Source organism: Ursus maritimus, unplaced genomic scaffold (assembly GCF_017311325.1).
Source record: "Ursus maritimus isolate PB19 unplaced genomic scaffold, ASM1731132v1 scaffold_31, whole genome shotgun sequence".
NCBI classification, from domain to species: Eukaryota; Metazoa; Chordata; class Mammalia; order Carnivora; family Ursidae; genus Ursus; species Ursus maritimus.
In genome coordinates this window covers 27,811,551-27,915,906 of record NW_024425675.1, presented here as the reverse complement: position 1 = coordinate 27,915,906, position 104,356 = coordinate 27,811,551, and the positions used below count along the sequence as shown (strand labels likewise).

The window sequence follows — 104,356 nt, the reverse complement described above, 5'->3', positions numbered from 1 at the left end:
CCCCAAAATAAATTTTTCCTAGTTTATGATAGATTCATTTACCCACCCCCACCCACCCACCCAACCCTACAAAGTGCTGGTCTGCTCCCAGTCTCCATCTGATTCAGAGACTGGCTCCACCCTGGGTCCAAACTAGAATTCTAAATATCATCCTTGATTCTGTCTTCTTTCTCTCCTTCCACATCTATTCCTATTTTCCTTTGCTGTGTAACCAACCACCCCAAAACTTAGTGGCTTAACAATGTATCATTATCTCTAATAGTTCTGTGGGCTGATTGGGCTCAGATGTGTGGGAATTGCTTGGGTCTACGATGCAGTTGTAGTCAACGGCTGGGCTGGAAGACTGAAGACCAGACTAGACTGGACATCCAACATGGCGCCCTCCCATGGCTGACAGCTGATGCTGGCTCTCAGCTGGGAGCTTAGCTGGGGCTGTCAACAAGAGCAGCTATGCAGGTGTAGCCTCTCCACTGGCCTTGTGCTTCTCAAATTATGGTAGTTATGTTCCAAGAGTGTAAGTTCCAAGAAACAAGAAATGGAAGCTGCTGGTCTCTTAAGGCCTGGGCCCACAGACTGGCACAGCGTCCCTTCTGCCATATTCTACTTGTCAGAGCAGTTACAGAGCACACCCGGACTCAAGAGGAGGAGCCATAAAGCCCACCTACCAATGCAAAGACTTGCCAGTGAATGTGTAGTCATCTTCAGTCTGCCACAACACCCCATTACATTCTGGCCCTGCCACCTCATAAAAATCCTTCCAGTCCCTTCAAAACCTCCAACCTTGCAGCCTCTACACTAGTACAGCCCATCATCAAGTTCTCTCCTAGATGAATGCAAAAACTTTCTTAATTGGCCTTTGGTTTAGGTGTCTCAAACTTGTTCTCTATAGTACAGTCCAAGAGATCTTCATCAAAGTCAAAGGTGGCGGAGCTGACCACATCTTTAGAATCTTTCCTAGGCCTCCACTGCTCTTAGGATCAAGTCCAAACACCTGTGATTTCCTAAGATGAGCGTCAGTGATCTGGCCCTCAATTACCCTCATCCCTCACCACAGCCCTCCTCCACCCCTCGCCATAGTTTCTGATTCGTTGCCACATTAGACGGTGTCCAGCCAGAAGAACACAAGGTGTTTTAAATAGAGGTAATATAACATCGGGAATTGGTTTTAAAACTTGAAAGGGCTGGAGAGGCAAAACAGAGAAGGTTCCCCAGAGGTTAGGAATTGCCTGAAACTCTGGAGCAAGAGGGAAAATGGTGCTACCCAGCCTTCCAGATCCCTGTGTCGTCAGGCTGGCCCAGCGCCATGACTGCCACTGCCAGAGCCGATGCCGTGACTACAGATACGACCAACAGCAGGGGAACATGGCTTCTCCCGCCTCCTGTCTTCCCCCAGCAACTTCCATTGGCAGAACTCACCAGAAGCCAGTTGGCAGACGCCTCTGGGAAGGGTGGTTTGCTGACTCAACCCCTGCAATCCAGAGAAAAGCAGGGATGGAGCTGAGGGCCGACAGACCGTTGATGAGCAGAGCTGCTCCAAACATTTTTCTGTTCCACAAATTTGCCATGCTCCTTTCCTTCTAGATATGCTTTTCCCTCAGTCTGGAACATTCTTCCCCTATCCTTCTATGGACACTGCTTTCTTCTTCTTTTTTTTTTTTTTTTTAAAGATTTTATTTATTTATTCGACAGAGATAGAGACAGCCAGCGAGAGAGAGAACACAAGCAGGGGGAGTGGGAGAGGAAGAAGCAGGCTCATAGCGGAGGAGCCTGATGTGGGGCTCGATCCCATAACGCCGGGATCACGCCCTGAGCCGAAGGCAGACGCTTAACCGCTGTGCCACCCAGGCGCCCCTGTGCTGCTTTCTTCTGTTTGTACGAATTCTCAGTGCAGATGTCACTTCTTCCATACATCTTTCCTTACTTCCCACTCTGGATTAAATTCCTCTCTTCTGGGTTACCATGTACTCTCTACGGCCCTTCTCTTAGTACATGGAAGCTGGGCTGTAACTGGGTGCTTCTGTTTGCTAGTCCTGTGGAGTTGTGTTCCTCTCAAGGGTAGAACTCTACATTTTCATCCTTTTTTCCTTACCACCTAGATCATACTAGGCACTAAATAAATATTTAATGCAGGGGTTCATAACCTGGGGGATAATTACGACGGCCTCTAAAAGGTCTGTGAACCCTCAGTTTTGTATGCAAAATATAGTGCACATGTGTATTTTTCCAGAGAGAGGATCCACCATCAGATTTTCAAAGGGGTCAGTAACTCCTAAATGATTAAGAAAATCCACGTATGGATAAGGAATGAATTCACGATATTCCTAAGAGTTGGGTAAAGAAAAATACAACTGCCAGGAAGAAACAGAGTATCAAAGACCATTTCAGTGGCTTACCCTACAACACAACTTTATTGAATTTCTGTATATCTCTAGAGAAATGAAATCAGTACCAAGACTGGTGATGTACAAATACAAAATAATATGCAAAATAGAAATCATTAGCAAGTGCAATTAGTAGCAGCTCTATGCAGTGCTTTAAATATAATGACAAGGAGTTGGTAGAATTGGGTGGGGTTTCAGATGTTGTGGCCAACCCGGTGAGTCAGGTGTCCCAATTTCCAAGCAATTCAGAAGCGTAGGGCAAACATGTTCCGGATCCTTTCTCCCTTTCGGAAAGCCACTTAACTCTAGCCTCCAACCGCAGAGAAGTGCTGGGAAAACAGCATGGCTGTCAAGGCAAAGCAATGACAGTGGACTGAAATGATGATTTATTTGTTCCATCCTAGACTAGAATGATCTCTAAGATGCCCAAGCCTTAATGTTTCTTAGGTCACTTTAAAATCATTGACATGATTGTTTCTTGTATTAGTTTAAGTTACTTTGTTTTGAAGTAACAAAACCTGAATCAGGCTATCTCAGGTATAAAGGGGCAAAAGTGTAGTCAGGTCTCTGGAAGGATCTGGCGTCAGGAATTGGAAAACTGTCTCTAAGCCCAGCTCCTCTCTGTACTGCTTCTTCATTATTTTCTCTCTCTACAGGCTGACACTGTCTGCTTTCCTTGGACGTGGAGGGTGGGTGACGGCTGGCAACTCTGTGCAACTGAGTTATGCCACGTCTATGCAGATGCTCACAATAGGGCAGGGTTCCTCAGCCTGACACTGACATTTCAGGCCAGATCACTCGTCCCGGGGGGAGGGGGGGCAGTCCTGGGCACTGTAGGACACTTAGCAGCATCCCTGGCCTCTTCCCACGAGATGCCAATACCCAGCCTCTCCCCGGCCCCAGCCGTGACAATCAAAATGTCTCTAGACATTGCCAATGTCCCAGCGGCAGGGCAGGGGGTCCAAAATCACCTAGGGTGAGAACCCCTACACTAGACTATCCAGGTTTTCATAATTCGACATCAGATTTCCAGACAGAGACTCTGATTGGCCCAGCTTGGGGTCTTGTGTGCAACTTGGTCCAATTAACTAAAGCATAGAGTGGCATGGCAGAAATATGGCCACCAGGAGTCCACGTCCGTGGGGGCCGTGGCCAGGTCCCAGAAAAGAGGCATGAACTGATACTCCAGTAGGTGTCCATGACATTCCTTCACCCTAGAACTGAGGTGCTCTAGCCTGACTCTATGGACTCTATTCATAGGGGGTTTAGGAGACCATTCTCTCAGAGAGAGATTTGTGGTATCTATATACCTTTAAACTTTTAACCCCAAATCTTCCACCATAAGGCTTTTGAAATAAAAATATCTGATTTTTTTCGTTTATCTCTTCGATGATTATTTGTTGTGTCTCCTCTGTGCCAGGCACTGGGCTAGGCCTTAGTGAGCTAAGTAGATTGGGTCCTGTTTACACATTTTAACTCCACATTGATTTAATGGTTGTGATAGTATAATCCTACTGTGGGTTACCCTTTTTTCATTTCAAAGCCATTTTACCCTTGACATCTAATTACTATTTTTAAAAAATATTTTATTTATTTATTTTTAGAGAGAGAGAGAGCTAGTGGGGGGAAGGGCAGAGGCAGAGGGACAAGTAGACTCCCTGCTGAGTGGGAGCCCCACATGGGGCTCAGTCCCATCACCCTGGGATCGTGACCTGGGCTGTAACCAAGACTCGGACACTTACCTGACAGAGCCACCCAGTCGCCCCTAATTATTATTTTTAATTTTAAAGGTTTTAAATCAGTTCTCTTCTTTATACCAGTGTGGGGTTACCTGCCTGTCAGAACTGAGTGTTAGGCTTGGTATTCATGACCACATGCTCATATTCTACTAGAAGAGTCAGTTTTGACCACCGAAACTCAGCTGCTCACGGCCCTAAAAAAAAAAAAAAAAAAAAAAAAAAAAAAAAAAAAATTCCAAGGTTAGTCTTGACTCCTCCCAGAAATAAATCACAAAGTATCAGGAAGAACATCTTGTCTTTTCTCAGATAACAGAAAAATAAGTTCTCATGTTAGCTGGCAAATAAGAATTCACTGTGAAGGTTATATAGAATGACTGTTAGGTTAAAAAAGAGCTATGTTTACAGCTTTTATCCTCTGTCCATCTCCCAAAACAGCGTGCTGCCCCTTCCAATGGTGTGTGGTCTGTGTCTGTGTCTCCCAGCAGAGAGTCCCGCGGTCGTGTAAGTTTGGGAAATGCTGCCCGTTCTGTCCCCCTTTGGGAAAGTCACAGGGCAGACGGTAAGGTCCCGGAGAAGTTTCCACCGCCACAGTCATTTTGGAGAGAAATCTGGCCGTACTTACAACATCTCACATGCGCAAATCCTACATCCCAGCTCTCTATTCCTGGGGACGCATCGAAAAGACATTTCCTGGGATATAAAAAGCAGCGCTAAAATGTTCCTCAAATTCTAATATAGGGGAGCCAAGAGTGGGAGGTAAGCTCCTGCAGCAGGATTGAACCTCCGTGCGGCAAAGTGGAGGAGGCTGAAACTAGTTGAGACAAGAGGAGATTTCTCACCATACCACTATTACAAACTTTCACAATGTCATTGTCCGTTCAGGTACGCTCCTGGGTGAGCACCGGAGCGCAAGTCAAGCCCCCATGGCATTCATGAGAGAGTGGGGGTGGGGGGACAGGCAGTAGAAGATGGAACTTGACACAGCATGGTGCCGATTGAGCACATGCGTGTACCTTGGTTCCCGCCCCAAGGTCTGCTAAAATGGCACCAAAGGAAGAAAAAGAGTCTAAAGCTTTGCGTTCAGAAAGAGCAGAAAGGGAGTCAGCTGCTGGAAGACAGCAGCAGACCGTCGAGTCTGCAACCTAGCAGACCAGAGAAAGCCGAACCGGTGCAGACGCAAGGCGTGCAGAAGCGAACTCACTCCAGCCAGAGGACTCCAGAAAAGACCAGGAGTTAAGGGGGCAGGTGCTTCAAAGGCCAGGCCGGGAAGTGGGGTGAGAATGGAGCCGGTCGACGGTGCCTACGAGGAGCAGTGGGTTCCTGGGTGCCCTCCTGCCACCACCCCCCTGCCCCCAGCAAAACGCAGGTGGTTGACTGTAGACAGCGGAGTCAGAAGAGGCCCGGTTCTGGCAGGCGCGGGACAAAAAGCATGTGGCCTCCAAGCAGATGGGCTTCTGCTGCGGGATGCCGACAGTGCAGGAAGCAGGGGGCATACGGAAATCTCTGTACCTGCGGCTTGATTTTGCTATGAACCTAAAATTGTTCTTAAAAATAAAGTATGGTTTAGGGGGCCCGGGTGGCTCAGTTGGTTGGGCGTCCAACTCTTGGTTTCAGCTCAGGTCATGATCTTGGGGTCGTGAGATGGAGCCCTGCGTGGGGCTCCGTGCTCAGCGGGGAGTCTGCTTGAGATTCTCTCTCTTCCTCATCCCCTCCCCCACTCATGCACACTCTCTCGCTCTCTCTCTCTCTAAAGAAAGAAAGAGAGAAAATCTTCTTAAAAAATAAAGCATATTTAAAGAAGAACAACCAAAAGAGGGCTCCTGGCTGGTTCTGACAGTCGAGCATGTGACTCTTGATCTCAGGGTTGTGAGTTCGAGCCCCACGTTGGGCATGGTAATTACTTAAACAAACAAACAAACAAACAAACAAACAAAAGAAAGCCAAAAAAAAAAAAAAAGCAACCAGAATTTTAAAGAAATATGCTGGGATAGAATCTCATTTTAAGAAATAAAATAGAGCATTTTCACTTTGAAAAAAATAAAAGGAATCCACAGGGCACTTAGCAGGTGAGGGAGCAGTCTCCCTCGTCCCCACCCAGCACTGCTGTTCCTGGTGCCCGACGTGGGCATCAGGCAGAGGCGGGTCTGGACCCGCCTCACAGACTCCTCTGATTCTCGAAGGCCACAGGCGTATACCTGGCTACTCAGGTGAGCATCTGGGAACAACAGGACCCCTCCTCTTCTATGGAGATGAAACCCCCCTGTGTGCATCCGTCCGCACACCTAGGCTGTAGCCGGTCTATTCCTGCCATCCAACACGTTCAGAGCGGCGTATCGCCGTGCGTGGTTGGATTTTGCTCTGTCATAAGGTCTCCCAACTCTCTTGTAGAGAATCCATGGTCCCGGTTCAGCTCCACCCCCATCTTCACACCATTTAGAGCTGCTGGATTCTAGAATAGACCGGAAAGGACTTTAGAGGCCTTCATCTCCCTGTTTTACGGATGAGGAAATCTCTGGCTGAGGTTTACCCAGCCTATACCGTTAGCCATTGTCTCTCAGTGAATTAGATTAAATTTTTCTTCCGTGGAATCCAGCCAACACTGTATGTTTTATGTAAGCCTTGCTTTATGCTGTGAAGATTTAAACGTAGACCCAGAGCGGCACTTGGGGGGCTCAGTTGGTTAAGTGTCTGCCTTTAGCTCAGGTTGTGATCCCAGGGTCCTGGGATCCAGCCCCATGTTGGACTCCCTGCTCAGTGGGGAATCTGCTTCTCCCTGTCCCTCTGACCCTCTCCGTGGCTTGGACTCACCCTCTCTCTTTCTCTCTCAAATGAATAAATAAAATCTTAGAAAAAAATGTAGACCCAGAGAATATCTTCCATCTCCAGCCCTCTGCCTTAGAGCTACTAATCGCATGCAAAGCCATCAGCGAGCCTAACCTTTGCGTTGAGGGAGGCTGGCCTGACGGCCGGGCCCAGCACAGCGTGCTTCCCCCATGAGCCGCCTGGTCAGCACGGCAAGAACTTGACAGCACTCCTTCTAGTGTTTTACTACCACTGTCTCTTCCACACCAGCACTGAAGAGCAGCCCCGGGCAGGAGCAGGTGGTGAGGACCTTAGGAAGGGCCAGCGGGCCGCCGGCTCTCGCTCTGGGTTCTGAAAGCACAGCCTCTGGCCTCTCCTGTCATCTTTCCCACACTTTCTCCTCTCCCTCTTCTCAATTCTTCTCACCTACTTTCTTCCTCTCTTAGGTCTTTCTTCCTGCGGCACCTTTGACACTTGGCCAAACCACGGTGGGGAGAAGGTGGCATGACATCATTGTTTCCACCTCCAGAGGCAGGGGGCTGCCCGCCTCCCACCTACCCCAGCCCTCCCAGCGCTATCAAATGGTGGGCTTCTCAGGGCTCCGTTACCTCTCTGGGGGTTTTGCTCACTCCAGTGCCAAAAACATCCTCACGGTGCAGAGTCACCGTGTCCTGGGATGCAGATTGGAGGGGCGCACCTGGCTCCCAAGTTCCTTCCAGGAAACAGCCCTGAAGATTGGCATCTTGGTCCAATAGCTCTCTCCACATATTGGGGTCACCTGGCAGTCTCTTCTGTGGGAAGTACCTGAGTGTGCGGGAGCCTTCCCTCCCATCACGTGAGCCACGAGGCTCACCTTGATCGACTCTGTGGCTCAGCCGGGTTGGCAGGACGGAAGTCCTGTGATGGAGACTCATGACCTCCGAGCCTAACATTCCTACACTGTCAGCAAACAGGCACTGCACATTTCACCCTTCAAAAGCCAGTATCATATATCTTTATTGCTTACCGTCTGATTTTAAAATGACACACTTAGCTAAGAAAAAGTCAAATGACACTTAGAGTACATTGTGGAAAACAGAAGTGTTCCTTGAACGCAGACCTCCAGTGTCACTGTTAAATTTCTTAACATGTCTTTCCGGAAATATTGCATGCGCACGTGCACACACACATTCAGTAACACAATGCACTCATTCTCTCCTTCCTTCTTGCACTTAACAATAGATTCCACAGATGGTTTCATGTCTGTACGTGGAGATCTACTTCTCACTCTAGTAGTTCGGTGACATCTTGTAACTCGGGGCACGATTACTATTATTTTGTAGGTTATGTTAATATTAGAAAACTTCATGAAGACAGAAGGTGGAAAACAGTTTGGGGACACTCATGGAAACACCCACATAAAGAGTAACCTGCACCTTTTTGGCAAAGCACTGCATTCGTGGCAGGACACGGGATTTCCCCCCCAAGCAACATGCAGGGGGTTGAATGGTGCCCCACAAAAACCCCACGTGCCTGGAAGCTGTGAATGTGACCTTATTTGCAAAAAGGTCTTTGTAGGTATAATTATAGATTTTGAGATGTGATCATCCTGGATCCAGGGTGGACCCTAAATGAAAAGAGTCCGGACAGGAGAACAGCTGAGGGAGAAGCCACATGACCACGGAGGCAGAGACAGGAGGGATGCAGCCCCAAGCCCGTGAATGCTGGAGCCCCCGGAGCTGGAAGGGACAGGAGGATGCTCCCCGAGAGCCTTTGGAGGCAGCGTGGTGCTGCTGACACCTTGATTTCAGACTCTGGCCTCCACACCGTGAGAGAACACACGTCTAGTTTGGGGTCATTTGTTGAGGCAGCCCCAGGAAACTGATTCACAGTGTGAAACTAGATGTCACAAACCCCACTCATTCTGGGTCTTGGTTTTCTTCATGTCTAAAAAGGAGAAAGTTGGGCCACAGGGTCTAAAGTTCCTTCGTAGTATGAACGGTTTCTGATCGCGTTCAGTGCTCTGCACCAGAGTCCCCTCATTCAAGGCCAGGCTGGGATCGTGTCAGCTCAGGCCGTCTCTGCCCTTTCCCACAGCTCGGCGTTTTTCTCCTTTCTTGTGGGAGTGCTTCTTGTCCTTGGGGTCACCTGCTGCACTTCTGTGAGTGCTGGCGTGAAACTACAGGACTCTTCTCACCACAAGGAACAATCTTCCCTCCAAAGGGTCAGGACTCTTTTGTAATCAAAATAGGATTCAAAGCAGTTTAGGGAAAAGGGTGCATATGTGGGTGTTCTGAGGCATCACCCAGTTCCCGTTCACGAATGAATAAATCACCACCTAAAATGCCAGGAGTGCCACTGGCGGCCCCCCACCTCCTAGGGGCTGTGTCAGCTGGAGGGCCACCTTGCCCAGGGGCCACGCCCTTCCCAGGCCCACACCAGGGACGGGTCCCCCAGGGGCACAGAGACCTGCCCTCTTGCCCCCGTGACTCGGAAGGACCGCTCTAGCTTTCCAGCACTCCAGGGGGATTCCCAGGGCCGACCTCGTGGCTGCATGGCTCTGCGGCTTCTCCGCCCCACACTGCTTCCCTCCCCAGCCTTCCACAGCTGTTGACGAGAGACTCCCTAACCAACTCCCCCACTGCCGAGCCCCAGCGCCATCCCAGCGGGGGGCAGGGAACTTACCGGCTTGTGTAACCGAACCCTTGACGGAGCAGCAGCGCAGAGACCCAGGAACGCACTGGATCGGGGGTTCCACCCGAGACCCGCTCCACGCTGGCCTCCTAGTGGCCTCGTGCAGAGAGAAACCAGACTTCATCGTGTCTCTGCCCACCGAAGGCAGATGTAGGAAAGGGCTCTGATTGGCCCCGTGGGGGTCACGCCTCCGCCTCCAGACCAAGGAGGAAGCCACATGTGGAAAGCACTGGCGGTGCCCACTGAAACCATTTGTGCGGATTGGGTGGAGAGTACAGCCGGATTGCGTGAGAGGCAGAGAAGGCTGCTGTGCAGGTGGACCGATCGGTGTGGGCCGTGGGGGACCCTCGCTTTCTACCTGCTGACCCCTCCCTATGGCGTCCAGGGGCCAGCCCGCAGCCCGAGGCAGCCACGGCGGGCTGTGACCTTGGTGGCCCAGTGAGCCTCTTGCTGCCTGTGAGTGTTGACCTTTTGTTTCTTCACGTGGGTTAAAGCGCCTTGAGGCGTAAACTGCATTCCTCACAGGGCCGAGACTGGGTACGATGCCCGTCAGCTGGTGAGCTGGTTGAACTGGCTAATCCCCACCTGGATATGCTTTTCAACCCGTTCTAGCTGTCAGAACAGAGCTAATCCGCCAGGACAGCAGGCCTTGGGTTAATACGAAATATTAAGGGAACTAAACAAATTGAGAAGAAGCCCTGAGCCCTAACAAAGGAGATAGAGACGCCCAGGTGTCTCTCGTGCCTCCCCCACATCCCACAACGGCCAGGCCCGAAGTCCACAAGCTCTGCTGAGAGGGTAGATACCTCTAGGACTCTGCATGCCCCCGGCCCCACCCCTGCACGCAGCTCCCCTCCCCTCCCACTGCCTCTGTTCTCTCCGAGAGCTGCTCGCACCTGGATGGACCCTGCCCGGCCCAGGCAGTCAGTCAGTCTGCTTCCCCCTCCGGCCAGTTTGAAGTCGTGACCCAAAGGTGCTGCGAGAGCTTCAGGAGCTGTTGGGGGGGAAGAAGTATGGGGCAGGTGAGCAATACCTTCCTTTAACCACCGAAGTGCAGAGGCCAGGGCGTGCGGCTGCAGACAGAGGGAGGGACCATGAAGTCACTTCCTGCGTTTTTGTGCTGAAGCCATCAGATAAAACGAAAAGGGTCCAGGGGCGCCTGGGTGGCTCAGGTGGTGATCCCGGGGTCCTGGGATCGAGTCCTATGTCAGGCTCCCTGCTCAGTGGGGGAGTCTGCTTCTCCCTCTCCCTCTGCTCCTCCTGCTTATGCTCTCTCTCTCTCTCAAATAAATAAAATCTTAAAAAAAAAAAAAAAGGAGAAGGGTCAAAATGGACCCTGCCCCCATCCACTAGCCTGCTGTCCCTCTCATCCATCTTTCACTTAGCCTGGATGTGGGCCAGTAGCAGCCAGGCCAAATGACGGCTCTCCCAGAGCAGTCCCATTCTGATGGCGATCAGCCCTTCCAGCAAACAGACCGACAGGCTTCAGCTGGGCGTGCACTCCCCACACACACAGAAGCCAGAGGGGACGCGCCTTCCTTCCACGGGCAGCCCTTCATGAAGACCAAACCAGTGTAAGAATGGGTGGGTTTGTGATCCGCAAGCGGGGAGGGCTGGGCTCTGTCCTGAGGTCCTTCACATCTGAGGACACTTACTGGGGAGCCCCCTCACACCTGCCCCCAGGGCCTGGCCCACATGGGGGCTAAGCAATCATGTGCGGGAGGCGATGAAGGGAGGAGCAACCTTCCAAGAATGAAGGATTCGCCGTGAAGGCAGGGACCTCCTCCAGGCAGAGAGTGAGGGCGACTGCAGGAGAGCCCCAGGAAGGGGAGTTAGCTCAGGGATCGCGCAGCACCTCGGAGGAGGCCGATCACGGCTCTCAGGAGGGCGGAGGGCGAAACACGCATATTGCAGGTCTGATCACTGGTGAATTGCCAGAGGACAAAACGTGAGAAAGAAGCTGATTCTGTTTGTCAGGATTCTCCAAAGAACAGAACCAACAGGTTACATGGAGAGACAGGTAAGAGAAAATTTTTTCTAGAAGTGGCTCACACGGTTACGGCGGCCGAGAAGCCCCGTGATCTGCCGTCTGGAGGCCCCGCAGAGCCGGTGCTGTTGCTCAATCTGGGGCCGAGGCCCAAGAACCAGGAGCGCTGGTGTCTGAGTGCAGGAGGAGGTGGGTGTCCCAGTCTGCAGAGAGCAGACTCGTCCTTCCTCTGCCTTTCTGTCCTATTCAGGTCCTCGACGGATGACATGATGCTCCGGGGAGAGCCACCCAGTCAAACACTCGTCTCTTCCAGAAACATCCGCACACGCCCCCAGGGACAATGTCTTACCAGTTACCTGGGGGTCCCTAAGCCCACATCCCAGAGAAGAGCTGGATTTCGGGTCCTCTGTTACTGAGCGTGACAGCCTTATGGACAGACGGGCGGCTGGAGACGGGACCTCAGTGGGAGCAGACAATTTGCTGAAGTCATGTGGTCAGTTAGTGGGAAAGTCACTGGTTCCAGAAATCCTGAGTGGCTGCGGGGTGAGGATGGCAGGGCGGTGGACACAGCGGTCACAGGCCCTGCCCCCTGGAGTCTAGTGCAGCGTAAACGTGGACAATGAAGGAGCAACGGAAGCCGAGAGGCTGGTTACAGAGGACAAGAGCAGGGCCCAGGGGCGAACGGCAGCAGACCACGCTGGGCAGACCCACGCTGGGCAGACCCACGCCCGCAGCTCCCACGCTGCTCTCCACGAGGCCGACGCTGCCGGGTCTTGCAGGAGCTGTGTCCGCTCCAGCACGGTCTTGCGAGGTAGGCTTCACAACCATCCCTGCTTTACAGATGAGGAAACGGGGAGCGTAGTGCCTTGCCCCGAATGACAACACCAGCAACTAGCAAAGCTGGGATTCAAACAAAGGTCTGTTTGATGCTCAAATCTGGGCTCTTTTGGCTTTCTGTGGCAAATTATAGAAACCCAAGTCCAACCATCTTAAGGAAGAGAACATTTTGGGTCACACAATTTAAAAGTCTAAATGTCGGCTTTCAGCATGACCCTTCTAGAGCCTAATAGAATGTCACTGGTGTGTGTGTGGGGGTTGGAGGTCTGTCCTTCTCTCCAGACACTGCATAGGCTTCATGGCCACCACACTCCATGACCCGGCCAGCCGCCCCAGTGGCTAGTCCCAGGCCCATCATTACACCCCTCAGGGGGTCAGGGGTGAGGCCTGGCCTGTGACTGCCCTTGGGTGGGCAGCAGCCCCAGCTGAACCACATGAAGTCAGCTCCCACAGGAAGGAGGGCCTCTGTAGCCTGGGGAAAAACCTATGCCCCCCCCATGGCTTTTAACCGGTGTGCTGTACACCCAGCTGTTTCCAGCCACAGCCGAGAGCCCAAAGTGCTGAGACCCCGGTGCACACAGAAGAGATTAACGTGAACGCTAAGGATGAGTCATGTTTTGTCCTACGACCACCTCGTGACTGGTTCATCCCACAGATCGTTCACACACACTAGTTATGCTCCTCTGGGCCAGGCTGTGTTCCAGGCTCAGGGACTCGAGGTGTTCTGCTTTTGTTTTAAAGGCACAGGCCCGCCCTTAAGGAGCCCTCCACCTGGGACAGGAGGCAGACGTGTAAGGAGCAGGAGTGTGTTAAGAGCAATAATAGAAGCATTTGAACTCGGGGAGCCTGGCTGGCTCAGTCCGTGGGGTGTGTGACTCTTGATCTTGGGGTTGTGAGTTCAAACCCCACATTGGGGGTAGAGATGACTTAAGACTTAAAAATAAAATCTTTGGGGGGGGGGGAAGCAGATGATCTCATCCACGATAGGTGAAGAATGCTAACAACTCAGTAACAAAAAGACAAACGATCCAGGTAAAAAAATGGGCAAAGCACTTGAATAGACCCTCCTCCAAAGACATAGGAATGGCCAACAAGCACATGAAAAGATGTTCCACATCGTTAGTCAAGAGGGAATACAAGGCAGAACCATGGGATACCTTCACACCCAGTAGATGGCTGTCATATTAAAAAAAAAAAAAAAAGAAAGACAGGTGTCAGTGAGGATTGGAGAAATTGGAAGTCTCATATATCACCGGTAGGAATGTGAAATGGGCGACCACTGTGGAAAACAGCTCGAGGGCTCCTCAAAAAGTTACACGGAATCACCCTATGACCCAGCAGCTCCACTCCCGGGTATGCAGCCCAGAGCTGCAAGCAGGGACTCGAACAGATGCTTGTACACCCCAGTTTCTGGTTACTCACAGTGTCCGTCAGTAGATGAATGGACAGACACAGCGTGGTCTAAACGTCCAGTGAGCTATTCAGCCAGAAAAGGAATGAAGGACTGATACGTGCTCTGACGCTTATGGTAAGTGAAAGATGTCCTACCCAGATTCCATTTGTGTGATTCTTGTGTGATTGTGTGATTCCATTTGTATGAAATCTCCAGAATAGGTGAATCCACAAAAACAGAAAGCAGGTGGGTAATGCAGGTGCGGGGGGGCGGGGGGGAGGGGAACGAGGAGCACCTGCTCAAACAGGTTTTATTCCAGGACGACAGACAGGTTTTGGAGCTAGGGTGGGGTGGTGTCTGCACAACGATGGGAATGCACGGAATGCCACTGTGTCCTTCACTTTGAAATGGTGAATTTTGCCACGTGAGGTTCAGCCCCGTCAAAACCCAGCCTCTGACCTGGTGCGTAAGCCACAGAAAGCCTGTGACGAGGCTGCCCAGGGGAGGAGGGATGACCGAGCTCAGGGTGGCTCCGGACAGCCTCTCTGGGGAAGGGGCTTTCTCTGGGGGTCGGTTTCCTCCGAGTGGTTGTGAGCAGGAGCCCAGAGCTCCTGTTTCCTCCTCCTTTGCACAGACGCTGGTGCTTCTCACCGTAAAATCGGGTCTCCACGTCAGGGTCCGCCCTGGAGTCTCGGCTGTGTTTGCTAGAGCCATTCTTGGGGTTTGTTTCTCTCGTGGGGAGGCCGGGACAAAGGACTATTATCAAAGGCCTGCGTGTTCCCTGCCCAGTCACCGCGGGCCCCCTGGGGGCCAGCAACAAATGTGCCCTTGTGGTGTGGACGAAACAGTTACAAAGTTCATTTTCCTTTGGGGAGAACCGCTGAGCTGCCAGGCAGGAAAATCTCTTTCCATTTCACAGAGCACCTCGTTCTGTGCCAAGGGGTCGTGGGCAACAGCGTCCGCTCAGGTCTAGGCTGTGCCCTGCAGAGTCAGGGAACAGGGGGCAAGGGGCCACCGGTTGCTCTGGGCCTCACTGTTAGGTTTACCAAGGGTTCAGGACCAGGGGCCTCGTCCCCAGCTTCCCTGGAAATCCCTGGTGACGGACAGAGAATCAGACAGAAGCTGATGGACTGTGCAGAGCCCGGATTACGGGCATGCATTCCCTGGAAGGTGTCACTCAGCTGCTGCTGGCTCAGTGGGACAGGAGGCAGCGCCCATTCTCCTCCCTCGGTTTGGGGTCCCCCGTTGCAATGCCCCACCCAGACCTCTCCTGGCTTCTTCTCTAACCATCCCACCTGTTCTGTGTTCCATTCTTTCCAACTCCTTCTGACACAAATTCAAACTACCGTTAGGAGGGGCGCCTCGGTGGCTCAGTCGGTTAAGCGTCTGCCTTCTGCTCAGGTCATGATCTCAGGGTCCTGGGATCGAGCCCCGCATCAGGCTCCCTGCTCAGTGGGGAGCCTGCTTCTCCCTCTCCCTCTGCCTGCTGCTCCCCCTGCTTGTGCTCTCTCTCTCTAATAGATAAATAAAATCTTAAAAAAACACCCAAACTACTGTTTGGGGGTTCTGCTCTGGCCAGGTCCTAGCAGGTGTTCATCATATGCTGGTTCCTCAGTCCTTGCTATCACCACATAAAGGTGGTGTTACTGAGTCCTTTGTACACGTAAGGAGATTGATTCCAGGAAGACTGGGTTTCCGTGCTGTCTATGGATCCGCAGGGGCTGCTGTGGGGCTTGGAGGAGGGCACGGGGTTTCCCTGTGATGATGAAGATGCTCCAGGGTGGACGGTGGTGGCAGCCGTACATCTCTGTGAATGTTCTGGAAACCACTGAACTGCAGGCTTCCCCTGGGCAAACTGTATGGCACGCAAATTATACATAAACCGTTTTTTTCCTCAAAGTTTCCAGAAGGCACTGTACCCCTTTCTGCAATTCCTCTTTGTTCATATTAAACTTAATGATTGAGTTTCGGTTTTTAAATACCTGTTATAGATTTTTAAATTCCTCATAAGCATTTTAAGAAATACATAGTATTTAACATCCATTTTCGAGGTTTCTAAATACATAAACTATTTAATTTCTTAATGTAAAGCACATGTTCTCTCCCAAAAGAATAACATACTATCATCTACCAGGAACTGAATGCCTCCACTTTGCCCTCCTCAGAGCCCAGGTCCCGGACCCCATCTGCTGAGTTAGTGTCGAGGAGGGAGGACGTGTTGGTGGTGTCTCTTGTGCCGCGGGGCGAGCCTGCAGGAAATCGTAGTCCGCTTCCTGCCTGGCCCCAGAGAAACGGAGAGCAATGGGATCAGATCACCACACAGCTCCGCGCTGTCCCAAACCCACGCCAACCAAGTCAGACCCGGGAGAGGCGTAAAGGGGTCTACCCTCCAGAAGAGCACCTGACAAAAATGAGAGCCTTTGGATGTTTATGAAGATATTTACAATTTGTACAAAGAGATGTACTTAAATTCAGCTGCGGATGACCAAGCAGCTGGAGAGCCTCGCAAGTGACATCTTGGCCTGGCATTTGGTTGTCCTGCCATTCCCCTACAAGCCCAGCCACGCCCGCGCCCTAGGGCCCCGCAGGACCTAGCCCTCGGTGGGAGGGATTCAGAGAAAAGGTCCTGGTTCCACAAACAGTGATTCAAACGTGTGTGCAGGGCCTGGCTGGCTCAGCCAATAGCGCATCAGACCCTTGATCTCAGGGTTGTGAGTTTGAGCCCCACAAAGGGCGTGGAACCTACTTAAAAAATAAATAAATAAAATTAGTTTCATCAATTAAAAAAAACACATGTGCGTGTGTGCGCGAGGATGGGCACAGGCAGGGAAACTGCACGAGATGTAGTGAATTTGTATAATGAGAGCATGGTTACATTGAATCCCCTAATGCTGCCTTTCATGATTATGATACTGTTAAACAAAATGTGCGTAAACATATTCACCTGCAATTCTACCCACTCGGTGGAGTCCTACGTAGCAGTTAAAAAGTAATGACACTTTAAGTGTTTATAAAGTCTAGCACGGAGGGATGTCCAAGACACTGTTAGGGGGAAAAAAGAAAGTGAATTCCAAAAAGAAAGTATTAATAAATAAAGTATTAAAGGGCAATCATATTTTTTACAGTGCCCTCCCCCACCATGTACCCGGTTCATACATATAAAAATTTAGAAAGCTGTCCACTAAGCCATTAACTCTGGCTGTTTCTGGGAAGAAGGCTAATAGGACCTTTCAGCTTCTGTGTTCACGTTTTTCTATTACTTGCATTATTTACATGTATATATTTCTATTTTAATAAATACTTGAAACCCATTTTTAGGCATTTCTTCCTTTTTATGTTTTCTTACACTTGATTATATATTAACTTCGGGGTTAGCAATTTAAAAAAAGTGTAGGGCACCTGGGTGGCTCAGTCAGTCGAGTGACTGCCTTCGGCTCAGGTCATGGTCCTGGGGTCCTCGGATCGAGCCCTGCGTTGGCTTCCCTGCTCAGTGGGGAGCCTGCTTCTCCCTCTGTCCCCTGAATGTGCTCTCAATCTCTCTCTCAGATGAATAAATAAAATCTTTTTTAAAAAAAGGGGTAAATCATCCTTTAAGCTACCCTCGATTTTTTTTTGTTTGTTTTTGGTTTTTTTTGTAATTTCATTTAAAAAAGTCTAATTTTTGCAACTCGGGTCCAAGCTGAGGCTTGCATACACCTGATTTCAAACCAGCGCCGTATTTAGCTTTTCAAACGCTCTTTCTCATGATGCAGAGCTGCTCTTCTATCAAACGGCTCCTCCTTCCTCCCTCAGTGACAAATGAAATCACCCAGCTATTTTCATCTGCAGTCATGATTTCCTTCCTGGAACTTGCCTTCTCCGTCTTCTGTTTTTCCTGTTTACTGGAGGGGAAGTTATGCATACACAGGTACAGCTGGCCGTCAGGAAGAACACGGACCAGCTTCAGAGGGCATGATCGCACCAGGGGAGCTGGACTTGGCTGTGACCTCTATTAAGAGTCATCATGGGAGCCGCTCTCAACGTTTTTTTTTTTTTTTTGAAAAAAGTCAACTATAGTGAGTCTTTGGTTGCTCTAGGAATACTTCAATTTTGAGGCCTGGAGTTGTCTGATCCATGTGGGTCACCCCAGAGGGCACCCGACACTTCAGGGTATGTGCTCCTCCCTCCCAGGAGACAGAGCAAACAGGATGCGATGGTCATTTCTCTCCCAGGGGACACCCTTTCAAATATTTGCTCTAAATCATAAACCTCATCTTACTTTTGTTAAAGGTATTTTTTGAGCCTTTCCATAGTACTAGGCATTTCACTTATCACATAGCCTTGAACATACTACTTGCCAATCTGCTGTGGGGGGACAATCTCTACTGTAATTTGCCCTGTGAAAGTGTGTCCAGACTAGAGAAGGGAATCTTGTGACTCACTGGAAATAACCTGTAAAGAAGAACAGGTTTGGGATGTTTTCTGGGTTAACCATTCTGCCTGGGACGCACACTTCCTCATCTTCGGGTCCAGAGGACAGGGGGAATTATTGTGTATCCCCAGGAGCTGGGAGAACATTTGATTTCAGCCCCTGTCCCATCTTTGGACACTGGCAGCCGGGCCAGGCCAACACCGAAAACCAGCCAAGGCTGTGGCAGCAGGTCACAAAGCTGGAATGTCTGGGAAAGTCTTGTCCGTCTTGACCTCTCCCTTCCTGAGCTCATGCTGCCTCGTCTCTAGGAAAACTATGGAAAAGATAAATTAACCCAAGCGGTACAGGTGCTGAGCACAGAAGATTCCGTTTCATGATCTCAGGCTCTGTTGTTGGGTCACTGAAAGTTCAGCCTCCTAGGTTCCCTTGACGTGGCTAAATGAAAACCAAAAAGCAAAGCAGGGGGAAAATGTGGTCAGGCCGTTTTGTTGTCTGTTGTCATTAGCAAGCCACTTTCGGTGGAGCCTATCACCTGAATCGCTGGGCAGAGTGAGCGGGCCTGTGGAGGGGGACTCAGCCACACCACGTGGTCAAGCGCTGCGCTGAAGCCAGCGGGAAGTCGGGACGTTTCCCAGGCTCTTTGCCAGGTGACATGCAGGCAACGTGAACGCTCGGAGTGGGAACCTGGTGTTCCAGCCCATCCCAGCCGGCACCCAGCTCTGATACCTGAGAGGGCAAGCAGCCAGCTCTCCTGACAGCCTGAAAAACGGAGCGAATGCAGCCTGACCCCTTCAAGTGCAAACACCTGGGGGACAGCGTGGACACTGGTGAGCGCTGCGCCCTGGTTACGGAGCCGGGCGCCGTCTGGATTCTGAGACACCTGGCTGTGTGAGCTTGACTGAGTTATTCAACGTGGCTGAACCTGGACTCGATTGGATGGTTTCTTTGATTTAAAAATTTAAGGCGTGAAAAACTTTGATACTACGGTTCTGTGTTGCTATAGGGAAACCAGCAGCATGCAGCTAGCTGTGGACATACCTTCAACAGGTTGCAAACAAAGTAGTGATACTACAGTACCAGCTCTTCCCTCGGTGCCTTCCGCGCACCGGGCGTCACGCCTGGACAGCCCTACTGCAAGGGAGGTACTGGGTGGCCTTTTTACAAGTGAGAAAATTCCGGAACGTGGTGCCGAGTCTCATGGACAGAGGAAGGCAGGGCTGTGATTTGAACAGAACCGCGCTCCTTCCATTGGCTCTTGGCTCGGCGGCAGCGAGCTCGGGGCACACAGGAAGAGGACGTTTCCTGGCCCTCCTTGCACCTGGGTGGAGCCACCTGTCTGGTTTTGCTACTGGAAAGAGGCCAGCGTTGACGTGGGCCATTTGCAAGTCCACCCACGGAACAGCCACATGACTTGTCAGGCTGCCCTTCCCAGTTTGTGAGACCACAAACAAAGGACTCCAGGAGGTGGTGCCACCGCGCAGGGGAAAACGGCCCGGGGGGCGCGGGGGCACCCACCAAAGAACATGCGTGTCAGACGTTCCATCAACGAGAAACATACCTTTTTTCTGTTGGGCTTCCAAGATTTTGAGGTTATTTCAGCAATGGTTGCGGCTCACTTCATGTTTTTTCCACGTTCAGCTAACGAACCAAGTTCAACAAAACGAATTAAAGGACACATTGTTTCCCCCTTTAAAGAGAGAGGCCACGTTGACACATTAATTAGCATTTTCTTTAGGGTTGCCAAACCCTGCACATGAAAACACAGATGCCCAGTTAAATCTGAATTTCAAATAAACAACAAATACCATTTTTAGTATGAGTGCTCTGTGCAATACTTGGGACCTACTGACACTGAACAACAATTCATTTGTCTGAAATTCAAACTGACCTGCATTTTATCTGGCACCCCGAATGTCACTCTATCATATCCTTGCTGTGGACCCCGCTCCAAAAACTTCCCCATCACCTCCACAAACCAACATTGCTCCCACCTTCCAGTCCCAGCCCGAATGCCGCCGCTTCCTGGGGACAGCCTCCCGTGGTCCGTCCTCTGCAGCTTCTGAGCAGCCCTCGCCACACGCACGCCCGCCGTGCAGGTATCTAACAAGGCTTGCGCTTTTTTTTTTTTTTAAGATTTATTTATTTATTTTTAGAGAGAGGGAGGAAGAGAGAGTGCACCTGCCCGTGAGTGGGGGGGAGGGGCAGAGGGAGAGCGAGAATCTCAAGCCAACTCCCTAACAAGTGTGGAGCCCAATGCAGGGCTTCATCCCGCGAACCTGAGATCATGTCCTGAGCCAAAGTCAAGAGTCGGACGCTTAGCCGAATGCACCAGCCAGGCATCCCAAGGGTTGTTCTTCTTTCAGATTTTGGATTCTTGAGGGTGGAGACATGCTGCTTGTCCAGCACTCGCCCCTACCAATTGTTCATAGAACACTGACTTACGGAGGGCCCATGCCACAGCACACACAAGACAGGCTGGGGCTGTGGACCTTGTGGGTTTCAGTCTTGCAGGAAAGACAGGCATGACTCAAATTGTCACAGTTATGAGAAGGAATACTGCCAAGTGCAGAGACCCTCACCGTCCGCCAGCTTCAGCTCTGCTCTAGTGCTCACGTGGCTGGGCTGTGGCCCCTGGGGCGTGAATAGAAATGACACGAGCCATCTGTAAAAGGGGCATGACTCCCTTCATCCTCGCCCCCTTCACAGGCCAGTGAGCTGGCCTGGACCCTGCACGAGGGCCACATGCTCAGGATGGCAGCAGCCGGAGAGCGGATCTGGGTCACCGACACGGGGAGTCTGACCTGACTCACCCGAGTTTGGTTTTGCCCAGGCTCTACCTAGGAGAGAAGTAAGCTTGTGTTCATGCAGCTGTCATCTGGGGCTTAGCTTCGCTTGGAGAGTTTATATCCTCATCGGTGTAGACAACATACGGGGTGTGACTAGGGTACAATGGAAGGTCTGAGAAGGAGCAATTACATGTGAAAATATTTTCACTGTCCTTTTCCAGTGTGTGTGCACCTGCGTCAGGTCAGGGATGTGGGGTTGTGGAAACAGCATGCACACCAACAGTGCAGACGTCCATCTTTCTCTGCGTTTGGCGTGTTTTTCTCTACTTGCACAGCGGTTTCTGTCAGTGAGGTCAGCTGGGGAGGGAAGGCTGTGAGAACCTGGGCTCTGAACCCCAGGGACAGCGCAGCCCTGAGGCTGGAATTGGTGCCAAGGCCTTCCACGTCCATCTGAACCTTAGTTGACTGTGGATTTTCAGGGGAAAAATAAAGCCCGTGCCTGCCGTGGGCCACACAGATGGAAGCTCTAGAACCCTGGGGGTTGCTCCCACACGGCCATACACTGCCGAGGAAGCAGCAACGCCTCACATCCCAGCTGTGCCCCCCTCTGCCAATCTCCCAGCAGCTTCCCTGTGTCTGCATCTCGAGAAAGGCTGTTTTCTAGACATCACTTCTGCAGTATTGCAGCTTGTTTCATTCTTCTTTCACTTAGAATCATACACCCCACATTTTACTGTTATACTATCTGAATTTTGTGTGAAGTTACTTAATTTACATAAAAAGGACTCTTGCAAATCAACAAGACAAACAAAACAAGACAAAAGATAATGCAAGAGACTGATTTCATAAAGGGCCCCTATCAAAGCCTGTCTGTATCATGGGCAGGGGGCTGGCCTCTCACATTGACGCTGCGCTCAGCCGCCTGGCCGTGGGACCTGCTTTGGCTAATGCGAAGGGGCTGTCTGCACACAGCAGACGTGAGAAAGGCACTGAGTCCTCCTCTTTTCTGTCTTGGATCCCTGCCACTGTCACGAACATAAGCCTGGGCTCGCCTGAGTGGAAGTGCCACATTAAAGCAGAGCCAAATGCACCCCACACCAGCCAGCTGGCGTGACCTGGCCGCTGACCCGAGACACACGAGAGAGCCCAGCTAGCAGCTGAGTTCAGCCAGGATCAGCAAAATCACCCGGATGACCTGCAGAATTTTTCTTTCTTTTTTTTTTTTACTTGAGAGAGAGCGTGTGTGCATGTGCTCCAGGAGGTGAGGTGGGGAGAGGCAGAGAGAGAATTCCAAGCAGACCCGCCACTGAGCAAGGGGCCTGACACGGGGCTGGATCTCATGACCCTGAGATCACGACCTGAGCAGAAACCAGGAGTCGGATGCTTAACTGACTTAGCCACCCAGGTGCCCCACTGCAGATTCTTGAGAAATAATTAACAGTCGTTGCTTTAAGCCATGGAGGGTTTTTTTTTTTTTTTTTTAAAGGAGGCTCTACGCCCAGCATGGAGCCCAACATGGAGCTCGAACTCATGACCCTGAGATAGTCACCTGAGCCGAGATCAAGAGTCAGGCGCTCAAACGACTGAGTCACCCAGGCACCCCCTGAAGTAGTTTGTTACTAGCTAATAGCTAACTAACACAGATAAAAAATACAGAAGGTATTTGCTTATTAGCAAATGTGAAAATCTTTGATCTGGCCCATAGCTAAAGAAACACAAACCCGAAACAATGAGCTATTAAGCCAGGTTGACTGGAATCAGGTGTGGTAACACAGCTCTGCGGATGGTGAGTTAGGATCAGGCACTTTCCTGTGTGGTAGATTCTGGAAGGTATTTTGGCAAAACCAAGTGTGATGGGCGTGTGGCACTCAAGGCCCATCTCACCTCCTTTTTATGTGACTTCACACGTTGCAGAAGCAGGAAAGTTATCAACTACGTCTCCTGGGCTCCTGTGGAGCCCGAATTCTGGATGTGAGCTGGACTCTGCTAATTGCTTGAGCTGGAGGAGGAACCAGTGCTCCTGGTGGCAAACTGTCATCAGTGATTGTTTTCCAAGGAGACTTCCGGACCATTTCTGAGTCCCAGCGGCTGCCCAGACAGCATGGTTCTGGAGCTGGAAGGTGAGGGGCTGCACCCAGCCAGCAAGGATTCACCTGATGAGAAAGGCAGCACTTCTCTTCGAGGCCCAGGTCTGCACGACGGCTCTGGAAGTCATTTCTCCACCAACTCCTTCGACCAAAACCTGTCTTTGAGCCATTGCAACGATTCTGCACGTCAGCCCACACCCTACGGTACATCTCTACTTCTTACGCTGGCTGGAATGCATGTTCTCGGTACCTGCCACAGCCAGTGACACACGACGGTGGCAACCTAGCCTTTGATCCACGTCTAGGAATTTATCCTCCAGTTACATACACAAGGACACAGAGATACGTGTTCATTGTGCCGCAGTTTAGAACGAGGATTCTCAAAACCCTTGGGCGCATCCTGAATGTCTATGGACAAATTGTGGAACATCTGAACGACGCAGTGGGAGAAAGAAGAAGCAGGTCTGCAAGGACTAACGAGAAACACTGTCCAGGGTGCGGTGGAACGTTACAGAAGTTACACAAGAGTAAGTATTACAGGATCCATTAGGTAATCAGAACCCCTCTGTGTCTGCCTCTGGTTGGAAAGCCCCCAAGAGTGGTTACTTCAGGTCAGTGAACAGGCTGGGAGAGAATTTTTATTTGCATTGTCTGAATTCTTTTTTCACCCGGAGGAGGATTATTACTCTTATCATAAAAACTCATTAAAAATTAAACAAGATGCATGATTACATCGTATAAGCTTATTTCAAATCCACAAACACGTCCTTGAAGGTGTGGCCGGGGCCAGGCACTGGGCGCGGTGCTTCTGGGGTTTATGAGCAGAAAGATGCCGGGGTTGCAGACGAGCAGCCTCGACCAGCGCACACGCAGCTCCTGCACACGGCACACCCCGCGATCGCGGCTAGGAAGTGCACAGCAGAGGCGGGGAGGAGGAATGGGAATCTGGAAGAGGCCTGGAAGGACAGATCCCTCCGGGAGCTCACGTGGACTCTTCTGGCCTTCAAGGACCATGGATGTTTCCTGTTCATTGTGGGCCTGGCGTGTGCCAAGTGTTACACGCGGAGGCTTGGCTCAAGTTTCCAACGACTCCATGAAGTAGGCGTGTTATCGTCTCACTTTGCAGATGAAAGAATGAGTTTGGAGATGCTAAGAAGCTAGGCTGAGGCTGTGGCAGGTGTGTGGGCCCTTACGCACTGTGTGCAGGGCCAGGGATGGGGGGTCCTCTCTCTGAGGGCAGGAGGGAATCCGAGGGCAGGCAGGTGCTGGGCATGGACTTAGGTTTGAGGCATACACCCTGTACTAAATATTGTGCTGAATAATCCTTTGCTCCACTTACCTCATCTTTTTAAAAAATATTTTATTCATTTATTTATTTGTCAGAGACAGAGAGAGAGAGAGAGAGAGAGAGAGCATACACAATTAGGGGGAGGGGCAGGCAGAGGGAGAAGCAGACTCCCTGCTCAGCAAGGAGCCTGATGCTGGACTTGATGGACCCTGGGATCTTGACCTGAGCCAAAGGCAGACGTCTAACTCACTGAGCCACCCAGGCACTCCCCTTACCCCATCTCGAGGAAACCTAACTTCGTGCCTACTCCACACCTGCACCTGAGCGGCTGACTGTGGCTGGAGAGAGAGGCAGGACAATGAGCCTCAGCCAACGTCCTACTGCATTTCCCCATGCCGGGGGCTCTCACACCGCCAGTCCACATCAGCGCCCCTGAGCCTGTCAAGGGTGCAAACCCAGACACCGCAAGCCCAGACCTCACGTCTCCCGTCCAGCTCCCCATTAGACTGAGCAGTTCGTGCCCAACAAGCGTCCAAGCCTAAACTCCTGACCTTCCTCCTCAGCCAGCCACCCTCTGTCTTTCTTGGCCCAGAACGAGGCGATTCCACACTTCCGTTTGCTCAGGTCTGAAGACTGGACTTTCCCTCTTTCTCTCCCATTCCTCGTCCAAGTCACTGGTAAGCGCTGCTCATCGCTCTGGACACAGACCCTATACCTTCTCACCCAGGTGCCGTGGGCCGGCGGACGTCACCGTCACACCTCACGTGAGGTTCCGCGATGTCCCCTCACCAGGTCCTTGCCTCCACCCGACATTCTGAATGACCCTGGGCCAACTCATCACTCCGTTGCTCACACCCTCCTGTGGCTTCCTCCTTCTTGCCCAGAGTAAAATGGCCCCAAAGGGCCTGGAGGCCCGCTCCCGGCCCTCCCTGCACGCTGAGAGCACTCGGCCTCGCACACTTGTGCAGCTGCAGCCCCTGCCCCCAGAGCATCTTCCCCAGAGTGCTGCACACACTTTGCCCAGAGGTCCCCCATGCGGCCCCTGACACTTCCTGCCCCTTCTCTGCTTTACTTTCCTCCCTGGAACTCCCCACTACCTGACGTTTCACATCCATAACTAGTTTCCAGTGTCCGGTCTGTCTCCCCAGCTACAAAGAGTCTCAGAGATTCCAGGATGAATTTCCCAGGTCACAAGGTAAGTATCCGAATCCATCTGAATCCAGGAAGCCTGATTCCAGCCTGTCCTGGAAACCAAGCTCTGCCACCACTTTGCCTTGGGAAAACATCCAGGACAGCAACCCCCGTGCACGAGGGGATTAGGACTGCTGTATTTCCAGATGTGGCTTCTGGTGCCCAGGACGCTCCTCATGCTTGAGTCCGCGGGGTCCTTTAGAGGCGGGCAGAGGCAGGTGGCTCATCACGTGATCCCTCCCCAGGGCTCCTCTCAGGGACAGTCATTGGAACTGAGACTCTGGCTGTGACAGGCCTCCATCACGCACACCCAGCAAGTCCTTCCCACCACAGCCGGGCCCTCCCTTTGGCCTCATTCCTTCCCAGTAAAAACCACATCATCCTCTAAGTGGGCGCTGATGTCCTCCACACCCTTGCTGGCTCAGGAAAGCCGTTTTTAAAAATCTATAAAGACCCCAACACTAACCCTTGGGTTCCACAAACCCCAATTCCTCCAAATACTGATGTTAAATGAGCCATGCACACGGTTGCACCGGAAACTTCCTCCTTGTCATCCCGTCTTCCTTCTCGTGTGCACCTGATCCTGATCCTGATCCAGGCGTCCCGCCCCTGGGGGCTTTCGGGCTCCCTTCCCCCTCCTTCCCCACCTTCTGCAGAGCCCACCTCCACCAACAAGCCTTCATCTGTCCCCCAAAAGCAGCCCTTATTGGAGCCTGAAACACTAGGGTCTCACCCTGAGTAAACCTGTGCTGTTAAACAGTCTTCCTAGCTCTTTCTTCTCACCACTCAGCATCTCCAAGAGTGCAGGCCCCCCTGTCCCCGCTGGCCCCTCCGTCTCCCGGGCTCACATGGCCCTGACCTGGGATCAGACCCGAGCCTTTTCCAGTTCTGACGGCCCTGCCTCTGCCTACCGTCGAGTACAAGGGCTTCACTGATGTCCCAGGTCCTCTCTTACCAAAGCAAAACAAAAATGACAATGTCAGAGAATAAATACAGACAGCAACTCCAAGAAGCATTAGTGATTAAAATAAAATTATGCAAAGTTTTGCAGAATGTTAGGATACGCTTCAGACCTAAAGTTAGGTGAGACTGTGCGCACGGCGTCACCTCCAACATGTACACTTAAAGACCAGGAGGAAATAAGGGTGGTTATTTCTGAGTAGTGGGAAATAGACGATTTCTGTTTCTCCTTCACTGTTTTGTACATCCTGTGAGCCTTGCAAACTGGCGGAACTCCACGGTCAGCTCTCGGGTCTGCCCCCTGCTGGCCGTCTCCAGCAGAGAGCATGGGAATCACACCCCACGTCCCCTCACCTGGGCTCCCTTCATGGAGTTTTCAGTTTTTGGCCTGACTTGTGTAATTTCTTTTCCATTTTAAGAGCTCCTTTTTATTTTGTCTTGTGAATATTTTCTTGCATATTTTTTCCAAAAATGTACATTAGGCCGTATCTATTTTCAAACGATTGCAATTCTTTCTTATTTCTATCTCCTTCCAGAGGCTTCTGCCCTGATCTGTCTTAGGAACAGACCCTCATGGTGGGTCAGGGGCACTTGCAGGACCAGCCAACAGCCCTTGTGGAGGCAGGCGGGGAAACATGTCAGCGGTCAGCACTCTGGTCACCTTGGTGAGAGCTCTGGGACAGCCACGCGGGGGACGGCGTTGAGGAAGGCGGGCCCAGGGTAGGGGTTAAGGGCACAGTTAGGATATCACCGTGGTCTGGATGATAGCCGGAGGTCTTGAACCTGGGAGTCACGGATTCCTGGCTTCCAGCTTTAGAGATGGTAGCGGCCAGCTGGGTACATGTGTAAGCAGCTTACGGAGAGTGTAGGTTTCGGATAAACTGAGTTGGGACGGCCTAGAACAGACCAGGGTGACAGGGGTGGAGTGTCCCCACGAGGAGCAGTGGGGTCCAACACAGACAAGACGGCCAAGGAGCACATACAGAGTGAGCAGACACAAGCAGGGGCACAGCAGCTTTTCAGGACAGGCCCTAAAACAGGTGCTCACGACGGACACAGAGATGGAAAGTCAAAAAACCCAGGCGTGCGTTACCAGCCACTACAAGGCACGGGCTTCCAGAAGGCAGGAGGGATTCAGAGCAACAGTCACACTGAAGTGGAAGGATCAGCAACATGAGGGCTACAAATACACTGCTCCGTGTGTCAGTCAGCAAGGCCCTGGTTACACCGCAGAGCAGCAGCGAGGGGCCAGCGTCTGTGAGCTGGGGGGACCGGCTGCAGAAGTCTGGCAGAGAAAGGGTGCCGGGGGCGGAGTCGTAACGAGGGGGACACAGAGAGACTGTGTGGGTAAGGCACTCAGCACTGCGTCCAGGACACAGTACGTGTTCAAGAAACACGAATCACCATTCACTCGTTGACCACATAATATCGTATCAGGCACTGTCCAGGCTGTGTAGATAGCCAGTGAACAAGGGAGACAAAGTCCCGCCTGGAGCTGGTGGCACAGTGGGGGAGACACGCAGTAAATGAAGAACGGGACTCACGATGCGTGGTGTACCTGGCGGTGGTAAGTGCTAACAAGGAGAAAGCAAGCAAGGGACAGGAGGCTAGAAATGCTGGAGGAGGGGATGCAGTTTTAGATCGGGTTGCCTGGTGGGGACTCCCCAGAAGGTGAGTCAAGCACCCACGATTAGGAAGTGAGGGCACGACTCCCTCCTAGCGTGGTGACCCCAGAGGTAGACTGTCTCTGGGCTGTCCCTGCGGCTTTTGCCACAATCACCACCACTGGCGTCCACACCATGGTCCCTGGTCCTCGAGAAGCTTCAGCAGCCACAGTCTACACCACAGAACAGAGTCAGACGCGCGGGGAGCAAAAGCGCGGCCTCACGCACCACAAGCGCCGCTGGTTTGTGGGGCAGACGCGCAGCTGCAGGTGTGCAGGGACTCCGCGTGGAGCCACGACGAATCAGAAGCTGCAACGCGTGTGCATGGGGAGGATGGCCGGCACCACGCCCGCCCTTCTGTCCTCCCACAGGTCACAGGACCATCTTCAGAGCCAAAGGGCAGCAACATGGGGTGGATCCCTGAAGCAGCAGGAAGTGAAACTTGAACCGGCACAGATCACACGGGGCGCCACGTAGAGGTCACGAGACAGATGACACCAGCAGGTGTTGGCTGTTCAGACTGGGACCCAGCTCGTGCTGTCTGGGATGACGAAGAGCGGGAAAGTCTTGCTCCTTCCCCGGCCCAGCACGATGCTCAGGCTGGGCGGGCATGCAGTACGTCCTTACTGGTTCACGACCAGCAGGAGGATCGAGTCTGGCTTGTGATTTTCTAAGATTGACCTGGACTAATTATTCTTTGTGACCCAGCAAAAATGACCTTCATCCCCTCCCCGCAAAAGGAAAAAGGAAGAGAATTGGAATGCCTGAGGACATAGCCTCCCTTCAGTCTGCTACAGGATTTTTGGAGTTATGATGTCAAGTGTCCTCCACACTGACAGGCTCTAGCGGGTAGGTGGCTGGGACAGGAAATGGGGTGTGCATTTTAAGAACAAATTCCATTCTTCAACTGAGGCAGAAAAGTTTGGAAAATATCTTAGCTGCATTTTTTAGGTGTGTTTATTATCTGAAGAAATCCAACGCAGAACCTTAAAAAATAACCTCAAGATTGAAACGTTCTAGCTTAACTAGCAGTGCTTAGAATGTACAAATATTACCATTATTTCCTCGCAAATGTCTGTGTAGGCATCTCCATCCTGGCTACAGAACCAAAGTGAAGCCACTGTAATGACCAAGAAGAAGCGAGGGGGGAAGGAAGCAGCAGGCCCCTTACGTTTACGGCTCTTGTACTGTTAACATCATTGTCGTTGCCTTCCCCCATAACATTACTCATGGAACACCTGACGTATTTACGCGAACACGTACTCTGTGTTACCTTCACGCGGGTCACGTGCTTCTCTCAGGGCTCCAGACACTGACTTCGTGAACATCCCCTAATTCCGCAAGAAGGGCAGAAAAAGCGGAATCCGGGTCATGTAAGACTCTGCGTGTGGGTCACATGGCTCGGGAGCCAACATCCTCATGGCCTGGGGTCGCGCCAGAGAGGGGCAGCCGGGGCTGCTGGCTGGAGACCCCAACAACGGCAGCAGCAGGATGTGGTCACGGTGCGTGTCGCTGTCCTCTCTCAGAAGCACCCTCAGGATGCGGGGCGGCGGTCAAAGCACTGAAGGACGTCTGCGCTGTGAGCGAGCTGCTGAGCCAGGGTGCCCGAGACGTCTGCAGAGTCGCTCAGCCCGGACCGCAGGAGGAGCTCGACACAGGCTGTGTGCTGGCCGGCGCAGGCCAGGTGCAGGGCTGCGTGGAGACAGAAGCCACACGGACTTGGAGCAGGACCCCGCAGCAACTCCCCAAAACAAAACTCCTTCCGCTACGCAGATTTTGTATCTCTGTGATTAGTCCCTGCGCCCTCGCCTGTACAGGACCAGAGCACTTTCCCTTCTAGCCTGACTGGGTTGGAAATGATTTTAAAAATATCAACCAATTAGAGACTTTAAGAGATTTTTGCCTAAAGCAATGAAGCAAGGTCACGAACAGGCGACTTTAAACGGCACAGAAACCATTTTAAAAGTTTTGTGAATTCTCCGTGTCAGTAAAAATATCGCCACAAATGAGAATGTCATGACGAAAAGAAAAAGGGACACGTCTTTCCCTTTGAAAACTAACGCTCAAGGTTCCTGGTGCTGTGAGCCCTGGGATCCCGCATTCTGCCGACAAAGTCTTGCGTCCCTGGGCTTAGTGACCATCCTGCGCAGCCTCGGAGGGAGGTCTAAGCATCTCAGAGGGCTTCCCGGGTGGCCGTGGTGCACAGAATCATGGGAGGGCTTACTCTAACCCGAGTCTAAAGAATTAGGTCTGGAAATCTTTCTGGGTCTCAAGTTTAAAAAATTATAGTGGGATGCCTGGGTGGCTCAATTGTTAAGCATCAGCTCAGGTCACAATCTCAGGGTCCTGGGATCAAGCCCCGCATCGGGCTCCCTGCTCAGTGGGGAGTCTGCTTGGGATTCTTTCTCTCCCTCTGCACACCCCAAATAAATAAATAAATCTTAAAAAGAAATTATAGTGATTCTCGTTTTTAAATGCACTCCAAAGAGAGACAACCTATGAAAAATATGAACTACGGGTGGCCAGCAGCATGGCGGACGTAGCAAGTGCTTCCAGGTGCACACACGGTCGTGGTGCAAAGTAGAACAGCAGTGACAGGCTGCAGTCCCCGCCATCGCCATGGCAACAGCGACATTTCCAGAGCTTTGCAAACGTGTTGTCTCAAAGAAGGGGTGACGAGCTACTGGAGGAGTAGTACGAAACCAGTGTTTTTAATATCGAAGTCCGTGTATCGTCTACATGGATTACCAGTCACTCCCCAGGCACGCGGGACACGAAGCCGTACCTGATCGGTTTCTTTCATCTTTGGAGTTGATGTCAGCACCCAAGGATAGGAGCACCTGGACCGTGCTCACGTGTCCTTCCTGAGGGTTGAAATACACTTGTTATCCCGTGACGAGCACACAAACAAGTCTTTAAACACAAACTAATGCATGTTAGGTACTTTTTCTAAAATACTCAGCCTCTAAAATGCAATTTTGACATCTAGAGGAGACTCACACGGCTCTCAGGTTTGAGTGTAAACTGTCAAACCCAGATTTTGGTGACGTATGGTTATTAAAATACAGAGGATCTACTCTGTAGGCCTAATTACCGCCTACTGCAGGCGGGAGCGTGCGTCTTGATTCACACGGAACGCATGCTTGTGGAATCTCTCCCAGCAAACATGCTCTTTGCTGGAATTTCAGAGCAAAGATAAACGGGGAGACCTTGACCTGTCCTGGACGCTCGTCACAGTGTGCGTCACCGTTTACCAAGCAGTTAACAGGGTTCCTGTCCAGCCGGCCAGTCCATGAGTACCCGGGGAGACAGGGAATCATGGCTCCAAGTCCCATCCATCCCCTTGCGGCCTCTGCCACGCTCGGGGCACCCTCGTCTCTCCACTGCCTTCCTGCGGGACGGGAGAGTGCCGTTTTCAGGAAATAATTATTCCTGTTGCTGCTGGAAAAGCCAGTCGGGGCAGGTAGCCAGGCTGAAGAGGCTGAAGATAACCCACAAAACACTCCTAGGGGCGCCTGGGTGGCACAGCGGTTAAGCGTCTGCCTTCGGCTCAGGGCATGATCCTGGCGTTCTGGGATCGAGCCTCACATCAGGCTCCTCCACTGGGAGCCTGCTTCTTCCTCTCCCACTCCCCCTGCTTGTGTTCCCTCTCTCGCTGGCTGTCTCTGACTCTGTCAAATAAATAAATAAAATCTTTAAAAAAAAAAAAAAAACACTCCTAACACTTGAAACCCGGGGTGTAAGCCGTGAGCCTTGCTGCAGAAATGTTCACTTCTGGAATCTAGTTTAAGGACAGAGCAGTAGGACTTCACACGGGGGATTCTTAGGGCTGCAAATGACATTATGTTATTTCTAAAAACGGAACAAGGACAGCTGTGAACTAAAGCCTGGACATCCCACAGAGGGAAGGTCTTCCCGGAGAGACAAACCTTAGCGGCGAAATGCAGTGGCGCCAGGAGGCTGGGTGCTGCCCTGGCATCCACGTCGGCGCCCAGCTCGGACACCAGGAAGCGGAGGGCCTCGTCCTGCCCGGTGACGGCCGCCCTGTGGATAGCCTGCGCGCCCAGGGCGTCCCGTGCGGCCCAGCAAGCCTGGTGGGCGGGGGAGAGGAGGCCACACGTGAGGAGCAGGGACCTCCTGCCGGATCCCCAAGGCCTCTCTGGCCAAACACGGGGAGGATGCCACACTCTGGCCACAGCACCCTTGGCGGGTGGCCTCCGGTCATTTCTGTGGACCAGCTGCTTACTGGATCCTCCTTGTCCTCTAACTGCTCCCCGCGCATCACACATGTGAGCCTCACAGGGGCCCCGAACCAGGACGTCTGCCTCCCCCTTGCCCACCACGACACTGACCCCACACCAGAGGTGCTCCCTGATCTGAGACTTGTAGGAAGAGCCATTTCTATACCTTGTGTTGCTCGAGCAGCAGCCTGGCCACGTCGATGTGTCCGCACTGAACCGCGTCCATGAAGGGTGTGCAGCCACAGCTGTCGGCGCAGTCAGCTTCGTACTGGCACCTGCCGCCCGGACCCAAAGCAGCAGGTCAGATGGGGGTCCCCGCTGCAAACAGGCGCTGCGGAGACCGGAGCGCAGTCCCTGTCCCCCAAACGGCCCCTCCTCAGACTTCCTCTCCCCGTTTACGGGCATCGTCTCCCCCTCGTGACTAGCCTGTTACCAAAATCTCAGTCCCGGGTCCACTTCTCCCGCTGTGGCTCCTGCCTTGCTAACTGATCTCACAGCCACAGGACCACCCTCGGTATGGCCACTCCTGCTTGAAACCTTTATCGCCCAATCACAAAGGACAATCTAAACCCTCATGATCCTACCGGGATAAGGTGGCACCTGCTCATCTCCCCAGGCTCCTCTGGGCCACCAGCCTCCTTCCTGGTCCTCCTCCTCCTTCCACCTCCTTCCCATGCCCTTCTTCCTGTTCCACCTCCTTCCAGGTCCTGCTCACCTCACCTTCTGCTCAGTCTCACCTCCCACTGGTCCTATCTTCATCTTGATTCTGCCCTTTTCTTTCCCCACCTACTCCGCTATCCTGTCCTCTCTGTTTCTATCTGTCCTTTTTCTTAATTCAGCCTCCAACATGACCTCCTTTCGTTCCTACCTTCCTCACAGTTACCAGTCCTGCCGTCTTCCTGGTTCTTCTCTCAGTCCTGACTCCAAATGGACCTACCTTCTTCTGTTCCTACCTTCTCTATGATCCTATCTGTCCTACTTTCTCCTTGGTCCTGCCTCCTACCTGACCTACCTTCTTCTGTTCCTACTTCTCCTCTCTTCTGTTCTTACCTTCTCCACAGTCTTTCTAGCTGACCTATCTTCATCCATTTCAACCGTAATTACAGCTCTTATCTGTCCTTTGTACGATCCTATCGGTCCAACCTTCCTCTTGGTCCTCTCTTCTCAGTTCTGCCTCCCATCTGATATACTTGCTTTCCTTCCCACCTTCTCCACGTTCAGACGTGTCCTACCTTGTTCTCAAGTCCTGCTCCAACCTGATGACCTTCTGTTCCTACTTTCTCCACGGTCCTACCTCCTACCCGATCTTTCTGTTTCTACCTTCTTTATGGTCCCAGATGGCCTGCCTCCTACCTGACCAACCTTCTTCCATTCCAACTGTTCCCACGATCCCACCTCTCCCCTCCTCCCATCATCTTTTGATCCTATCTTCTCCATGGTCCTATCCATCGTACCTTCCATTCCCTCCTTCCTTACTGCCCTACCTTCTTACTGTTCCTACCTCCTATGTGACCTACCTTCTTCCATTCTTATCTTCTCCATGGTCCTCTCTTCTTTAGATTCTTACCACCCACCTGTCCCCCCTGCTTTTCTTCTTACCTTCTTCCTGGTCTTCTTTTCTTGGTCCTGCCTCCCACCTGATCTACCCTCTTCTGTTCCTCCCCATCCGACCTCCATCCTCTCCTCTCTTCTTCTGTTCTTACCTTCAGGGTCCTATCCATCCTGCCTTCTTGGCCCCCCTTCCCACCTGTTCTACCTTCATTATGGTCCTATCTGTCCTACCCTCTTCTTGCTCATTATCTTCTCCTTCAGTTGCTCAGCTCTTTGCTGCCTTGGCATTTGCTGATCTCCTCTGCTTGGAACACTGGTTCTCCCTTCTTCACTTCAAATTACAGCTTTGTTATGACCTCGTGGAGGCCTCTTCTCTCCTCCATTCACAGTAGGACCTTTGCTCCCTCATAGCACTGCATTAAGCCCTGTTCTCTTCTTATTATTCAGTATCTGCTCAGGTAATCTCTTCCACTATCATGAATTCAGTTGTTATTTCTATGTTGATGATGCCCACATTTGTTTCTCAGCTCACACCCCTCCTATGGGCTTCAGATCCTTGTCTGTAGCTGGCCAGTCGACATCTCTGCTTGGGTGCCTTACAGGTACATGCAACTCAACGTGTCCAAAAGTGAAATTATCATCTTCCCGGCAAACCTGCTCCTCCTCCAGTGCTCTCTTTCTCAGTAAATGGCACCAGCACCATCACCAGGTGCTCAAGAAACCTGTCATCCTTGACTTCTCCTTCCTCATTCCCTTGGTCAAATTATTCACCTGCATCTTTGATTCTACTTCTTAAGTATCTGTATGTCTTTCTCTTCACCCCTACAGTCAGCGTCTTATTCCAGCTACCATGATTTCTCTCCTGTTGAACTGCAATGGCCTCCCAACATTCACAGCAGCCGCTCCTGCTTCCCCCCAGTCCATTCTCTATTTTCCAACCAGAGGATCTCTGAAAAATGCAAATTTCTTATTACCGTCCACCCTCCACTCTGCTTAATGGCACTGCATATGCTTAGAATAGAATCTGAGGTCCTCACATAGCCCCGTGCCCTCCCTAAGTCTGGCCTTCCTCATCGTGTGTTTTCCCTGTCACTCCTGAGCACCAGCACACACGGAACTTTCCCTTTACTAAGGCACCATGCTTTCTCTTGGCTCTGAGCATTCACGGGGACTGTTACCTCTGCCTGGAATGCTGCTCCGCCTCCCACTTGCAGTCTCCTTCAGATCACAGCTTGAATATCCCAGGGGCCAACATTCCTTACTCCCAGTCAAGCTGGGTCTCCCTGGCATATGTTCCTGGAGGGATCCTGCGATTCCTTGTACTCTTCAGACTCACAGGATGTGAACAGTGAGTCTTGTCTGCCCGTCGGTGGGTTCCATGAGGGGGACCTGTGCGGGCTGGCTTCTCTTGCAGCCCGTGCACATGGTATAGCACTTAGTGGGTGTGAGGCACTGAGGATATGATTACTTGCCGATGAGCAGATACATGGGTGATTTTTTTCCCCTCGTGTTACTTAGTGATTTTTGTTTTATATTCTTTATGTCCTTTGTTCATCTCTCTTTGGGTGCTTTAGTTTCTTTCTGAGCAATTTTTCTGAGCTTGTCCTATAGCATCGATATTAACTGCCACAATTAGCCAATCCTTTCCTCCATTTGCTGTTTTGTTCTTACCTCTGTAGAAGCACCTTTACTGCCTCTAAACAGCCATGCATTGCTGGGAGAAGAGTGTTGAGAGTCAGAGCTTTTTAGTGCAGGTATAAAACTCTTCTTTCCTCCTCTCTCTGCCCCATCCTTTTAGCTACGACTTACGGCAAGCAGTAATTAAATCAGGGACACTGTTACCATCCTAGAAAAATAAAAATTTAGCTGAGTAAGTGGTAACGATGATGTTTTCACTTAACAGGCACTTAGCCAACACTCAATTATCTTGTCTCTGTGAGCACTTCCATGGAAAATTCTCATCCTAAACTTTCTCCTCACTTTTGTGCTGCAAATCCTTAGGGCCGGTCAGTTTTTGCCCAGGAAATGTAAAACTTATTAATAATGATCCATGACAAAATAAGCAGGAATGTAATTCTCCTATTAAAGAGAATGACACTCAATAATAAAGATTTCAACTATCTGTTCTTCACTGTTTTCTGTGAATGGCTAGGTGTTGATTGTTTCTAGAGGAACTAGTCAAACAATTCATAGCACAGAAAAGTTTTTCTACTCATTTCTAAAGATTTAAAAAGAATTCCTTGGTCCCTAACTGCTCTCTGTAGCTATAAAATTGTATGCATATTTCCTAAACTATGTCATGTCACAGGTATTGATGTTTTGAGAAACTAAGGCCCTGTATTCTAATTCAATGTACTATCCAAAACGCTAAAGATCATTTTTTAAATTTCTTGATCTGGACTCTTGAGGTCTTTAATATCCGTGTTGTCTTACACCACAGCACATTTTGCTTTTCACTAATTTAAAATAATCTATGAATAGATAATTCAGATTTAAGGATAATTACTCAGTTGTACCCCACATTTTTATTGACATTATCACTAGATAAGTCAAAGACACTCAAGCCCAGGTACTTAATTACAAGTAAGTACCCATATTTATTTAAATGGATGAGCACTGTGGGACGTGTTGCTGAGGACATATGGAAATATAGTCTCTTTTCCTCCTGTGGGTAACGAAGACAACGCAAACACGATCCTGGAAAAAGCCATACCCAGTTCGTCTGTGCTGTCTGTCGAGCACTGGGCCGAGTTCCTTAAACTCTACAACAACCTTGTGATATGGGCATCATTACCATCATTTTTTTGTTGATGAGGAAATTTGCTTAAGAGACTAAGTGCCTTACCCAAGGTCAAAGTCAGTGAAGAACAGAATGAGCTTTCCAACAAACTGGGGAGGACAGGACAGATAGACATGAATATGAGAAAGAAGAACATGTTATGTGCGAAGTTCCATTAGCTTTAGGAACAAACTATATGCCGAAATACCCCAAAGCTGCTCTTACTCTTGGCCCTCTAGTTTCCAAACCCCTCCAGCCCTGTGGGTGCCCCTAACCAGAAGGCGTTCTGCAGGGTCGGGTGAGTGGGCTGCACATGTGTGCCTGCGTCCCCGCAGAGCTCCGGGCCATACCTGCCGTGTGCAGGGGAGTTCTCCCGATTTTGCTCTCTGTCTTGCAGGCGGCTGGGCAAACAGTGAGCAAGTACTGGAGGGTCAGAGGGTCACCCTCTCGGCTGGCAATGTGGAGACTATTCCAGCCGTCTTTGTTCTTCAGAAGTGGATTGGCGCCATGTTCCACAAGGTCCTGGATCACCTCCAGATTCTTCCTTGTGCAGGCCATCATCAAAGGAGTCCTAAGGCCAATCAGGACAAACTGTCAGACAGAAGGGCAGCTGAGACGTTAGTAAGTGTGCGGCCGGTGTTCAGAAGAGCACATGCCCTTGGCAGAGATGGGAAAACCTAGATGACTCAGGGGGTCTGGGAAGCAGGAAAACAGTATTGACTGGTAACTTCTCTGCTGCCGTGAGGCGCCAGGAGAAATAAGAAAGGGAGAGTGATTAGGATGTAGGTGTGCCTGCAGGAGGGGAATACTGAGGAGGCAAACCTGTTTCTGGACAAGTTTAGTCTATGGGACCAAACTGAGACAGAGTTAATCAAAACCATAGTTTATCTTGAATAATATATTTTTTAAAGACTTTATTTATTTGAGAGAAAGAGAGAGAGAACACAAGCAGGAGGAGTGGCAGAGGGAGAGGGAGAAGCAGGCTCCCCACTGAGCAGGGAGCCTCATGTGGGACTCCATCCCAGGACCCCAGGATCATGACCTGAGCCGAAGGCAGACACTTAACCGACTGAGCTACCCAGGCATCCCTGTCTTGAATAATATTTGAATAAGTACTCTGCTGGACTTATCCCATTCACTTCAATCAGTAATCATCTATGAATTAAACTGTGCTCAAAAGGGCTAAAAAAGAACATTTGACACAGTGCCTACCCATGAGGAGCATACATTGGTGACACAAATGGAACGCGTGATTATAGTAAGTTTCTGAACTGACTTGTATCCACAATTATGGGAATAAACTACATTAATATCAAGGGAGGTGGCTCTATCCCTCCACCTCTCACAAGTGATCTTGGATGAGCCATTTCAATTCCATGAGCTTCTGGTTTCCCATCTGCAAAATGAGGGAGACATAAACCCTGGAAAGCAAGGGCAGGTCTTATTTACCTCCTGATTCCTGTGGGTTAAGACCCATGTCTGGCACACAGTGGGAGCTCACCGTATCTAGGAGATCTCTAAGGGCACATCTAGGACCTATCTTCTAAGATTGCTATGATATTAATGGATTACTAACACTTTTGTGGGGGGAAGTAGTAATGAGAGTGAATGAGAAATTAAGAGGGAGAAACCCAGAAAAATGAAGCCTGGAACCTTCCAGAAGGGCTTCACAGAGGGAATAAATCTTGAGCAAGGCCAGATGATTGAAAAAGCAGGGAAGGTATTGCAGAAAGCCAGAAAGATGAGAATGGGCAAAGATGTCTCACTGCAACGACACCTCCCACATACATACCCAAATGAACTTTGCCTCTTTAATGGTGTTTTGGGGAGAGGCCAGTTTCCTATCCACAGAATTGTTCTGAGGCATGTATGAGGTAATATGTCTCTCGGCATGGTCTATAGACCATTTCACCAGCCCCAGAAGAAAATCAGTCTTGTGATAAGTCATAGCCAGAGTGCAGCCCTCAAAACACAACCATGCTGACCCCCCACCCCGGCCGGCAAGATGCACTTTATTTAACTATCAGTCTGTCTGCTGTGGTTCATACTGATACCAGATCAGGAATCACTTGCAGGCAGGAACTCCATTACCTTAGGAATCTCAGGATGCTATCACCTCTAAGGAGGCCCACGTAGTGAGTACTGGAGATGATGCTGATCTAACAAAATGCAATTGGTTTGTGCGATGGTAGCGCTGGGCATCCTGTCTGTGGAGGTGCTCACGCCGGGCTCTTCATGTGATAAAATCACATGGAGCACCACACGCACCCAAGTGTCTGTGTAACTGATGAAATCTGAATAAGGACATCGACGGTAGCAATGCCAGTTCCTCAGTCTTGGTACTGTACTGCAGCTGCGTAAGATGGTAACTTTGGGGGAGTCTGGGGGAAGGGCGCACGGGGCTTCCCTGAACATTTCTTTGCAACCTTCTGTGAACCTCTATTCCAAAATAACAAGTTAAAACAATGCTACTGGTGAAGTAGTCATTTAGCTAGGCGAGCCTCAAGCTACAAGTAGTACAGACAATTCATTGTTTGATCATATTGCATACTGTTTCATGAAGGGACAGGGTTTGGAACAGAGGACTGGAACCGTTAATCCCCCAAGAGTACCCCACTGTTCGCAGTGGGTAATCTGTCCTACAGGGGGAGGCTCAGAAGCTACGGTGTCGAGGCGGACAAAGTACACGGGAATCCATGACTCTGCGGAGAAGTGGGGGTGGGGGGTGGAGCACGAACCCCAGCCACCTACCAGTCGGCTTTCTTCAGGCAGTCGACCGCGGCTCCTCTGTCCAGCAGATAGCGCACGCAGTCCCGGTGGCCCTGCGAAGCAGCCTCGTGCAGAGGCCGCTTGTAGTCTCGGTTGGCGGCCTCGATGTCCATGTCCCAGGTCTCGACCAGATAGGCCAGCACGTCCCGATGCCCGTGGCGGGCGGCGCAGTGCAGGAGGGTGTCCCCGGCGGGCCCCGGGCAGCCCGCGGGCCCAGCTCCCCTCAGCTCCTCCCTCAGGGCGTACAGCCGGCCTTCCTGCACCAGCCGGTAGAGCCGCCGCGGGTCCCCGGGCGCCGCCATAGCCCCGGGCGCCGGCGGGAGTGGAGGGGGCGTGCGGACCCCCAGCCCTGACCCCGGCGGCCCCCGGGACGCCCCGACCCCTGCTGCTCTCCGCGGCTGTGGTCCTCCAGCGGACGTCTCGCCTCGCGGGCCTAGGCGGACGCGCGCTCCGGGTTGCGGGCCCGGCGTTGCTCACGGACCCGGCGTTGCTCACGGACCCGAGGCTCGTTCCCAGGCTGCCGCCCGCACGAGCTGCATTTTGGGGCGCTACATCAGGTGTGAGGGGTGTTGCCGCCCAGCCGGCCCCGGGCCAGCGCTCGCTCCGAGCGGCAGCAAGGCCCGCCCGGCCTCTACAGCAAGGCCCGCCCGGCCGCGACCGCAGCCAGCAGGGCGGAGGAGGAGAAGCCCGCGCGGGGCTGTACGCTAGAGGGGCCGGGATTCCGACCCGGACCACCGCCCTTCCGTCGCTAGGCAGCCGCGGGCCCTCAGGGAGGGGGTGGGGCCCCGCGCGTCCCCACCCTCAGCCCCTCCCTAACCCAACCTCAGCTGGCCGCCTCCACCCCGCCGCGACCCCTCCTCCGGTCCGCGGGAGCTCGGAGGAACTCTGGGAAAGTTTCCACTCGCCCCCTCGGCCCCAGCGGAAACACGGACGGGGCGGGGCCCGCTAGCGGTAGCCGCGCCCCCTGGGGAGCGCGTTCCAATTGGTCGCCGGAGCAGTCCGTCAGCACGCCCCCTCCGCGTGCCATTCCGATTGGACATGCAGGCTGTCTGTCAGTCCTGGCGGCGGGCTCTTCCCGGGGCTGCGGCTAGGGCGGAGCTGGCGGAGGAAGTCTGCGGCCTGCTCTGGCTGGCGCTGCCCTGGGGAAGCTGGGACTGGGAGGCCGGGCGGCCCGGGCCCGGCGGCGGTGGCGGCGGCGACGGCGGCGGTGGCGGGAGGCCCGGTCCGGAGCGCCATAGTGCGTGAGGCCGCGGTCGAGGCAGGGAGCGCGGGCGGGGCCGTGTCGTGTGGACACTTAAGCTCTTGGGGTCCTGAGCGGGGGTCCGGCCTCGCGGGGCTAGGAGCAGTTCCGTGGGGGGTGTGGGGGCCCGGGACCAGCGCAGCTGTGCAGGAGCTCGGGTCCGCAGCCGGTGGCCAGGCTGGAGGGGCTCGGCGGGGCGTGCACGCAGGAGGGCGAGGGTCGCCCCCACACTGCGTCCTGCGGCTGGGGAAGGGGGGAGCTGGTCGTTCCCCGTCGGTTGCAGGAGTCACGGGGGACGTGGCCTCGGTGGCTGACAAGCCGGCATTTCCTTTTCTACCCTGGTGTTTTGACCTTGGGCGAGTCATTTGATTGCGTCCTCTGGCGACTCTTTCATTTGTAGGCTCCCTTATCTGAATCCCCCTTTCCTGAATATTAAGAAAATTAGGGTGATGTGGGAAGGCCTCGAGCTTGTCTTGTGGAGGGTACGTTGAGATCTAAGCAAACTGAACGGGGTGATGGGAGAGATTAGGGCAGGTGCTGAATTCTCAACCAGATCTTATTGGGCACTAGTCATTCAAATCTCCTGGTGTTTTCAGTCCAGAAGTTGCTACTATTTGCCAGGCTTGGAAACAGTTATGCTTTACATTTTGTGTTGTGCTGTATGGTTTACAGAGTACGTTAATTTATCTGCAAACAACCCTGTGAGGCATCATTACAGGTGGGGAAATTGATGCCTCAAGAAGTTAGTGATTTTCCCATGGAGCTAGAGGTAATAAAGTCCTCTGGAACAAAGGATGGTGGCACCTAGTGAGTGCCTGCTGGGCCCTGGCACTGTGCTCATATAAATTAAGGAGATACAGTGAAAGGAGACCTCTGGTATGGACCCATGCAAACAAGCCCATTTCACTAACGAGCAGATTGAATTTGGTTAATTTACTGAGTAATATGGGTAGTCACTGGAGACAGAAGTGGGTCCAGTATCAGTTTTGCCGAAGTTATTGTTCATTATCTCTTGCCACTTCAGCAAAGGGTGGGCACAAAAGTATTTTGAAATGTATGAAGTTTGAGAACATGCCCAGCATTGCTTTTACTGCCGCTCTTGGTTTGGTGCAAATGGAAGCTGAGGCATCTTGTAACTTCGTATTTTTTGCTGCTCATGCCCCCCAGCCCCATCCTAATTACAAACAACCCCACCTTTTATTGCCTTATGTCTCCAGTTTCCCTGTTTTTAAAAACAAAATGGGGACACTTGGGTGCACTATAAGAATATTTCAAATCCAGATAATTGGTTACTTACCTAGTGCCCTCAATGAAGATCCTCTCCTGTGTTCCTTAGGAGCGGAGCTTCTGTATCTCCCTTTAGATAACTAGATGATAACGTATACGAATCTGACCGTGGCCCTTGTGATTTTTTAGAGCAAAAGCTTGGTGTAGAGGGAAGGAATCTGTACGGTAAGCTGACAGATGGAGCTGTGCTTGGGTCTTGCTGATTTCCCAGTTGGGCTGCCCATTTCTTTTCTGCAGGCTTTTGGAATTTGTGGTCTGCTGTTTCCTGTCTCGTTTCTCATGTAGTCAGTATTGGCATTGGAATTTGCTACGTGGCTGTCTTCTCTGCTTTCTCTTACGTTGTATTTCATGGTTCTGAGCATTCAGCTACGGTCATCGGTGTCCCGATCGTTGACATGTTCTGTGATCTGTGAATGTGTGAACACTGTTGGTATTGGTCGAAGTTCAGTTTTGCTGCCATCATCTTTTCTCTGCTTCTCATATCACTCTATTCTTCTAGGCAGATTTTATTTGAAAACTGAATTGGATTCTGTCTTTGCCCTTCTGGCTTGGAAATCACTTAACTCCTAGAAATTAATCTGTCATCACAGCATCTCATGTCTTATAGTTTCAGCTGTCACTCACATGCCTTTTGAGGACCAGTCTCCTATTTCAAAGTTCTTCCTGGAGCTTAACCCAGTATCCCACAGATAACTTTAAAACAAACAACTGCTTTCAAAACTGGAAACTTTCATCTTCCCCTTCCAGGAAAAAGCAAGTAAAACAAAAACACTGTCTCTCTTTTACTCCTTAACGTGGTTAATGACGTGACCTCTGGGTTCCAGCTAGAAATGTCAGTTACCTTTGTCACTTCTCTTTCATCGTTCTTTTCAGTCTTGTCGAAAAAGATGTGTTGACCTTCCTGTTCCCCTCCTCCCTATCTCTGCTGCTCTCAGGCCTTTCCCAACTCTCGTCTTGGGTAGGGAAGTGGCTTTCTGTCTGATTTTCCTGGCGGTCTCTGTACCCACCCATCCTGTACCCAGCTCCCAGGATGACTGTTATAGAGTGTTAATCTGACTCTGCGTTGGCCCTGCTGGTAAACTAGATAATCCCCGAATCGCCTACACGGTAAAGCCCGCAATTTCTTTAGGGCTCTATTTAAGGACCTTTACAGTCTGTGCCTTCAGATTCCTTTTCCAGCTTCTCCCCCATCTGTGAACCTCTTGTTCTAACGCAATTCGACTTCCCACTGCACCAATGCTGTGCTATTTCTCTGCTTTTTGTACATAGTGTTTCTTTTGCCTTAGTGAATCCTACCCGTCTTCCGAGGCTGAACTCTTCATAAAGCCTTTTTCAACATCCCTACTCTGTTCCCTTTACTCTCAGCACTCCATGCGTTGTTTGGGCAGCACTTATATTGCCTTATGTATGGTGATTTGTCATTGTTTTGCTCTCTGCCTTATGGACAGGCAAAATCTTTTCTGTTTTGTGTGCTCATCGTTCAGCATTTGACACCAAGATACCAAGAGAGGAAGCCCTCATGGTGTTTATAATGAATCTGGGATATGGTAACAACTTAAAAGTGGTTGTGGAATGAATTGAAAGAAGGAAAAGCCTTTCAAATATATAAAAATATAGTCTGTAATAGTCATTTTCTTGTTTCTCCTTTTTTTCACTGTTCCTTCTTATCCTTGTGAAAATCCTGCATCTCCGTCTTTGTGTGTTCTAATAAGTGAATGCTGTCTCTTCAGGGGGAGCAGGTGTTTGCAGAGTGTGAGACGATCTGAGGAAGATCAGGCCTTCGAGCCTAGGCCTTTGGGGTTTCTAGAGAAGCAGGATGTGGCGATCAGAGGCACCTCCATCAAGGGAGGTAGGACCGCAGTGTCTTCTTTCTGCGTTGATTTCTTGCAGTGCTAACGGGGATGCAATATTTTGAAGTTTTTCCATTTTGAGCTCACTGTAGTTAGTGATTATTTTCCTTCCAGTTACGTTTTCTAAATACTCGCTTGTTATGAAGTCTTCAGTTAATGACATTTCACACTGATGAAAAAAAGTGACCTAGAAATTAAACCTGAAGTTTTCAGAGGCTGCTTTAAAGCTTTCTGGATATGGAAGGTGGAACGTTAACAGGGGAAAGAACAGTGCCCCTGGGGAGTCAGAAAAGCTAAGTGCCGTCGAAGCCGTGTTGTGACTTGATGTAAGCCTCCTCTGAGCCCTGGTTAAAGTCATAGGATCGGGTGAGGTTCCAGTGAGAATATGTGAAGGAATTTCCGGAGCCGTGAAGCACTTAGGAGCTGTAAGGTAGTGTGTTTAGGGTTTCCAAGCCAAAGAAGAACCAAGCTGCTACGGAGGGAAGTGGGGGAGCGCTGTGGTGGTGCATTTATCTGCTGATGGCCAGTTATACATGGAGCGGTATGTGTTGGGTGCTGGGCCGAGCGAGTCCCTTGCTCCTGCCTCCCACCAGACGACAGAGCTTTCAGTCCATCAGTGGGAGACATGTTAATACCCACACAGACAGTTGACGCTAGTATAATAACATATAGTGAAATACACTATAGTCATATAATTTGCATATGAGGCATATTAAATGCATAGTTTTACGGATAATTGTTACAAGTATCTCAGAGGCCTACAGGATGGTTTTATTACTGCAAAGTGCTTCCTGGCTTGAACGAATACTTTCCGCAGTGCTGAAGTTGGGAAATAATACCATAACTGCTTAAATTGGGCCCTTAGGTCTCACAGCTTGCAATTTGACCTGTGAAGTACCTAGATCCTTGCAGTAATGGGCCACATTGCAGTGCACCCTGCTATCTCCCTAGGAGACCCAAGAGGGAAAGTGTCTACTTGTCCGTCTTCACAGAGCCACTCCAAGAAAAGTGGGAGGCTTGTGGGGAACTAACAAGATGAGGTTAGGTGACACAGTAAGTTAGTTAGCAAGACTGCCCTCTGTGGTTCCTGTTAGGAGCAGTCTGTCTGGTCAGGTACTTTTGTACTAGACAATTACCTTGATTGATTGATTGATTGATTTTTTTTTTAGATTTTATTTATTTATTTGACACACAGAGAGAACACAAGCAGGGGGAGTGGCAGAGGGAGAAGCAGGCTCCCCGCTGAGTAGGGAACCTGCCGTGGGGTTTGATCCCAGGACCCTGGGATCATGACCTGAGCTGAAGGCAGATGCTTAACTGACCGAGCCCCCCAGGTGCCCCTATTTCTTTCTTTCTTTCTTTTATTTTTTTTTTATTTTTATTTTTATTTTTTTTTAGATTTTATTTATTTATGTGACAGAGAGACAGCCAGCGAGAGAGGGAACACAGCAGGGGGAGTGGGAGAGGAAGAAGCAGGCTCCCAGTGGAGGAGCCCGATGTGGGACTCGATCCCGGAACGCCGGGATCACGCCCTGAGCCAAAGGCAGACGCTTAAGGACTGCGCTACCCAGGCGCCCCTTCTTTCTTTCTTTTAAAGCAGTTATTTAACAGTGTTTCCTTCCAGGAATTGTAGGTACTTAGTATCTTCATCTTGTCCATTTGGGTCTGTAACCTATAAGTTTTAGAGGACTTTTTGTTAGAAATTCTTATTAGCGATGATAGGGAAGAAAGAAAATAATTTGGTATCAGTTTCAAATGATCCTGGAATGGTTAGAGAGGGCTTGGCTACAGTAGCAGGTAGACCCAAACATGTAATGACAAAGTGCATTTCTCAATCTCAGGGCAATCTAAGGTGGTTACAGGTTGTTAGTGTGTGTGTGTGTGTGTGTGTGTGTGTGAGTTTGGGGGGGAGTGGCCCTCTCTGAAACAGTAATCCAAGGACCCAGGCTGCTGGAGGTGCTTCCATTTTGAACATGGGGCCTCTAAGGATTCTGGGGAGTCAAGTTCCCCATGAACTGGAAGGGGTCAGAAGATGGAGGAACAAGCCTGAGAGGTTTCGTGGGCGGGGCCTGCAAGGGGCACCTGTCCCTTTTATTTGCATTCCATTGGCTCAAGCTCAGAGTGATGTCCTAACTGTGGTCAAGACAGAGAAGTGTAGACTCGCTGTGTGCTGAGGAAGAAGAGAAGCCCTGTCTTTGCCACAAAACCCAGAGCACTCCGTTTCACTTTCTGTGACTTGTTTTGTAAGTTGTTTTGCAGTAAAGATTCTGGAATGAAGCTGACGAGAACAGAGGTGAGGAATCACAGCCCTATGCTTCTCGTTCAACAAGTATCTGAGGGCCTGTTACTTGCAAAGTATCATCTTAAGAGCTTTGAGGAATAAGGTGGTGAGACATGTTCCCAGCCTTCTAGGGGCTTCTAGTCCAGGAGAGGCTGAGGACAGCTATAGCTCACTGGAGACCTCTGTCAGTGGGCCTGCCTCGGGAGGCGGGGCTAGCGTGGGACAGACTGTCATCAAGGTGAAGAGGTTCAATGATGGGTAAAGGTAGTAATCATTCCCGGTAGTCACCACTTTGAGGTCAGCACGGAGTGGGAGCCTGAGGTGCTGGTGGCCTACTGAGCTGTGGGTTCTTGAAAGGGGGGCTACGGGGGTCAGAGAGATGTCATGCTGTAAGAAAGCCATCACAGAAAAAAAGCAGGGTGGTAATGGCAGAGTTCTGTTTGACAAAATGGCTTCATACGACCTCAGTTTTTTCCTGTCCTGACACATGAGGGAGATGACACATTTCTGTTAGTCACCGTGGTAGAGCCTCTAAGAGGGGTGCATACACCCACTGGGGTGCAGAGAAGATTCATACCACAGGGCCTCATGCAGCACCGAAAGCCCACGAGTGAGTCTGGTCTCTCGCCATCCCTTTAGCTGCACGCTCATCGCGGAGCACTCTTGAAGGATCACGAGCAGCTTCTAACACTAAGAGAGGTGACCGGGGAGACTTGGTGCACAGTGTGCTTGCCACTCAGAGGCGGGAGGAATGCACGAGGTTTGGGTGACTCGGGAGGGGGAGGTAGCTTTGAGCCTCTTTATTTTGATACAATTATATCTGAACTGTTGGTTGAAAGTATGGTAATAAGAACAGGAGGGTGGTTAGTGTTTTGCTGTTACTGTTTTGTTTTTTTTTTTCAATTTCACAAGAACATTCATGCTGTTAAAATAAAACTCATGCACCTTTAAGGAGACACCAAGCGTGGTGGGGTCAACGTGTTGACCCCAACGTTCTAGCATTTCGGCTTTTGGTTTTGCCAGCCTCGATATGGATGTCACACAGTATTTTCATCTGTATTGTCTCATTTGAATCTTGGCCGTCCTGTGAGTTCAGTATGGCAGGTTATTGTAGTTTCCTTTTAATGATAAGGGAATTGAGGCTTTAAGTGGTGAGTGAATACACCTGCCAAGTAGAGGCGGCCTTCTGACTCCGAATCGGAATGAAGCACTCATTGAAACACAGTTCAGTGATCTGTATGACTCCAGGGGTAGACAGACACAGGACTCTGGCTCCCAGGTCAGTGAATGAAGCACTTCATCTCTCAGAGGTCGGAGAGTCAGATAAAATACAGCCTAGTTTTTCTGACCTCTAGCTGAAGTCAGAAACATGATTTTTGGTATGGAAATCCAATAAAAGTGGTAGCTCTGCTTCCCAGGACAGCAGTCATGGTGGCTCGGGTGACGCCACTTCAGATGGCAATACCCGGAACCCGGGTCACTCAGCCTGGGTGCCCCTATTCCTTCCGCTCTTTTAGCTCCTTCTGCGATGGCTTCATGCCAGAATCCATGGGAATTTCCCAGAGCTCTCTGGAAGCAGAATACTGACTCCTGTTACATCTTTCTTTTGCTCTTGTGCCTTTGTAAGATTTCCGCAGACGTTTCATTTTCTTAGCAAATATTTAAGATTCTGATGTATTTTACAAAATAAATATGTAAATAAGAGCCTACCCTGTCCATATAACTTACTTTGCACAAACAGTTTCTTTTGGATATTTCTGATATTCTGTCGTGTGGTCTGCCCTTCCCAGGTTCCCCATGAAAGCAGTTCTGCAGCAAATTCCTCGTAATCTGGAGCTTAGGGTCCTGTGCCGCCCAGCATGACCATGCTCCCTGCTCTCTTCTCATCCTTCTCCACTCTTCGGCATTCGCTGAACAGCTGCATGTGTCTGGTACTGTGCTATGTTCAGTAGTAGAAAAGACAGGATAGTTTCTTATCTACTTGGAGCACGCTGACTAACTCCTGGGCGTGTGGTTAAGACATTACCCCCTAGTTGATGGTCATTATCAGGGCCTCCATATTTTCATTATGGCATCGTCGTTACAGATAGTTGGCTGGGGAGGGCTGGGATGGACTGGGATAAAGCCATTCTTATCTATTTTTTACAGAGAAAGTTCCAAGGTGCATGGCGTCTGTATTAGTTATCTCTTCTATACACACCTGCTGTCAGCTACTGTCTTGTTTAACCGTTTCCGAAAGCTGAATTTAGGGGTGTATTGTAGATTTGTGTGGGCATCTAAACCCTTGAGTGACTCCAGTGTTCTAACTGGTTCTATGTCTCTATTGCCTTTTAGACGTCTTCTGTTACCCGACTCATCCCAGTAAGCTAAGCAGGTCTGCGCCGGCCCCAAGGCCCTGGATCGTATGAATTTGAGTGGTTTGGTGTTAATCTTATTCCTTTGTGATTTTTATCCACGACGGGTTTTCCTCTCCAGGCCAATTTGGCAATAGACCTTCACCTTCTTTAAATAAGATACTGTCTATCAGTAGCTTTTTGCTATCTCCTTTTTTTTTTTTTTTTAAAGATTTTATTTATTTATTTGACAGAGAGAGAGACAGCCAGCGAGAGAGGGAACACAAGCAGGGGGAGTGGAAGAGGAAGAAGCAGGCTCATAGCAGAGGAGCCTGATGTGGGGCTCGATCCCATAACGCCGGGATCACGCCCTGAGCCGAAGGCAGACGCTTAACCGCTGTGCCACCCAGGCGCCCCGCTTTTTGCTATCTCCTGTTCTAATTCTAGACGTTCTGTTTGCCAGCTCTGCAGCGGTTGGGGATATTTGAAGAGCCAGAAAAGCAAAGACCAGTCACGTATTTGGGATCTGCAGTGTTAGTGGGTTTATTGGTTGGAATTCTGCAGCTGCTACTGTAAGTTGAACCCAGTGTGTTTGGAGCGCCCGAATTGGGGGCCAGGATTTGTCCGTTTTCTGGAAGGGTCACTGTAGCTCTACCTTATGTCTTTTTGCCAGTCTGACCAGAGGTCCCATTCAGGCAAAATAATTAGGTTGTTGACTTTGTACTATGAAGGGTTTGAAGCAGAAGTGGTAAAGTTGTGTCTTGTATATAAAAAGGGAATGATCAGACTTTAAGTTTATTTTTTTCAACGTAGAAAATTTCAAATATATTTTATTTTTTTAATGTAGACAAAGTGCACATTCATTTTTTGCCTCTGTACGTGTGAATAAGACTCTTGGTTTTTAGCATCCAGGAATATATTCAACAGCAACAACAAAAAAATCAGTTAAAAAACCATTACACTGGAGGGGATATTTTCTGTTCATAATAAGTAATTAAGAGACATTACTTTTTTTTTTTAATTTTTAATTTTAATTTTTTTTTTTTAAAGATTTTATTTATTTATTCGACAGAGATAGAGACAGCCAGCGAGAGAGGGAACACAAGCAGGGGGAGTGGGAGAGGAAGAAGCACGTTCATAGCAGAAGAGCCTGATGTGGGGCTCGATCCCAGATCGCCAGGATCACGCCCTGAGCCGAAGGCAGACGCTTAACTGCTATGCCACCCAGGCGCCCCCTTTTTTTTTTTTTTTAAACATTCCCAGGAATACAGACGTGGCTGTGGTTGGACTGCCAATGCATGTCATGTCTAATGCATGCCGTTAGGTGGCATCTTTATAATTTGAAAGTTATTTCCATGTTTTATGCAAATCAGTCATAGCTAAGCTTTGTTAAGTAGAGTAAGCAGAGGGTATATTTGTGTGGGGTTTTATGGTTCAGTGACTGTTTGTGGGTGTGTTTTCTCATTTAAGCGTTGTAACACCTCCAAATCTTAGAGAAGTAAGTGAGGGGAGGTCCGGCAGCTGCTGTGTGGCGGGCGAAGGGCTCACACCGGTGCCCCTTCCTCTCGCTACACTTGCTGCTTGGATCCCTCTGGGCGGGTTTGTAGAGACGGCTCAGTGCCTTCACGGTTCTGCCTGCCCTTAGCCTCTAAATTCACATAGGTAGAAGGTCTCTAGCAGCCTTTGAAAGGGGCTTGTACACCTATTTTTGCATGTAGAAATCATTATTTTAAAGTCTTAAAATATTCATGAAGATTTTTTTCCCTAAAACTTCTGTTTAAACCTTCAAAGAATGAACTGAAATTTGGAAGGATCATTTCTGAAGAAGCTAAGGGCCGAGGGAGATTAATGATAAAAAAAAAAAAGTAAATCGTGCTGGTTATACTCATGAGTGACGTGGTTTTAGACATATTCATGCTGTAATTTTGAGTGAGAGTCTGGCATCTGACACTAGAATTTCCTCGAGTATTTTTAGGACCTGTGAAAATATGGTACTGACAGGAATGGATTTTATTCTTTTTTGACCATCTTCTGTAAAGGATGACTCTAATTCTGTTTTATCTATTCTTGTTCTCTCTCTCCTTTTTCTTTCTTTTTTATGTGTAACTATTCAAAATGTTTAACATTTAGTATAACCGTTCTATTTAATGCCACAAGGAGGTAGTTAGATCTTACATGTCTTAACAGATACAGAAACATGAAGTCTTGGTTAAATATGAAAAGGGATTACCTGATAGCAAATGGCTCATGTAAAACTACATATGTCAGTACTCTCGAGACAGAATTCTAGGTGCAGTTGCTGCTCTAATGCGTTGCTAAGGGAGGGTGTGAAGTTTCCTCCTCTGAAGATCCTCAAGAGTGGGTTTGATTCTTCTACTTGGGGGCATCAGTCCTTTCCCCTTACAACAGTGCCAGTACGGAGATGCCCTGGGGGCTGAGAGGTGTACATGGTGGTCCCCTGCGGGAATTTACAGGGACTATTCCATTAGTCACTGCATTCTGCTTCGGAGACCCGGAGAAGCTAGTATATACCGGGAATGATGAATGAGTTTATTATTGCAAAGCTATAGCCAGCTCTTATAAATACTTAGAGTTATTATGGGAACATGAATGGCCTGGCTAAAGTCAAGGAAAAGATGTTGGAGCTCAACTTACGCATTAGTGGCAACTTCTTTTTGAATAAACTGTTCATGATCACGGCTTCCAGAAGGTATAATAAATAAAAAGAATCATTTCAGGATCTTAGGATTTTTAAATTCTAAGGAGGAAATGCTAAGAGACTAGGAAATGACTAAAAGTGGATAGGAATGTAGGGAAGAAAGAAAGGGCTGGCTGGGGTGGTCCACAGTCACTAGATTCCTGAAAATTGAGTATAAGCTTCTGGCTCACTTGTAGAGTTGGTGATAACTAATGAGTGTCCCATTTCTTCTGCCCGTTGGTACAAAACAGTGAGACGGTTTAAACGGAAGCACCTTACAGCCATCGACTGCCAACATTTGGCTCGGAGTCACTTGGCTGTGACCCAGCCCTTCGGTCAAAGATGGACCAACAGAGACCCGAACCATGGTCTCTATCCTAGACCCAGAACAAAAAGAGGGACTAGGGGTATGTCTTCTAAAAACACCTTGCATTTCTGAATCTGTAGTGTGTGTGACCTTTGACTATCTCCTGGTATTTGTAAATCTTGCTGCTGTGATTCTGTACTCCTGTTGCAATAGTTTGACACGTTTTCCATTATTGGTGACTTTCCGTGAAAATGGCATCCTACAAAAGCGCTTGGCCAGAGCCCCAGGAAAACGTGGCATGACGAGTTGTGTTAGCTTGCCTTATTACAGCGTGGTGGAAGACATGCACCAGCGTCACGCTCTTCCCCTCCAGAGCCGCTGCGATGTCCTGGCTCCAGCGGGCCGTCACTAAGCCCGCTGTGCCATTAGTTTTCTCCAAAATGCCCCCGTGCCATACTTTCACGGTGGATTGTGCTCTTTGTCACCTTGTACCTGGCTGCTGCAGGAGCCCTCTCCTTGCCTTCAAGGTGTTATTTCTTCCAAGTCAGCTGGATCGTACAGCAATACCCTTGAGTTCCGTTTTCTGTCCTGCCACTCAGGCACCTGCCGTGAAATGTTTCCCTCTTACTATTACGGACACAAGCTCAGACTTGCCATTGCCTGGTATTTATTATTAATTACACGCAAATTCCACTTCTGGCACTTTGGTTTTCTTATTACCCATCTAGGTGCCAAACGAATTCCTACTTTTGTTAGTAATACCGGTCAGGAGAGTGCTGATTACCTTATTTCCCTTTGATGTATTTAATTTCAGAGTCCAACTCAGCTCTTACCTAGTCATATTTAACTATTGTAATACATGTTTATTACTCTTTGGAACTACCATAACCGACGTATGCGGCAGTTTTAAACTCGGTGATATTTTGTTTGTTTTGTGTGTTCTGTCATGAGTTCTTCACTGACAAGGACTTTGTCAGCGTGTGTACATTTCCGTGTGGAGTCCTGGCATGGAGCCCATAGCAGGCTCTTCGTGGATATTGGTGTGAAAATAGCACAGTTAGAAAATACCAGGATTTCACCCGGACTGTTGCCTTCGAGCCCTGGGTTTCTATCATATTGCCCCAGAGTCAGTTATAGTTTTTTCTTCTAAGACAGAAAAAATATTAAATCCTATGAATTCTATTAAAGGCTAACTCTAGTCATGTTCCTCTCTCTTATTTTCCACAGTAAGAATTCCGGCTACAGCCACTTCAGGAAGGAACCATGTATTTTCTTATATATTGATAAGGCGTTTAAATACTTCACTGGCACTTTACAATAGGGCTTAAAAATACAGTGGTGATGTGTGAAATCACCGTTTGGACTGCCTTAAGTGCCTGAAAGTCTGAGATCAGGGACCGTGTTTCACTTTCTTTCTTTTTTTTTTAAAGATTTTATTTATTCATTTGACAGAGAGAGAGACAGCCAGCGAGAGAGGGAACACAAGCAGGGGGAGTGGGAGAGGAAGATGCAGGCTCCCAGTGGAGGAGCCTGATGTGGGGCTCGATCCCAGAACTCCAGGATCATGCCCTGAACCGAAGGCAGACGCTTAACGACTGAGCCACCCAGGCGCCCCCGTGTTTCACTTTCTGTTTGTCTCAGAATCCTAGGTGCTGATTGAATGCCTGTGGAATAAATGTGTGGACTATTTAGGTATCACCCTTATCATATGAAGAGAATTCTGACTCCCTGCTTTTTATTTTAAAATCAGTTAATGTGTCAGCTTCACAGGAGGAGATAAAAATAAATTAAAAGGGTTTTAACTGAGGCAAAGAGTAGGTTTTCCTGAATCCTGATAACTGAAGCATTTTCTTTTCTACTTACACAAACTTAGATTTTGTGTTGTATGAGTAAGGCAGGAGAAGTGAGTTCTTGTAAGTGGGTGTGTCCGTGTGAGTAGTTGTTGACGTTCTATCTGTCCATTCGGGTGTTCAGTTTGTATGTACCGCAAGGTAGAACGTGGTCCTCAGACCATCTGGAGACTCGTGTCTGTCTCTTCCCATGTATGTGTCTGACTACGTGATAGAGCCAAACAGAAATATTTTCTGGATTAAGCTGTATATACAATCAGTTGACCAGTAGCTAGATTCTTGTCTCTGTTCTCTATTGATGTACACTATTAAAAATTAGCTTTTCTCATTTGGATCAGCAGTGGGTCAGCGGTCCCTCCTATCTTGTTTGTTGTGTTTGGGTTCTCTGTCCAGGTCAAGGATGTCAAAGATACGACACTGACTTCTTCCCAGCTGGCCAGCAGCGGCGCATCAATGACATGGCCAAAAGCAATTCTGTGGGCCAGGACACCTCTAAGGACTCGGAGGGGGAAATGATCTTTGCTGCAGAGAGCAACTGTGCGCTGCCTCAGGAAGGTGATGGGGAAGCAAGACTGGGCTCCTCAGGGTCTGCTCTGCCTGCAAGGAAGCGGTCTCGGTCCTTTGAGGACGACAGGAATCAAGCTACGGGGACCAGTCCGTGGGATGGGGTTTCTAAAAAGACTCCGCGGCATCGTTTGTCCCTGTCATGCGCAAGACCCAGGGAAACCAGGCAAGAAGCCGAGGGCTGTCTGTCTTGGTGCTCTGCGGAGTCTGGAGAACCTGGCCAAGAAGTGGAGGACGTTGGTCCTGATCCCATTCCTGACTCTTACTATGGGCTTCTTGGGACCCTGCCTTGCCAAGAACCCCAGAGCCACATATGCAGCCTGCCCAGTGAAGTCCTAAGGCACATCTTCGCTTTCCTCCCCGTGGAAGATCTCTATTGGAATGTGAGCCTAGTGTGCCACCTTTGGAGAGAGATCATCAGTGATCCACTGGTATGTAGACCGCTTGTGGCTCTGTGATGCTTTCTCGAAAAGCACACAGGATAGCTTCGCTTAAAACAGACCTCAGATTTTATTGTTTCTTCAGAAATGCCTCCAGAATAATACCCAGATTGCCTGGAGGCATTTAAGGCTTTCCATGTTTGTTCTAGTGTTTGTTTATACCCTCGTTGCCCAGCTCTCAAGATACCCTTGTATTCTGGCCACCACAAGTGATTTTCTGCATCCCAACCATAGGCTGCATATTCCTTCCCCTCTGTAGGTTGGTGCAGCTCCCCCCGCCCCAACCATATAAAGGGCCCCTCATATCTCTGTTGACATCTCATGTCTTTAAGGCTTCACTGTCTACCTAGGAAAGTGAAATAGAAGTTTCTCACTTTCTCTTCCTTGTGCTTCTATAGCGATTTATACCTCTGTTTGAAGCTTATCACATTCTGTATTACGGTTTAGAGAACCTTCTGCCTCCTTTTAAAGATTTTATCTATTTGAAAGAGGGGGAGAGAGAGAGCATGAGCCGTGAGCAAGCAGGGGGAGGAGCAGAGTGGGAGGGAGGGGGAAGGGGAAAGAATCTCAAGCAGACTGCCCTGAGCGCAGAGCTGTCTTGGGGCTTGATCTCGTGACCCCGAGGTCGTGATCTGAACTAAAACCAAGAGTTGGACGCTTAACCAGCTGAGCCACCCAGGTGCCCCTCTTTCTTCTCCTTTTAAATTATTGGCTCATGGATAGAACCCTGCTGGTCCTATTTGTTTTTGCATTCTCCATTGTGCCTCATGGTATTTTATATATAGTAGGTGATTCATAAATGAGTCTTGTGTGGAATCACCCTGGTGTCTCTCTTGCCATTGATAGAGTGGGCAGCCCACGCTCTCAGAAGAGACTTCCTGGTGCTGACCTCATCCTGTCCCTACTCTGGCACCCTGCCCTTCTGTTGGTGCTTCAGTTACACTTCTTCCCTCCCAGCTGTGGGCTCAAGTGTCAACCCGAGGACTGGGAGCATGTTTTGCTTGGCTTATGATATCCCTTAGACTAGCCATTGGGGATAAACCCTAGGAAAGAAGATGAACTCTCCCTTTAAATATAGTGAAGTTTGGAAATTTAGGGATGGAGGGGTGCCTAGGTGGCTCGGTTGGTTATCTAGGACTCTTGGTTTTGGCTCAGGTTGTGGTTTTGGGGTCATGGGATCTAGCCCCGCATCAGGCTCTGCGTTCAACACAGAGTCTGCTTGGGATTCTCTCTCCTCCTTCCCCCTCTTCTCTTCCCCCCTATCTTGCATGTGTGCTCTCTTGCTCTTTCTCTTTCCCTCTCAAATAAATAAGTAAAATCTTCAAAAAAAAATTTAGGGATGGAGTGCAAGGTGAACATATCAAGACTTAGTACATTTTTCTTCTAAGCACGAAAGGTTCTGGATGAAATTTCATATCACTCTTGCTCCATTCTTTGCTTAAGGTCTTGTCTCCTACTTTCTGAGAACTGTCTCTCTGCCTTTGGATGTGAACTCTGTTTTGTGTCATAGTATTTCTTCCCACTAAACTGAGATGTCTCCCGTGTGAACTGAGGAGTCACAGATGGGGATAAGTGAGTTTTCTCCATTTTGCTTGAGAAGATCTGGGGAAAGATATCCCAGCGAATATTCTGTTTACCTCTTGAAATGGTCGACTGACAAGGATGCGATGTATTTATTTCCAGTGATCTGTCATAGCTCTCATTTTCCTTCCATTGCTCATAGTATCTTTCTCTGGCTTTGATTAAAGGTTATGCCGGCCTCACAGAATAAGTTTGGAGGTTCTCCCTCCTCTTTAGTGTTTTTGGAACGTTCGAGAAGGAATGATGTTAGTTCTCCTGAAGGAATTAATGCTTAGTGGAATTCTCCAGTGAAGCTCTCTGGTCCTGGACTTCTCTTGGTTGGGAGGTTTTTGGTTACCCGCTCAGTCATTTATTATTGGTCCGTTCAGATTTTGTTTCTTCATGAGTCAGCCTTGGTACGTTGTCTTCTAGGTTGTCCAATTTATTCGTGTCCTTTTATTTCTGGTATCAGTTGTAATGTCCCCCTTTCATTTCTGATTTCAGTTGTTTGAATCTCCTCTTTTTTTCTTAGTCTACAGAAGGTGTTGTCGATTTCGTTGATCTTTTAAGAAAACCAACTCTTAGTTTCAGTGATTTTTTTTTTTTTCTTCTGTTTTTTTTCTTCTCTATTTCATTTATCTCTGCTCTGGTCTTTATTATTTCCTTCCTTCTGCTCGCTTTTTTTCTAGTCCCTGTAGGTGTAACGTTAGGTTGTTGATTTGTGGTCTTTCTTCATCTTTAATAGAGGTGTTTACGACTATAAACTTCTCTCTGAGCATGGCTTTCACTTCATCCCATATATTTTGGCATGCTGTGTTTTTCTTTTCATTCGTCTCAAGGTATTCTCTAATTTCTTATGGTTTCTTTTTTGACCCATTGGTTGTTTTAAGAGTGTGTTGTTTAGGGGCGCCTGGGTGGCACAGCGGTTAAGCGTCTGCCTTTGGCTCAGGGCGTGATCCCGGCGTTATGGGATTGAGCCCCACATCAGGCTCCTCCACTATGAGCCTGCTTCTTCCTCTCCCACTCCCCCTGCTTGTGTTCCCTCTCTCGCTGGCTGTCTCTATCTCTGTCAAATAAATAAATACAATCTTTAAAAAAAAAAAAAAGAGTGTGTTGTTTAATTTCCACATACTTGTGGGTTTTCCAGATTTCTTTCTGCTACTGATTTCTAGTTTCATTCCATAGTGATCAAAAAGGATACTTTCTATAATTTCAATCTTTTAAAATTTGTTTTTTTTCCTTTTCTTAAAAAAGATTTTACTTAAATTCGTTTAACGTATAATGTATTGTTGGTTTCAGAGGTAGAAGTCAGTGATTCATCAGTCTTATATGACACCCAGTGCTCATTAGATTTCGTGTCCTCCTTCATGTCCATCACCCCGTTACCCCATTCCCCCACCCACCTCCCCTCCAGCAACCCTCAGTTTGTTTTCTGTGATTAAGAGTCTCTTATGGTTTGTCTCCCTCTCTGATATCGTCTTGTTTTTGTGGCCTAGCATGTGATCTGTCCTGGAGAGTATTCCACGTGTACTTGAGAAGACTGTATATGCTGCTGCTGTTGGGTGGAATGTTCTGGTCTGTCTGTTAGGTCCCGTTGGTCATCTGTTGTTCACATCCTCTGCTTCCTTACTGATCTTCGGTCTGATTGTTCTGTTCATTCTTGAAAGTGGAGTATTGAAATCCCCTAGGACTATCTTATTGCCGTCTGTTCCTCCCTGTGGTTCTGTCTGTGTTTGCTTCCTTCATTGAGGGGCTCTGATATTTGGTACATTTATATTTACGATTATTATATCTTCTTGGTGAATTGGCCCTTTTATCATTATATAATCTCCTTTCTCTTGGAATCATTTTGGATGTAGAGCCTTTTTTTGTCTGGTATTAGTATAGCCACAGATTTTTTTTTTAATGATTTTATTTTTATTTACTTATTTGATTGAGAGAGAGAAGAGAGCATGAGCCAGGGGGGAGGGGCAGAGGGAGAGGGAGACAAGCAGACTCCCCACTGAGCAGGGAGCCTGACGCAGGGCTCGATGCCAGGACCTGAGATCATGACCTGAGCTGAAGGCAACGCTTATCTGACTGAGCCTCCCGCCCAGGCGGCCCCCAGCCACAGTTCTCTTATTATTTGATCTTCATTGAAACTCTGAGCTGTTAGTGTCGTGACGAGGGAAATTGAAGTACTAGCTTTTCCCAGATTCTGTATCAGATTAGTGTTGGAACCAAAATCAAGATCTAGTTCTCCTAGTTTCCAGCCAAAATGTGTGTAATGTCTCTACCCTACTTGCCCAGCTTTTGAATTGTGAGCTGTAAGTGCTTTTCAAGTGTCAGAAGATTGTCTGTATATTTGTGGCTTAATCTGCTGTCTCATGGCCATTGCCTTCATATTATTGTGGATTTTTTTTTAAACTATTCAGTTCATTCCTTGGAAAAAGCTGTATCATCGCTACCTGATGAATGAAGAGCAAGCCGTGAGCAAAGTGGATGGCATCCTGTTGAACTATGGTATAGAGAAGGAGTCAGACTTGTGTGTGCTGAACCTCATCCGGTGAGTTGCCTTTCTCCTGGGAGGAAGACCGATTCTGAAGTCCTTTCCCATGTGTTAGCACTTAGGACCACCTTTCTCACGGACTCTGCTGTGAATGTCGTACAGCTATACGGCCACCACTAAATGCTCCCCCAGTGTGGATCCTGGACGGGCGTTATGGAGTCTGAGGGATCACCTCCTCCTTCCCGAGGCAGAGGCGTGCGTGCGTCAGCACCTCCCTGATCTCTACGTGGCTGCTGCGGTGAGTCAGGGGGCTGTGAGGGATTGCAGGCCAAGGAGACACCCTTTCTCATCTCGAGAAAGTGTAGTGGTGATTCAGTCTGGCTGAAGGTTGTTTTACATTTATTTTCAAAATCCCCCCCCCTTTTTTTTAAAGAGAGGGAGTTGAGGGGCAGAGGGAAGGGGAGAGAATCTTAAGCAGGCTCCATGCCCAGCGCGGAACCGGACACTGGGCTTGATCTCCCAACCCTAAGGTCATGACTTGAGCCAAAATCAAGACTCGGATGCTTAACCGACTGTGCCACCCAGGTGCCCCTCAAAATCTTCCTTTAATCTCTGCTTTGAAGCCTTAATCTTGTCATTGGTCCCCTTATGGAAATAACAGGCCACATTGTTATAGATTCTTCAATTTGGAAGGAATTTTAAAAAGCAATATTTATTTATTTATTTTTAAAGATTTTATTTATTTGAGGGAGAGAGAGTGAGAGGGCACAAATAGAATTGGGACAGAGGGACAGGGAGAAGCAGGCTCTCCACTGAGCAGAGAGCCCAGTGTAGGGCTCGATCCCAGGAACCTGGGATCATGACCTGAGCCGAAGGCAGACGCTTAACTGACTGAGTCACCCAGGCGCCCCTTAAAAAGCATTTAATCCAATTTCCCATTCTGTGGAGGAATCTTCAGCAGAGGATGGTCATCTGGCCTCTGAAAGCTTTAATTAAGAAGGATTTCTTTACGAGGTAGCCTGTTCCATTGGCAACAGTTGGTTTATTTGAAAGAACTAGAGAAATGAAGGTTTTTACTAGACACTCATGAGTTGGTGGGAAGCTAGAAATAGTCTTCAGTTTCCTGATTCAGCCTTTTTTTTCTTAATAAGAAAAAACTGCTTAAAAATAATAAGATGAAAAGACACTAAAATGCTCACCATTCCCATATCTTTGGGTGTTGATATGACAGACGACCTTTTATTTTTTTTTTAATTTTCATGTATTTATTTGTTTTGAATTTATTTTTTTTAAATTCAATTCATTAACATGTAATGTGTTATTAGCTTCAGACGTAGTGTTCAATGATTCATCAGTTGTACCTGACTCGGTCTTGTGGCTCCTTACCTAGATTAGGGATTCTTAAAAGGAATCCGTGTGCACCCTCAGCCTGTGCTCTGCAAGCTGCAGAGGGCTGGACATCCAGCCATGTGTATTCTTTCTGTCTTTAGTGAAGTGATTGCTGGTGATGGTGGGGTGAGATTTCGAGGACCCCGAAATTATAACTGGGATGCCTGTAGTAAAGTGAAGAATGAGAAAGATACCTTTCTAGTATTTGACTATTTCCGTGTTCGTGAACACTTTCTTAGATACTACTAAACAGAGTGTATTGTGTCCATAGTAAATTTTTAGTCATTTATTTAATATTAATTAAAACATCAATATTATTTAAACATTAATTAACCTAAATAATAACATGAAGTAAAGAGTCGATTTTTTTTTCTTTAAAGATTTTATTTATTTGAGAGAGGGAGTGAGCGAGAGAAAGCGTGATGGGGGGAGGGCAGAGGCAGAGGCAGAAGCAGACTCCGCACTGAGCAGGGAGCAATGTGGGGCTTGATCCAGGACCCTAGGATCATGCCCTGAGCCGAAGGCAGGTGCTTAACTGAATGAGCCACCCAGGCCCCAATAAATAATAGATTAACATCTTAATGCCAGGGAATTGTTGGTCTTGGTTTTGTCCCCGAAAGCCTGCTGTCTTCTTTTGCGTCTTCCTTCCCTTGTGCCTCCCGGGTGGGCACCGTTGCATGGTGACCTTGCTCTGGCCCTGTCCAGTCTCTGTAGACCTGAGAGCTCACGCTGCCCTGGAGAGGAGTGGTGGGGAGGTGGGCGTATCCTCTCTAGGCAAGGTCCTAGGTTAGATCCTTTATTCATGTTTTTTAACTAAAGAAAACTAAGAACCCAAATGCAGAAGTGATGAGAAGAAGGAAATCCAGGGTGAAAGGAAAAGTTGCCGTGTTTCCAAATGTCCTGTGGAAAGTTTGCACTCGGCTCAGGCAATCTGAGACTTGGCTCTCTTCGCTGGTTGTCTGACGTGTTCTGGGTCTTTCCTCCCCTCCCCGGTCCGCCTCCCTCCACAGGGTGTCAACGTATGGGCTCTGGTGGCGGCCATCGTGCTCCTGTCCAGCAGTGTGAATGACATCCAGCAGCTGCTCTTCTGCCTCCGGAGACCCAGCTCCACCGTGACCATGCCAGACATCACCGAGACCCTGTACTGCATCGCTGTGCTTCTCTACGCCATGAGGGAGAAGGGGATCAACATCAGCAACCGGTAAAGCCGTGGGGGGAAGAGCCGAGGCCCTGGTAGAGGCAAAGGCCGGCGCTGGCTGCGAGGCCCAGCGCTAGTACTGGGCGAGCCGTCAGTCTCACAGGCCCCCGCCGTGTCCGTCGCGGTGAAAGGCAGGTGCTGTGAGCATCAGACGTGCTCTGCACACGTGAAGTGCCACGCGGCCGGAAATAGCGCTGAGGCAGGCGGACACGCAAGGCTGTCGAAGCCTGACGTGAAGTCCCCTCACCAACAGGAGCCTTTTTTCTTCCTGCGTGGCTTCATTTTCCTAGGAAAGCATTAGGATTTGGTGCCTCCATTTCTCTTTTGGGACGGGATGTAAACCTTGTGGCTGAGTCTCGCCTGCCTCGCCGTCTCTAGCACGTGGGTGGCTTATTGGGAGTGACCGTCGCGGTTTCGCTCGCCAGCAGGTGTGCACAGGTCAGCTGGCAGGGGGCCAGCAGCTCTGAAGCACGTGCTGCGCGTCCCGGTTTCTCAGGCATTCAGGATGTGCCGGTGACCGAGTCGGCCGCTGTTCTAGTCCTCCTGGTGGACTGTGTGATCCAGGGAGGGGAGACAGGTACTGCGTAAGGAAACGCGTGACACAAGAACGTGTAGTGAGTGGAAAGTGGTACAAAGAAAAAGAAGTGGGTGACAGGCCAGGGAGGTGGGGAGCACCACGTTAGATGGGGTGGGTGAGGAAAAGCCTTTCTGAGGAAGTAACATTTGAACTAAAACCTGAATGTCAATTTTAAAATGACATTTTAAGACTTGAGAGCATTTTAGCAGAAGTCATAGATAATTTCAGGGTCCAAAGACAGGAATGAATTTAGTATATACAAGGAAGAGGAGTAGTCCAGTGTGGCAAGACTGTAGTGAAGAAGAGGGAGACCGAGCCATGGTTACGTGGGAAGCGTAACCGGCAGTGGCCAGACGAGGGAAGCTGATGTAGGCCACGGGGAGAAGTCAGAATGAAGTCCCAGCTGTGAAGGGCAGCTGTCAGAGGGCCCTGACGCCCGACCTGGAGACAGGCAGTGTGCTTCTGCCGCCCGTCCTGGGGAGGCGGAAGGCCCAGAGAGGATTTCCTTCCTCTGGAACCCCTGAGCCCTAAGTGGAGCATGGCTGGGGGCACCATGTGAGCTGTGGCCCAGTCGTCCTTGCTGGAGTTCAAGGATGGAACATGCATGCTCCAGAAATGTCAGTCTGAGTTACGTTTCAGTTTATTAAATGTTGTTTATGTTGTATCCACATCATGGCATTGAGGCATGGGACAAGGAGCTTTAGGGTTAATCGGGACAAGACAAATACACAAATGGTAAATAACGTTCTTAAGTGCAAATACGAACCTACAGGTTCTGTCCATGTTCACAAGGATGGAGAGGAGGAATGGAGGGTACGATATGTTGAGTTTTGTTGTGTTTATGTATTTCTTCCTGCTTATACTTGGGAGGTAATATGAGCGGAGACTGAAGTGTTAATCTTATTAAAGGTATTTGTGGGTGCTCAGAGGTCACTTTCCCTCTGGGGCTGGGGAGCAATGCGCTAAATGTGGGTACTTGGTGATGAGGGAGAAGAGTTTGGGGTCCGTGTGAACGCAGAGAGCTTTGGAGTGGCTTGTTAGCGGGCTGTTTGCCCATTTCTGGGGCCACTGCTGAGTGCTCTGTGTCATCTTGGGCCCCTCTTGGTGGCTTGGAGGCCATTTTGTTTCCAGTCCTTGGTAATCATATCTTGTTCTCTGTGTAACACCCTTCCTTTGGGACCTTTAAAGATAGCATGTTCTTCGTGTTTCTACACCAATTATCACCTTACAAGTAGCAGGGAGCAGAACAAAGGAGTCTGAGAAAGATACGATGACATTAAGTTGATGTCGAACAAGAATCGCACTGATCAGAGTAGAATTTACATTTGTTTTCAGCTGGTTCTTTTTTTTTTTTTTTAAGATTTTATTTATTTGTTCAACAGAGAGAGTGTGCATGTGCACACAAGCGGGGGGAGGGACAGGCAGAGGCAGAGGGAGAAGCAGGCTCCCCACTGAACAAGGAGCCCAATGCAGGACTTGATCCCAGGACTCTGGAATCATGACCTGAGCCTAAGGCAGACACTTAACCAGCTGAGCCACCCAGGCGCCCCTCAGCTGGTTCTTAGTGCTTTTGTAATTATTTGTCTCTTAGGATCACAGCTAGTGCTTTGATCCCCAAACAGCATGTCCTGGTCTCTCTGCCACTACACACTGGAGCCAGGCAGCTTTTCAGAGCTGGGCTTTCCAAGAGGGCTTTGGTCAGCTCTAGGTATATTTAAAATCTTTTCTTTTCTTTTTTCTCTTCTTTTCTTTTCCTTTCTTTTCTTTCTTTCGTTTTTCCATAAAATGGTGGTAGGTATTTTCCTTTTAGAAATGGTAGGGAGTCCAGGTACATCTAAGGGAAAACAAGATAGAGATTGTGACTTAATTTGAAAATCTCTAAATCTGCTTTCTCCCTATTAGGATTCACTACAACATTTTCTATTGCCTGTATCTTCAGGAGAATTCCTGTACTCAGGCCAGAGAAGTTACAGGGGAACCGTCGGTTTGGCCAGGGTATGTATATGGGTGCGTGTGTGTGTGTGTGTGTGTGTGTGTGTGTGTGTGTGTTTTGTCTTCTAGTCTCGGTTCCTTCTTATACTTAAGGAGGAGAGGGGTTTTGTCTTACCAGTTTCATGGAGGTATAATTTACATTACATAAAATTCACCCATTTTAATTGTACAATTCAGTGATTTTCAGTAAATTTATTGAGTGTGGACCCAGCATCATAAACTAGCTTTGGAACATGTTTATCTCCCCAAGGGGAGGCCTTTCGTTTGGTTAATTTTGTTCCTCTGATCGGCCTGTTTGCTTTGTGACAGTCCATCACCTGCTCTTTTGAATTCCTTTCTATTTTTCTAATTTCTCTTCTGTAATGATTATAGCAAGAAAACAACCATCCAACTTACACACGAGCAACAGCTGATTCTGAGCCACAAGATGGAACCTCTCCAGGTGGTAAAGATTATGGCATTTGCAGGTAAGGGAGCTCACCATTCCTGGACTAGAGAGTCAGGTTCAAGCCTCTTATCCCTGCATCCCTCTTCCTTGCTACCTGCCAGAATTTCTTTACCTTGGTCTGTTACCCAACTATTGCAGTTAAATTATTAAATTAAATTAAATTAATTTATTTACGTTTTTAAAAAGATTTTATTTATTTGTTGGTCAGAGAAAGAGAGAGTGTGTGCGCACACAAGCAGGGGGAGCGGCAGAGGGAGAGGGAGAAGTAGGCTCCCTGCTGGGCAAGGAGCCTGACGTGGGACTTGATCCTAGGACCCTGGGATCGTAGCTTGAGCTGAAGGCAGATGCTTCTCCGACTGAGCCACCCAGGCGTACCAATTAAATTATTTTAAAAGCAGTTAAGGAATGCTTGGTTTTTTTCTTCCTTTTTTTTTTTTTTAAAACCACTCCTGGGCACATCCACAGTGGAGTTCCTGGTTGGACAGATAGTTCATAGGAATTAGTTTGTGAGAAAGATGCTGTCAGGATTGACCCAGGCCATCATTTATCGTTGTCTACGCTCAGACACTGATTGCTCACAGAAAGGCAGGCCATGTTTCCGTAGCTCCCTGATTTCTGTCCGGTAAAGTCAGGGAGGCTGTCCCTGCATTGGATTCTAACCTACATTCCTAAATACGCAGTCTGTAATTCTCCTGCCTCAGTCAACTAATTGTACTTGCAGTCTCCTAAAGTACTTGGTTATCCTTTTGTCTGAGCCTTTGCTCATACTGTTTTCTACCTGGAATTCCTTCCTGCTTCTTTCTGCGTAAATGTCCTACTACGAACAACAGCAGCCATTCGTTCAGCACCTGGCACCGTGCTAAACCCTAACAGCATTCTGGAAGGTCGGTTAGTTACCTCTGTTTTACAGATGAGGATTTGAAGCTCAGAGAAATTACAATGACTTGCCCCAGGTTAAATAAGCGAATAAGTGGAAGAGGTAGAATTCAGAGCTGGGTCTGTTTCTCTCCAAGAGCATGCCTCCCCCCACCCCTACCCGCCTTCTTTGCCTTGCTGTGTCTGACTCCCATCATTGCTGTTTCTTCTTGGTGGAGGCCTCTTTAGCCATTTGAGTCCCACGTGATCTCTGAACTCGTACTGTAACTAATCATCTGTATTAGCTGATTGGTACCTGATTATTCAATAAGTATAGCCAACACACACATTCTATAAATGCTTCTACGCTATGTCATTAATCTTCACAGTAGCCCTGTTTGGTAGGGAAAGAGGCACTATTTTTCTGCTCTTACAGGTGAGATTTTTTGTTTCCAAATTCACTCTCTCTTTTTTTTTTTGTTCTGTGTTGTCATTATACTCTCATTTTGTTCTAATTGTTTCAACTGTGTTGGTTTTGTATTCCCAATGAGATTGTAGTACCGGAACCTTGCTTTATGGTTTTGTTTTGTTTTGTTTTGTTTTTTGACATACTCCCAGTGCTTAGCATACAGCTGAGCATGGAGTAGGTGCTCATAAGTGCTTGTTAAGTGAACGATAACTGAATAAATGAAGGGTGGAGAGGCAGGGTACACTGGAGAGCTCAGAATGGGCCGGAAGTATCCTTCAGTCTCACTTGCATGCTCTTGCCATTGAAGCACTACTGATGCCTAGGCCAGCAATAGCTACTCTTACTGAGTTCCTCTGCTGGTTACCTTGATGCTTGCCTTTATCCTGCCAGACCCTGCAGGGTCAGCGTTGCCCATGCGTGGCTGAGGAGCACGATGATAGTCAGTGAGGTCGAGCGGCTCGCCACTCACTGCTCAGCTAGAGCCGGCCAGAGCCACGATCTCAGCCCAGGTTAATCTGGCTTAGAATCCGCTGCTCTTTTCACTACACCTTATCAGTATTGAAAAACTTGTCACGGTCTAGTTTCAAGCAAGAGGCAAGATAAGCATGAATAAGACCTGATTAGGGCATCCTTTGGAACAGTTTTTCCTGGTCAGAGGGTCACCTCCTTTCCTCTTGGCTTCCCCAGGCACCGGGAAGACCTCTACCCTGGTCAAGTACGCTGAGAAGTGGTCTGAGAGCAGGTTTCTGTATGTGACATTCAACAAGAGCATCGCAAAGCAGGCCGAGCTAGTCTTCCCCAGCAATGTCATCTGCAAAACCTTTCATTCCATGGCCTATGGACACGTCGGGCGGAAGTGAGCATTGCACTGCCACCATCATTGTCTAATTCCTGGTTTTCACGTTGCGGTCATCATGATTGCATATGAGCTTACACACAGCAGCACTGAGAAAATGGAATGCTTTCAGCTCCACTTATAGGCAGGCGATAGAAAGATATTTAGTGATTTGCACTTTTACCTTGTAAAAATGTGTTGTTTGCAAATAATAGTATCTTACTGAGGTGAGCATTCTCATTTCTCTGGAACTGAGGCACAGAAAGTGCCCGTGACTGATCTGGAGTGCAGGCCCTCAGCAGTCTGACAGACAGGCTTCCCTTGGACGAGGTAGGGAGGGGTGGGGAGAAGACTCAGCTGACGGGCACTTGCCCAGGCCTCTTGGGGCCTCTGAACTAGAATTCCCTTGGATGGGAGGACTTCAGGGACTCGAGTGTCCCCCTGGGGACCTCTTGGAGTCTAGTCCACACCATGGAGTCATAGCATCTGCCGTGAGCCACTTCATCTTTTGGGTTATTTGAGAATTCCTGAAAGCCAGATGAAGCCATTTCCAATCCTGCATGGACCTTGCTCAACTTCTCTGGCTTTTGTTTACCCCTAACCTGTTGTGACATTTAAGGTGGCCAGGTGGTGTCACTGTAGGAAGGGGCTTGGAGTGGGGGGAGACACTAAATACCACATTGCAGTGGTAACAGTCAAATACTGTTCATTTGGGATATGTGTTGCAGGTACCAATTGAAGAAGAAATTGAATCTCTTCAAGTTGACACCCTTCATGGTCAATTCTGTCCTTGCTGAAGGGAAAGGTGGATTCATAAGGGCCAAGCTAGTATGTAAGACTTTAGAAAACTTCTTTGCCTCGGCTGACGAAGAGCTGACTATTGATCACGTGCCTATCTGGTGTAAGAACAGCCAAGGACAGAGAGTCATGGTTGAACAGAGTGAAAAGCTGGTGAGTATCTAAATATCTTTAGTAGTGGGGATCGAGGATAAATGAGAAGAGCTGACATGATACACTGTTCTGCTTGTCTTTGATTTCTTCAGAACTGCTGGCTGGAAGTCTGACTCCCAGACTGCAGGCCCGTCATGGTAGCTGGGAGGGGTGGTGTTTTCTGTGAAGAGGACTCACAGACATTTTACTTAATCTGCACACTGGTCCTCTTAATTCAACACATGAGGCTCCTTCTACCCAAGGTTTATAGGAGCATGTCATTGAGTCTACAAGATGTAGAATTTAAAGATATGGAATCTCTTTTCTGATTTTTCTTGTCTCTTCAGTCATTGGCCATTCTTTGTACGACTTAGTGGTCAGTCATAAATCTAGAGAACTAATCCAGCCTTTTCTGGTTCGTCATATCTTGTGCTCTTCCCCAATTCCCACCTGCCCCAGATCTTGTACTCTTTGAGCGATTTTCTGTTACTGGGCTTGGTATGGCCCAAGCTTCTTACTCATCTCTGCACTTGACATTGTTCAGAGGCTATCGTGGAGCCGGAGGAAGGTTAGGGAGGTGACTGCCCCTCACCGTGCTGTGATGGTGCCTTTGTTCAGACCTCTGTGTATGAGAATGAAAGTGATGTCAGGAGGTGTCTTTTCCAGGGTCTTAAACTATGACTTGCTGTATCACTTGCTTTCTAGAATGGTGTCCTTGAAGCCAGCCGACTCTGGGACAACATGCGGAAGTTGGGGGAATGCAAAGAAGAGGCTTACCAAATGACTCATGATGGTATGCCAGTTCCCACCTCTTGGTATCTGTTAAATGTGACTGCTCTACTTGAGAGTTCTGACTCTTTGCTGCTCCCTTCTTTTAGGCTATTTGAAACTCTGGCAGCTGAGCAAGCCTTTGCTTGCCTCTTTTGACGCCATCTTTGTGGATGAGGCCCAGGACTGTACCCCAGGTGATAAACTATTCAGGACATCAGTAGTCTCAAACACATAGAAACAACATCATGATTATGTAAGAGGACATACATGTGATATAAGTTGGTGATTATTATTTGTCATAAAGAAGAGGAGCAAATGATAATTTGGTCACACAGAAATCCTTTATTATTTGACTTTGTATTTCAGCAGTTGTCCTTCCCCCCCCCCCCCATCTCAAAGCAAATTTATTTTTCTGTAAACGTTTTGCTTCGGTTAGTCTTAAAACGTTGAGTATGCGTAGGTCATCAGGTGATAGGGACCTAGACTCATGCTGAGTGGGAAAAGCTAGTCAACTTAGAGCCGGACAGTTTGTGTTGTTTGTTTTTCAAGTGGCTGATAGAAAATAGTGTGCCTTTGTGGGGTCATTTTTGAGCTTTGAGTTACAATGTTAGAAAAGACAATTTGCCTCATTTTTTATTTGCTTATGTGGTTTTTTTTTTTTAGCCTCCATCATTTATCCGGGACTAAAAATAATCTGCATTCCTAGGCTTAGAAATGGTTTCTCTTGTCCATTATATAGTTGTTTCTTTGCATTGCCTGCGTATCCTGCAGGGAAAGACAACTCTGTTGTCCAGCGTGCCCTGGCTTCGTTTCATGAAGCGTTTTCATCTTTTTCTGTCGTAAATACGGTTTCTTTTTGCTCTGTGAGTTGGCATTCCTTCAGCTTTCTTACTGTCCCTCTTATTGGTTGCAGCTATCATGAACATAGTTCTGTCTCAGCCATGTGGGAAAATCTTTGTAGGGGACCCACATCAACAGATCTATACCTTCCGTGGTGCAGTCAATGCTCTGTTTACAGTCCCTCACACGCACGTCTTCTATCTCACACAGGTAAGAGCTCTCGCTGCTTCCGAGCCCCCAGAACCATAGAAGCAAGCATTGTGGTTCCCCACCCTCGCTTTCCCGTGGTTACCCTGTGACAGGCGCCCAGTACGTAGCAGATCCTTGCTTCTAAGCGCTGGTTCTCTGTGGCTCTCGGGGTCTGCAAAGTCAAAACTGTGTTCACAACACTTGCGTGTGCCGTTGTCACCATGTTCACCTTTGCACCGCTGACGCCTTCCCGTGCGTCAAGGCGGGGGCACCACATGGTGCTGGCAGTCCTCGTGCTCTTCTTGTGACGTGCTCAGAGTAAACCAAACAAAAGTGGTTCACTCAGGAGCGTCCTGGTGTGACAGCAGACAGATGAACTGCTGGCCCTGGGGTGTGTCTCTAGTATTGTGTGCGAGCAAGTGGCAAGTGTGAGTAAAGCACTTCTCCCTCGGAAGTGTGTTGGCTGTCTGACCAAGAGCACTCTTGGGATTGAGTTGTGAGCTCAGCTGGCTGCGTTTGTGTGTCGTTACTGTTGGTACTTGAAAGAACAGCTGACAGACTCGGGTATTTGGCATTTTCTCAAAAATGAAGGAAGTGAGCTGTGACTTCAAGGAAAACAACTGACAAATGTTTGTTGCCAAAGATAAAATTCTTGCTTTCAAGTGAAATAAAAATTTGGGAAATTTGTGTCTGCCCCTGTGAGCGTGACGACGCATGGCATCCTTGGCTGGCTGAGAAAGCTGTAACGATCCTCCATTTTCCGGTACCTGTCTGTGGGAGGCTGTAGGGGTATCTACATGAAGTGTTGAGAATTCTTCTGCAAAGAAGATTTTTGTCTTCTCTCCCACTTACTTACTCAGTCATTTGTTTATGTCGGTGAGGATTCATGGGTATTTTATTTCATGTTTTATTTCATGTCACTCAGAATGGTTCTGTAGCAACAAAGTACTATTTGTCAAAAGTCTCGTGTTTTCCTGAGTGTTGTTGATGTTCACCACAGCACATCGTAGTTTATTACTTCAAGTCACAAATGCATGGGAAAGGGCAATAAGTACTATGAGTTTGGGGACAAATGGTGTCTTTCCAGCTGCACTGATCAAGGAAGTAGGCTGTGGGGCCATGTTTTGAAGGGTAGGAGACCATTTTGCCCTGTGCCGAGGCAGGGGGAGCGCAGGGAATGCTCGGGAAGTGAAGATGCTTGGGGCTGGCTGTGTGGAGCAGCAGTTTTAAATGAATGTTGAGGGAGTCTCAGAGGTGAGGGGAGAAACCCCCCAGCCCTCCCTCAATCTTTTGTATAATTTACACTTCTTCATTAGATTTGATTTGGAAGGAAGGCTAGGTTTGCTTAAAAGCAGTTTGCCATTGGTCTTGGGGAAAGAAAGGAAACAAGGCTGTCTGGGCTGTGAGGGCTGTTCACAGTGCATGCATCGCCTGTTTCCTCATGTGCTGCTCTTCCTATTTTCCAGCAAGGGTGTGGCCCTGGTGAAAGTGTGTGGGAAAGAGTCATCTGACAGAGATGCATCTGGCAGTGGGAGGGGGAGACCAAGTGGGTGAGGCATGGAGTTCGGGTTGCTGAGCTGGGCTGGCAGCAGTGGTGAGAACAATAGTCTAGGCCCCATGGTGGGAGAATTGCCCAGATTTGGATTTGGGGATCAGGGGTAAAGGAAGATAGGTAACCTGAATTTCAGGATGGAAGCTGTTTCAGGATGGAAGCTGCAGTTCTGAAAGCTCAGAAGTCAAGTCAGTGATCATTTGACTGTGAGTGGGTTTGCAGTGGGGAATTGCAAATCCCCTTTGCAGATAGGGTGAGTCAGGAATCAACAGTTGGGTTTGGCAAGGCCGGGACTCGCAGGGACAGAAACGTGCTAACCTACTTTAGGGAGGGGTTGTTGACTCCGTTTGTTTTGTTGTTTTCCCACAGAGTTTCAGATTTGGTGTGGAAATTGCGTATGTGGGAGCTACCATCTTGGATGTCTGCAAGCGAGTAAGGAGAAAGACTTTGGTTGGAGGAAACCATCAGAGTAAGGCTTTTAGTTACTCTTCGTTTATTTGTTCCAAAAATTATTTTTCCTCTTTATTTGGATTTGTCACAGAGTTTGTGCTCTCTCCCAAAAGGTGGCATTAGAGGTGATGCCAAGGGCCAGGTGGCCCTGTTGTCCCGGACCAATGCCAACGTGTTTGATGAGGCTGTGCGGGTGACCGAGGGAGAAGTCCCTGCGAGGATACATCTGATTGGGGTAAGAGTAAATTTCTGTTGACTGCTTCCTGCACAGACACAAGCCTAGCCAATGAAAACATTCGGCTTCGTTAGGGTTATTACACCAGCAAGCATCTGGGGCTTGGGGCACCATCTGCGCCATGACTGAAGTCTTTGCCCCTAGCCATTCTGATCATATTAGCCAGACATTCCTATAAAGGCCCAGTAAGGACTGAGGATCCTTTCTTCCACTCTTTAAAGCACTAATGCCCTTCTCATCTATGGCTTTGCCAACGATGCTGCCAGCTGGCTACCTGTGAGTGTTGTGGTGTATGGCGTTTGTTAGCGTAAGAACAGGGGAGCTGCCAACACAGCGGGAAGCGCTAGCGAGCTCCACGTAGAGGGTGTGCCCACCTGGGTTCTAGCTCTGGTTCTGTCACTAACTTTGTGTGGCTTGCGGCAAGTCACAACTTCCGTGTGCCTCATTCTCTCCATCTCTGAGACAAAAACAATGCCTTGCCTTTACCTGGTTCACGGGGAAGTTAGGATGAAGTGACATGTGTATGACATTTCTAACTCTTCAAAGCAAAGCGATATGACTAAAAGACAGTCACTCCTTTTATGAAGAAGAGAGTTTTCTGAGGGTTTACTATGCGTGGGCACTCAATAAATACAGTCAGTGAATCGTAATCAGAAGATGTTCTGAGTTTTCTCTTTTTTATTGATAAAGAGTATGTAGCCAAGTTACAGAAGTTTTGGAAATTAAAAGGAAAAAAAGTGACCCTAAATCTCAGTATTTCAGAGAATAATTTTCTCTTTTGCTGTTTATATGTATGTCTTTGTCTTTATAGACACACATTTCAACATAATTGTAATTATAACGTACAGACAAACGTGCATGTTTCACTCAACACCTGAGCGTCTTTTCTTTCACGGTGCTCCATTAATGACTCTGGTATTTCATCTAGTGGGTATAGTGTAATTTAGGCATTTTTGTCGTTGTAAGAAAATAGCACTCTTGGAGGGTGGCCCACGCCGGGCATGGCAGACAGTAGGCGGCTGTGGTCCCTCCGTCACTCCCATGTGTCGTCTGAAGCATGTGTCCACGCTTGTGATCACATCTGCCTTCCCACTATAGTACGTGCTGGCTTATTTCGGTCTCTGTCTTACGTTAGTGGTTTACATGTCCCTTTTCCAAATGAGGACAAATCCTTGGAGTGTGGCGCCTTGGTCCTGGGCAGTGCTCAGCGTATGCTTCTAGGTAGAATGGGCTGTACTCCGACACAGGCAGGCCCCCTCCTGCAGGAGCTAACCTTCTAGAACATACAACAGTCTGGACCTGTAGACATTCTCTAGCATAGTTCTTTCCTCCAGAGACACAGTGGTGAGTACTCACACTCCACACGTTGTTCAGGTATCCTCGTAACCTCCATCGCGGCCATTTTTCTGTTCCTGGAAGGTAGATGGTTTCAGTTGCCCCTTTTGGACAAGAAAGCAGCATGCAGCTGGTTTTTGCCCCTCCCCCCCTTTTTTAAACAGAGGAAGAGTTTGAGGTAGCAGCCAGGCCTTAGCGTTTGAGAATCCTGACTGCTCAGGCTGCATGATAGCCTAATGCTGTTGTGCTTGGTGAAATTTCCTGCTGACTGTTTGCTCTGGGTGCGATTTGAGATCCATTTCTACGAAAACATCTCATTTCAAAATCCCATCTCTACATTTGCTTTACTTTGTTTTGTTAAAACAACAATAACAAAACAAAACAGAAAACAAAAAAACAAAAATCCCACCAAAAAACTTTTTCAGGGGATTAAATCATTTGGATTGGACAGAATCATTGATATTTGGATCCTTCTTCAGCCGGAGGAAGAACGGAAGAAACGTGAGTACCCTCCTGGCCGTGGTGCAGTGGACAGGAACGTTCCAGTGACGAGGGACGGGAGAAGGCTGGGCTTGCTCTGAGTCAGCACTCTTACTTTTCTCCTGGAGAAGGGTGGAGCTAGTGTGGCTCTCTTCCCATCAGGAGTGGGATGCCTGAGGCCTCCTGTTGCAGAGGTACTGAGAGCTTTTTCCAGACCCTTCTCTTAGAAGTCTGAATTTCTTCCTATTGTCGGTCCCTTAGGCTGTCATCCCTTGTCATCTTTCTGTCTGCCTGGGCACTTTTACCCACCGAAACCTCTGCATGGGCCCCAGATGGTCATTTCTAACATCCTGTAGCGTATTTCTTTTCCACACTGCGCTGTTCACATCCCTGTGAAGTAGGTAAGGATGTAAGGGTCGGGCCCTTGATCCTCAGTTTGGAGACGGAGAGGCTAAAGCACAGGTCCTTTCTGACTTGCCCAGGGTCACACAGCAGGTTAGTGATGCAGTCGGGACTAGAACCCGGATCTCCCAGGGTTTGTGCTGCTGTTGGCTAGGAAGGTGGAGCTGCGGCCGCCGGAGCTTAGTGTAGCCCCGTCGTGTTAACCGGAGTGTGTGTTCTCCTTAGAGAACCTCGTTATTAAAGACAAGTTTATTAGAAGATGGGTGCACAAAGAAGGCTTTAGTGGCTTCAAGAGGTACGTGACCGCAGCCGAGGACAAGGAGCTGGAAGCCAAGATTGCAGTCGTTGAGAAGTATAACATCAGGATTCCGGAGCTGGTGCAGAGGATAGAGAAGTGCCACATAGAAGACCTGGACTTTGCAGGTGAGGAGAACAGTGGGTTGCTCACCTCCCAGCAGGAGGGCGGGCAGGTGGCCCTCTTCCTGCAGGTTTCTCAAGGGCGCTCCTGGGGAGCCTGGGGGGAGGGGGAGCCGAGCTGCCGCTCCTCCTCGGGGCCCGTCAGTTCTGCAGTGGCTCCAAGCCCGTGGAATGGGGTCCCCTGGGCGTGACTGTGGCCCAGCAGCTCAGCGCCCTGGAGGTTCCGTCGTTGCTCTGTCTGCAGACTTGGGGGGGCGGGCTCTGGGACGTGATTCTGAGGTACTCCCCCCCCCCCCCCCCCCCCCCCGACAGGGGGGCAAGGAAGGGCGGTGGAAGGAAGCGCCCGGCAGTGTTAGGAATGCAGCGGGAGGAGCGCGCTTGGCTCTTCCCCGCCCCTTCCTTTCCCCGCCCAGCCGCCATCTAACTGTGCGCTCTCTTGTTACTCCAGAGTACATTTTGGGCACCGTGCACAAGGCCAAAGGCTTGGAGTTTGATACCGTGCATGTGTTGGATGACTTCGTGAAGGTGCCCTGTGCCAGGCACAACCTCGCGCAGCTGCCGCACTTCAGAGTCGGTGAGCGGCGTCCGCGTGCCGTGCGCTCTGCGGGAGGGAACAGCACACCTGCTACTTCCGGTTGTTTACTGTCGAGCCTTCCGGGTCCGCTGTCTCAGGGCTGCGGGCGCGCGGCGGTGCTTGGGGTGGGGCTGTTTCAGCTCGCAGCTCTGGGTGTTTCACCGTCGGGTATTGGGTGCCCAGCCTCGTAAAGCTTTACAACAATTTACCTGCTTTCCAAAGTGGTGGTTGTGGTGGTGTTTTTAAGATTTTATTGATTTACTTGGGGGGGAGGGGAAGAGGGGGTGAGAGAGAGCGCGCAGGCGCAGGTACACGTGCACATGCAGGTGGGGGGAGGGGGAGAGGGACAGAATCTCAAGCCAACTCCCGGCTGATGGCGGCGCCTGACTTGGCCCCATCCCAGGACCCGGAGATCATGACCTGAGCCGAAATCAACAGTCGGTCGTTTAACCGACTGAACCTCCTAGGCGTCCCCAAAGTGGTGTTTTTTAAAATTAAATATTTTTACTGAAGAGGCCAGGAAATCATAAAAAAGTAAGCACTTTGTATCATTTGTTTACTTTTATATAAATTTATCCTCAAGGCAGGTTGTTATATTCTGAGCATCCCTATGGTTATTTTGGTTTAAAATCTTAGAATTAAACCATGTGAAGTTTTTGTTAACCATGGACTCAGAATTTGGGGCATAGCACACATTGGCGGGCTGAAAGTAGAAATGGTAAAAACTCCTGGTCTCTGGTGAATATATTCATAACATTACAGAAAGACCTTGTGCTGAAGGTAAATTAGAGCAGAGTGGGGCAAGGGAACGGCCCTAGGCAACAGTGGTCCATACTGGGGAGGAAAAGCTTATTTAATATGCTACGACCGTTTTTTTTTTCCTTGTTGGCCATTGCATGTTTACATATTTTTTTGTTTTTTGTTTTAGAACAGCTTTATCAAGGTCTAATTCACATACCATGCAATCTGCCCATTTAAAGCGCACAGTCGAGTGGCTTTCAGTATAGTCACTCGGTGCCACGTTCTCACCGTTGTGCTGGGTGTGGTGACTGTCAGGGGACAGGCTCAGGGACGCAGTAGAGCCTCGGACGTGTGTTTCTTCTCTGCTTGTCGTGTCACAGCCCAAGGCATTTCCAGAGAGAGAGAGAGACCATGTCAGGAAAAGGGAATAACATGGGCTTTGGAGACAAGTAGCCTTGGGTTTGGCTCCTGGGTCCTTGCTCAGCCTTGGCCCGTGTGTCCAAGTGACTTGGCCTTTGTGAGCCTGTTTCCCTGTCAGTCCTACACAGCTGTCGTGAGTGACCTGGGAGGATGAATGAAAACATCACGGGGGTTGAATGACCCGTGAACAGGCTCCCGGGATTTACCAGTAGCAGCACAGGTTAAAACTCAGTATTTTGTGCCGCTGGTCTGTTGGGTTTTTGTTTTTGGTGTTGGTGTTTGTAGGAAAAGTTTGTGTATTCAGCCAGCTAGTCTTGAGTGGTTTTTCTTGGTCAGGGAGGCGGCGGCGGGGGGGTGGGGGGTGGGGGGAGTTAGTGAAAGTGTAGAGGAGAACACACGTTTAAGCAGGCTTTTGAGCTGATAACCTTTCTTCCCTTCATTTTCTTTAGAGTCGTTTTCTGAAGATGAATGGAATTTACTGTATGTTGCAGTAACCCGTGCCAAGAAGTGTCTCATCATGACCAAGTCCTTGGAGAACATTTTGACTTTAGCTGGGGTAAGAGGAACCAGTAGCACAAATTAATTTAGCAACATTCAAATTTTGTTGGGTTTGAATAAGGGATCAACCTGTGGCCTGCGAAGGCCTTTGGTTCAGGATCCTGGGCTGGAAGAGAAGGGCTTCTCTTGGGGTTCATGGGTAGTGCAGGAAGCGTTGTAATCGAAGAGACAAAAATGTAGGTTCTCTTCTCAGTTCTTTCCTGATTCAGTTGTAAAAGTTCTTTTTAAAATATCCACTGTTCATGTGTTTTGCAATTTCTCCCTTGCTCAGTTTGTGCTGAACACTCTTGGGGAAACACCAGCAGGAATGTTTTCTGTGTCTACACTCCCTCCCTCCCTCCCCTTGCCTAGTTCCTCTTGAACCGGCAGCTGCTTGCTGCCACCAACAGACCTCTTCCAAGGAAAATGTCCTTGCCAGGAGAGAAGGAATATTCAGGCACCAGGCCTCTTGTCACGGGCTAAGATGCAGGAAAGTGTCGGCACTCGCTCCTTATCCCCAGAAACCAGCCTGCTTCCCACCCTCTTATTTCTAGCTCTCTTCTGCCTCTCACAGGTTGGCGTATAAGCCAGTTAGTCTTTGAACCCTGTTGGAAATAAGAACAGAAATGTGAGCTCCCAGTGGCTACTTGGTCCATCTTTCCCTGAACCAAAAATACTTAAGCCAAAACCTAAAACTTAAGTGTAAAAGTTATTCTAAATACTCTTCTTCCTTTGCTGTCTTGAGAACAGAAAAGATTTTGTAGAGCAGAAGTGCCATATTTCATGCTCTCTCAAGGAGGTGAGAATATTGGGAGCTGTGGAGTCTAAGCAGTGCCGCCAGCGGCTTTGAACCTCGGGGCGGGGTGGCGGTGTGGGGCAGTAATCATTTTTTAGTAAATGGTGTGGAAGTCCTAGCGTTGTTCAGCGGTGGTAACGCAGAACCCTGATGCTCAGAGTGGAATAGAGCCTATTTCGTGAGTGCCTCGTATGTGCCATGTCTGTTTCTAGATACCGGTGGTGACATGGCGGCCAAAGAATGCCTGCCCTCCCCCAGCCCCCATTCCAGGTGCAGAGACAGATGGTAAGCAAGGCAACAGACAGGATTTCTCTTCACATATTTGAGGAAGATGGTGTGAGAGCCTTCCAGGGGGAAGCTGTGCCGATCAGTACTCCAGGACCTGTCACAACAGCAAAACCTTCTTGCATAAGACAGGCTACCTTGTGTGTTGGTAGCACTTTTTTCTTCTGAGCTTCTCTCAGACGGGCCCATTTGGCCATAAGAATGTTCTGGAATTTGGAATCAGCTGCATGTTTCCCCAAGCAGCTTTGCTTCGCCAAGGCCTCACTGTGGGTGATGGCGCCTGTGTCATATCTCAGAACCAGAGCCCCCTTTTTTTGTCTGTGTCCTCACTGGCACTGGAGTCACCCAGTGGTTTCCAGAGAGGACTTAGAGCAGAGCTTTGCCCACTTTTTCTCAAAAGGGCCGGACAGTAAGTATGTTAAGCTTTGCAGGCCATATGATCTCTCTTGCATTGGCTCAACTCTGCCGTGAGAGCATGAGAGCAGCCACAGGCAAGTCATTGAGGCATGAGTGTGGCTGTGTCCCGATAAAACTTCATTGACAACAGCAGGGACTGGTCTGGATTTGGCCCCATAGTTTAGAGATAAGTGTGGCTTTTCTTAAACTCTAAACCAGTACCCCAGGGACGAAGTAGAAATACAGTGGACCCTGGAATAACACGGGGTGAGAGGCACTGAACAATGTCCACCCCACCCGTATCCCACACAGTTGAGAATCTGTAACTCTAGACTCCCCCAAAACTCAGCTGATAGCCCGTTGACCAGAAGCCTCACCAATAACATAAACAGTCGATTAACACATATTTTTTATGTTCGATGTATTATATTTGGTATTCTTATGATAAAGTAAGCTGGAGAAAGGAAAAGCGTAAGGAAGAGAAAATACATTTACAGCACCATACTATAAAGAAATCTGTGTGTAAGTAGACCTGTGCATTTCAAAGTTGTTTAAGGGTTAACGATAATAATTTTTATGTACAAATAATCTCTATTACATGAGTTTTTTTGTAGAAACTTTGATCGCAAGTATTTTTTTAGAAACTGTAGTGTGATTTTCCCCTAGAAATAGTGCTGCACTGGTGGTTGGATTTATCACAGAACCAAGTTGTCACATGGGTAACTTGTAGCAATATTGTGGGCAGTAATCTCACTTCACGACATGGGTTAAATAGGATTTTTTTTCACTTTAACTTAGGAAAAAAATTCTGAGATACTTAAAAGGCAGAGTAATAAATTGAATTCCTACATACAAATCATACCTATATATAGTTGGAGTATGTATCTCTAAAAAAAAATGGACTTTCCCCCCATAATTACAGTGCCATTATCACAGTTCATAATATTTGTAGGAATATCATGTTCCGAGGGCACTGGAAGTAAGTTCTTTTCCCTCTGTGGTTAGATCCGCCAGTGTAATTACAATAAGATATATCTGTTTACTGTCTCTACAAGGATAGCTTTGCTTCTTTTTGACTCAATTATCTTTTTTGAATATATAAGACATTTATGTTTTCAAAGTCAGAACTTTGTAACAAGTGTAAAAGTCTCGTTCTGTCTTTGTCCCCTTCAGACTCTCCATCATTGGTAGCTATTTTTTAAAAATTAGTGTTCGATTTATCCTTCGGTATTTCTTTTTGCAAGTATCAGCAAATGTGTATAAATTTTTCTATCCTCCTTTTTTGTGAAAGTAACATCCTGTAAATAGTGTTCTGAACCTCACTTGGTCACTGAGAAATGTGCATGGAGATCACTCACTGTTACTGGTTCATATAGCATTTTCTCATCCCTCGGGACCGCTGTGGAGTATTCGCCGGGTCCCTGGATCGTGATTGGTGTGGCCCCTCACTGGTGGCTACTGGGCTCTTTCCAGTCTTTTGCCTTAAAGAATAATGCCATGAGGCATCATAAGGCACAAGTCATTTTCTGGCTTGCCAGTGCATCCTGGGGAATACATTGTAGAATCTCAGTTTCTAGGTAAAGGATAAATGGATATGTGAATTTTCTAGATACTGCCAAATTCTTCGCAGAGATTGTATACCTGAGAGCCCCACCAGTTACATAGAAGAGTCGGAAAGGCTTTTTAAAGCTAGTCGGAAGCTCATCAGTTAGTTATTGCATACATTTTATGGGGAACACGAGTTTTTCCCCATATAGAAAAGGATACAGAATTGAGAGAAATACTTCCTCCTTACTGAGGCTGGGTTGGAAAACATCTGTTGCTCCCAGAAGGGCTCTGAAGTGCCCTGGAAATGTGGCCCGTCCATGTGAGCAGATGTTTGGGTCTGAAAGCTGTTGTATGAGACGGAATGCTTCTGCTTTTTAACTTAGGAATCTGTTTGGAGACATCCTCTTTGGAAGTGGCTGAGTCTGCCCTCTGCTCAGAGAGGAAGGCTGTGGGGATTTTGAAGGCTCTGGGGCAGGGGGCTAGTAATAATTTAGAGAATATGAAAGCACATGAACGGAGAGTCCTGCGTGCTGAGGCTTTAGAACAAAAGGGAGCCATTGGTTCCTGCTACCTCGAGTGAGAAACCACTTTGGTCTCTATAACCAAGAGAGGTCAGGCAGCCTCCTTTTTCTCTCACCCCCTTAGAAAATCTAGCTAATCCCTGGAGCCTTTTTGTTCCTTTGTTTCTTAAAGTTTTGAGGAAGTGAAGGGAATCATGACATTATTGAATGAAGTGTATTGAAGTCATGCAAGTTGCTCAGAGACAGCTTCTCAGCCTCCCAGAATCCGAGATTCTTAATCCAAGTGGCACGGGAGTATCCTCAGAATCCTAACGCATCGTTGGTGCTCTGGAAGTGTTTGTCAGCTGGATGAAAGCAGCCTCCCTCCTGGTCTGGGGCTGGGCTGGGCCCGATTCCACAGGCCCCGGATCAGACTGCCTCGGCTCACAGCACAGTTCTCCTGGCCTGACACTGGGCAAGTCACTCATCACTCTGTGCCTCCGTGTCCTAATCTGTAAAGCTGGCACAGGGTTGTACCTGTGCCCGAGAGGAGGGGGCTAGAGAAAGGTCTGGCTGGCCTGACGGGGTAACTGTATCTGTGCGTTGGGAGAGTGCAGGGGGGTCCTCTGAAGCAGTTACTGGTCATCGAGACATTCAACTCCAGGAGGGAGGTATAGGGGCGGGGTGGGGGTCGTGGCACTCATGCAGTCATTCATTCGGCAATACTCGTGGTGTAGTTTTCACACAGCAGTTCTGAGGTCATGTGCCTCCTTGTCATGGAGCTTTGTGTCTACAGACCGTGGGAGAGAGAGGGAGCCTCACTGTTGCTTGCTGGTGTAAGAGCACAGGTTCTGGGGCGCCTGGGTGGCATAGCGGTTAAGCGTCTGCCTTCGGCTCAGGGCGTGATCCCGGCGTTACGGGATCGAGTCCCACATCAGGCTCCTCCACTATGAGCCTGCTTCTTCCTCTCCCACTCCCCCTGCTTGTGTTCCCTCTCTCGCTGGCTGTCTCTATCCTGTCGAATAAATAAATAAATAAAACTCTTAAAAAAAAAAGAGCACAGGTTCTGGACTTAGACCCGGGTGGGACCCCACATCTGCTGTGGTCTACCTCTGCAATCTTTTGCGTGAGTGACCTCATTTCTCAACTCTGATGCCGTCATCTGTGCAATGGGGACAATGACAGGATCGCCCCAGGAAGTCGTGGGTGAGGACTTAGAAGCCAAGGGCCCGACTGCTAGTGAGGAACCAGTGCCTTTAAAACCAGAGCAGCCTGGAAACATTTAAGAAGGGATGTGTAGGTACTGGTATGAGGCACCTTTGGGTTCCTGAAAGCTGGGGGTTCAAATGAAGCTTCGGGGTAGGTTTTGTCTTTCTTTCTCGGGGTAGTGTTTGCCACAGGTGCACTGGTCTTCCTGCCCACACGCGACAGTGTGATGTAAGCCCATTGGCAGTTCCCTGGACGATGGTGTTTCCCAGCAGCTACTGTCTTCGTACCTGTGCAAGTAGTAGACACCCAGGACATCATGAAAGAGTGGAGGTGGCTTGATTGATTCACCTGTTCACTCCACTGACAAACTAGATTTATGGAGCCCCTGTTCCATGCCAAGCACTGTAGTTAGCGCTAAGGAGTGTAGGTAGCAAGTAATACGCTCCTTGATCTCGTGGAACTGACAGTCTAGGAGGGAAGCTATTAGGCAGTCTTGGATCCACCCGCAAGATTTGGGGGAGTTGGAGAGTCTGCCACTTCTACACGCGCTATGTACTTGCGCCTCGGGCCAGAAGGATAGTCGTCTCTGTCCCACTGGGGCGCTGTCCTCTCACTGCACCAATGATGGATTGTCTTCAGACTGTCTATATAGGAAGACTTATTTTACCCATGATGTTTGGGATTTTAAAGGTGTGTTTTGTTTTTTTAGCTTTTAGAAACTGTTAGACCGTGAAATGATTCATTTGCCCAAGTGGGATCCCTCTGCATCTTAAAGATCCTATTTATGGATGGGAAATGAAAGTTCTCCCTAAAGAGTATGTTCAGTGCCCAACAGGATTTAGAGCCTGATGGAATTGGATAAACTGATTCTAAAATTCGTGTGGAAGAACAACAGCCCAGGACTAGCCAGTTTAAGGAAAAACATGGCGTGGGAACTCTGACTGACTGTAAAGAGATGCTAGTGAAAGGAGAAGAGACAGATCAAGGGGAGTTCCCAGAAAGTCACATGGCTGTGGGAGAGCTTCACACGTAATAGCTAGGGATTACACAGGGGTAGGAAAAGAAAGTACTAGTCAGCCAGCAGTGTTGGGGCAGTTGGCTTTCCATATGGAAAGAGTCAAGTTAAATTCTTTATATCCTCATAATAAATTCCAACTGGATTAAAGACATAAATGTGGGTACCTGGGTGGCTCAGTCGGTTAAGCGTCTGCCTTCGGCTCAGGTCATGATCTCAGGGTCCTGGGATCGAACCCTGCATCGGGCTCCCTGCTCCTTAGGGAGCCTGCTTCTCCCTCTCCTGCTGCCTCTCTGTCTCTCATGAATAAGTAAATAAAATCTTTAAGAAAAAATTAAGACCTAAATGTAAGAAAATAGTTTTAGAAATGTTAGAAAAATAACTTAGGATGAGGAAGGTTTTCTTAATAACGTTGGCATAAAAATGGGAAGTCCTAAAACAGTTATTTCTGATTACATCAAGTTGTAAAACTTCAGTGTGATAAAATAATAACCAACATTTAGTTAACCTTTAAAAAACATCCTTTGAGATGCTTGTTTTGCCAGCTGAGTGCTAGGCACTGTTCTGAGAGTGTGGCCGTGAGCAGACCCGAGCTCTGCCCTCCTGGAGCTTGTGTAACTGCAGAGAGTAGGACTGGCCAAGGTCATAAAGAACCGCGCATTCGTAAGAAACAGGCAACCTAGTAGTCATATAGGCAGAAGATAGAAACAACAAGTTCACAGGAAAAGGAACCCTAGTGGCCAGTGAATAGATTAAAAAAAAAAAAAAAAAGCCACCTGTGTCACAGTCTAGGAAATGCAAACGAAAATAATCAGATTGGTAACAATGAAAAGTTTGACCTTTTCAGGTATCGGCGAGAGTGATGGGAGGTGGGCATCATCCCGGTACTGGTGGGAACGTGCGGCCCACTGCTCAGGAGTGTCGTTGGAGTGAGCCCCAGTTCTCAGAGCATGGCCGGGGGCCTTCCGGGCAAGAGAGTCCCACTCCTCACAGTAGATACTATGCGTGTCCGCAAATCCAAGTTCATCTGCCTGATATGCCCAAGACAGTGACTGAGACATGAGGCTGCAGCAAGGAAGGGGTTTACTCAAGAGGCAGCGAGGGGAGGAGAGGGGAGGAAAGGAGGTGAGAAGGAAGGGAGTCAGGAAATTGAAAGGCACATGAGAAAGGCCCGGGTACAAGTCACTGCCGCGCGTAGTCGTCCCACTAACCCTTTGGTTTTGGGTTTTAATCCCATCTTCTGGTCCTTCCTCGTTCTTGAGGGAATTGGGACGATGACCCATCTACTTAACTTTCTGCTGAAATGGGGCCAAGTTTGGGTTCAGAGGAATGGAAACCTGCTCTTGTTTAGAAGTACTCTTTCGTTCCAGGTTGAAACCCAACATCCTGCATTAGCAAGATTTTTGTACCTTGGTTATGCGTTCTTATAGTGTATGTGATCCCAGTTTATCTAGGTCCTTAGGGGAAGCTTGTTGTATTTATCAACTGATTTCTAAAGATAAACTCTCCTAACTAGTAGTTTCAGGTCTGTCAGAGACTCACTGCTGCAAGGGGTTGTCCTTGTGGAACCGGTGGATCCTGTAATTCGAGTGTGATGGATGCCCCCGGCTTCCTTCCCTGTGGCTTCACTGAAGAAGGGGTGGTCAGCAGTACCTCGTGTGGTCCTAATGAGGCTGGAGCCAGTCCTCTGGGTGCCCCCACCACCCGTCCAGGACTGAGGCGGCATAAGGGCACATCTGTGGGGCACATAGATAGAACATACCGGGTAGCATCCAACTCCATAACGTGAGCCCTAAGTCATGACAAGTGTAGAAAGAATCTTCCAAATAACGTAGCATAGGGGCTTAAACAAAGCCCCTTCTAAGGGCCACTCTTCCTAGATGCAGAGCAGCCAGCAAGGCTTTAGTCCAGTTTAGTAGGCAAACAAACCCTCAAAGACTGTTAATTCAGAACTAGAATCTAACACCCACGAAGTTGGGTTATTGGAACAATTTCTCTAAAATCACCCTCATTTTCAAAGATAGCCAAATGAAGTCTCATTTGTTTGTAAAATAAGTCCAGTTTTAACAAAGTTGGCCTAATTGTTCACATAAGCATGGCAAGAATAGTGATTGACCTTTTTTTTTTGGTTAAGTTTGCTTTGCTGGAACTTATAAAGAATTTCAGGTTGAACTTTTAACAGCCTCTCGAGGCTAAGAAGACAAGCCGAATACTTACCCTCAGACTTTGCCTGCAGTACCTATAGATTTGGGTGAATTCTTCTCTTTGAGGTCCCGGAATCTCTTGTGGTTTCTACACCTGCTGGGAGGTGACCTTCTTTACTCCCATGGTGAGGCTGCTGGGAGCCCTGTAAGTAAGCAAGGTACCAGACCGATTTTTCCAAGGGGTTTCATTGGCTCCATAAAGTCATCCTTAGTTCCCTAAAACCGATCATATCTGAGCCTGGGCACATGTCCCTCAAATACGGTATTCCTCTTGAAGCCTTGGTAATGTAACCGATGTTTCCAATTGTGTTCTGTCATAAGGAGACCAGATTCTTACTGAACTTATGCAAATAAATACATTGCTGTGAAAATAAGAACAGTCACTGAGAGTTTCTGAATCCTGGAGGAAAAGATAAATGTTCCGTATTTGTTTCCAAAGGAGTATTTTAACAAATTTCTGTAAGTCACAGCCTTAAATCTGAAAGAGCAAACAGAGAACCAGTGATGTTTTAAGCAGGAATCTGGTGGAATGCAGTTTTCTCGTTAGTTGAAAATCTTCATCAGGAGTGAAGGACTCCAGCTATAGGAATGCTGCCCACGGGCCTCAGCTCTCAGGTACCATCAGGGTTGCCTTGACTGGAGACAGCTGCCTTTGCCAAGGGCATGCCCTCCACCCAGGTGGTCACAAACCATGACTCTTGCCCCAGTGGTGGATACCCTGAAGGGTAATCCAACTTTTGGAACTCCTCAGAGAATCAGCGGAGGTCTCTGTTGATACTGAGTCACTGCTCAGCTTCTGTCTGATTTCGCGCTCTTTCACTCCCTTCCTTTCCACAGGTGTCGCTCACTCCCTAATAGACTTTTATATACTACGTCTTCATAGTCTTAGTCCTGACCACGCACAAAACTCCTTTCCAAAGATTCCCTTCTCACAAACCTTCTACAGCTTTACAGAATTGTTTCCCTTATTTCCAGTAAATCAACAACATTAAATTTGGCTTTAATTCCAAGTATTTTCCAAGGTCACATGAACTTAAACATTTGGGAGTTTCTTTCTGAATTTCATTTTTTAAAAAGATTTGAGAGCGTGAGAGAGAGAGAGATCATGAGCAGGGGGGAGGGGTAGAGGGTGAAGCAGGCTCCCTGATGAGCAGCAGCCTGAGATGGGACTTGATCTCAGGACCCTGGGATCATGACCTGAGTGGAAGGCAGACACTTCACTGACTGAGCCACCCAGGCGCCTTATTTCTCTGAGTTCTAGAATGCCCAGTTTTTACAAGTGCTTCCCTTTAAACAAATGAGCTCTTTTGTAAATTAACTTCAGCAATACCATCCAGAGTTAGAGGGGTGCCTGGGTGGCTCAGTCAGTTAAGCATCTGCCTTTGGCTCAGTTCATGATCTCTGGGTCCTGGGATCGAGTCCCGCGTGGACTCTACACTCAGTGGGGGAGTCTGCTTCTCCCTCTGCCCACCCAACTCATGCATGCTCATGCACATACTGTCTCTCAAATGGATAAAATCCTTGAAAAGGCAGAGGTAGAGAAAATCACTCACATTTACAACATATATAGACACGGAAATACACGAACAAGATGCAAACAAAATCTTAAAGGGCCAACTTCCAAATATTTCCCTTTTACAAAACTTAATTGCAAGATGGTATTATATAATTTTATGGATTTGTTGGTCATTTTTCTCCAGAGTCTAATGAATATTTTGCCCAAGGAGTGTTGCCAAAAGTGATTGCCCAGTTTTGGAGAATAGCCCAGAAGTCTGCATGTGGGGGAATCAAAGTGTCATTTCCCATTTTCCGAATAGAATATGGCTGGTTTTATTCAAAGATATCAAAAGCTACAGCAACACACAAACCAGACGAAGCCCAGAGTAACTCTGTGAGCATTGGTTCCTCCCCAGAAGTTGGGGGGCGGGGGAGGGGGGTTCACAGACTGAACCAAACAGCTTCCTAGTTTCTAGTTCCTCCCTAAAAGTCAGAGCTCCACCGACTGAACCAAACTGCTTCCTCACCAGCCTTTCCTTCAGTAAGAAAAGGAGGCTAAGCTGAACAGGAGGAAGAAATCTAAGAGCCAAACCTAATGGGAAGAAGAAATGAGCTCATGTACCATCAGATAGGAAGTACTCACCAAGACACGTCTGCCCAAATCAAACCCCAAAACTGTTTCCTTGCCACAAGAGTTAAATTAAGTCCTGAAGGTTGGCCGCACCCAGGCTGAATGGGGCCCCAGGGACGGACCTGAGGACAGAGAGCCCAGGCAGCTGCTTGGACTGGTCACCAGACTGTGCCGCTGGCTGGGGGCTGACGACGAACCCTTAGCAAAGAGTGCCTGGCTGGCTCACTGGATCTGAAGCCAAAGCCGAGCTTGTCTGCCCAATGCGCAGTAAAGACAGACATCAGTGTGCCGCAAGGAAAGGCTTGTTGGGGGCAAGCCTCAGGTCTACCTCCCGGAAGAAGAGTCAGAGAAATTTAGGGGCAATTGTAAAAAGGCTATAAAAAGTTGCAGCTGTGTTTATGCATCCCATTAACCCTTTGGCTGCTGGTGTCATACATGCACTGTGCTGTTTGTAGGACCCTAGAGAGTCCTCTGCCTTTCTCACTCAGTGCTCTGACAAGCTCATGGGGCAGTTTTCCAGAGCCACGTGACATTTTGCCACCACAGACTGAACGTAGAAGTTGTTTTCTGTTAAGCCAGACATGAAAGATTTGCAAGAATGTAAAACAATGCAACTCTTCTAAGCTTTTTTTTTCTGAAAATACAGTTGTATTTGATAAAAAGGTTAACGTGATAGGTTTAATTGTTAAGCCTAAATTTCTTATGTGGTAAATATTAACAGATAAGACTCACATAAATTAACCTTCTTTGGAGCCTGTAATGTTGGAGCCCGTCATATTTAGTAGTGTCAAGGGGTCCCGAGACCAAAGTGTTGGAGAACCGCTGCTTTGAAGCAATGCTTTTCCAAGTGTCGGCTGCAATCCAGTCATGATTTATGAAACCAGTTTAGTGGGCTACGATAAGTTTTTTTTTTTAATTTTTTTTTTTTAAAGATTTTATTCATTAGAGAGCCAGCAAGAGAGGGAACACAAGGAGGGGGAGTGGGAGAGGAAGAAGCAGGCTCCCAGCGGAAGAGCCTGATGTGGGGCTCTATCCCAGAATGCCAGGATCACGCCCTGAGCCAAAGGCAGACGCTTAACAACTGAGCCACCCAGGCGCCCCTACAATAAGCTTTTTAAAAAGCGAAGTGGAAATAAAATGTAGAAGAGAAAAACTACACTGCACATAAGGTGAAATACTGTTTTGTGAAACTGTTATTCAGCCTTTTAAATATGCACGTACGTGGCTATAGACTGTAATGCTAAGTGGGCTCCTTGGTGTGGGTCGTGCTCAGAAAGTTCGTCAAAACAGAAACTTCCGCGTGCTGGGTGGGAAAGCATGTACAAGCATGTTCGTTGCTACGTTGTGGGCAGTAATTTGGAAACAACCTGAGTATCTACTCAGAGGGAATGGCTGAATCAAATGTGGAAAGAGGGATGTGATTAAGCCCTGTATAGCACTTAAATGAACTAGATGGGAAGCAGACTCAAAGTGTAACATTTATATAAATAAATACCTGCAAGATGACACCTAGCCTTCTGGGACATACATGTCCCCTTAAAGCCCTTTTCGGGTGGGTCAAAAAGGGTACACTCCAAATTCACTCGCGACGCTGGCTGCCTCGGGGGAGGGGAGGGGAGGAGAGATGACCGGCAGAGGGGATTTCTGCAGAACCTGTCATTCTGTTTTTAAAGGATTTCCTGGTTTAGTTGTCCCTCAGTTATTGGTGGGAACACGAGTGTTTATATATTTTCTGTTCTTTTCTGTAGCAGGCAGACAGATCCTGCAAGAGAGAAAGCCAGATCAATGCAAATACCAGATACAGATTTTGCCACAATTAAATCAATAGCCTGTTGTAATCCAAAAAACAGGAAATCGTAATTATTCGGTCAGCAGATACTTGGGGTTCTACTCGTCTGCCACAACTGTGTTACCTCCTCCGGGCACAGCAGACCAGACACTGGTCCCTGTCCCAGTGGCTTTTCCAGTCTGGGAGGTCATGAACATTTGGTTTGGGTGTTCCCTGTGTGCTGGGCCTGAGCACTTAGCATGTAGGAGTATCTCTTCACAGCAGTCAAATGAAGCAGGGACTGTGTTGTCTGCATTTTACGGATGAGGAGGCTGAAGCCTGAGGAGGCCAAGAATTTGCTCACTCATTTAGCCACAAGCCTGGGAGAAGGCAACATGCTGGGTCAATGTGGGCAGGTCTTTTAAGGTTGCCTGTTTCAGCTCACCTGGCTTGAAAAGTCAATATACAAATAATTTTTAATGATTCTGGGACAGGTCAGCGTGAGATAAAAATCCAGAAACCATCCTGAAATATCATTATTTCATGTTTGCCCATTAAACATTTTTTTTTTTTTTAAACTGGCCATTTTATGAAGAATCCAGCTGAACTGCTTTAAGCGTTCTGTCTTGGAGACGGCCTTACCGGCAGGGAAAAGGCACAAAAACTGAGGGCAATCGGGGCAGTCAGTGCTTTTCTCCCGAGAGGACTCCGCTGTGTCTAAAGAGCGTTTTCCGCTCCGGCGCTAGCAGAGTTTCCAGGGAGAGTGTGGTGGAGACGTTGCTGTTACCCTCTTCTCCCCTGTCCTCAGGAGTACTTCCTGCAAGCAGAGCTGACCAGTAATGTTTTGAAGACCGGAGTGGTGCGTTGCTGCGTGGGCCAGTGCAACAACGCCATCCCCGTGGACACTGTGCTCACCATGAAGAAGCCCCCCATCACTTACGTATGTGGTCCCAGCAGCTTGTGCTTCTCTAGGATTTGAGTCAGTCATTGGCATCTTACACACGAGCATGGTCTGGGAGCTTGGATTGTGGCCCGACTCTTAACAGGACCACTGTTTCCCTGGAGGGCCCGGTCCAGTTTTCCTTGGCTCTTCACCCCTTGCCTTGATAAATTCTGGTTTCTGCCCCAAGGGAACTTGACAAGAGTCGAGTCTACCCTCAATGGCTGTGCTGTGGGATATGTGACCTCAGAGGTTTGCCCACGTCTGAAAACATCAGAATACTAATGCTTAGGCTCTTGGTGGAAAATTCCTGCTGTCTGATTGTCGCCCTGACATCTTTTTCTTTGCCCTCCCTGCAGAGCAACAGGAAGGAAAACAAGGGTGGCTACCTCTGCCACTCCTGTGCGGAGCAGCGCATCGGGCCCTTGGCCTTCCTGACGGCCTCCCCGGAGCAGGTGCACTCCATGGAACGCACCGTCGAGAACATAGTGCTGCCCAGACACGAAGCCCTGCTCTTCCTTGTCTTCTGAAAGCCAAGAGGAGCTTTCTCCACGGTATAGAATGCCTTGTGTGGACTCGAGTTACTTGAAGAAAGCCAGTGTGGGGTAGGGTTCTCACTCACCTGAGACTCTGAATTCACTCACAGAGCATTTTTGGAGGAATACGAAGCCAACGAGAGTTGGACCTGCCATTTCTCCATTCCTTGTAGGTAGCCAGTTGCCACTGCCCCTGCTCTATGCGCATCAGGCTGGGGACGTGGGGGATGTTCTTTTGATAAAAAAAAACATTTTATGTATTTAAACTTTTATTACAAGGTTTCAATTAAACAGGCATTGTAGCACTGGCGTACCACTGTGTGACACCTGGCCTCAGCCCTGTGGTTTTTGAGCTTTCTCCAACTTTCTCTTTTTCCCGCTCACTCTTTACAACACCTGTGTCACTGCTCACATGATGCACCAAGCAGAGAATGAGACTTCATGTCTGGCGATCATTGGCAGATCAAAACACAAGAGATTTTTGTGCCACGGGGATTCACACATGTATGAGACATAGTGTGTGCCTTTGTCATTACATGGGGTTCACGGTTTAAACGGGAGCAACATAATACATGAAAAGACAAGTACAGAGTGACAATAGCCAGGCCTCTCGTGTTTCCCTCCGGTAGAACTGAGAATCCGAAATACCTGACAGAGATGTGCAGTTGTCTGGCCGCTGTGGGGGTGGGGAGAGGGGCCTAGGGAGCGATGGGAGATTGGTACCTGGTTCACTGCCTGGGGATGCTGGGTGGATATAATAAAGCTATTCTTACAGAGACCGATGACAAAACTCACATCGTCTAGATGTACATGGATCTGGTATTTTTACGTTTTTGCCATACAGCACTTCAGGGATGCAGATGACAGGTGGGGGAGTTGGCACGGCATTGCCCAAAGAGCTCACCACATCTAGTCTCTGAGCCCACCAAGCGGCGTCCAGGAGCAGGCCTCGTAGCTTCCGTTGTCACAGCCTCCCCTTAGCCTCCGCCATCAGCCTGGTGGAGCTTAGAGTGCGGGCCGGTGAGTAAAGCAAGCGTGCTGTCGGATGGGGCGAATGCCAAGTTAATGTTTGTATATCGAGGAGCGGTCACAGAACGGGACCTGAAGGCAGAGGTGGGAAACTTTCACGGCCGCGGGATGGGGCTGTTTCATCCACTTGGCCAGGATTCCTGGCCTCACCTTAATGCTTAATGGATGACTCAGAATAAAAGAGCAAGTGAAAGGAATTTGAATTTGGGTTGGTCACAATTTTCACTGTCCTTAAAAAGAAGGATTGGGGGAGGGGTAGTAAGCAAGGGTTCATTCACGTGTTTTCTGGAAATCAAGTTGTGCCAACCAGAGGAAGCCACATATTGTTGGAGAAGTCGTTAACTCACTGAACCATCATCGAGCACCTGTTGTGTGGCAGGTGCTGTGTACGCGGGCATACGGAATCCCAGTGTGGTCTCCGGCTCCCAGAGACTGCAGCCACTAGTGCGATTGTAGTTGGAGTGAACCGGGTGTGGGGGGAGGGCTGCATGGGTGCTGGGGCATGGGTGGGCATCCTTATCCACAGGGGAGGTCGGAGTGCTGCCCGATGGGAGTGATGCTGCAGCTGCGTTTACCAACAGGACAGGCAGGTAGCTGGTGTTTGGGAAAATTTTCTAGGAGGAGGGAACAGCAGGAAGGACAAGAAGGATGTGTGCGGTAATGGCACTGCCAGAGCAAAATGTCAGGAGTAGCATTTTTGTACTAGTTTTAAAAAAACAACAGAATCTAGGAATATTAATACTGGTATTTCATTTTTCAAGGTTAAGTTGTTTTTGAGAGCATGCGTGAGCGTGGGGTGAAGCAGGCAGAGGGAAAGGGGGAGAGAATCTCAAGCAGACTCCCTGCTGAGCATGGAGCCCCGATAAGGGGCTCGATCTCACAACCTTGAGATCATGGGCTGAGCCAAAATCAGGAGTCAGACACTCAAGCGACTGTGTCACCCAGGTGCCTCTCAAGTGTTAAGAATTTTTAAAAAATTAGTGAAACTAAATATTTGGTGTGTTTCAAATAGAAGAACAATTTTTACATACCAGTAAAAATATAAATTAAAAAAATAAGTGTTAAAAATATCCATTGTCATTTTAATAGATGCGAAAAATAAATGCATTACTCAAAAACAAAACACTACATGAAAATGAAAATCCATTCATTTTTAAAAGTGGAGTCTTTAAGAGGCTTTCACAATTTTATTTAGTTGTGAATGGTTTTTTTGTGCAAGAGTTTCTGTAGTCTTTTTTTTTTTTTTTTGAACCCACAATAACTGGGGGGAAAATAAGAAAAATAGTTAAATATTAAGCTAGTTCCGAATATTTTTCTTTGGCTCATTAATTTTTTATTAATTTCTCTTATTTGATAGAGGAGATCTTTTAAGAATCTTCAATCTGTTGATAGCCAGCTCTAGTTTTTCGTTTTAAAGAAAGCGCTTCTGATTGTCTCCATCTTTGATTTTATCGTGTGTAGAGATTCTGATGCAGTTGCCCATATAAACATGAATGCTGTTATGTGTAGAAGGTATTTGAAATAAAGTAAAAATTATTCTTGCAATATAAGTGTTACAATACTACAGCATATCCTAGACCACGTCTTAGTTTGGTCCTTCACATAATTATTCTCAAGACCTTTATCAGATTTTAGATTTTTAAGAAGATAATGAGGTGATGGTATTGGGGCAACCTGTCATATTCGTTGGTAGATACTTTAAAATATCACAGCACGCCAGCAGCTGGAAGTGCAGCCCTTGAAGGTGTGAGGCTGTGGGACATGCTTGGGTGAAGAAGAGAGGTCTGTGTGGCTGCAGTCTAGTGCGTGCATGGCAGTAGCAGGCTCGCGGGGGGCCAGGCCGGCCATCCAGGGCCTTGAACAGCAGGCCAGGGAGTCCGGGTGTGATTTGGAAAAATTCTGAGGAATCATTGAAAATTTTAAGACCTCAGATTGTCTTTTTAGGAAGAGCATGCCAGTTGTAGATTGGAGGACGTTTTACAAAGGTCAGGCAGATGAGATGTTATAATCTCAGCACAGGGGATGTGTTGCTGGACTAAGGGAACTGGAATGGACCGGTGAGAAGGGCTGGCGACTAGAGGAGTGGTTCTCAAAGTGTGGTCCTCAGATGAGCAGCGTCGTCATCACCTGGAAACTTGTTAGAAATACAGATTCTCGGTCTGGATTGCGAACTGTGCCATTGAGGCCCAGTTGTTGGTATTTAACAAGCCCCACAGTGATGCTGTTGCACATTAAATTTTGAGAACTCCTGTTCTTGATGTTAAGGTAGAATCAATAAGACCTTGAGAGTCTGACATGAGGATGGGTTGTGACAGTTTCTCAGTGGTACGTCTGGTTGTCTAACTTATGGGCCACAGGGTCTCAGCGGGACTTCCGGTCGTCTGGCTTGTGGGCCACAGGGTCTCGGTAGGACTTCCTTCCGGTCATCTGGCTTGTGGGCCACAGGGTCTCAGGGGGGCCTACGGGCGTCTGGCTTGTGGGCCACAGGGTCTCAGGGGGGCCTACAGGCGTCTGGCTTGTGGGTCACAGGGTCTCAGGGGGACTTCCTTCTGGTCATCTGGCTTGTGGGCCACAGGTTCTCAGGGGAGCCTACAGGCGTCTGGCTTATGGGCCACAGGGTCTCAGGGGGGCCTATGGGCGTCTGGCTTGTGGGCCACAGGGTCTCAGAGGGGCCTAGGGGCATCTGGCTTGTCGGCCTCAGGGTCTGAGCGGGACCTCCCGTCGTCTGGCTTTTTGCAGGGTAGATGAGGGCCCTCTCCATTGAGCAGAACATGGGAGATTTAATAGGTTTGTGAACACAGTGACGACTTTGGTTATTGGCATGTTGAATTTGGAACGCTTACGAGAATTCCAGGTAGATTGGTCCAGGAGGCTATTGGGGAAACGGATCTATACTTCAGCAGATTGCTTTGGGCTGGAAGTGGAGATTTTAGGTTGTGAGTATGTAAGTGGCAGTTAAGGTAGTTCAGTTTAACGGTCTTGTGCTTATTCCAGCAGAATGCCAAGAGTGAAAAGAGCAGAGGTGTAAGAAGCCCCAAGAACACCAGGCTTGGGGTAAAGAAAGGAAGAGGATTCTGTGAAGGGAGTGATAACTGATTCCAGGAGTTAGAGTTGCTACTGAGTTTAAGATAGGAAGGAGCTCACACAGAAGTAGTGATCAGCACCTGAGTCAAGTGAAGGTGGGGAGGTGTTTGTCTGACTGACCCTCCGAAATCAGTGGCGGCATTAGCCTGGTCAGTTTCAGGGAGGCTAGAAGCCAGTGGGCGTGGGATGTGGGTGGGGGACTCCAGGTGATTTGGTGGACTAAACATGTTTTCTGAAACCATACTAAGTGGAAATAAAAGGATTTTTTTTTTAAATGCATAAACCTACAAGGGCAAAGAAAACAAAAAAGAGGTAATAGTTATAAAATTTTGGAAATTGGAAAGCAGGTAAGTGAGTGGTAACTGACTTAGTTCACTGAGTAAACTGAGTCCTAAGCCCAAGAACTTTCAAAAGATGTGGGGATTGATGGCACTAGGTTCTTCTGGAAGGAGGGTTTAAAGGTGGAGCAAAAACCAGGAAGATTGGTAGAAAAGTTTACAAGTTTATTTAAGGGTTCCTTGGAAGCTCAGTTTGTTAAGCATCTGCCTTTGGCTCATGATCCCAGGGTCCTGGGATCGAGTCCCTGCTTAGCAGGGAGCCTGCTTCTCCCTCTCCCTCTGCCCCTCCTCCCTGCTCATGTGCGTGCTTTCTCGCTCTCTCAAATAAATAAAAAATCTTTAAAAAAAAATACAAGCTTATTTAAAAGCCAGTTAAGGGGCACCTGGGTGGCTCAGTTGGTTAAACGCCTGACCCTTGAACTCAGCTCAGGTCTTGATCTCAGGGTTGTGAGTTTGAGCCCTGTGTTGGGCTCCACTCTGGGCATAGAGCCTACTTTAAAAAAAGGAAAGGAAAAAGAAATAAAAGTCATTTAAATCCTCAGATTTCTGGGCAGCTTTTCATGCTCAACCATAGCAGAAGACCAGAGGTTTAGTCTCTGGAGTGGACCATGGCACATAAGAGACTCGGCATAGCTGAGGACAGGGCCATAGTGAAAACAAGGCCGTTGCTTACTATGCTTGGGCTGCTATAACAGGAGGCCACAGCCTGGGTGGCGCATCAACAACAGACATATATTCCTCAGAGTTCTGGAGGCTGGAGGTCCAAGATCAAGGTGTCAGCTTTTTGGTGTTTGATGAGATCCTGCTTTTTGGTTCATAGACGGATATCTTCTTGCTGTGCCTTCATACGGTGGGAGCGGCAAGGGAGTTCTCTGGGGTCTGCCTTATGACACTAATCCCATTCATGAAGGCTCCATGATCATGACCTAATGACCTCCCAAAGGCCCCAGCTTCTAATACCATCCCCTTGGGGGTTAGAATTTCAACATACGAAGTTTATACACAAACACAAAAGCCTGCACATGCCGGCACACATACTCTCCGTGGGAGGTGGCCAGTTCCTTCGCTGGAGAATATAACCCACTTTAGTAGAAACACCGACATCAGTGACATCAGGGCTTCCTGAGGAAATTGGCCAACCAGATTACTCAGTGCCAGGAGTTCACAATCTTCAAACTCCACCCAAGTCCTTGGATCTTCAAACACATTTTTAGTGCCCCACACTTACATAGTAATAAACCAAAGATTGCCAAACATCTGAAAAGAAATTTCAAGATAAAGGTTGGATATCAAACAAACAATTAACTTGGAGGAAACAGTTCATGCAGGGAAAAGAAACCATCTAACTTTCTTAAGCATATTCAGAGAATAAGAGAAGACCGTTCATCCATGAAATAACAGGATAAAATATATATATACAGACATATATGAATATTTAGACATAAAAGTATGAAAAAAAACCCTATAGAATTGTTGGGAAAGATAGTTTGAGAAAATATCCAGATAGTAGAGCAAAAACAAAGATTGAAGAAAAGGAAATATGTAGTCAGAACCAATTTAAGCAGTTGAGTGTCTGAATAATAAAAGTTTCAGGAGGAAAAAGATGGAGGTTGGGAAATTAAAAAAAAAAAATTATCAAAATTACCACAGCCAAATATATGAGTTTCCAGATTTACACGCTCAGCCAAATGGATGAAAACAGACCTGTAGTGAGTTTGTTATGGTGAAACTTTAGAAACATCAGGGACAAGGATCCTCCAAGCTCTCAGAAAGAGAAAAAGTCATCTGCAAATCAAATGTCTTCAAATTCCACAGCAATAGCACCGTGGAGCTCTACGTGAGGGGAAATGATTTCCAACTTAGAATTCTAAACCAAACCACATGAGCAATAGGATAAAGGCACTTGGACACCAACATTCTATCTACTAAGAAGCTACGGGAGGAGTGAGTTACATCAAGTCAAGAGCAAAGCGAGGAGGAGGAGGGCTCTCCTGTAAGAAAGAAGCTATCCGACGCAGAAGGGCGTGGAGGGCATCCCGCGTGTTCCTCAGCACCTTGGGAGGGTACTTACAGCAACAGGCAGAGTGTTCAGGCTGCAGTTGGTGATAAGCACCCAGAAAACTAAGCGAATGGGGCAGGGAAACAAGAACATTATTAATCCTCTAATAATTAAAGCAACAGGTTGTGTAGATGAGAAAAAGGAACAGCAGGTAGCTTACTACCTCACCCAGTTGCGCATAGGTGTGTTTTCATAGACTTCCTAACGTCAGCATGTGTGTCCGAGGAAGGGAAACGTGGGTTCAGAAGGGGAGGGTGTGTTTGACCTTCGGCTTCCACAGTAGGAAGTTGGCTACCATGCCTGGAAAGGAGAAATGGAAGTAGATGTCAATAGGAGCTTATCTAGAGATACAGGATACACACCAAAAAATCAACTCAAAGATTTTCAGACAGTTTACTCCTGGCGGGGGAGATAGAGAGGCAGGGTGCCTTTCCGGTAAGGCCTCTCATATGATTGGCATGAACTCTGCCTGTATGACAGACCTTTAGAATAGGAGTGGGAAGTAGAAGTCTCAAGTGAGCCTGGGAATAGGGAAGACGGTGGATGGGGGGTGACTTGGCATCAGGGAGGGGAGGTCGTCTTTAAAGTGCAAGGAACGTGAGCATGCCTATTTGTTGAGTGGGAAATAGCAGAGGGACTGATGGAGGACAGGGACGAGAGGCAGCTGGTGGGGGGTGGCGGGGAGGGCTGGGATCTGAGATAGAAAGGAAAGCCCCTATAAATGGCTAAGGAGGAAGTTTCAGTAGCTCTCAGTCATTTTATCATGTTTTCAGTGAAGTCACCGTTGGGGTCACCAAGAGAGTGTGGAAAGTTTGAGGCTGATGGGGCGGGCATGCGTGGAAGCGGACAGCACCGGCTCGACCTCAATACCATGCTTGTAGCCGATGCGTACTTTTCCATCCGGCTGCCTGGGCGAGGGAGCAGAGAAGGCCAACGGTTAGATTCACACACAGTTTACTAAGCCCTGATGAACACACAAGTACAAGGGCCTGGGAGGAACTCCCTCTGCCTGGAAAGCCCAGTCTCCAGGCATGTGTGGCAGGCCATACTCTGCTCCTGCCGTGGGGCCGGGTCTGCTTTGGGGTCAACCACCTGGATTGGAAAGGGACTTAGATGCCCCTTGAGGTCAGGCCACTTGCGGTCTAATGCTTTTCCTCCAGGCTGGTCTTTGCCACCAGTTCTTCCCAGTCCTCCTGCACTGCCAGTTTTGAGGAATGTGGGGTACACTGGAGGACTGGAAGCTGACTGCTTTGCATTGCCAATGAATGGGTGCAGTAAAGCTGGCCCCAAATGAGGCAGGCCAAGAGTCCCTCCAGACCCTTCCCCAGACACATGAAGACCTCATGTACCCCTTTCTGAGGTCTCTTTCAATAAAGGCCTTCCGCTTAGGCTGTGGGGGGGTTTCAGAACATTTGGAGGGACTCCCTTCCTCCCTGGGCTACTTAATTACGGAGTCTCCAAGTGAGCCCCGTGGTGCTGTCCCTCACATTCCTCCTGATGATGTTATGTATTTCCTATTCCTAGTGGTTTGGACTAAGAGGTAGGATAGATGGAGAGAGAGGAGTTCCAACCCTAAATGCCTCTGCTTGCTTACTCCATTGAATGTTTTAGCCATGTCTCCAACCTCCAAAATGCAGCTCTTGGTTTCTTCCCCTGCCCCAGCTGGTTCATCCCTGCGCCCTTCCCCACATCAGTAAGGGCAACAACGTGCAAATCCTTTTGATCTGACCTCTCATGAATCTTGAGTCCATCCATTTCTCTCCACTGTCCTCCCTCTTGAACCAGCGCTCCCCTCTCACCTGGCCTGTGGCCACGTTGCACAGTTGCTCTGCGCTTTTGCCTGCTCATGTCTCCTACTCTGCACGTGGAAGCACAGGGCATCTTAAAACGAAGGTGAAGTTACATCAGCCTCCTGCCTAAAACCCTCCGGGGGCTTCTTGCTGCCCTCAGAACATCAGTCTAACTTGCACCTTAGGCAGAAGAGACGTCTGGTCTACTTTCAACTGAAGCTCATCTTGGAAGGGCCTTACTGAAGACCTAAGAAGTAGCCAACACAATATCAGCACCTCGGTTTTGTTTTCCTTTCTTAAATGTCCATTTCAGTGGTTCTGGATCTTTTTAAGTCATCACTTAACTCAGTATGTTTTCATAATCTGGACCGCCAGTAAAACAGGTAACATTTTAGTCTGTTGCTTTACAACAACATGATAGAGGGGCCCTGGCTTCCTAGCCTAAAGTAGTAGGGGCCTTACTACCTGCCCTCTGTTTTACTGCCTCTGCTCACCCAGTTTCCCATGTTAGGGTCTGTTAGGGTATCTCCATTTTCTCTTACCAATTCAGTATCGGATTTTGTTTCACTTTTTGGGCTGTAACCCAAAACAAAAACTCTAAAGGGCATTGAACAGCAAATGTTACGATTTTACCTAGGTGTGCAGAGGACAGACCATAGGGCGGCAACATCAGCCCCTTGGCATGCTGTGGAGAAGCCAGGTTCTTCTGCCTCTGCCCTTTGCCCCGGCTGACTTCCCTGTGACAGGCTGTTTGCAGAAGTTTTGGGCAGGGCATCCAGATGCAGCAGTGGCAGTGAGGAGCATGTCTTCTGTGTCTCTTAGGAGCCAGGACACCGTTCCCAGGAGCTTCCCAAGCTGACCTCATACCTCCATGGTGACCACTAGGTCACCTAAACCAGTCACGGGCAAGGGCATGGCTTCAAATAATCAGGATTTCCTTTCCTGGAAAGTGGGCTGTCCGCTTCCTCTGATGTGCATGGCTGCGTGGAAGAGAAGAAATACCTGAATACTGGGACTTGTTTGAGAAGGAAGGGGAGGGGTCGGTAGCTGCCAGTAGCCGAGTCTCCAGCATATAAACATCGTTTGGAACGCCTCCTACATGGTAGACACACTCAGGACTTCATGGGCCTTACTCCATGTGGCCCCAGCAAAGCTGGAGAAGCAGGTGGTGGAACGGGCTCAGAGCGGCGGGCCCAAGCCACTGTGCTCGGCGGCACGTCGGTCAGAGCTCGGGCTCCAACTCCCGGGCCATCTCCAAACCCACGGTATTTGCACTGTCACCATGGGAACACTTGGGACTACAACTCTGCAAAAAAATAAAAAACAACTATATTTCTTAGAAACGGAGTGCATACAAGGCTCTCAGATGTTCTTAGCCATGGCATTCTTCAGACATGACTCCTAATTCAAGACCGTGGCAGCTGTAATTAGTCGGGACTCAGGGCGGCAACTAGAGTTCTTTCTAAGCTCCCCCCGCTGGATATCACCCAAGGTGCTTCTGGAAATGAAGCTTTCTCGGAGCATGTTGACGAGTGAGCAACGACACACAGCCAGGTGGCCCTGGGTCCCTGGGGCTCAGAGCAACTTGCGTGCCTTCTAGATCACCTTTCTCTCAAAGGGGATTTTGAAGATAACACACTTATTTTATACTTTATGCTTTTGGCCCTCTGCCCAGAGGACTGAAGAAATAGCCCTGGGAAGGTAACCATCTCAGTTCGTGGTGACGGTATCTACCGGAAAGGGGCTGTTGGGTAGAGCCAGGAATGCGGGGGAGGACCCTAGATCCAGTCCCTGCAAGGCCTTTGTCTTGAAGTCTCCTTTATTTGGGTTTATTTGACATGTAGTTACCGAGGGATCGTGCTGGAGCCCCCCTCCCAGCCTGCCATCTGCCTTTCTCTTTCCTGTCTGTGTCCTCGCCTCTGTCATTGCCCCTTGTAGAATTCTCCCTGCGTGTTCCTATTTACTTTGCTCTCGCCCATCCTTCATCACCAGTCCCATCACATCGAAAAAGTGTCCTCAAACATCCAGGCCTCTTAGTGATTTCTTCCTTTCCCAAACTTGTGCAACATTACTATGTTCACGACTCCTGTGGCATTTGTATGGACTAAACTTGTGGTGTGAGCTCTTTGTTTTGCTTTGTTTCACTGGTCTTTATTTTTTGGCCAGGCAGTAAGCGCCTCAAGGATAAGTCCTAGGTCTTCAGCTGCAGCATCTCTAGTGACTAGAGAGAGGAGAGACACATGCCCGTCACAAAGCACTTTCGAGTATCCCTTTTGCTCTTCACCTTGGTGAGAAGGATAATACATGTGATATCTCCTCTTTAGAGACAGAATGTCAGTGTGTGTAACCTAAGGGATTCTTCCAAGCTGACGAGGCCAGCAAGGTGGAAAGAAAGCTTGGCACCCAGGTCTCCTAAGTCCTGTGCTCCTTCCACTGCACAAAGGTAGTAGTAAGCATGTTTATAGGGTGCACAACAGATGTTACAGGAGCTCAGAGGCAGAGGATTTTGTACATTTGAGTAGTTAATGAAGGCTCCCCAGAGAAGGTAGAAATCAAGCTGCCTTTTGAAGGGTAGACTGGAAGTGGAGGGGATGGCACGGGACTGACAGATGAGTTGATAGCAATGTGCCTGACCTGTGAGAAGACAGGAGGACAGTTCCTAGGAGGCAAAGGGAAGTGCTGTGAGGGAGGCAGCATGGAGCAAGGTTCTGGATGGCTTTTGTGGGAGCTGCCTGAGTCTCTTCCCTTGCAGACCAGGAGTCGGGAGGTGGGTCCCTAGGACAACAGGCTTCTTCTTGCAAGATGACTCCTCAGCCCAGAAAGTAGTATTACCTTGAAGCAAGGAGCAGCGTTACCACACAAAACTGGGGGCTGCTTCTGAGGACAAGGTGGGGTGAATGGGGGAGTGGGGATCCTTGTGAACCCTGCACATTTTCCCCTGGATCTTCATTCCAGTATTATCCAGTCAGTGCCTGCCTTTCAGCTAAGAAACTTGGTGGGCCTGTAAACTCAGCTAATGTTACTCAATGCCAGGAGGATTCAGACTCTTAATTTGGGTTTCCTGCCCTCTTGGTCTTGCTGTCTGAAGGATGAGATTCAGCCTGGTTATGGAAGTTTCAAGATTTCCAACTGTGGCTTGGATTGAGACTTTAAGGATTCGAGCTTATTACTCTCTTTTCTAAATTATTCACTGCCACTAATAGTAGCCACTCCTCTATGGCCCTGACCTTCTTTACCCATGGTATTTTTAGGATGGCAGCGATGCAGTCTCCCCAAGCTGGGCCTTCAGTGGGCATGCCATTCCAGGTAACTTCCGGGGAATTAATTCATGGCATGCCGTGGGCTGCTGCGTTCCCATCTCAGAATATTAGCAGGACTGTTACTACTTTGTACCTCTCTCTAAGGCAGGTAACCAATCACAGATATTCCCCATTTCCCTACTTCTCTCATTTGCAATATGCTCTCCTAGCACCAAATTCCCTACCAGTTAGGAACTTTCAGTGACAAGTAACGAAAAGTGCATCTGCTCTAAGGAAAAAGAAAATGTTTTGAAAGAATGCTGGGGGCTCATAGAATCATGGGAAGTTGGAGGATTCGGTTTGGGAAACAGAGAGGAACCGAAGCCAAAATCTGCAGAGCCAAGAAACAGTAGGACAACAGTTTGATGGTCTTGAAGCTTTGCTGCGTGTCGCTGTATTAATTCTCTTGTGTGCTTTCATTCCATATTCATAGCATAGCTTTTGAGGGTTAACTAGGTGAGGGTTATCTGATGGGCCCGGGTCAGGGCCCCACCGTGGTGGGAGCAGGAGAGGGGATATCTGCCCTCTAAGTTAGTGGGCAATAAGGCACTCCAACACGATCTTGGGTCCCCAAAATGGGAGGAGTGCTACATCCTGGAGAGCTAAGAATAACAAAAGTGGAATGAGTGGATTTACAGGCTCTTAGGAAAGAAAAGAATGAGCCAGAATTCATATAAATGTAGTGTTGTGTATTTACAAATTCTGGGAAAACAGCCATACACCGAATTCCTGATACACCCCAGGCAGCGTGAGGTGTTGGGGCTACTACTCTTTGAATCCAGCTGGTCTGGCCTTCAAAGAGCATAGGCTTGTGGGAAAACAAACTCAAGATTCTCCATTACATTCTTGATAGTCTGAGGCTAATAGTAAAAGGTCCTTCCTTGATGAAGAAAATGGATGGGACAGTTAGAAACATGGAGGGACCCTTAAATGTGTCTCTTTGGTCCCTGTGCTCTTCCTAATGTCTAGAAGAAGGTTTAAAAAGAAGAAAATAAAAGCCTTACTTACCGGTCAAGGAAAAAAGCAAGACAAAAAAGATGAAGAGTAACTAGTTTTCTTCATGGCAAATGTTGTGGATGACAGGAAATGAAAGAGGAGAAAACAATGTGAACCATGTAGATTCGCAGCCAGCTGACAGATGTGGGCTAAGGCTTACCAGTTGAAGGACTTTCAAAAGCTAAAAAAAATAAACAGATGGACTCTTCTCAGTACCCCGCAGGTACCCCAGATCATTTGGTTCATTCAGGCATCAGGGATTTATTGGCATTTACTGAGCGCTAAAGATTGAAAGACATCGCATTTCTCTGATGGCCCCGAAAAGTATTGTGGGAGATAGTCTCCAAAGATAGTTTCCATTGATTCCTTCTGTTCTTCCCCCTCCCCTTAAATCTGGCTGCCTGCTGACTCGCTTTGACCAATAAAATGCAACAGAAGTGACATGTGGCAGGCCCTACCCTAGCCTTTAAGGGGCCTGATGGTTTCTTCTGACTCCCCCAAGGCCGCCATGCTGCCAGGAAGCCCAGGCTTGCTCAGCGGCATGCTAGGGTGCCCGACGAGCCCGTGCCCAGCAGTGCTGAATGCAGCCGAGTGGTACGCCTTGTTGCTCCCACATCGAGTGCAGCGGGCTGGTTGAGCCCAGCTGGCCCCCAGAGATCACAAACAGTGGTGGTTTCAAGCTGCTGTTTTCCCTGGTGGGTTTCACAGCGACAGATAACTAGAGCAAGAAGCATCGTACCAGCTCAATCGGCAGGACCCCTCCCAGGTTGCAGGAATCAGAGGCTTTTGGGCAGGGTAGGGGGAGATGGTGATTCCGGAGAACTCTGGCCTGCAGCCTCCTGATAGGGGCGAGGTGGGAGGGATAGGAAAGGGTCGTGATGCAGCAGAAGAGGTGCGCCTCACACCCCTGCATACTGCTCACTTGCCGGTGGAACTCACACCCACCGTTCCACTGTAGCTTGTCATTGCTCGCCGCTCACTCCTCCTCGCTTCCGGGTCCCACGTGTCCTCCCCAACCAAACCCTCTGGGCATCAGCAGGTACTATTTTCATGTCAAATGGGGATAGAATGCGAGGCAGTGCTTGGAACTGTCAAGGCAGGATGGGGAGACCGGGTACAGAAAGACAAGTGGCTCAGTGCCCCCAGACATCACCCCCTTTAGAGCTGTGCCCGAGAACAGGCTATGTACCAGGTGTCAGGAAAATGTGCTGTACTCCAGTTAAGAATCTTTTAGTTTATTTATGCAGAGTGTCTTAATCACCTTCAGGGCACCGCATCAGTCCCTGAAAATTCAAAGATGAAAATAGTTCTTAATTTCAAGATGTTCGTCACTGCTCAGTGGATAAATTCTGGGGCTGTGGTGTGTCTTGGCATCATAGAGGTTACTTAGACACGTCCCCAGGACCGCACCACCTAGTAAGAGAATTCGTTTTACCTCTTTGCTTCTTTAAAACAAGCACCTGGTTTATTTATCCACCCCCACCCCACCAGCCTCTGTCCTTCCAGACCTCAACTCCACCCCACCCTGCTTGCTTCCGGGTCTAGATTACTTTCCTAGATCTAATTTTTGTCATGTGATTTCCCCAGCTTGAACTCCGTTAGTGCCTGATGGATCACAGACTTAATCGGAGGCAGGTGATTCTACAGCTCCGAAACGGGCCTCCCGAGGTCATCATACTAGTTTTGCAAAGATGATGGTCAAATGGAACCGCAGATCTGTGAAGTAGCCCCATGACGTAACACTTTTACACCCAGTAGAAACCTTTCAAAATTCTGGTTCTAATGAATGGCTGCCAATTTTTTTGTGCCGAGTTGTGTCTTCTGTCAAATTAGTTTTTGAAATCACAAAGGTCAAACTCTTAAAACTTAAAAAGAACAAAAAGGGTCCAGTTAGTGGTAAACTCTAGAAAAGTAGGGGCAAACAGCTGAAGAGAGAAGCAAAACATTTAGATAATCAGGCAGGTTCAGGATAATCAAGTGATTAAGCCCAGCAAACACAATGGCTCTGCTCCTGCCTTAGCCATGAGTTTCCTCTCGTTGGGAATAGAGAATTGCTGGGAGTGACAGTGGCATGGCTCTAAAATCCTAACACCAGCCACTGGAAATTCCTACCCTTCCTTTGCTTTTGATGAAACCATCTAAATTGACGATGGGAAGAATTTAGTCGGGAATGGCCCTTGGCGAGCTGCTGTGGATGGTTACTGAGCCTGTGTCCCACTTTCCAAGCCTGACTACCCCGCCTGTGCGCGAGGCAGTCGACGGCTGGGTTCTAGTTGGGGCTGCTCCTTTCCTACCCCATCGCCCTTCCTAAATGTTGTCCAACCCAGCATTAATCGAGCCATGTGACCTTGGGCAAGTCAACT

General features: G+C 48.6%; 2 protein-coding genes and 1 long non-coding RNA gene across 4 annotated transcripts; 1 reads left to right on the top strand and 2 right to left on the bottom strand.

Annotated features, from left to right (window-relative positions):
• Positions 1-15,860: 15,860 nt before the first annotated feature.
• On the bottom strand, positions 15,861-20,325 carry LOC103676243. Its single transcript, XR_572040.2, has 3 exons — positions 20,215-20,325; positions 19,782-19,910; positions 15,861-16,089 (listed from the first exon to the last, which is right to left on the bottom strand). It is a non-coding gene; the product is annotated as an uncharacterized LOC103676243 (long non-coding RNA).
• Positions 20,326-29,138: 8,813 nt separating this feature from the next.
• Positions 29,139-40,395, bottom strand: ANKRD16 (ankyrin repeat domain 16). Its single transcript, XM_008705447.2, has 7 exons — positions 39,522-40,395; positions 37,121-37,341; positions 35,663-35,705; positions 32,607-32,715; positions 32,129-32,290; positions 30,985-31,063; positions 29,139-29,891 (listed from the first exon to the last, which is right to left on the bottom strand). Exons 1-7 carry the CDS (start codon positions 39,839-39,841, stop codon positions 29,734-29,736), a joined length of 1,092 nt encoding a protein of 363 aa, XP_008703669.2. The 5' UTR covers positions 39,842-40,395; the 3' UTR covers positions 29,139-29,733.
• Positions 40,396-40,760: 365 nt separating this feature from the next.
• On the top strand, positions 40,761-89,709 carry FBH1 (F-box DNA helicase 1). 2 transcript variants are annotated; one of them, XM_040645457.1, is made up of 21 exons: positions 40,761-40,776; positions 51,480-51,635; positions 53,779-54,380; positions 58,364-58,494; positions 58,600-58,735; positions 60,837-61,027; positions 63,504-63,596; positions 63,966-64,060; positions 66,053-66,221; positions 66,929-67,151; positions 67,836-67,923; positions 68,009-68,095; positions 68,815-68,951; positions 70,852-70,951; positions 71,046-71,167; positions 72,928-73,003; positions 73,610-73,807; positions 74,250-74,375; positions 75,986-76,092; positions 88,731-88,862; positions 89,222-89,709. In XM_040645457.1, coding segments are annotated over exons 1-21 (3,141 nt in total). In that variant the 5' UTR covers positions 40,761-40,775; the 3' UTR covers positions 89,393-89,709. The 2 variants fall into 2 exon arrangements, with proteins under 2 accessions (XP_040501391.1, XP_040501392.1); XM_040645458.1 differs by lacking the exons at positions 67,836-67,923; positions 68,009-68,095; positions 68,815-68,951.
• The last annotated feature ends 14,647 nt before the right edge of the window (positions 89,710-104,356 follow it).

Coding starts and splice junctions, on each gene's coding strand:
- ANKRD16 (XM_008705447.2), bottom strand. CDS start 39,841: ATGGCGGCGCCCGGGGACCCGCGGCGGCTCTACCGGCTGGTGCAGGAA. Junction 37,342..39,521: donor TGCCTGAAGAAAGCCGACTG/GTAGGTGGCTGG, acceptor GATTGGCCTTAG/GACTCCTTTGATGATGGCCT. Junction 31,064..32,128: donor CACTGCATTTCGCCGCTAAG/GTTTGTCTCTCC, acceptor TTCAACCCTCAG/GAAGGACACGTGAGCACGGT.
- FBH1 (XM_040645457.1), top strand. Junction 58,736..60,836: donor ATCTCTACGTGGCTGCTGCG/GTGAGTCAGGGG, acceptor CTCCCTCCACAG/GGTGTCAACGTATGGGCTCT. Junction 63,597..63,965: donor GAACCGTCGGTTTGGCCAGG/GTATGTATATGG, acceptor TAATGATTATAG/CAAGAAAACAACCATCCAAC.